The sequence below is a fragment of the Salmo salar genome, chromosome 19, assembly GCF_965601325.2.
Source record: "Salmo salar chromosome 19, fSalSal1, whole genome shotgun sequence".
Classification (NCBI taxonomy): Eukaryota; Metazoa; Chordata; class Actinopteri; order Salmoniformes; family Salmonidae; genus Salmo; species Salmo salar.
Genome location: NC_138309.1, coordinates 67555041 through 67689834, shown reverse-complemented (window position 1 = coordinate 67689834; position 134794 = coordinate 67555041). Strand labels below are relative to the sequence as shown.

At 42.5% G+C, this 134794-nt stretch overlaps 5 protein-coding genes across 32 annotated transcripts; 4 read left to right on the top strand and 1 right to left on the bottom strand.

Annotated features, from left to right (window-relative positions):
* Positions 1-765: 765 nt before the first annotated feature.
* On the bottom strand, positions 766-19289 carry LOC106579072 (elongin B). 16 transcript variants are annotated; one of them, XR_006760763.2, is made up of 7 exons: positions 19002-19275; positions 17476-17610; positions 14191-14282; positions 13925-14026; positions 13442-13829; positions 13260-13359; positions 12009-12499 (listed from the first exon to the last, which is right to left on the bottom strand). XR_006760763.2 is itself a non-coding variant. In XM_014158599.3 (4 exons), exons 1-4 carry the CDS (start codon positions 19002-19004, stop codon positions 2914-2916), a joined length of 360 nt encoding a protein of 119 aa, XP_014014074.1. In that variant the 5' UTR covers positions 19005-19169; the 3' UTR covers positions 766-2913. The 16 variants fall into 16 exon arrangements, 1 of the variants encoding a protein (XP_014014074.1); XR_006760766.2 differs by having other exon boundaries at positions 13442-13483; positions 19002-19255; XR_006760759.2 differs by having other exon boundaries at positions 14120-14282; positions 19002-19253.
* Positions 19290-51484: 32195 nt separating this feature from the next.
* Positions 51485-65714, top strand: pkmyt1 (protein kinase, membrane associated tyrosine/threonine 1). Of its 2 annotated transcripts, none has more exons than XM_014158602.3 (8): positions 51485-51767; positions 52161-52606; positions 52763-53000; positions 53291-53558; positions 53712-53818; positions 54965-55137; positions 58482-58702; positions 64931-65714. In XM_014158602.3, the coding sequence occupies exons 2-8, from the start codon at positions 52238-52240 to the stop codon at positions 65334-65336; spliced, it is 1782 nt and encodes a 593-aa protein (XP_014014077.2). In that variant the 5' UTR covers positions 51485-51767; positions 52161-52237; the 3' UTR covers positions 65337-65714. The 2 variants fall into 2 exon arrangements, with proteins under 2 accessions (XP_014014077.2, XP_014014076.2); XM_014158601.3 differs by having other exon boundaries at positions 51486-51767; positions 52153-52606.
* Positions 65715-86560: 20846 nt separating this feature from the next.
* Positions 86561-99532, top strand: LOC106579074 (uncharacterized). 6 transcript variants are annotated; one of them, XM_082965894.1, is made up of 4 exons: positions 86561-86668; positions 89825-89935; positions 90962-91168; positions 95225-96693. In XM_082965894.1, exons 2-4 carry the CDS (start codon positions 89932-89934, stop codon positions 96256-96258), a joined length of 1245 nt encoding a protein of 414 aa, XP_082822020.1. In that variant the 5' UTR covers positions 86561-86668; positions 89825-89931; the 3' UTR covers positions 96259-96693. The 6 variants fall into 6 exon arrangements, with proteins under 6 accessions (XP_082822020.1, XP_082822019.1, XP_045558546.2 ...); XM_082965893.1 differs by having other exon boundaries at positions 86563-86668; positions 90959-91168; XM_045702590.2 differs by lacking the exon at positions 86561-86668 and adding an exon at positions 97676-99532 and having other exon boundaries at positions 89511-89935; positions 95225-97329.
* A 10812-nt stretch (positions 99533-110344) lies between these two features.
* On the top strand, positions 110345-117506 carry LOC106579075 (uncharacterized). Of its 5 annotated transcripts, none has more exons than XM_045702588.2 (4): positions 110349-112286; positions 114200-114295; positions 115811-116001; positions 116122-117506. In XM_045702588.2, exons 3-4 carry the CDS (start codon positions 115812-115814, stop codon positions 117063-117065), a joined length of 1134 nt encoding a protein of 377 aa, XP_045558544.1. In that variant the 5' UTR covers positions 110349-112286; positions 114200-114295; position 115811; the 3' UTR covers positions 117066-117506. The 5 variants fall into 5 exon arrangements, with proteins under 5 accessions (XP_014014085.1, XP_045558544.1, XP_045558543.1 ...); XM_045702587.2 differs by having other exon boundaries at positions 114190-114295; XM_082965892.1 differs by having other exon boundaries at positions 114172-114295.
* A 486-nt stretch (positions 117507-117992) lies between these two features.
* Positions 117993-128708, top strand: LOC106579077 (sesquipedalian-1). Of its 3 annotated transcripts, none has more exons than XM_014158613.3 (4): positions 117993-118135; positions 120828-120949; positions 127420-127726; positions 128131-128708. In XM_014158613.3, the coding sequence occupies exons 2-4, from the start codon at positions 120869-120871 to the stop codon at positions 128556-128558; spliced, it is 816 nt and encodes a 271-aa protein (XP_014014088.1). In that variant the 5' UTR covers positions 117993-118135; positions 120828-120868; the 3' UTR covers positions 128559-128708. The 3 variants fall into 3 exon arrangements, with proteins under 3 accessions (XP_014014088.1, XP_014014086.1, XP_014014087.1); XM_014158611.2 differs by lacking the exon at positions 117993-118135 and adding an exon at positions 119983-120290; XM_014158612.3 differs by lacking the exon at positions 117993-118135 and adding an exon at positions 120395-120645.
* The last annotated feature ends 6086 nt before the right edge of the window (positions 128709-134794 follow it).

Below are 134794 nucleotides of genomic sequence, written 5' to 3'. Positions count from 1 at the left end.
TTTCAAAGTATATTCTGTGAGCTAAAAATATAAATAAAAAATGAACAAATATAAAAACAATTTCCTTAAAGTATACTTTTTTTAAAGTTATGTTATTGTCCCCACTACAATTATTATTATTTTTTACTTAAATACATGTTATTTTGTCCATTTAATTGAAATAATGGAGAATTCCTTCTTCTGGGGAGTGCCAATATGGCCGCCCGGTGCTTTAAAAACCTTTCATTGGCAAATACATAGTATTTGTAATCCAGGTTTTATATACACCACTTGTTACAACCCCCCCATTTACCCGACAAATGAGGTCACCTTTTACATTCCTAGTCCATATTTGGGATAGAACATTTTAGATTTTTGGCAAGCGCCAAACTAACGGTAATGATGTAGCTGTGAAATGGTGTTGTTGCGCATTTGCACTATCTATTTCCAATTGGGGTCCTTCACATCGTGTCTGCCAGGATACAAATTGTGACAGTTAATCTAATCTAGAAAACACATTTGGTTAGAGATGTCAAGCTTCATTCACAAGGAATAAGTACGGGAATTGTTGCTACAGAACTGAGAATGTCACTCTTCTCCTCAATAGTGGATTTGACCAAAAACATTGAAAAAGCAATATTTCAATTCTGAATTGACTAAGCAATGAGCATGACTGACTATGGTTTACAATGACATTCCTCAACTAAATGTTAGTCATGTATTAGGTATGCCACTAATAAGTTATAAACACTGAAATACTGTCAATTGAATAGAGCAACCAACATGTTTTAAAAAATAAACAAATATTTATTTAAGCTCACAGTTACAGGCTATGTTTTTTCATTTGGGGGGAAACTGATGTCACACCGTTTTTTTGTCACATGACCTGATGTATGGCATGCCCACCCCAAAACCAGTCCAATGCCGATACCATCTTTTGCCAAGTTTTGTTTTAAACGTCACAAAAAGATGTCCTCAACCAACCGGTTCTCCTGCTTAGTCCAGGAGTTCCAAGCCTTTGGTCTCAGTGCAAACAAACAAGAGTGAAGGGGCTGAAAATGGAAGAATTTCCACATTACATCAAATTAAAATAAGCTAGAACGATGCTATAATGAAGGAGAACAGCATTTACCTTACAGTGTAAAGGAGTTTTCCTTCCAGGTCGAAGTGTGGAAAGAAATCTATTCAGAAATGCACACTGGAACTGGCTTAACCTGAGCTGCATTTAGCGGCACACAACATTGTGGAGTGTTCAGATAAGAATATACGATGTGGAACAAACATGGTGCTCTTTGTGTAAAATAAGCAATCACGTCAGATCTATTCATGACATTTCTATCTGCAACCGTTCCACAACATTTGACTATTTTGAATGTGGCCCAGGGAAGAGAACTGGGGAACATGAAGATCATTTATGATGAAAGACTATCCGATGGTGGAGATTTTAGTGTTAGTCTTTTTTCTTGTTCTTTACAATGGGATTCTCTCATGCATGTTTGCACGTTTTAACGTTTGACTCCTAACCCATGCACATTTTTTTCCAGTACATTGTTTGTTACACACAAATGCCACTTTGCCATTTTAAAGGAAAGTTTCACCCATTTTGACTGTTATAATGTTTTTGTGCATCCAGCACATTTCTCATATTTGTCTGCCTCTTCAGTCCAGGGAGCATTGCATGGTGCCGTTGCGAATGTGAGACCTCTGCGAGGCACATCGATCTGCATGTTGAACATGGTGAGATTGTAGACTCCTAAATTGATAGTGCAGTTTCTTTAGGCGAATTTACAGATAACTAGCTACTTCACATGCTGATATTGACTTTGGTATTATTGTGTGTAGCTACATTTGCTTGCTTGCTAGCTACCTAGCTACCTAGCTACCTAGCTACTGTAGCCAGCCCATAGAGACCATTCCATTGGGGGTTTTGTAGTCGACTTGAGCTGCAACAGATTTCCACAACGATTTTCACATGTTGCTACCAACCTTATTATAACGACAAAATGAAAAATATTGTTCTCACATAGTGTTCTTTTAACACTGTAAATTATAGGAATTTGCGGTTTTGGGTAGGTTTTTCCTTTAAGAATAATAATAGTAAGAACAATAATTATCTAACACTTATACAGGGTGGTAAATTAACACCAACCACATGCTGGTAGTTTGGCATTGCCTCAAATAATGTCTATTCTTACCAGACACATTGGCAGGTGGTCATACAGAGCATTTGAGTGCATTTTTATTTTCTAAATCCAAAGCCCACATGTAAAAAAAAAACATTTAAGTGTGAATATGCGTGTCAACTCTGGAAAATAGAATCTCAGTGCTACAGTGGTGAAAGCATGATGGGGTACAGTCTTTTCGGTGATTTATATTTTTTCAGGGGGAAATGTGGCTGGTGAAAAATGTGAGGGGTGGTAAAATTCGGGCAGCCACCAACCACTACGTCTGGTGGACCAAAGTTAATTTCACACCCTGCACACACACACACACACACACACACACACACACACACACACACACACACACACACACACACACACACACACACACACACACACACACACACACACAGAGTCACACTCAAAACCAACAGAGTCACTCATTCAAATGAGAGCATTTGACCCTGACACTCATGTGTCAGACTCATTCCCAATGTGTTTGAACAGAATGGTGCACCTGACAAGAAGGCTGGGGAGCAAGGAAGGGGGGTTCTTATCATAAAGTAACTGCTGTTTGCAAAGAATTCACAGGGATCCAGGAGTGTCCGGTTAAGGTGAAGGTGGTTGGTAGTAACCTGGTTTGGTTACACATGCCCCATCCCATCTTAACCCACAATTATGGTACATATCCTCTACCCTGCCACCTATACCTCCTTGGCTGTTTTTGTAGACAGCCCTTTCCCCATCCCCGATCCCTCCATGCCTCCCTTCATCACTGCACAGTCTGTTCGTTGGCAGTGCTGCCAGAGTCTTGGGGCTTCATGACGTCAGGGAGCTCTGGAGGACTGGAGAATTCCTCCACCTGCAGCTGCTCAAACATCTCATCTGAAGAGGGGAGGGGAGAAAGAAAGGGGGCTCAATAACACAGCGTACTAACATTACAGCCTACTGAGGACAACAGACTGAAACGGTGGTCAGTAGTAGCTGCAAATTCATTCACTGGTCAACTGACGAATCAAACAGTCATAGCACACCTGTCTGTATCTAATCTTCGTTTTCAATTGGAAGACCCTTAACGTCCCCAACTTTCCTGAAGGACAGCACAACACAATCCTAGGCCCTCCCCAAACGTGCTGCTCTCATCGAAAACAATCAAGTTGCTGTTTTTTTAAACGCATTTTGTTCGGAAGCACCCTGTAAGCCTGTACTTTGTTAGATAAGAATATTTAAAAACCAGAGGAGCCTGAAGCTTTCAAATCTTGCATAAATAATCCAAATCCAATAGAGGGGGACTACACTGGGACTGGTGACAGTAAAGTAGCTGGAGGAGTAGTTAGTGTAAATGGATGTACCGCCCATTCGGAAAGCCAGTCCAACAGTGCCTGGGGCCTGAGGTCTTGCAGTTTGGTTGGTGAAGCCGCAATCGCCAAGAGTTTTACTGTCTTCTAGCAACTGGTCATCCTGGGGGAAGAAAGAGATGATTACATTTGCTAATGTTACTGAAAGTCGTGAGACACTAAATTATGTTGTAAAGTCTTGACTAAATCTGACACTGTTGGTGGTGGACCCAAATGCAGAATTATAATTTTTTTAAACATTTACTTGACTGTTTAAACTGAGGCTAGCTCACATTTGATATAAGTCAGAGAAGTTAACTTTCTGGTGAGATGGAGATCCCTCTTGAAAACTAATATAGCTAACAAAAACACACTACATGGCCAAAATTTGTGGATTCGACTATTTCAGCCACACCCATTGCTGACATGTGTATAAAATCAAGCACACATCCATGCAATCTCCATAGACAAACATTGGCAGTAGAATGGCCAATACTGAAGAGCTCAGTGACTTTCAACGTAGCACCATCATAGGATGCCACCTTTCCAACAAATCAGTTCGTCAAATTTCTGCCCTGCTGGAGCTGCCCTGGTCAAATGTAAGTGCTGTTATTGTGAAGTGGAAACGTCTAGGAGCAACAACGGCTCAGCCACGAAGTGGTAGGCCACACAAGCTCACAGAACGGGACCGCCGAGTGCTGCAACGTGTAGAGCATAAAAATCGTCTTTCCTTGGTTGCAACACTGACTACCGTGTTCCAAACTGCCTCTGGAAGCAACGTCAGTACAAGAATTGTTTGTCGGGAGCTTTGTTACGTTCCCCAGTTTCTGTGTTGTGGTTTTGTTTGTATGTGTGTGTTTCAGGATGGCTTCCTGAAATTCCCCCCCAAGCAGCTGATTGGTCGGCCACATCGATGATTGGAGAGCTGACCCCTCCCCCTCGTCAGGATACAGCTGTATCCCGTTAGACTCCTTCTCCAGCTATATAAGCCAGTGTTCTGTTGCTCAGAAGAGAGCTGAGGGTGATAGCCTGTATTGGTTGTTTCTTAGAAAGAGCTGTGGATGATTAGTGTGTTCTGTGTTGGTTGTTGTTAAGAGAGTTGAGGATGATTGATATGTCCTGTGTTGGTTGTTTCTGAGAGAGATGATGGTTATGTCCTGAGTTAGTTGTTTCTCAGAGTTTTTTTTTTGTGAAGTATTTTGTAGCGGTCCTGCGGAGGTATGTTTATGTCCAAAGGACTGTTTTGATTATTGAACTTGTTTGTAGTTTTCTGTATCATTTGTTCCCAGGGGGAAGGGGATACATAACCTGTAGTATTCACTGTCTATGCACACTAGGTAAGACCTGGGCGGACCACCCCTTTGTATTTTGGTTAGTGCACCAGGTGGTGCTAAGTTAGGTAAGTAGTGGGTAGGCAGGTAAGGTAGGAGAGGGGGCTTTGACATTTACTTTCTTTTCTTTGGTTCCTTTCAGCCCCTTTTCCCCAAATTTACCGTGGGAAGGAATAAATTCCCAGTAAACGGTAATTCTCTGCCTTTGTCATCCTTACTCGCACCTACAGTCCCATACCTCTTTCACTCCACCTACAGTCCCATACCTCTTTCATTCCACCTACAGTCCCATACCTCTTTCATTCCACCTACAGTCCCATACCTCTTTCACTCCACCTACAGTCCCATACCTCTTTCACTCCACCTACAGTCCCATACCTCTTTCACTCCACCTACAGTCCCATACCTCTTTCACTCCACCTACAGTCCCATACCTCTTTCACTCCACCTACAGTCCCATACCTCTTTCACTCCACCTACAGTCCCATACCTCTTTCACTCCACCTACAGTCCCATACCTCTTTCACTCCACCTACAGTCCCATACCTCTTTCACTCCACGGGGAGTTGAGTTGTAGCAGGGTGTTGCGTTCCCTCTTCCTAGAGGCGTACGTAACAAGCTTCATGAAGCTCCCGACAAACAATTAGTGCGCAATGCCAGATCAGAGGCAATAGGGATGGCCAGGGATGTTCTCTTGTTAAGTGTATGAATCTGACGATTTTCCTGTCCTGCTAGCCATTCAAAATGTAATGAGTACTTTTGGGTGTCAGGGAAAATGTATGGAGTATAAAGTACATTATTTTCTTTAGGAATGTAGTGAAGTAAAAGTAGTCAAAAATATAGTGAACTAAAGTACAAATACCCCAAAAAACTACTTGAGTAGTACTTTAAAGTATTTTTACGCCACTGCCTGCAGAGCCCTGATCTCAACCCCATTGAACACCTTTGGGATGAATTGGAATGCCGACTGCGAGCCAGGCCTAATCGCCCAACATCAGTGTCCGACCTCACTAATGCTCAAGAGGTTCGGTGGAAGCAAGTCCCTGCAGCAATGTTCCAACGTCTAGTGGAAAGACTTCCCAGAAGAGTGGAGGCTGTTATAGCAGCAAAGGGGACCAACTCCATATTAATGCTGATGATTTTGGAATGAGATGTTGGACGAGCAGGTGTAGTGTATTAACAATCGCGTAACTCAACCCAACTCACTACTAAGGTAGAACCTGTGATACCTTGAAGAGCCTCTGTTCCTCAGGCTCTCTCTTGAGAATTCCCTCGACAATGCGCTTCAGCTCGTAGACGGTGGTGGACTCTTTGGCGTCTGTGAAAATGGTGGTCTTCTGACGCCGGATCATAAGGAACACATCCTGAGAGAGAGGAAAGAATAGGGCTGTATAAATTATGTCTTGCAATGCAAACCGTTTACCATTTATGAGCCAAACGGAAGCAAACAGAGCAAACAGAACAAAACTGTGAGGGACCTACCTGAATTTTTCCAATTAAAAAAAAAAAATGTTTGGAGTAAACGGTTTCTGTTGCAAAACGTTTTGCAACAGACAGAATGTTTTGCAACAGAATCTGCGTAATGAATACACCACAGGAGAAGGTGTTAAGTATACACACAAATACAGTGCACATCAACAAGTTAGCAATTAGTAAGCCTGGAGAGAGTTATTTCAGAATTGAGTGACCCAAATATGGCTCATGATACAGCCCATAAAATACAATTTTAGGCTGACAAACACAATATTGTCTTATGTCTACTGTTATTGACTAACTACACTCAGTAGGGATGTAAAATGTTCAGGCTGCCGCACAGAAACTATGGAGCTCTAGTCTACTTTGAAGAATCTAAAGGGCATATCTAAACTTCTGTACTTTTTCAATACTACACTGAACAGAAATATGAGTGTTTTCCCCATGTTTCATGAGCTAAAATAAAAGATCCCAGAAATGTTCCATATGCACAAAAAACATATTTATCTCAATTTTTGTGCAAACATTTTTTTACATCCTTGTTAGTGAGCATTTCTCCTTTGCCAAGATAATCCATCCAGCTGACAGGTGTGGCATATCAAGAAGCTGATTAAACAGGAGCAAATGATGCCTCGGAGTTGAGCAGATGTTAACAAACCGAGCTCTTCAAAGTTATCGTATATTTTGTATATATATATATATATATATATATATAGTACCAGTCAAAAGTTTGGACACACCTACTCATTCAAGGGTTTTATTTATTATTATTATTATGAATTTATTTTTACTATTTTCTACATTGTAAGTCAAATGCGCCGAATACAACTGGTGTAGACCTTACAGTGATATTGTCACGTCCTGACCAGTAAAGGGGTATTTGTTATATTAGTTTGGTCAGGACGTGGCAGGGGGTATTTGTTTAGAGTGTTTCGGGGTTTATTGGGCTATGTGTTTTGTAGAGGGGTGTTTGATTAGAGTGTTCCGGGGTTTTGGTTTATGTTCTATGTTAGTATATTTCTATGTTCTAGTCTAGTCTTTCTAGTTCTATGTTTAGTTTATTGATTTGGCCTTCAATTGGAGGCAGCTGTTCCTCGTTGCCTCTGATTGAAGGTCCTATGTATAGGGGTGTTTTGGTAATGGGAATTGTGGGTAGTTATTTCCTGTTTAGTGTATGTAGCACCTGACGGGACTGTTTAGTGGCGTTCGTTTTTGTATATGTGTTTCTTTTGGTTTTTCCTTCTTTTATAATAAATAAGAAGATGAGCATACATTTTCCCGCTGCACCTTGGTCTACTCATTACGACGGCCGTTACAGATATGCTCACATACAAGCCCTTAACAATGCATTTAAAAAAGAAAAGTGTTTAGTAAAAAGTAAGTTAAACAAATCAAAATATTTTTCGATTTTAGATTCTTCAAAGTAGTCACCCTTTGCCTTGACAGCTTTGCACACTCTTTGCATTCTCTCAACAAGCTTCACCTGGAATGCTTCTTCAACAGTCTTGAAAGAGTTCCCACATATGCTGAGCACTTGTAGGCTACTCATTCAAGGGTTTTTCTTTATTTATTGTAGAATAATAGTGAAGACATCAAAACTATGAAACAACACATGGAATCATGTAATAACCAAAAAAGTGTTAAACAAATCATAATGTATTCTTCAAAGAAGCCACCATTTGCCTTGATAACAGCTTTAAATACTCTTGGCATTCTCTCAACAAGCTTCACCTGGAATGCTTCTTCAACAGTCTTGAAAGAGTTTCCACATATGCTGAGCACTTGTAGGCTGTTTTTCCTTCACTCTGCGGTCCAACTCATCCCAAACCATCTCAATTGGTTGAGGTCGGGTAATTGTACAGGCCAGGTCATCTGATACAGCACTCCACTCACCTTCTTGGTCAAATAGCGCTTACACAGCCTGGAGTTGTGTTGGGTCATTGTCCTGTTGAAAAATTAATGATACTCCCACTAAGCGCAAACCAGATGGGATGGTGTATCGCTGCAGGATGCTGTGATAGCCAAGCTGGTTAACAGTGTGCCTTGAATTCTAAACAAATCACACACAGTGTCACCAGCAAAGCACCTCCACCCCATCACACCTCCTCCTCCATGCTTAATGGTGGGAACTACACATGCGAAGATCATCCATTCACCTACTCTGCGTCTCACAAAGACACGGCGGTTGGAACCAAAAATCTAACATTTGGACTCATCAGACCAAAGGACAGTCCACTGGTATAATGTCCATTGCTCGTGTTTCTTTGCCCAAGCAAGTCTCTTCTTATTATTGGTTGTCCTTTAATAGTGGTTTCTTTGCAGCAATTTTACTATGAAGGCCTGATTCACACAGTCTCCTCTGAACAGTTGATGTTGAGATGTGTCTGTTATTTGAACTCTGTGAAGTATTTATTTGGGCTGCAATCTGAGGTGCAGTTAACTCTAATGAACTTATCCTCTGCAGCAGAGGTAACTCTGGGTCTTCCTTTCTTGTGGCAGTCCTCATGAGAGCCAGTTTCATCATTGCGCTTGATGGTTTTTTGTGACTGCACTTGAAGAAACCTTTAAAGTTCTTGACGTTTTCTGGATTGACTGACCTTCATGTCTTAAAGTAATGATGGACTGTCGTTTCTCTTTGCTTATTTGAGCTGTTTGAGAAACAAACGCCTCACACGTCCTCAACTGGCAGCTTCATTAAATAGTACCCGCAAAACACAAGTCTCAAAGTCAACAGTGAAGAGGCGACTCCAGGATGCACACACACAGCGTATTCGGAAAGTATTCATACCCGTTGACTTTTCCCACATTTTGTTACGTTACAACCGTATTCTAAAATTGATTTAATAAAAAAATCCTCATCAATCTACACACAATACCCCATAATGACAAAGAGAAAACAGGTTTTTAGAATTTTTTGCTAATTTATTAAAAATAAATATCATATATACAAAAGTATTCAGACCCTTTGCTATGAGACTCGAAATTGAGCTCAGGTGCATCCTGTTTTCATTGATCATCCTAGAGTTATTTCTCCAACGTGATTGGAGTCCACCTGTGGTAAATTCAATTGATTGGATATGATATGGAAAGGCACACACCTGTCTTTATAATTGTCCGTAGAGCTCCGAAGGTCCCCCACTGTGGTCTTGGGGACCTTCAATGCTGCAGAAATGTTTTGTTTTGGTACCCTTCCTCAGATCTGTGCCTCAACACAATCCTGTCTCGGAGCTCTACAGACAATTCCTTTGAGCTCATGGCTTGGTTTTTGCTCTGATATGCACTGTCAACTGTGGAACCTTATAAAGCGGGACCTTTTATAGACAGATGTGTGCCTTTCCAAATAATTTTAAAATAAGGCTATAACGTAACAAAATGTGGAGAAGGTCAAGGGGTCTGAATACTTTCCGAATGCACTATATGTGTAGATAGCACATTTTATGTTTAGGTTTTCAATACTTCAAACTATTCCTGCATATTAGTTAATGATTTGTACACTTTAAAACTGTTTTGACGTTGGGCTATTTTTCATAATGTCTTGTCAACAGGAAGTAGAAACAGCATCATTTTCAACCTAAGTTTCTGAAATATAAATTGAACTTTCAACATTAATTTCCAATGGTATTGTACTTAATCAGGTGAAAACAGCTGTATCAGTCCAAAAACATGCAGTGATTGATATATTTTAATGATATACCAGAAATCACCAAAACGGGTTTGCCCTGCCTACACTCAAGATGTTTGATCATTATTTAATAATTGGCAATACTAGCCAAGTGTCAAGTCTATCAAGCTGGCTAGCTTGTCACTTAACTCTAAAAAAAATATGGACGAAGCCATTGATGACATCACTCCATTGTTTCCGATGATAATTCTCAGTGGTGCATTTGAAGATCAGGAAGTGTCATTTCAGCACGTCACCATCTTGCTCCATGGCAGAGCTTTCAAGTATGGGTAGCTGTAGCCCAATATTGCAACCACAGTATTGGCATGTCGAAAGGAGTGGGTTTATGGAAAGCTTATCAGCTAACTGGGCAGATTTGTAGCCACTCAATGTTTTGCGTGGCTGATTGAGTTGCACAACAAGTAGATACGGCGGCGACCAGTGCACCAGTGTTGTATCGGCCTGCCTGCCGACTTGAAGTGCTTCCTTACCTGTAGGGACCTCTGCGGCATTTCCCGTATGATCGGTGAGAATTTCCATATGGCAAATGGACAGTCCCTTACTACTTGGTATCACGGTCGTGTCGACAGCAGTAGCCAATGTGGCGATTTTGTTCTCTCACGCGATTTGATTTCAAGTAGGATAGCAGCCTACACAAGAAACAACTAATATTGATAACTATCTAGATGTCACCTTGATAAATAGCCAACATACAGTCTATTACTCAATGGGGAGGTTATGAATAGCAACACCGGGACACATTGCCCTTCACTCCCACTTGACAAGCACTACTGTCCTGCAATGGTGTGATCCCAAGTAACCAATATCAGGGTTACAGTCATAGTAAGCACACACACACTCAACGCATGAAACAAGAGTACACCAAACAAATACAAAATAAACAATCGTCAGTTTTATAACTGAGCATTTACAAATTTGGGTAAAACAGTGAAACATGACAGACATCCGCTGGTTTAAAAGGCCAAACTCTCATGGTACAGTAGCTCAATGTACTGTAGTTGCGCGGTAAGAAACGGAATAATAAAAAAATCTTCAATGAAAACCATCTAACCTATTGCAGCAAAGTGCTTCGACACACCCACACTTTCCACACGCCAACTACTTTCTTTGACACCCATACTCTGGTTGCAATATAGTCCAGCACACACATAAAACCTAGCGTTAAAACTCGGTAATGGTTCCAATCGTTTTTGCGTTTGGGATTTTAGAACTACTTAATTTAAAAAGGTCTATTTCGTGTAGGCTTACCCAAGTGTGACATTTTGATAACCATTAACATCTCTCTCAGACAAGGTGAGTTGTATAAATATATTTGCCTCAATTTAAAAAAAAGTTAAACGCTAATTACCAAGACAAGACCTGAGCAAGACTACAAATTCCTGCAGGAAGCTCCTGCACGTCATCTCTAGCCGACACTGTCAGCTACCGTTCACCAGCAAGTTCACCAGCAAGATCAGAGACCTGTGTCCAACCCACTACCTTCTTATTTATTTACCTTTATTTAGCCACGGACTATACTTTAGCTAGCTAGTTAGCAGAGCAGTAGATTAAACAATTGTTTTACTTAGCCTAGATAATTGTTTATACAGTATGTCGACTTTGGTGTCTATTTCAGACCTTATAGCATTTTTCAAGGATGAGCATCAGAACATTAAAAGGGGAGAAGACCACTATAAAGGGTTGCCATGTGGAGAAGTACATCTTAGCAATACAATGTGTTCTATACAGCTGTCAACATTCAAGGAAAGAGCCATTTAATTATATAATCATTAACCAGATTACCTCAGATATCAGACTGTAATAACTCAATATAAATATCTAAAATCCTATTGCCATGTCAAAGGATTAACTTTGTTTAGACATCTAGCCTGTATTTTCATGACCAGAGACAAATCTACAAACAGGCACAGTATTGATTTATTCAGAGTGGTACATGTATTAACAATCTTGATTTATAGGATCCTTCCCACTATATGACCGATATGTCAAGTGATAAAATCCCAAGTTATCAATTAAAAAGTTTATGGAAAAACTTAACTTGTCCTCATGTGAAAGTTACAATTTATTAAATATTCTACAGCTGTAATGTCATCAATCAAATCATACTTTATTTATAAAGCACATTCCTTACAACAAATGCATTTCAAGGTGTTCACAGTCATTGGATGGGGTGTCGTCTACAGTGGGCCACAGATAACGAAGAGCACATCAATACATTAAAAATGGCCACAGGGATGGATGTGCAGGAGTCAGGGCTATGGGTCACAGGGTCTGGGATCCTCACCAGATGGTCTAGTGTGCACCACAGCAGTGGTGGAGGTAGTGTCCCAATGGTGCAAGGGACCTTACCATTGAGGAGGCAGTGAAGTCAAAGGATTTCTATATCAAGGGGGAACTTACAGCCTCTGAAAACCATCCTTACTGGCACCAGGTCCAAGGTCAGCTCCACATCACTGGAAGGGACACCTGCTTCATTGAGTGGACCACCAAAGCCTCCATAACATGCCAAACTCATATTGCTCCTCCTGTCAGTACCTGTTTAGAGCAAAAATATTTCACATAGTTCATACACACACAGCTCACAAAATAAGTTGCATTACATACAAGTTTTGCTCAAAGCAGCCAATGAAAGTAATGTAAAATAAAATGTTATTGGTCACATACACATGGTTAGCAGATGTTATTGCGAGTGTAGCGAAATGCTTATGCTTCTAGATCTGACAGTACAGCAGTATCTAACAGGTAATATTTAACAATTCCACAACAAAACCTAATACACAATCTAGTAAAGGAATGTGATGAGGATATATAAGTATAAAATATATGGATGAGCAATGAGAGCAGCTAAGATGCAATAAATAGTAAAGAATAGATGCTCAAGGATACAGTATATACATATGAGATGAGTAATCATATATATTGTTTTAACCTTTATTTAACTAGACAGGTCAGTTAAGAACAATTCTTATTTTCAATGACGGCCTAGGAACAGTGGGTTAACTGCCTTGTTCAGGGGCAGAACGACAGATTTTTACCTTGTCAGCTCGAGGAGCCGATCTTGAAACTTTCCAGTTACTAGTCCAACGCTCTAACCACTAGGCTACCTGTCACATGCTTAAAGTGGCATTATTAAAGTGACTAGTGTTCCATTTATTAAAGTGGCCAATGATATCAAGTCTGTAGGTAGGCAGCTGACCCTCTCTGTGATAGTGGTGGCTGTTTAACAATCTGATGGCCTTGAGATTGAAAAACAGCTTCTATCGCTCTGTCCCAGCTGTGATGCACCTGTACTGACCTCGCCTTCTGGATGGAAGCGGGGTGAACAGGTCATGGCTCGGGTGGTTATTGTCCTTGATCTTTTTTGCCTTCCTGTGACATCAGGTGTTGTAGGTGTCCTGGAGGGCAGGTAGTGGTTAACTTTATCATGGGCACAGTGGGAATTTATACTGTTTCTGTGATGTTCAAATGATTTCTTACCCCGTGTCTTACTTGCTGAAGGCCCCGGTCATCCCTGACTATCTGATATTGTTGAAAAAGAAGTTAACAATGAACAAAGATCATTCACAAACAATAGGCAACTAGAATAGTTTATATTACATTCAAGTTCTCCTCAAAGCAGCAAACTAAAGTAATGTAGTTAACATAAGTTCAAATCACAAAGGCTGGTCTGAATGCATCTCCACAGTTTCATAACACACATTACATTTTATCATGGGCACAGTCAGAATTTATATCTGTGATGTTTAAATTATGTCTTACACCCAGAGTGAGAGACTACATCACTTCTAGCAGATCCCCCTGCCGAGGGCGGCGTTGATCATGCACTGCTTCTCGTGGAGTGAGTCTGACGTTCTGCATGCCACGCCTTATGTTTAAAAATGGGTACAACAGTAACATTCTGATGCGTCTACAAATTCAATGTTTTACACAATATTGTATCATATTTGATGCGTTACAGACCTGTCCGGCCACAGGCTCGATTTACTGGAGTCTCCACAATCGGATCACACTGGCACAGGATGTCCATGCACCGGATGGCCTGAGGGATGCAATCCTGTTAGACTGAAAAACAAAGAGACATTTTGTCAGTGGTAGGTCTTTTCCAATGCTGTATCACCATCTTTATCTGGACAGAAAACGTATTGTTTATAATACTCATTCATCATCGTTTGTTCTTGTTTCCCAATCAACAGGATCTTCCTCTTCTGCCATGGTGGATATGCTACCTTTTCTGGTAAATACAGGGCCATTTCTCTTTCCCACCAGAAAATGGCAGCTACATAGCAGAGTATTGTCACTGGGTTTCCAGTCCGTCCATCTGAAAGACAAAAACGATACAAGTTAACTTACTTCTACTAGCTAGGTTGATTACTAAAATGATATCTACACTATATACACAAAAGTATGTGGATACCCCTTCAAATGAGTGGATTCGGCTATTTCAGCCAAACCTGTTGCTGACAGGTGTATAAAATCGAGCACACAGCCATGCAATCACCATAGACAACATTGGCAGTAGAATGGCCTTACTGAAGAGGTCAGTGACTTTCAACGTGGCACCGTCATAGGATGCCAATTTTCCAACAAGTCAGTTCACCACATTTCTGCCCTGCTAGAGCTGCCCCAGTCAACTGTAAGTGCTGTTATTTTCAAGTGGAAACCCCCAGGAGCAACAACAGCTAAGCAGCAAAGTAGTAGGCCACACAAGCTCACAGAACGGGACCGCCGAGTGCTGAAGCGCGTAACAATCTGTCCTTGGTTGCAACACTCACTACCAAGTTCCAAACTGCCTCTGGAAGCAACCTTGAGAGCTTCATGAAATGTGTTTCCATGGCCGAACAGCAGCCCCCAAGCCTAAGATCACCATGTGCAATGCCAAGCATCAGCTGGAGTGCTGTAAAGCTCTCCGCCATTGGACACGCCTTCTCTGAAGTGATGAATCACGCTTCTCCATCTGTCTGTCTGACAGACGAATCTGGAAACACTACCCGCCCCAATGCATAGTGCCAACTGTAAAGTTTAGTGGAGGGGACTGTTTTTCATGGGTCGGGCTTGGCCCCTTAGTTCCAGTGAAGGGAAATATTAACGCTAGAGCATACAATGACATTCTATATGATTCTGTGCTTCCAACTGTATGGCAACAGTTTAAAAAAAAGGATCAGTGTGGAAGCAGTGTATGTGCAAAGTTTTAGACTGATCCAATGAACCATTGCATTTCTGTTCAAAGTGTATCAAGACTGCCCAAATGTGCCTAATTGGTTTATTAATACATTTAATTTAATAACTATGCACTCTCAAACAATAGCATGGCATTCTTTCACTGTATTAGCTACTACCAATTGGACTTTATCGAAGGCCTTTGGAATGAATTGGAACGCTGAATGCGAGCCAGGCCTAATCGTCCAACATCAGTGCCTGACTGCACTAATGCTCATGGCTGAATGGAAGCAAATCCCTGCAGCAATGTTCCAACATCTAGGGGAAATCCTTCCCAGAAGAGTGGAGGCTATTATAGCAGCAAGGGGGGGGGGGGGGGGGACCAACTCCATATTAATGCTGATGACTTTGGAATGAGATGTTCAATGAGAAGGTGTCCACATACTTTTGGTGATGTAGTGTATATTAAAATACCATAACCCAGACTTGACTATAGTTACACTAAAATAGACTGGGCTTTGGTCTATCTGGACATCTAAAATCCTACTATGTGGATGGGACATTTCTACTGGGATGGAGGAATTATCTGGAATGCTCAACTAGATGATCAGGACAGTCTATGGTACTATTTGCCCGAAGAGGTGAAGTATTGCGATGAGTTATAGGGCTGTATGCGTGATTGTAATTCTCAAGAGGCAAGTTAAAACCCTCAGCCGTACAGTCACTAAGGAGGACTAACAGTGATAGGGGGATCATCTAAAAGGGACTGACATTGAGGGATGGAACATAAGGATTTTGGGCACTGGCCAGCTGTGATTTCTACATTCAGGGCCTAAATCTGTGGCATGTGATGTTTGTAAAGGAAAAATGTCACTGCTGTGTCAGGCTAGTTTGGCACATTGTCTACTACCCAGTCTGAAAAGTAATAGCATTGGGCTAGCTTAATTTCCATCCCTGCTGACATTTAACTGACTTCACAAGCAATATGATTAGTCATGTACAGCAGATGCACTCGTTGAACAAAACCGTTTGTGTTTCGTATGGTGAAAACATTGAGGTCACAAGTAATTTGTGAGCCAGCCAGCCAACGTTAGCTAATGGAGCTAACTAGCTTACTAGAGCGTAAAATTAAAAACTGTCCACCCACCAAATGCGGGTAAAGTTAAGTATTGGCAGGTAAGAATGTCTATTTCACCATCCACGTTGGCGGGTGTTCAATTTGCAGGGCTCTACAGTGAAAATAGGGCTCTACATTAGCGAATAAAGAAAAGTATGAGCACGTGTGAGTTTTAGGGTTAGAAAAACGCTGCAGTAGCTGTTTTAAGTATTTCTGCTGTTTTCTTTAATAGCTGCAAATTGCAAATTGCACAAAGAATCCTAAATCATTGCCGGGCAGGGGAGCTGTGCGCAATGAGTGAAGTACTGATTGATTCATTTTTGGGAGGCGCTGCACACAGAGAAAAAGTTGGTCTAATTTACTCAAAAGTCTACAAAGTGAGACTGTCATCGTGTTTCTCGGCTAATTACATTATTTTGTTCACAAGCTTGGTCGTTTTTCAACATTAGTTTGAATCTGCTGCTTCAAAAGAGTGTAGATCCCAAAACTCACACGTGACTTGTTGAGTGGCCTCGTTACCACGGTAACCTCCCGCCCTTAAAATGGGCAGCATAACGTTGTCTGCTATTTTGATTAAAAGACTCAGGTGACAAAAAAAATGAAATTGAGCTATATACCACATTACTTCTTACTATTATACATATTGTTTTAGAAACTTTAAATAGCATGGTCATTCGTTTTTATGTAATTATGGCAACAAAACCATTATTTTTAATCTACCTGCCACAGTAGCTGGGGGACCAAAAAGTTACTTTTAGGCCCTGTAGCCAACCAGGTGCCTACCAACTAGCTAGCCCACCAGGCGATATTTAGCTAGATAGTTAACAGTTTACTGTTCATGTAGGCAGTGTTTTAAGTGGTGATATGCTAGCTAAGCAACTATTCTTGCCACGGTGCCGGCCTACCGTTAACTAGAAAGTCTAACTACATGAACGGTGAATTCAAGACTCAGCTAGCTGAATATCCCTTCCCTTGTGGACTAACGCTAGCTAGCATGTCACCACGTGAAAAAAAGTAGCTGGCTAGCTCACTAAAGACATGTCAATAAAATGGTCACAACAGTCATTATGCTAGCCTATGCTGGTTTTATTTTTAACTTGTAATGAAGGTAACGTGCATTGTACAAGTAACTAACGTTACAGTCGGTGGTTATCTAGCAAATTTTCACAAGCACCTAGCTAAACACATCTTTGATTTAACCAAAATTGCTTGTTAGTAGCTAGCAAACAGGGCTTACCTTATCACATGGCTCCAGCGACTCCTTTCACTTAGAGGTCGGAAAACGATTAAAAAAAAATGCATGTATGCTTATTGGAATAGTGGTTACAATCCTGTACAGATGCTTCTGATCGACCGAGAGACCAAAGGTTCGCTACAAAAGCAGAGGGTAAAATGAAAAATTATAATTTTTAAATGCTAAGGTAGTTAGCTAGGTAATTTGAAAAATAAAAAATACGCACAATATGAATTATTTACACGAGAAACTAAAAAGGCTACGATATCTACGTTATTTGCTAGGTTACTTGCTACTTAATGAGTATGTATGGAGAAATGTTCCTTGGTTGACGTCAAAGCTTGCGACAAGATGTGTAGTAGGATAGCCACACTAGCATTTCGTTTTTTGGGGGGTAATTACAGGCATATATATATATATATATATATATATATATATATATATTTTTTTTTAATTTAAGTGACCTTGTCCGATAGAGATTTGCACGGTTATCAAAGAGTCACGCCAGGGTAAGCTTACACGAAACACACCTTATATTAAGTATTTCTAAAAACCCTTAACGAAAAAAAGAATCGGAACCATTTCCCGGTTATGACTCATACTGTGGTATTCAATTAGGATGCACCCCCTCAGAGTTCTTGGAAACATCACATGCAATGTTTGAACTATTCTAGGAAGTGATGTTGCAAGCTAGCCCAGTGCTGCCCCCTCATTGAGTCACTTTACCCCTACCTACATGCACATTGACTCGGTACCCCCTGTATATAAACGTTCTTATTTAGTAAATATTTTCTTAACTGCATTGTTGGTTAAGGGTTTGTAAGTAAATATTTAACGTTAAGGTATTCGGAGCATGCGACAACATTGATTTGATCTCGTTGAAGGCCGAACAAGGTACTACAGGCTGCAATTAGCAACTAAATTATACTTAACTGTGTGATTTGAAAGTAATCGTTGCAATGACATACATCTGGTGAAATACAAACAATTTTTGGAAAAATGATAATGTTAGATGTTTTTGTATATATCCACGAATATTGACCACGAAGATCGTCATTTCTCCATTCACTATAATGGGGATTCTGTTTTAGGAAAGAATATGTGCAGTTCAACCGTCGGCCTTCAACTTGAAATCCTCAATGCCCCCTCGGCAGTCGTTCTCTAGTTGATACCCCTGCCTTGGTTTGTTTGGTCAAAAGCCTTGATTCCCGTCATCTAAAAGCCTGAGCCTGATACAACTACCTAGCTAGCATCTCGCCTAGCCACACAGACTTGCCATGACCACTTAAAGTAGTTAACTATACATTTGTAATGTTACGTTGTTTGCCACAATAAACTGACTTAATTTTAGCTAGCTTTAGCTAAAAGCGTTATCCTAGCAAAAGCTATCTAACTAGCTATCAAGTTATTCGGTAAACTAAACCAAAAATAAGGCTGCTGATTCAATAATACCACATTCCCCAAAACGTCCGTCTCCTTTATATAAAAATATTCCGAGAAACTACATGCAAGCTTTCTTGAAAACTGACCATTTCAAGTAGATGGTTGCGACAGTCGCCTCACGGTCAGTGCTATGCAGAATCCTTAAGTCGTCCCTAACCTTACCCAAACCCTTACATTAACCATTTGAAATGTCAACATCAATTAGGTAGGGACGTACCGAGGATCCCAGATAGCACCGCCCGTAGCCCCAGACTGCACTGCGCGGCCGGGGCGTATTCAAACCTTAAGGCATAACAAAGATTTTGGATATACTGACAAGATACTTGTCTCCCCGCCCTAACAATGGGAGTCGTTGTCCACAAAGCGGCATGGTGGGCTCCGCCTATTTCTCTCTTTGGATTGGTGGTTACGTCTAATGATTTTCATATTCAATGAGGGTTGTTGACGTCAACCCCCTGTATAAAATGGCGAGAGATGCTATACTACTACCTTTCATATCATGGATATGCATAGCTATCTCGAGACAACTCCGATATTAAGTGTTCTTTCAAAGTTGCCGGAATGTCACGTGTCCTACTTAAGTATTACGAAACTTCTATTAGATTAAATAAACCTCACTAGCAAATAAGCCATTCCATGTTTTGTTGACCATATTCGACACTCAATGACCTCCATACAAAAACTACTCGTTTGGTGAGTCAAAAAACAACGCTACCAGCTGGAAGGCCTCTCTCTTTGCCTCTTCCTCTCTGGGTATAGTTAGAACTGGAGACTGTGTCCAGCATCTCCACCTGTTGTTTTAAAGGTAATCTACTCGCGTTCGCATACGCCAATTATGAACCGTCTAAAAGCCAATTTATGCTTCATCCAAAAATGTGGTCTGAGGCGCCGTATGGATGGTGTGACGCAATTGCTATGCCTCCAGAGGTATGCAGAGGCCACATTGAGCTTTGTACCGCATCGCCGTATCCAGAGGGCTCTATATAGCTCCGCATTAACATGATTGGTTGACGGTAGGTGAGGGCGGGAGGTCCTGTATACAGCTCTGCACTGCTCTACGAAGCGTAAGAAGTATGAGTGCCCTGACTTCTACTGAGGCCATACCACCATAAATGCTGCATGGCCAATGCAGACTTCTGATTGACCATGCGCCCAGATTCACATCTCACTTCCTTGACAACTTCCTTCACAACAGTTCTGCACTGCACCGTTTGCTCAGACTTCTGCGGAGGCCGCATGGCAGTAAATGCTGCATGGCCAATGCAACTACCAGATTGACCATGTAGCGCCTTTAAGGGGCACGGTTTCAACTGCTCCTACAGTTTTGCTTCGGTACTGCAGTTGAACTGACGCTTGGCCCAGAAAGACAACTTCCATACACGCACACAGTCAAATTGAGAAGACGCTTTATTCATCACCTTTGTGCACAAAACATCCATTTAATTCTTAAAATAATTGTCGCTGAGGACGATTTATTTTTCATCACTCACAGCTGAAGATATTAACATTTTATATTCATCCAATGCCAGCCATGTTTTTGAATGATATGTGGACTTCGCCGCTGCTACTGAGTGCTAGTGCGCATGTGATGTTGGGTGGTATATACCAGATGCAACTCGATATAGACGGTCCATGAATCGTCGTATGTGAACATTCGTTTTTTTGTTTGTTAATTTTTGTTGCTGTTATTGTATTTTATTTTTTTATTAAACTTTTCAAATTGTACAAACATATACGAAACTTGAATTATACATTCAAAATGCATATTTAGCAAAGAACATAACCAAGCACACAGGTTTAAAAAAAAAAGGAAAGGTAAAAAAAAGAGACAAATAATGATTATATATATATATATATATATATAAATATATTATATATATATATATAAATATATTATATAAATATATTATATATATATATATAAATATATTATATAAATATATTATATATATATTATATATATATTTATATATATATAATATATATATTATATATATATTTATATATATATATAATATATTTATATATATATATATTTATATATTTATATATATATATAATATATTTATATATATATATATATATATATATATATATATATATATATTTATATATATATAATATATTGTCATGGCTCCTCCTCTGCAGTGCAGGGGCGGTTCCTCCTGCAGGCAGAGGAGGGTCGTTAGTGATTGGACCTGGTGTGATTGGAGCCACCTGGGCTCAGGGTATTTAACAAACTGCTCCACTAACCTCTCTCTTGTCTTCGCTTGGCTTGCTCTCTCTCTCCCTGCTCCTCTGGGTATGATCCTGTTTTGTTTGTTCCGTTGTTGGTGTATTTAGTTTCCTCTCAGTCATGTTTAAACATATTCACGCATCCATGCACCCTACATACACCCTACATTATGACATTTCCACAACTCATTCCTTTTTCTTTGTTTAGAATTAATAGTTTTGCTTTATAATAAAGAACTTTTTGAATTGGCCTATACCGGTTGTTGATGTCCTCTCATTTTTGCCACAGGCTATGAGCTGGCCTGTGACAATATAAACACTTAAATGTCACAGGTCTTATACTGTACATTCAATTATACATATCATATCAGCTTGTATGTATCAAAGGCAACAATGAGTTTTGGGGCACATTTGTTTTTAACAAATCTTTATGATTGCACAAAAATATCAAGCTCTCTTTCAAAAATCTGTAATAAAGAGGTAGTTTTCAAAAATCTACATTTGTATATAAAGAATTTGGCTAATATTACATTATTGACCATGAAATTGAAATTATAATCATCTTGGAATAAACCAAATTTGATGACATTGTATGTGAAATTGGCTGTGAAATTGGCAATATTAATATTCTTTGAAAGTAATAAATCATGTAACTCTACCCAGGAAGTGGTAATATAATCACAGCAAAATAAAACATATTCAGTAGTGTCAATGTCATTCTGACAAAATGTACAGTAATTACGCTCTACATTGAATTTCAATCTTAAAAATTATTTTGATGAATAAATATTATTTATCATTTTAAAATGGTTATCTTTGGCCTTGGGTGGTATAGGGAAAGTCAAATATTTTTTTTCTTATTTTCTTGGTTACAGATACATCATTTTTTAACTGTTCTGGGGAGATTTCTTTGGAAATAACATGTCTGACATGTTTATTGTTACACTTCTTATACCGCAAACAACAGCCATTGATGTATAAAGATGGTAGGCAAGGAGACACATCTGAATATAATAGGGCTCTCCCCAACTAAATAAAATCTCTGTCGACCGAAAGTTATGTTCTTTCGACCACTCGATTACTCTACATTTTTAAATGTGTATTTTTCCACATATAGACACACCCTATGTGTTTTAATAAAATCAGCTATATACATTGAGCTTGTCTGATGCTTTAAGCTTATGGTTTGATGCCAGAGATCTAGATAACCAGAAGAAAAAAACCTTAACCTGACCCAACTGTTCTCCTCCTGCTCCTGCTGGCTTTCAGAGATTCTGCCATTACTCTCCTGAAGTTGCCGGTAATAGGCTACACGAGGAGTCGACAACCTTTCTCATGTGGAATGTCAATTTATCTTACAATTTCTACCGATCTGTGTGCCAGTTATGGTTTTCAAATACACATTTTTGTGAAACGGTTTCATTTAATTTATAATAACGTCTTCATATCTCAAAATCATTGTCATGACGTTAATCAAAATTCTATCCAAATCTACATGAAAATGATAGAAACCTAAAAAGTAACTTTTATTGCCAACTATGTAAAGATAGCCTACATAAAGCCAACAAATAAAAACATTGCAGCTTGCAGGTAGAAAACATCCTGATAAAAATAAATATCCTATTAATCACATTGGCTACACATGGCCTGTCTGCAACGAACTTGAAACATTGTATCAACTATTAACTTGGGTCCAGCTTGCTCTAGGAAGAGTCTTGGTGTTTCAAAACTTCTTCCATTTAAGAATGATGGAGGCCACTGTGTTCTTGTGGACTTTCAATGTAGCAGACATTTTTTGGTACCCTTCCCCAGATCTGTGCCTCAACATAATCCATTCTCGGAGCTCTACAGACAATTCCTTTGACCTCCTGGCTTGGTTTTTGCTCTGACATGCACTGTCAACTGTGGGACCTTATATAGACAGGTGTGTGTCTTTCCAAATCATGTCCAATCAATTGAATTTACCACAGGTGTACTCCAATCAAGTTGTATAAACATCTCAAGGATGATCAATGGGAACAGGATGCACTTGAGCTCAATTTCGAGTCTCATAGCAAAGGGTCTGAATACTTTTTTTATTTTATATAAATGTGCAAAAATGTCTAAAAACCTGTTTTTGCTTTGTCATTGTGAAGTATTGTGTGTAGATTGCTGAGGAAAATGTTTTATTTAATCAATTTTAGAATAAAGCTGTAACATTACAAAATGTGGAAAAAGTCAAGGGGTCTGAATACTTTCCGAAGGCACTGTATATGCCTACATTTGCACGCAGGCCAGGTAGCCTATATGCTCGTCCTTTCTCAACATTGACAGGAGCTCTCCAAACAAAAGATAATTACTAAATTGACAGAACTCCTAAATGGAATTAAATAAAACAAAAGTTGTTTCTCCCAAGTGTAGCATAGGTTGTGCACTCTGCAAACAATGTGTCCACTCCGATAATGAGAACAGGAAGACTGGAATAATAATATTGACTGCATTAAAATAAATGACCGTAACCAAAGTAACAAACATTGTAGATTAGAAATGAAAGGAATTAACAGTAAATGTACAGTCGTGGCCAAAAGTTTTGAGAGTGACACAAATATTAATTTCCACAAAGTTTTCCGCTTCAGTGCCTTAAGATATTTTTGTCAGATGTTACTATGGAATACTGAAGTATAATTACAAGCATTTCATAAGTGTCAAAGGCTTTTATTGACAATTACATGAAGTTGATGCAAAGAGTCAATATTTGCAGTGGTGTCCCTTCTTTTTCAAGACCTCTGCAATCCGCCCTGGCATGCTATCAATTAACTTCTGGGCCACATCCTGACTCATGGCAGCCCGTTCTTGCATAATCAATGCTTGGAGTTTGTCAGAATGTGTGGGTTTTTGTTTGTCCACCCGCCTCTTGAGGATTGACCAAGTTCTCAATGGGATTAAGGTCTGGGGAGTTTCCTGGCCATGGACCCAAAATATCGATGTTTTGTTCCCTGAGCCGCTTCGTTATCACTTTTGCCTTATAGCAAGGTGTTCCATCATGCTGGAAAAGGCATTGTTCGTCACAACTCTTCCTGGATGGTTGGGAGAAGTTTCTCTCGGAGGATGTGTTGGTACCATTCTTTATTCATGGCTGTGTTCTTAGGCAAAATTGTGAGTGAGCCCACTCCCTTGGCTGAGAAGCAACCCCACACATGAATGGTCTCAGGATGCTTTACTGTTGGCATGACACAGGACTGATGGTAGCGCTCACCTTATCTTCTCCGGACAAGCTTTTTTTCCAGATGCCCCAAACAATCGGAAAGGGGATTCATCAGAGAAAATGACTTTACCCCAGTCCTCAGCAGTACAATCCCTGTACCTTTTGCAGAATATCAGTCTCTCCCTGATGTTTTCCTGGAGAGAAGTGGCTTCTTTGCTGCCCTTCTTGACACCAGGCCATCCTCCAAAAGTGTTCACCTCACTGTGCGTGCAGATGCACTCACACCTGCCTGCTGCCATTCCTGAGCAAGCTCTGTACTGGTGGTGCCCCGATCCTGCAGCTGAATCAACTTTAGGAGACGATCCTGGCGCTTGCTGGACTTTCTTGGGCGTCCTGAAGCCTTCTTCACAACAATTGAACCGCTCTCCTTGAAGTTCTTGATGATCCGATAAATGGTTGATTTAGGTGTAATCTTACTGGCAGCAATATCCTTGCCTGTGAAGCCCTTTTTGTGCAAAGCAATGATGACGGCATGTGTTTCCTTGCAGGTAACCATCGTTGACAGAGGAAGAACAATGATTCCAAGCACCACCCTCCTTTTGAAGCTTCCAGCCTGTTATTCAAACTCAATCGGCATGACAGAGTGATCTCCAGCCTTGTCCTCGTCAACACTCACACCTGTGTTAACGAGAGAATCACTGACATGATATCAGCTGGTCCTTTTGTGGCAGGGCTGAAATGCAGTGGAAATGTTTTTGGGGGATTCAGTTCATTTGCATGGCAAAGAGGGACTTTGCAATTAATTGCAATTCATCTGATCACTCTTCATAACATTCTGGAGTATATGCAAATTGCCATCATACAAACTGAGGCAGCAGACTTTGTGAAAATTAACATTTGTGTCATTCTCAAAACTTTTGGCCACGACTGTACTACTAGTGATATACAGTGGGGCAAAAAAGTATTTAGTCAGCCACCAATTGTGCAAGTTCTCCCACTTAAAAAGATGAGAGAGGCCTGTAATTTTCATCATAGGTACACGTCAACTATGACAGACAAAATGAGAAAAAAAATCCAGAAAATCACATTGTAGGATTTTTAATGAATTTATTTGCAAATTATGTTGGAAAATAAGTATTTGGTCAATAATTAAAGTTTATCTCAATACTTTGTTATATACCCTTTGTTGGCAATGACACAGGTCAAATGTTTTCTGTAAGTCTTCACAAGGTTTTCACACACTGTTGCTGGTATTTTGGCCCATTCCTCCATGCAGATCTCCTCTAGAGCAGTGATGGTTTGGGGCTGTCGCTGGGCAACACAGACTTTCAACTCCCTCCAAAGATTTTCTATGGGGTTGAGATCTGGAGACTGGCTAGGCCACTCCAGGACCTTGAAATGCTTCTTACGAAGCCACTCCTTCGTTGCCCGGGCGGTGTGTTTGGGATCATTGTCATGCTGAAAGACCCAGCCACGTTTCATCTTCAATGCCCTTGCTGATGGAACGAGGTTTTCACTCAAAATCTCACGATACATGGCCCCATTCTTTCCTTTACACGGATCAGTCGTCCTGGTCCCTTTGCAGAAAAACAGCCCCAAAGCATGATGTTTCCAACCCCATGCTTCACAGTAGGTATGGTGTTCTTTTGATGCAACTCAGCATTCTTTGTCCTCCAAACACGACGAGTTGAGTTTTTACCAAAAAGTTATATTTTGGTTTCATCTGACATTCTCCCAATCCTGTTCTGGATCATCCAAATGCTCTCTAGCAAACTTCAGACGGGCCTGGACATGTACTGGCTTAAGCAGGGGGACACGTCTGGCACTGCAGGATTTGAGTCCCTGGCGGCGTAGTGTGTTACTGATGGTAGGCTTTGTTACTTTGGTCCCAGCTCTCTGCAGGTCATTCACTAGGTCCCCCCGTGTGGTTCTGGGATTTTAGCTTACTGTTCTTGTGATCATTTTGACCCCACGGGGGTGAGCTCTTGCGTGGAGCCCCAGATCGAGGGAGATTATCAGTGGTCTTGTATGTCTTCCATTTCCTAATAATTTCTCCCACAGTTGATTTCTTCAAACCAAGCTGCTTACCTATTGCAGATTCAGTCTTCCCAGCCTGGTGCAGGTCTACAATTTTGTTTCTGGTGTCCTTTGACAGCTCTTTGGTCTTGGCCATAGTGGAGTTTGCAGTGTGACTGTTTGAGGTTGTGGACAGGTGTCTTTTATACTGATAACAAGTTCAAACAGGTGCCATTAATACAGGTAAGGAGTGGAGGACAGAGGAGCCTCTTAAAGAAGAAGTTCCAGGTCTGTGAGATCCAGAAATCTTGCTTGTTTGTAGGTGACCAAATACTTATTTTCCACCATAATTTGCAAATAAATTCATTAAAAATCCTACAATGTGATTTTCAGGATTTTTTTCCTCATTTTCTCTGTCATAGTTGACGTGTACCTATGATGAAAATTACAGGCCTCTCATCTTTTTAAGTGGGAGAACTTGCACAATTGGTGGCTGACTAAATACTTTTTTGCCCCACTGTATGTAATGGGGAATTGATATCCACTAACAAACACAAATAATTTACACAATAAAGTTGTGAAACAATGAATGTGCACAAATTGGGGGGAGAGAGCACATTCTGGAGAGAGATGTGCATTGTGCATCTGGGCGCATGGTCAATCAGAAGTCTACATTGGCCATGCAGCATTTACGGTGGTATGGCCTCAGTAGAAGTCGGGGCATTCATACTTCTTGCGCTTCGCAAAGCAGTGCAGAGCTGTATACAGGATGTACCGCCCCCACCTACCATCAACCAATCATGTCAATGCAGAGCTATACAGAGCATGGCAATGCGGTACAGCGCTGGATTTGGCCTGTGCATGCATCTGGAGGCTCCGCAATTGTGTCACACCCTCCATATGGAGCCTCCCACCACATTTTAGAATCAAGCATAAATTGGTTTTTAGTCTAGGCCTCCGCAATGGATTAGTTCACCGAGATGGGCGCAAATAGCGCAAATGTATATATAGTTGAAGTCGGAAGTTTACATACACTTAGGTTGGAGTCATTAAAACTCGTTTTTCAACCACTCTACAAATTTCATGTTAACAAACGATAGTTTTGGCAAGTCGGTCAGGACATCTACTTTGCGCATGACACAAGTAATTTTTTCCAACAATTGTTTACAGACAGATTATTTCACTTATAATTCACTGTATCACAATTCCAGTGGGTCAGAAGTTTACATACACTAAGTTGACTGTGCCTTTAAGCAGCTTGGAAAATTCCAGATAATGATGTCATGGCTTTAGAAGCTTCTGATAGGCTAATTGACATCATTTAAGTCAATTGGAGGTGCACCTGTGGATGTATTTCAAGGCCTGCCTTCAAACTCAGTGCCTCTCAGAGACGAGTTCTGTCTCCTAGAGATTAATGTACTTTGGTGCGAAAAGTGCAAATCAATCCCAGAACACGGGGGGCCAGCACAGGAAAAAAAAAAAAAAAATGTATGAAATGTATGCATTCACTACTGTAAGTCGCTCTGGATAAGAGCGTCTGCTAAATGACTAAAATGAAAAAAATGAAATGAAGAACAACCGCAACGGACCTTGTGAAGATGCTCTTGGAAACAGGTACAAAAGTATCTATATCCACAGTAAAATTAGTCCTATATCGACATAACCTGAAAGGCCGCTCAGCAAGGAAGATGCCACTGCTCCAAAACCGCCATAAAAAAGCCAGACTACGGTTTGCAACTGCACATGGGGACAAAGATCATACTTTTTCGTGAAATGTCCTCTGGCCTGATGAAACAAAAATAGAACTGTTGGCCATAATGGCCATCATTATGTGTGGAGGAAAAAGGGGGAGACTTGCAAGCCGAAGAACACCATCCCAACCGTGAAGCACGGGGGTGGCAGCATGTTGTGGGGGTGCTTTGCTGCAGGAGGGACTGGTGCACTTCACAAAATAGATGGCATAATGAGGTAGGAAAAGTATGTGGATATATTGAGGCAACATCTCAAGACATCAGTCAGGAAGTTAAAGCTTGGTCGCAAATGGGTCTTCCAAATGGAAAATGACCCCAAGCATACTTCCAAAGTTGTGGCAAAATGGCTTAAGGACAACAAAGTCAATGTATTGGAGTGGCCATCACAAAGCCTTGACCTCAATCCCATAGAACATTTGTGGGCAGAACTGAAAAAGTGTGTGCAAGAAAGGAGCCCTAAAAACCTGACTCGGTTACACCAGCTGGAGGTTAGGAGGAATGGGTCAAAATTCACCCAACTTATTGTGGGAAGCTTGTGGAAGGCTACCTGAAACGTTTGACCCAAGTTAAACAATTTAAAGGCAATGCTACCGAATACAAATTGACTGTATGTAAACTTCTGATCCACTGGGAATGTGATGAAAGGAATAAAAGTTTAAAAAAAAAATATATATATATATATATAAATATATATATCTCATTCTCTCTACTATTATACTGACATTTCACATTCTTAAAATAAAGTAGTGATCCTAACTGACCTAAGACAGGGAATTTTTACTAAGATTAAATGTCAGGAATTGTGAAAAACTGAGTTTAAATGTATTTGGCTAAAGTGTATGTAATCTTCCGACTTCAACTGTATTTATATATATATATATATAATTATTATAATATTTTTTTTTTCTTCTGAAAGCACACCCCAAGGCTACCTACTAAGAGGTAGATGACAAAATAGCAGACGCTGTCAAACATGCACCAGCTCGGCTCAAGAGTAAGAGAAAGGTATGATTAAAAAGAGCACTTTATTATTTATTTTTTACTTCACTTTAATTCAGTCGGTCAGTATAGCTAAATTATTGTGCTAGTACATAAGGAATGTAGTAGGGAGTCGACGTTAAACCGGCGTTTAGATAATTTGTTTTCTGAAAATAATGACCAGTTTGTGTTGTTGTGACTTCCAGGAGCGGGTCGAGGAAGCGACAATAGATGAGGATGGAGCAGCAGCACCTGAATAAACATAACATAGTTATTCACTTTTAGCTTCAAGCAGATTTACACTTCTTGATTGGAGTGCAGTGCTCATGTTTTTACTGACTTGTTATTTTGTGAGCTTATTGCTGTGATTTTGTTTCCGAATCTATTGTGATAGAGTTTAAGTAAAAAAGAAAAATGTATGAAAACTTATTTTCTGGATTTTACATATTTCGTCAGGGGACACCTACCGACAGGATACTGTGTATATGTTCAGGGTAGATTAAATGACGTGTCTTATAATGTCATTAGATATTCAGGGGTCCCCTCATTTCAACGCCCTGAAGTGACTTGGGACGTAACTTGTGTCAACTGACACCACAGGTACATCTAGGAGACGTTATATGAAAACATTATTTTTAGGTCAACCTCATAATGTTGCTAAATGCCAGAATGTACATTGAGAGCCCCACAAAATACAGTTTCTGGTAACTACTGGGAACGTAACTTTCGTCAGTGGGTACCTACAGTACCAACAGGGCACGTAAGTGTGCACGTTCAAGGAAGATTCAGGGACGTCTCTTATAACGTTACTGAATAACGTTATTTAGCTGTTTAAAATCCACCACATTTCTACGTCCTGAAAAGACTTAGGTCGGACGTAAGTTTTGTCAGCGGACAACACAGCTACGTAGAAGGCACATTTCACAATAACGTTATTATGACTTATGTGGGGAATAAAATAACTTTGTGGTCAAGTCCTGGAACGTAATTTTGTTAGCTGGGCTATTAGGCTATTTCTTCACATATAAGTGGGGCAATGTGCACACAGCAGCAGACTATAAGCGCAAATGTTCCATTAGCAGGAAAACACCATTCTCAGAAGTGACCACAAATGTGATTATGTATGTAATGCTTTTATTATAAAGGTGCATTTTTAAGGTGAAAATGATCTTCCCCAAACTTGAAACTCACGCGCTGTGTATGTATCAAATCAAATTTTATTCGTCACATCTACCAAATATAACCTTACAGTGAAATGCTTACTTATAAGCCCTTAACCTGGCCGTGCAGTCATGAGTGAACAGGGAGTACAGGAGGACGTTGCGCCCGTACCCCTGAGGGGCCCTTGTGTTGAGGATCAGCGTGGCGGATGTGTTGTTACCTACCTTTAACACATGGGCCTGTCCCGTCAGGAAGTCCAGGATCCAGTTGCAGAGGGAGGTGTTTAGTCCCAGGGTCCTTAGCTTAGTGACGAGCTTAGAGGGCACTATGGTGTTGAACGCTGAGCTTTAGTCAATGAATAGCATTCTCACATAAGTGTTCCTTTTTTCCAGGTGGGAAAGGGCAGTGTGGAGTGCAATAGTGATTGCATCATCTGTGGATCTGTTGGTGCGGTACGCAAATTGGAGTGGTTCTAGGGTTTCTGGGATAATGGTGTTGATGTGAGCTATGACCAGCCTTTCAAAGCATTTCATGGCTACACATGTGAGTGCTACGGGTCGGTAGTCATTTAGGCAGGTTACCTTAGTGTTCTTGGGCACAGGGACTATGGTGGTCTGCTTGAAACATGTTGGTATTACAGACTCCGACAGGGAGATGTTGAAAATGTCAGTGAAGACACTTGCCAGTTGGTTAGCGCATGTTCGGAGTACAAGTCCTGGTAATCCATCTGGCCCAGCGGCCTTGTGAATGTTGACCTGTTTAATGGTCTTACACACATATGCTGCGGAGAGCGTGATCACGCAGTTGTCCGGAACAGCTGATGCTCTCATGCATGTTTCAGTGTTACTTGCCTCGAAGCGAGCTTAGAAGTTATTTAGCTCGTCTGGTAGGCTCGTGTCACTGGGTAGCTCTCGGCTGTGCTTCCCTTTGTAGTCTGTAATAGTTTGCAAGCCCTAACACATCCAACGAACTTTGGAGCCGGTGTAGTACGAGTCCATCTTGGTCCTGTATTGATGCTTTGCCTGTTTGATGGTTCGTCGGAGGGCATAGCGGGATTTCTTATAAGCTTCCGGTTTAGAGTCCCACTCCTTGGATGCGGCAGCTCTACCCTTTAGCTCAGTGCAAATGTTGCCTGTAATCCTTGGCTTCTGGTTGGGGTATGTACAGTCATTGTGGGGACGACGTCCTCGATGCACTTATTGATAAAGCCAGTGACTGATGTGGTGTACTCCTCAATGCCATCGGAAGAATCCCGTAACATGTTCCAGTCTGTGCTAGCAAAACAGTCCTGTAGTTTAGCATCTGCTTCATCTGACCACTTTTTTTATAGACCGAGTCACTGGTGCTTCCTGCTTTAATTTTTGCTTGTAAGCAGGAATCAGGAGGATAGAGTTATGGTCAGATTTGCTAAATGGAGGGTGAGGGAGAGCTTTGTAAGCGTCTCTGTGTGTGGAGGAAACTGATTTTAGTTTAAACTCCCCGGCCACTAGGAGCGCCACCTCTGGATGAGCATTTTCCTGTTTGCTTATGGCGGAATACAGCTCATTGAGTGTGGTTTTAGTGCCAGCCTTGTCACATCTGCTCCCAGTACGCCCTCTGGTGTTCATCCGGTGTTGTCATAACCTTCAGTTTGTCTGTCTGTCTATCTGTCTGTCTGTCTGTCTGTCTGTCTGTCCCCGGCCACTAGGAGCGCCACCTCTGGATGAGCATTTTCCTGTTTGCTTATGGCGGAATACAGCTCATTGAGTGTGGTTTTAGTGCCAGCCTTGTCACATCTGCTCCCAGTACGCCCTCTGGTGTTCATCCGGTGTTGTCATAACCTTCAGTTTGTCTGTCTGTCTGTCTGTCTGTCTGTCTGTCTGTCTGTCTGTCTGTCGCGCGCGCGCGCCCCGGCCACTAGGAGCGCCACCTCTGGTTGAGCATTTTCCTGTTTGCTTATGGCGGAATACAGCTCATTGAGTGTGGTTTTAGTGCCAGCCTTGTCACATCTGCTCCCAGTACGCCCTCTGGTGTTCATCCGGTGTTGTCATAACCTTCAGTTTGTCTGTCTGTCTGTCTGTCTGTCTGTCTGTCTGTCTGTCTGTCTGTCTGTCTGTCTGTCTGTCTGTCTGTCTGTCTGTCTGTCTGTCTGTCAAATCAAAATCAAATCAAATTTATTTATATAGCCCTTCGTACATCAGCTGATATCTCAAAGTGCTGTACAGAAACCCAGCCTAAAACCCCAAACAGCAAGCAATGCATGTGAAAGAAGCATGGTGGCTAGGAAAAACTCCCTAGGAAAAACTCCCTAGAAAGGCCAAAAACCTAGGAAGAAACCTAGAGAGGAACCAGGCTAGGAGGGATGGCCAGTCCTCTTCTGGCTGTGCCGGGTGGATATTATAACAGAACATGGTCAAGATGTTAAAATGTTCATAAATGACCAGCATGGTCTAATAATAATAATCATAGTAGTTGTCGAGGGTGCAACAAGCACGTCCGGTGAACAGGTCAGGGTTCCATAGCCGCAGGCAGAACAGTTGAAACTGGAACAGCAGCATGGCCAGGTGGACTGGGGACAGCAAGGAGTCATCATGCCAGGTAGTCCTGAGGCATGGTCCTAGGGCTCAGGTCCTCCGAGAGAAAGAAAGAAAGAGAGAAAGAGAGAATTAGAGAGAGCATATTTAAATTCACACAGGACACCGGATAAGACAAGAGAAATACTCCAGATGTAACAGACTGACCCTAGCCCCCCGACACATAAACTACTGCAGCATAAATACTGGAGGCTGAGACAGGAGGGATCAGGAGACACTGTGGCCCCATCCGATGAAATCCCCGGACAGGGCCAAACAGGCAGGATATAACCCCACCCACTTTGCCAAAGCACAGCCCCCACACCACTAGAGGGATGTCTCCAACCACCAACTTACCGTCCTAAGACAAGGCCGAGTATAGCCCACAAAGATCTCCGCCACGGCACAACCCAAGGGGGGGGGGCGCCAACCCAGACAGGAAGACCACGTCAGTGACTCAGCCCACTCAAGTGACGCACCCCTCCCATGGACGGCATGGAAGAACACCAGTACGCCAGTGACTCAGCCCCTGTAATAGGGTTAGAGGCAGAGAATCCCAGTGGAGAGAGGGGAACCGGCAAGGCAGAGACAGCAAGGGTGGTTCGTTGCTCCAGCCTTTCCGTTCACCTTCACACTCCTGGGCCAGACTATACTTAATCATAGGACCTACTGAAGAGATAAGTCTTCAGTAAAGACTTAAAGGTTGAGACTGAGTCTGCGTCTCTCACATGGGTAGGCTGACCATTCCATAAAAATGGAGCTCTATAGGAGAAAGCCCTACCTCCAGCCGTTTGCTTAGAAATTCTAGGGACAATTAGGAGGCCTGCGTCTTGTGACCGTAGCGTACGTGTAGGTATGTACGGCAGGACCAAATCGGAAAGATAGATAGGAGCAAGCCCATGTAATGCTTTGTAGGTTAGCAGTAAAACCTTGAAATCAGCCCTTGCCTTAACAGGAAGCCAGTGTAGGGAGGCTAGCACTGGAGTAATATGATCAAATTTTTTGGTTCTAGTCAGGATTCTAGCAGCCGTATTTAGCACTAACTGAAGTTTATTTAGTGCTTTAACCGGGTAGCCGGAAAGTAGAGCATTGCAGTAGTCCAGCCTAGAAGTAACAAAAGCATGGATTAATTTTTCTGCGTCATTTTTGGACAGAAAGTTTCTGATTTTTGCAATGTTACGTAGATGGAAAAAAGCTGTCCTTGAAACAGTCTTGATATGTTCTTCAAAAGAGAGATCAGGGTCCAGAGTAACGCCGAGGTCCTTCACAGTTTTATTTGAGACGACTGTACAACCATCCAGATTAATTGTCAGATTCAACAGAAGATCTCTTTGTTTCTTGGGACCTAGAACAAGCATCTCTGTTTTGTCCGAGTTTAAAAGTAGAAAGTTTGCAGCCATCCACTTCTTTATGTCTGAAACACAGGCTTCTAGCGAGGGCAATTTTGGGGCTTCACCATGTTTCATTGAAATGTACAGCTGTGTGTCGTCCGCATAGCAGTGAAATTTAACAGTCTGTCTGTCTGTCTGTCTGTCTGTCTGTCTGTCTGTCTGTCTGTCTGTCTGTCTGTCTGTCTGTCTGTCTGTCTGTCTGTCTGTCTGTCTGTCTGTCTGTCTCTCTGTCTGTCTGTCTGTCTGTCTGTCTGTCTGTCTGTCTGTCTGTCTGTCTGTCTGTCTGTCTGTCTGTCTGTCTGTCTGTCTGTCCTCTCCTTGAAGTACCGTCCTGTCTCTGTCTCCTGTCTCCTATCTCACCACCAACCACCTTGCTCTGGATATACTCACCACCATTACCTTGGATTCCCCCAGGACCTGTTCCCCTGTTCCATGCTGCCAACTCCAACCTCACTCTACACCCCTGGTTATTGCTACTCATCTGAGTTGCCCCGGTTCTGCACTCCCCATTCACTGTGTTCAATAAACATTTTGTACATTCATCCTGGCTTCCTCTGCTGAGTCCGCTCTTGGGTTCCCCCCATTCGTTCATCGTAACAAGTCTCGGTCTGTGGTGGTATGTAGACAGCTACGAAAAATACATATGAAAACTCTCTAGGTAGATAGTGTGGTCTAAAACTTATCATGAGATACTCTAACTCAGGCGAGCAAAGCCTTGAGACTTCCTTAGATATCGTGCACCAGCTATTGTTTACAAATATGCATAGGCCCCCTCCCCGTGTCTTACCAGAGGCAGCTGTCATGCCGATAGTGTATAACCCGCCAGCTGTATGTTCTTAATGTCGTTGTTCAGCCACGACTCGGTGAAACATAAGATATTACAGTTTTTAATGTCCCGTTGGTAGGATATACATGCTTTCAGTTCATCACGAAAAACAAACAAAATAGCATGGTTGGTTAAGAGCCGATAAGTTAGGCTCTACACCCATTGTAAAGAAAATTATAGTGCTTCATTTCAATAATTTCTTTGGCCACTTTAGTTGTGATACAAAACATATAGGCCTATGCGCTAGGCTACATGAGGTGTGTGTCTATGATTTTAAAAAGTCGCCAAAAAAAGCATGGGCTATTCATTTCCTTAAGCTGGGCATTATTCACAAGTGATAATATATAATTCACAAGTGATAGGCTAATATTGTCACACATCACACTATTCTTGATTTAATATTGTCTTTACATATACTAAATAATGTGTGAAATTTGTTTTGATTTAAAATGGACCATGATCATGCACCTGTCTCTAAACAGGGGCAGCAGGGAAAAAATACATGTCATCTATGCACTTAAATAGCGAATGGAGGACACTTTTCCCGTGGTTCATTTTCATGTCAGTCAGGTAGGCTATACTCCTGTTGTAAAGATAAGCAATGTGCTTAATATTAGGCAAGTTGTGAAATAAATATAGTAGGCCTAGCCTATAGAAAGCTGATGGGATCCTCTTTCTAATAGAGGCCATCATCTCAGTTTTCTCACACAATTGCATAGCCTATAGAAATGTTGCACAACATGAGCTCATGGGCTCTCATGAAGTGTTTGATTAGATTTTTGATATCATTTGCATTGATGTCAGAGTGATTAGAGGGACAATGGAGTGCTGAGTACCAGGCAGTTAGCAAGTTTGGTAGGCTACTAATGAGCTTGGAGATGCCTAATTAGCATGACTAAACGATCATGTGGAATTTGACTAACATCATGAGTCGTGACCGCTGGTGTGACAGTAATATGGCCACGGTAACTGCCCTACTTAAGACCCTCACAAAGTTCGACAGATACACCATTGAGAGCATCCTGTCAGGCTGTATCACCGCCTGGTATGGCAACTGCACCATCTGCAACTCAATATTAGGAATATGTTCGTCATATTTTGTACAGTCAGTGTGTGTGTATATACGTATATAGTTAGCTACCATTGCCGCCTCCTCCCCTTCTGTGGGGTTTAACGGCGGCTGGCATCCAACGTTATTGTGCATTAACGCCACCTACTGTACTGGAGCGATCCCGTCTCCCGCCTGTAATAGCTTAAAAATGTACCAACAGAAGTATAAAAAGGGCTTTCTGCAGATGCAGGAATGCCCACATGGAGGAACTCCCCGAATTGCAGGCCGCAATTGCACCCTTCTCACCTAAACAGGAAACTGCATCATCACGTAGCCGAAATCAACCAAGCTGGCTTTTATGCTTGCTAGCTACGTCTGTTTGCGTTGTACTCAATGTAGCAGCATGATCAACTAGTGCTAGCAATTCAGTGAACAACTATCCCAGACAGGGGCGAAAATCTGATATCAACTTTGCAGGGGACAATTACATAACATTGTCTCAAGAGCAATTCCTGAGGGGGACACCAAAAGTAGTGCTGTAACACATAGCCTACATTGTAATATGGTAAATGTATATTGAGGAACCAAAGAAATAAGGTGTTTGCCGTACTCCTAACTACCGGTACCCAAAACTACACAACTAATCACAACAGCAATACCATTGCCTTTAACAAATCTTAGTTCAGTCACCAGTTTAAGTTGAGAGTGGGGGTATCCATGGCATTTTCCAATTATGTTCCTATTTTACAAGTAAAAAAAATGGAGAACCTTTCATAATGTTGCCAAAAAAAGACTCAACAAACTTACCTGAGACTCCCTGTCTCTGCCAGTCTGTCCCTGCATATCTGTCCCCAACTCTGCTGTCTGTGTGCCATCTGTTGCCTGCTCTGCCTAATGACATCATTGTGAAACATTTCCATTAGAATTAAATTTCTTTCTTATGAACATTTTATCAACTAGTCTTTGAGATATTAGGCTACTAGGGTTCTTACTTTGCGTTTTGGTGTACTGAAAAATACTCTGATGTCTGTCTTTTATTTTTCTGCCATTTTTCTACCTGGCTGGCTGGCTGGCTACACACACACAGTGTGTAGGTTATTTACAGTAGGAGATGGGCTTCTATCATCTTATCTTTTATCATTCTATTTGGGCTTCGATCTAAAAGGTAGCTAGCAAATGTGAAACGGATTAAAATGACAAGAGTTGACAGCTGTATGAGTTCACCATTTACACAACACATGCTGCAACCTTTTGTAATTTTAATAGCTTGTTTCATATTGGCTGGCTTCCAACAATAGCTGAATTCGCAAAGCTAGCGAGCACCAATTCTGTTTCAGTGGTGTTTGCTATAATCTTTGCTACCCGGGTTAAATAAAGGTGAAATAAAATAAAGAAATAAAAGTTCCCTTGCGACAATTTAGCTTTTGCAACGAGACCATTAAATATATTTAAGACAATGGTAGAAGAGAGTGTAGTTCTGTTCAGTTTGGACTTCAGTTTATCGCTAACCTTATCGCAGGGACTTTGAACGACTAACTTACATCATCTGCATGCTGATCTTGGAATAAATTGACGATAGCAAAGATTCCATCTTTGACGAGGCCACATAAATGGAATAGGTACTAGCTAGCTTAATAGTTAATATTTGCGCGCTAGCTCTGCATATTCAGCTAGTGTGTGTGCGCGATTGACTGGATTAACCTCACTTCAGTTACGTTCATTGAGTGCCTTTCAGACAGTAGATATGACCCCTCTGTTACCTTGCCAACTAAGGAACTGGCAGTGGATCAAAACATTGTGAGGCAAAGGGTGGGGGGGTCGCAATCTTTTGAAACTTAAAAACGCGCTACTAAGTGTCTATAATCAGCACAATTGCTTTCATTGCGTATTATTTATATTATTTAAATTACATAGTTATGTTTCAGTGATATATTGGGGGGGACAAATCATATTTTTCCAAGGATAGGGGGGGTCGTGTGTCCCCCGTCCCCCCCGGGATTTCCGCCCCTGATCCCAGAATGTGAATATTTAACACAAATAATAAATAAGTAACAGAATTGATTTTCTCAGTACCTGTTAGTGAATTAAGCTGACACCGACAGAATAATTTTATGTGGGGTCCTCTACCAAATTGCTTGTCTGCTGCTGTCACGAGCGGAATGAACAGTTTAAGGATTGAGTCAAGCGCAGGAGACTGAGGTCCGTTGGAACAAACTTAATTTAATAAATCCACGGGCAAGATTCATATACAGCTGGGAGCATGACAGTCAGAAAAAATGACTAAAAGAAGCTCCGCTCAAAAGGCAGACGGGGCGCAGCCCAGCAAACCTAATGCCTATATAATAGAAGTAACACCACACGTAACAACGAACAATCCCGCACAAATCCTAGCTAAACACAGACTAAATACCCCCCCACTAATGACAAACACAAAACAGGTGCAATCAAAAAACAGACATAACTAATAGACACTGAAACACAGATCGGTGGCAGCTAGTAGGCCGGCGACGACGAGCGCCGAGCGCCGCTCGACCGAGGAGAGGTGCCACCTTCTGTGGATGTTGTGACAGTACCCCTCCCCTGACGCGCGGCTCCAGCAGCGCGCCGACGCCGGCCTCGGGGACGACCCGGAGGGCGAGGCGCTGGGCGATCCGGGCGGAGGTTGTGGAAATTCCGCAACATGGCTGGATCCAGAATGTCCCTCGCCGGGACCCAGCACCTCTCCTCCGGACCGTACCCCTCCCAGTCCACGAGGTACTGTAGGCCCCCCACCTGACGTCGGGAGTCCAAGATGGCCCAGACTGTGTACGCCGGGGCCCCTCTGATGTCCAGGGGGGGCGGGGGGACCTCCCGCACCTCAGCGTCCTGCAGCGGACCAGCTACCACCGGCCTGAGGAGAGACACATGAAACGAGGGGTTAATACGGTAATATGTAGGAAGTTGTAACCTATAACACACCTCGTTTATTCTCCTCAGGACTTTGAATGGCCCCACAAATCGCGGACCCAGCTTCCGGCAGGGCAGGCAGAGGGGCAGGTTCCGGGTCGAGAGCCAGACTCTATCCCCCGGGTTAAACACGGGGGCTTCACTGTGGTGGCGGTCAGCGCTCTCTTTGTGTCGTGCTCCAGCCTTCTTTATACACTCCTGGACCGCATTCCAGGTCTCCCTAGAGCGCTGGACCCATTCCTCCACCGCAGGAGCCTCTGTCTGGCTCTGTTGCCATGGCACCAGGACCGGCTGATACCCCAACACGACCTGGAAGGGTGACAGGTTAGTAGAGGAGTGGCGCTGAGAATTCTGGGCCATCTCAGCCCAGGGTACGAACCGCGCCCACTCCCCTGGCCGGTCCTGGCAATATGACCGCAGAAACCTGCCTACATCCTGGTTAATGCGCTCTACCTGCCCATTACTCTCGGGGTGGAAACCCGAGGTCAGGCTGACCGAGACGCCCAGCCTCTCCATAAACGACCTCCACACCCTGGACGTGAACTGGGGACCCCAATCAGATACGATATCCTCGGGCACCCCGTAGTGCCGGAAGACGTGGGTGAATAGGGCCTCCGCGGTCTGTAGGGCCGTAGGAAGACCGGGCAACGGAAGCAGACGGCAGGACTTCGAGAACCGATCCACAACAACCAGGATTGTAGTATTTCCCTGAGATGGCGGGAGATCCGTAAGGAAATCCATCGAGAGGTGAGACCAAGGTCGTTGTGGAACGGGGAGGGGCTGTAATTTCCCTCGAGGCAGGTGCCTAGGAGCCTTGCACTGGGCGCACACCGAACAGGAAGAGACATAGTGTGTTACATCCTCTACCAAGGTGGGCCACCAGTACTTCCCCCTCAGGCCTCGCACTGTCCGTTCCACCCCAGGCTGACCCGAGGAGGGTAGAGTGTGGGCCCATCGGATCAAGCGATCGCGAACACCCAGCGGAACGAACTTCCGACCCGCGGGACATTGAGGTGGAGTGGGTTCGAACCGACCCGCCCGCTCGATGTCCGCATCCACCTCCCACACCACCGGTGCCACCAGACAGGAAGCAGGGAGTATGGGAGTGGGATCGATGGTCCGCTCCTCGGTGTCGTAGAGACGTGACAGTGCGTCGGCCTTCCAGTTCCGAGAACCCGGAATGTACGAAAGGGTGAACTGAAACCTCATAAAGAACATGGCCCACCTGGCTTGACGAGGATTAAGTCTCCTCGCTGCCCGGATGTACTCCAGGTTACGGTGGTCGGTCCAGATGAGAAAAGAATGACATGCCCCCTCAAGCCAATGTCTCCACACTGGCAAAGCCTTGACCACGGCTAACAACTCCCTGTCCCCCACATCATAGTTGCGCTCCGCCGGGCTCAGCTTCTTAGAAAAGAATGCGCAGGGGCGGAGCTTCGGAGGAGCGCCCGAACGCTGCGAAAGCACAGCTCCCACCCCAGCCTCGGACGCGTCCACCTCCACTATGAATGGCAAAGAGGGATCCGGATGCGCCAGCACCGGAGCGTTGGTAAACAGAACCTTCAGACGACGGAAGGCTCTGTCCGCCTCTGCCGACCACCGCAATTGCACCGGACCCCCCTTCATCAGTGAGGTAATGGGAGCTGCCACCTGGCCAAAACCCCGGATAAACCTCCGGTAATAATTGGCGAACCCCAAGAACCGCTGCACCTCCTTCACAGCGGTAGGGGTCGGCCAATTACGCACAGCCGTAACGCGGTCATCTTCCATCACCACCCCTGTGGTGGAAATGCGATATCCCAGAAAAGAAACGGCTTGTTGGAAGAACTCACATTTCTCAGCCTTGACGTATAGGTCATGCTCCAGCAGCCGCCCAAGCACTTTACGCACCAGAGCCACATGCGCGGCGCGAGTGGCGGAGTAGATCAAGATGTCATCGATGTACACCACCACCCCCTGCCCGAGCATGTCCCTGAGAACCTCGTCCACAAAGGATTGGAAGACGGCGGGAGCATTCTTTAACCCATATGGCATGACGAGGTACTCATAATGGCCCGATGTGGTACTAAATGCGGTCTTCCACTCGTCTCCATCTCGGATACGCACCAGGTTATACGCGCTCCTGAGATCTAGTTTGGTGAAAAAACGCGCCCCGTGAAATGACTCCACGGCCGAAGCAATGAGAGGTAGTGGGTAACTGAACCCCACTGTGATAGAATTTAGACCTCTATAGTCAATGCACGGGCGCAGGCCTCCCCCCTTCTTCTTCACAAAAAAGAAACTCAAGGAGACGGGTGATTTAGATGGCCGAATGTATCCCTGTCTCAAGGATTCAGTGACGTATGTCTCCATAGCCACTGTCTCCTCCTGCGACAGAGGGTACACGTGACTTTTAGGAAGGGCTGCGCCAGCCTGGAGTTTTATCACACAATCCCCCTGTCGATGGGGTGGTAATTGAGTCGCCTTCGTTTTACTGAAGGCGATAGCCAAATCGGCATATTCAGAGGGAATGTGTACAGTGGAGACTTGGTCTGGACTCTCCACCGTGGTTGCACCGATGGAAACTCCTATACACCTACCTGAGCACTCCCTCGACCACCCCTTAAGAGCCCTGTGCCCCCATGAAATCTGAGGATTGTGAGAGGCTAGCCAGGGAAGTCCCAGCACCACCGGAAATGCCGGGGAATCAATAAGGAACAGGCTGATACGTTCCTCATGACCCCCCTGCGTTACCATGACCAGTGGCACTGTTTCCTCCCTCACTTGGCCAGACCCTAGTGGTCGACTATCTAACGCGTGCACGGGGAAGGGTTTGTCCAGTTTAACCAGGGGAATCCCTAACTTATCAGCAACACTTCGGTCCATGAAACTCCCAGCTGCGCCTGAATCGACTAGTGCCTTATACTGGGAGTGAGGGGAAAACTCAGGGAAGAAAACAGAGACATACATGTGGTCGACAGGGGGCTCTGGGTGAGGCTGGTGCTGACTCACCTGGGGGGTCGATGGAGTGCTCTGCCTGCCATCTGAGTTCCCGGGAGAACCTCTCCAGCACCGGTCCGCAGTGTGTCCTCTACGGCCACAGTGGGTGCAGGAGAGGCCCCCCCCTCCGGTCCTCCTAGCGGCAGTCCCTCCAAGCTCCATGGCCGTTGGAGCAGGAGGGATGGGAGGTGGAATGAATAGGCCCCAATCGGAACATCCCCGGGCAGCTAGCAGGTTGTCCAGCCTGACGGACAAATCAATCAACTGGTCCAGAGTGGTGGTATGGTCCCGGCAAGCCAGCTCCCGGCGGACGTCCTCACGTAGACTACACCTGTAGTGGTCAATCAGGGCCCGCTCATTCCACCCCGATCCGGCGGCTAGAGTCCGGAACTCCAGAGCAAAGTCCTGAGCGCTCCTCGTCTCCTGCCTCAGATGAAATAATCGCTCGCCCGCCGCCTTGCCCTCCGGGGGATGATCGAATACCGCCCGGAAGCGGCGAGCGAACTCTGGGTAGTTGTCCTTCGCTGAGTCTGGGCCCTCCCAGACGGCGTTGGCCCATTCCAGGGCTCTCCCCGTGAGGCACGAGACGAGGACGCTCACCTTCTCTTCATCGGAGGGAGAGGGCCGGACGGTCGCCAGGTACAGGTCCAACTGGAGCAAAAACCCCTTGCACCCAGCGGCCGTCCCATCGAACTCCCTGGGAGCCATTATCCGTATCCCGCTTGTACTGGGTTCGGTTGGATTCGGTAGGGGCGCAGGGTGATGAATTGGTCCTGGTGGGGGTGATGGAGCGACTCGCTCCCAGCTCTCCAATCGGGTCAGCACCTGGTCCATGGCCGTGCCCAGTCGCTGGAGGAGGCTGGCATGTTGGGAGACTTGTTCCTCCATTGACAATGTTCCTGTCCCTGCTGACTCCATAAGTGGTGCGGGATTCTGTCACGAGCGGAATGAAGGAGTGAGTCAAGCGCAGGAGACTGAGGTCCGTTGGAACAAACTTAATTTAATAAATCCACGGGCAAGATTCATATACAGCTGGGAGCATGACAGTCAGAAAAAATTACTAAAAGAAGCTCCGCTCAAAAGGCAGACGGGGCGCAGCCCGGCAACCCTAATGCCTATATAATAGAAGTAACACCACACGTAACAACGAACAATCCCGCACAAATCCTAGCTAAACACAGACAGACTAAATACCCCCCCACTAATGACAAACACAAAACAGGTGCAATCAAAAAACAGACATAACTAATAGACACTGAAACACAGATCGGTGGCAGCTAGTAGGCCGGCGACGACGACCGCCGAGCGCCGCTCGACCGAGGAGAGGCGCCACCTTCTGTGGATGTTGTGACAGCTGCTACATCGTTGTGGACGTATGACAGGTAAGCTTTCATGCATTGTACAGAGGCTGAATCAAAAAAGAATAATGAAAATACGAAATAATTTTGCTTACAGCTGAAGAATGCTAAATAGCCAAAATAGTGGTGTTTCAATGTGAAGCTAATATTGCATTGCAATAGGACTGCTAGTGTTTAATTTCCAATGAGCAGGCTTGCATTGTGATAAATTCATACAACTATAACACCCATGCATATTATTAAATGACACTGATGTTCAAGATAGCTTGGTTTTATATTCACCTTATGCATTGATAACTAATATTGATAGACAAAATGATGCAATACAACTAGATTAGAAGAATACTTCATCCTAATGTAAGCTAAATGCATTGTATACAAAACAAACACTGGCACATTATAAAGGAGAACATGTCCTATTTAATTATTGTATATTCATGCATATCAAACAGGAATATACACTGTAAAGATACTGATACGGTTTTCTGATCCACGGCCCTACCTTTTTATTTTTAAGGTATTTCCAATTATGTGAAATCCATAGATTAGAGCCTAATGAATTTATTTAAATTGACCGATTTCCTTATATGAACTCTAACTCAGTAAAATCTTTGAAATGTTCCTTTTATATTTGTGTTCAGTGTGTATTAAATTAAATGAATACACCATTGTAATATTATTAATGCCTTTCTCTCTCCTTGCAGGGGATAAGAAAGATGAACTGCAGCCCCCAGATGCCCAAGCCTCAAAACCAGAACCTTGGGGAGACATCAACACTTATCTTTTTTAATACATATTAACCCTTTTATTGGTTTTCCTGTATCTGTGCATGAATCCTTAGAACCAGTCATTGTACAAAATAAGTAACGTTTCAAGTTCTTTTTGTAGAATGTACAAGATACACATGGTGCAACAACATGTAAAGAACACAAGTTCTTTACATGTCTGGGTGATTGGGTGGGATGTGTTTCAACCTGAGGAGAACAGAGCGTAAACATAAGGCCAAGGGAGGAGAAGTTATCTTCACTGCTCACATTTCAGTGCTGGTTTAAGTTGCTGAGAACCACAACTACCTTTATTAATGTGCAATGGTTTTGTAAGCAGTTTCATATGGGGCGGCAGCTTAGCCTAGTGGTTAGAGTGTTGGACTAGTTTGAGTGTTGGACTAGTGTTGGACTGAAAGGTTGCAAGATCAAATCCCTGAGCTGACAAGGTACAAATCTGTTGTTCTGCCCTTGAACAAAGCAGTTAACCCACTGTTCCTAGGCCGTCATTGAAAATAAGAATTTGTTCTTAACTGACTTGCCTAGTTAAATAAAGGTAAAATAAATATGTATAAGCTGGATCAAGTTGTCACTGATTTATTTATTATTCAAAGCATTTTATTTATATGCAATGGTGAAACACAAGGGGAGGGGAAAGTGACAAGAAGAAAGTTAGCTGACGTTAGGTAAACATGCATGTATTGACTGATCATGTAAGAATGCACAAATAACGTGGCTGGCTAGCCAATCAGGTGTTGTTCAAATGTCTTACATCCAAACCAGTCGGGCACGACTGTTTTGTCCTGCCAAGCCAATGCCATGGAGTGAAATGGACACATCAGTTGCTATCTCTCCCTGAATACAAATATTTTAAAAAGAAAAAAAGTATTTGCTACATTCGTCAATAGCTGGCTAGCGGGTTGATAAACAGCAGTGACTCAACATCTGAATTCAGATTTCATATGAAAGTCATTTGTTGAATAATTTAACATAATTTGGTGAATAAATCAATGTAATATTTACATTTTACAAAGTTATTCCTTATTCCTCTGGAACATTTTCTTCCATGTAGGGACTGTTCACTGCATTGCAAGGTGTTATGGAATAGCCTCCCCGGCGAAGGGAACGAAAAAGTACAAGTATGTATAACTCATAGACTGTACCACACTTGAACTGTGAGTACTGCCAAGAGTAAATTTACCGTTCGAACTATAACTTGCTAACCACAAAAAAAAGGGTTTGTTATACTGTTGAGCGTAGTTTTCCGTCGGAGTAACCCTCTCTTCAGAACTCATTTGTGTGAAAATGAGTTGAAATTTTGTAAGTCACTAATAATTTGTGGATTGGTGATTTACATTTGCGAATACATTTGGCATGATATTGATTCCATACACCTGATGACTGCTGATCGTTTTCCTCCTCGAATGAGTCAAAGCTCTGAAAATAGCAATATAATCACAACATTATGCAAGGATCTCTCTGTTGATGATGGCTGGCGTTATTTCAGTCCAGATGCAAAGGGTTATACCTGGACCAACAAAACTATGTCACAAAAATCTAGAATAGATTTATTCCTAATTTCTTTTTGTTACAATTTGTTGTAGATGTAGATAATCAGTTGGCTCCCTTTTCTGATCACCATTTGATTTCCCTGAATTTACAAACTGCTAAAAAAAATCTAAGGGTATTCGAGGATATTGGAAATTAAACAACACACTTCTTAAAGATCCTATTTTCATTGGAAACATCAAATCGTTAGCCAGATATATTTCTGCAAGAAAATACTTGGGTCAGGGGAATTCTTCCATTATAAAGTCAGAGCTGTAGCCATTAAACGTGCCAAAGAGCTGAAGCACCTGAAGAACCTTAGAGAAAATGTTTTGATGAGCAACCTTGACAGATTATCTTTCTTTAGAAAACTATCTCTTATTAAATCTTTACAACTAGATTTAGAACAGCTTTACACGGATCTGGCACAGGGTGCCTTTGTCAGATCAAGAGCAAAATGGATTGAAGAGGGGGGAAAGAAACACAGTTATTTATTTTCCCTTGAAAAGAGAAACTACAAAAGAAAATCTGTAACGGCACTCAAAGATAATTATGTATTATGCAAAGAATCATTACAATATCAACATTTGTTAATTCCTTTTATGAAAACCTTTACAACTCACAATTTCAGGAAGATGGTTGTGAGAGCTACATTTGCCACATTCAGAATTATGTCCCTGTAATTGCGGATAATTTCCACTCAGTTTGCAAATCACCTGTCAATCGAAGAAATTAGGGAGGCTCTGAATTTTATTAAAAGGGAAAATCATCTGGCCCTGATGGCCTGTCAGTTGAATTCTATAGAGAGTTTTGGGAGTTGCCAGAAGACCCTATTTATTTTTTTATTTTTTGATGTTTCAAGCTTAAATTGAAAATTGTGAAATGGTCTCCGCTATGAAACAGGGCCTTATTTCACTGATTCCGAGCCTGATAAAGACCCTTCTCTCATTGACAGTTGGAGACCAATTACTTTATTAAATATTGATTACAAATAGATTGCTCTGGTTTGTGCCAAAAGATTAAAGAAAGGAATGGATACCATTATAAATGAGACTCAAACAGGATATATGTCACATAAGTTCCAACATTTGTTTAGTCTTGGACCTTTTAGATTATTCAGATGCAATTGACTCAGATGCGGTTATTGTATTTTTGTACTTCTGTAAAGCCTTTGAGACAATTGAACATTCATTTATTTTTTCTCCAAATAGAATGTGTATCAAAACAAACAATACCTCGCAAAGAGCTGAACTAAATAGTGTGTGTAAATGACATCCAGGTGTGTGAACAGGTGATTGGGATCTGGAGAGATAGCTGGGTTCAGGGGATCAATGTGTTTGATAGTGTGTGTTGGAAGCAGATGTTACATGTACAACAGGGATGCCCTTTTTATTCATTCTGGTAGTGGAACCTCTATCTCTAGAAATTCTGAATAATGCAATTCTGCATGGCTTATCCATTTTTAACAGAGAAATAAAAATGTCCCATCTGGCTGACAATACTACTGAGCGTTTCTAAATCTGAAATCTTATGTTTATATGACTCTGATGATAAAGAAATAGAAACTATTCCTGTAAAGGACTGTGTTAAATATTTAGGAATATATCTATCAAAAAAACACTTAGTCAGACAACGTATGAATTTCTCTCCTGAAATTAAGAAAACCAAGAATATATTCAATAATTGGCTACAGAGGGGTCTATCTATACTTGGGAGAGTGCTTCTGTTCAAGGCAGAGGGACTGTCTTGCTTTTTGTACCCCTCATTATCTTTATTTGTAAATCCCTCTACCTGTAAAGAGATCAACAAGACCCTTCTTGACTTCATCTGGAAAAATACATCTCACAAACTGAAAAAGTCAGTCCTCTCAAATAAAAGATCTGAAGGAGGTCTGGAAGTGTTGGATTTTGTTGACATAAATAACATTTTCAAGATCAATTGGTTGAAAAGATGTTTGGTAAATAAAGAATCAATTTAGTATTTAATTCCAAACAATGTGTAATAAGTTGGGGTGTCTTCAATTTTTACTGAAATGTAATTATATTCCTGAAAGATTACCTGCTAAATTGGCTAGGTTTCACCAACAAGCTTTAATGTCCTGGAAAATGTGTTTCCTGCACAACTTTTCCTCACATAAAGCTATTTTATGGAATAATTCAGACATAACTGTAAGGAATAAGTCATTGTTCTACCCTACCTGGCATGAGAGGAATATTGACTTTGTTATTGATGTTTTCGACAACAGGGGTAATTTTCTTTCATATGAACAATTTATAACAATGAATGAGTTTCCAATACCTTTCAGAGAAATTATTTCTGTGATCAAAGCCATTCCCAGTGGTCTAACTACACTAATGAAAACTCATTTTAGCTTTGGTGATGATCACAGAACTTATCCAGAACTCAGCTTGGAAAGCGTGGGCTTAATTGAGAATTCTTGTAACAAATACATAAGACACATTTTCCATTCACGGAACCAACTTACACCTAGAGGAAAAATGTTTCTGGAACATGCTTATTCCTGACAATGTCTGGAAAATCTTGGTTGTGTCTGGAAAAAAAGCTTGGTTGATGCCTTACAAATATTGTATACCAAACAAATGTAAGGTAAGAGAATAAGATATAAGATATATCTATGTAATTCTATGTTGTTCAAATTTGTTGATATTGATGATATCTGTGTTTTCCGCAAAAAAAGTGAAAATCTTGCACACTTGTTCTATGAATTTAAATCTGTGATAGATTTTGGAGAAAACCTTGCAGAATACTTATTTACCTTTTTGAACACTACCCATGTTTTTGACATTAAGGATATATGTTACTATTGCAAAAATAACAAGACCATTGAAATGATTGTACTTTTTTTTTATTCTTGTTGCCAAATACTTTATACACAAACAAAAATTCCAGAATTCTCTACCAATTAAAAAAATAAAAAATAGATTGAATTTAATCATCTTGTTAAGACATTATCCATAGTGAATAACAAAAAGAATAACATCTTCCTGAATCATTATAATGAGATTTTGTTCTGAGTGAATACAATTGCACTTGAATTTTTTCTTTTTTTTGTATGTATTTAGTATTTTCTTGTTTATACCTGTGTTTTGTTTTGTTAGACATGTTTGATGCAGGGATGTAAGTTGTTGTTTGTTGATGATTTTTTATAATGAAAAAAAAACAACAAACGTGGCCAAATTGAGCTCCAAATGTTGTAACAATGTGGAGGGCTCCGTATAGCTGTCATGACTTCTGCCGAAGTCGGTTCCTCTCCTTGTTCTGGCGGTGTTCGGCAGTCGACGTCACCAGTCTTCTAGCCATCGCCGATCCATTTTTCATTTTCCATTTGTTTTGTCTTGTTTTCCCACACACCTGGTTTTCATTCCCTCATTACGTGTTGTGTATTTAACCCTCTGTTTCCCCCATGTCTTTGTGTGGTATTGTTTGTTGTAAGTGCTTGTGCACATTGTTGTCTGGTGCGCAATGGGTTTTGTACCCATTCTTTATTATTCTGGATGCCGGAGCAGTTTAAAATATATATAAAAAAACTGCTCCGGTTATTACCTAGTTCTGCTCTCCTGCGTCTGACTTCGCTGCCACCAGTTACGCACCCCTTACAATAGCTCCGTATATTACCGCATTGAAATGATTGGTTGATGGTAGGTGGGGGCGGGAGGTACTGTATAAACACAAACTCACTTCCTTGACAACTTCTCTCTAAAAGGAATGTGTAGCTTTGGGGAAAGTAGTGGTATGTGCTAATTGTAGGGGTGCCCATGGAGCTGGGGATAAGAAATGTCCCGTGCGAGAGAGGCAGGTTGAGGTTTCCAGGGTTAGAGTAGTGCAGATTTTGTCATATGCTGAGGCAGTGAAGAAACTAGAGGAAGATGGATCAAGGGGGAGGGATCCTGAGAGGAGGGGCGTGAGTAGTAGATCTGTACCAGTACAGAGGGATAGGCCAACAAGTGATATATGTTTCAGTAAGATTGGATTTTTAGCATTTTATAGTAATGGTTATCAACTTTACTGCAGGCAAGGAACGTCAGTCCAAGAAAATTGAGGCTCTCCGCGAAGCGCAAGTAGGATGAATGCCCTGACTTCTGCATAGGCCGTATCACCGTAAATACTGCACGGCCAATTCAGACATCAGATTGACCATGCAATGCCTTTAATGCCATTCTGCAGCTATACTCCGGTCGCCGATCCCGAGGGGTTTGTGCTGATTGTACGGCGATTGTGACAGCTGGTTAAATGACGTCCCTTGAGAAAGCAAGAACCAGATGTATGTCAGGAGAAGTGCAGTATTATCATAAGGAGACATATACTGGAATACAGAGGAGGAATGGAGGGAAAAAGAAAGGCAGAGGAGGTCTAAGAGAGAGAGGGAGGAAGACAGTGAGCTTGAGTCGGTTAAAAATGGTGTAAAAAAGAGATGGTTTGTTAAAGAAGAATGGTAGAAAGTGTAAGCAGAGTGAGCTGGAGGCAGGAGGAGAAATGGAAGTGAATGAGGTCAAAGTATCAGAGCTGGTAGGTGTGGTGAACTTCTCGGAGCCTAAGACTTGCACCGACGGTCAGGATAAAGACAGTACGAGTGAAGTTTTTGGAGAAAGTGTACCCTTGCCTTTTGGCTGATCCATTTGTGGTTTCAGGGTGAGTGAAAACAGAGTTGGGTACTGTGTAATCAGTGAGGGTAAGCAGAAGTGGTCTTGTGATAATTGTTTGTTTCTGCTGGTCAAATGGAGAAGGCGCTCCGCATTAAACAAAATGGGGCAAGAAATGTTAATTGTTTTGCTCTCGAGGGCGCCATTGAAAGGAGTGATTACTGGTGTAGCAGTAAATGTAACAGTTGACCAACTGAAGGTGAAGATTCCCAGTGTTTGTGATGCTCGTCGTTTGGTGCGATGCAGACAGGGTAGCATGACTGGTGAAACAGAAGAGTCATTGTCTGTTCTTTTGAGTTTTGATGTTGAGTCTTTGCCCGACAAAGTGATGTTAGGGTATATAAGTTATCCTCTACAAGCTTTTGTGCCGAATACATTACGTTGTTACAGGTGCCAAGCTTCTGGACATGTGGCAGCAGTCTGTAGGAGGGAGGTTCCTACGTGTGAGAGTGTGCAGAAGGGCATGAGACGAAGGAATGTGTAGCATTGAAGAAAGTAGTGGTATGTGTTAAATGTAGGGGTGCCCATGGGGCTGGGGATCAGAAATGTCCCGTGCGAGAGAGGCAGGTTGAGGTTTCCAAGGTTAGAGTAATGCAGAAGTTGTCATATGCTGAGGCAGTGAAGAAAGTAGAGGAAGATGGGTCAAGGGGGAGGGATCCTGAGAGGGGTGTGAGTAGTAGATCTGTACCAGTACAGAGGGATAGGCCGACAAGTGACATGTTTCAGTAAATTAGATTTTTTAGCATTTTATAGCAATGGTTATCAACTTTACTGCAGGGATGGAACGTGAGTCGCAGAAAATTGAGGTGGTGGCAGCTGCAGAATTGCGTTAAATGCGTTGCATGGTCAATCTGATGTCTGAATTGGCCGTGCAGTATTTACAGTGCGAGACTTGACATCAGAAGAGTTACAGGGTGTGTTACGTGATGGTGTCACATCCTTTCAAGTTGTCGGCATGAGGTAGGACTAAATAGTGGAGTAGGGTGTGTTTTTAAAAAATTTATTTATTTATTTAAAAAAATGTGTGAGTGTAGTGTTAGATGGTAGGGTATTCGTTTTTTGTTTTTTTCAAGCAAAGCATAAGGGAGTTGTACTCCAGTCTAGTAGGTGGCGGTAATGCAACATATATTGGATGCCAACCGCCGTTAAACTTCATCGAAGAAGAAGTCCTCCGGTCGCCATATTGGGCTGCAGCTAACCGTACTTGATTAAGGCGGGGAAAGTAGTTCTCCTCTGGTTCAGAAACATACATCTCTTTTCCATGAAATACAGGCTGCTTGACTTGGATAGGAGCTAGCCAGCTCTATTTGCTAACTATCGAACGTTAACCAGTATATTTTAATCTAACGATGACTTTCGTGTTTCTCTGGTCATAAGAATGCTACTATTAGCTACGTTGATGACTGTCACTTGGAATTAAGCTGTTCATTTGATAGAATTCGTCCAGTCTGGTAAGTAAACACCTTTTGGAGAGCTGGCTAGCTATTGCTTACATTGAATAATGCAATTTCCCTGTAATGTTAACGTTAAGATTACCCAAATAGCTGGCAAGGCTACAGTTATTTGCTGACAACGTTAATTTATTTACCAGAAACAAAATCAATGACATTTGTGCCAGCTTAGTTAGTCTTACATGGGTATTTGACTGAAACGTCACCCATATGGTTCAGGCTATTATTATTAGCTGCCTAAAGTGGATTTGATTAGGTTGTCTTTTACAGATTTGTTATTTGTTTTGCACCAAATGTCAACATCACCTTGTCTTGACTATGTTGAAAGCACACTAATGTAGACCTTTCTATTTTCTCAACTCTGAATCTCAAAACTTGTGCTCAGAAACTCAGGATCCTACGGTCACCATACCTTCACTGTCACTTCCCAGGCCATTGCCCCTTTATTGATCCCTCAACATCTCCAAGCCATGTCTGTGTACTTGGAAACCAAAGTGGCCACCACACCTCTCCCCCTCCCCACCCACTTCTCCAAGGCCGAGCAGTCCTTCTCCCTTAAGAAACGCCGCCTGCCCTTCTCTTCATCCGCCTCATCTCTCTCTCCTCCCGCCCATATCTCGCACTCACTACCCCCGCGGCCACCGTCCAAGGGCTGCCCTCCTCTGAGCCGGGTCTTCCCCCAGCGCCCTCCGTCCCCCTGGTCTCCCCTCTCCCACTCCCTCATCAAATCTCCTCCTCCGCTGTCGCTGTACGACCCTGGCAGACAGCAGTCCTACTTCAACCAGTGCTTCACCAACCTGGGCCTGCTGGGGAGAGGGTCCTTCGGCGAGGTGTACAAGGTGAGTGGGAACTGTCCAAAACGGAAGCACAGGAAATGAAAATATCATAGATTTATTATTATTATTTTTTTATCATGTCAATCAACATCTTTTTAATGTGGAGAGCCTAAATAACACGAGAACAAGATCTCAGAGCTCCACTTGACCGCTTCCCAGGTGCTGAGCCTCCAGGACGGGAACCACTACGCTGTCAAGCGTTCAGTCCAGCGCTTCAGGGGCAACAGTGAGCGCAACAGGAGCATGCGGGAGGCCCAGAACCACGAGCGCCTGTGCCCCCACCCACACATCCTGGGCTTTGTGGCAGCCTGGGAGGAGGGGTGCCGCTTGTACATCCAGATGGAGCTGTGCTGCACCAGCCTGCTGCTGCACGCCGAGGCCCAACCTTCCAGCCCAGGTCAGTCAGTAAAAATTGGAAAGGTGCACTGTGTGACACATATGTTGCTTACTACTGTTCTATGGATGTGATTTTGTGAATGGCGGTGAAATGAAATGTAATTAATGTGAATTTCTTTATTTGTTTATAGTTCTTGTTACCTATTTCTATGTCATTTGGGGTGTGATGATTTCTGTTGATACACTTTGTCTGACCGCCACTGATGCACAATACGGCTGTGCTAACAATACCTGAGGAATGTAACCCTGTATGTGTCCATAATGACACATTCTTCTCCCTTTACTCTACAGATGAGCCTGCAGCGTGGGCATACCTGTGCGACCTCCTCTCGGCCCTGCACCACCTTCACGCCCGCAGCTTCGCCCACCTGGACCTCAAGCCGGCCAACGTGTTCCTGACGCGCTCTGGCCGCCTCAAACTAGGAGACTTTGGGCTGGCACTGGAGCTCCGAGGGGAGGGTAAGGGGAGGGAGAAGGAGGATGTCCAGGAGGGTGATCCCCGATACATGGCCCCAGAGCTGCTGAGGGGCGAGTATGGCCCTGCTGCTGATGTTTTCAGGTGATGATGCCGGTGCTCCCTATACTCCCTAATAATGGAGGAAGTGATTCCCCTTTTATGATGTGAAGTGCTTTGAGCACCTGGTGGGGGGGAAAAAAAACACGATTTATATCTAATCAATTAGTAATAATGAGACTTTCCTGTTTCTCTCAGTCTTGGCGTGTCCATCTTGGAGCTGGCTTGCAATATGGAGGTGCCGAAAGGGGGAGAGGGATGGCAGCAGCTCAGACAAGGCCGTCTACCCGCAGAGTTTACAAATGGTAATGGCAGCTTTTTTTGTTGTTGTACAATATATTTATTGACATTTCTTTTTTTACAATTTAACAATCATCAAAATATGACACAGATAATGGGTAATGGCAGCTTTTACACATCTGGGGCCGTATCCACAAAGCATCTCAGAGAAGGTACTCGGAATCCTGTTAACCTGTTTTTAAGATAAAAAAACTCAACTCAGAGTAGGTTTTAGGATGATGTTCAGACACGGCTCAAACTCTGAGCCAGGAGTAAAACTCCTCATAAAAGTTTCTCAGGTGCTAATCACGGCAGTTTTGAGGTACCGCAGAGGAAAGATGGTGATGACGCTCATTAATATTCTTACAAATTATGGGAAATACCCAATTGCGGTAAGGCATCGCCAGCTGTGAACACGCTTCGGACGACCACGTTGAATGTAACTGTACATCAAATGTTGCAATGGTAAAACGCTTAATATCATTTTTGCCTGACACAAATGTTGCAATTGTAAAATGCTTCATATAGTTTTTGCCTGACACAATCTCTTTGCCCAGTGAAATAGGCCTCGTGAAATCATTGTCAAAAGCCCAAGAGATGCATGTAGGTTTAGATTATTTATGGATTGATCATATCCTAGAAATATCAAATTCTTTCAACAAATCCAAAGCAATTGCATGTGACACAGGAACCACTGCCTTTGTTTATTATCAAGACACCTGCTGGAAACGTTTAACTGGTTAGGACAGCTCATGCACAGCTTCTTTTTTTAATTAATAAATTTCTTTTTTAAACCGAGTAGGGTAAAATGTCTCTTAGCACTTACAACCAATTTTCCACTCTGAAATGCTTTGTGGCTACGACCCCAGGTCTTAAGAAAATATATACGATACACATGTTGGATTGACTTTCAATGTTATACAAGATTTGCCCGTTTGATTTGTACTCCTCCTTTTTAGCAGTGAAATTAACCTGCACACTGTCATGTCCTTCCATGTGTTTGTCTAATATAGAAAAGCAATCGGGAGCATCAGTGTAAGGGAATAATTTTGTTCATATGGTTTGCACCTGGCAAGTTTGTCTCGAGTCTGGACATTCACATTTTATGCCTGTTAGGGTCATCCTTTTTATCTTAATTTTTTTGTTTCCCGTTATTGTCTGTGTACTTCCAGGCCTGTCAGTGGAGCTGCAGACTGTGCTGCGGATGATGCTGGCCCCGGAGCTGTCTGTGAGGGCCACCGTGCCCGAGCTCCTCACCCTGCCAGTGGTCAGGAGACACAGGTGGAGGCGCAATGTCTCCCTCCTCCTCCGCGAAACCCTGCTCACACTAGTCACCTTCTGCCAGGTTGGTAAACCCAGTCGCCAGAACTTTCCGCCTCCCTCTAAACTGCGATTTAACTATAATAATAATACTTTTCATTTACAAAGCATTTTGTTCAAACTGAACTGCTAACCAGCATAAGAAAATATATTTTAAAGTAGCTATGATACACATGTTGGATACAGTGATGCAAACTTGTCACCTTTCGGCAAAATTTGCCGTTTTGAATCCGAAATATGTGACCTATGTGATTCGTGTAGATCCATTGACAAAATTTTCGGTGGGGGGCAGCTTGGGATCACTACTGGCTGTAAGCGAACGAGTTATGTGCATTTGGAGCAATACTGGCTGTATCCAAGCTAATTGTTCACATAACAACAGAATGCAGCACGCAACTGAAGAGAGAAGGGACAACTAATTTGCTAGTTACAGCATCAGCATGCGCTCTGGAAAGACAGCAGAGAGTAGAAACACAGTTTGCCTGTTACAGCAGCACGTTCCCTGAAAGATAACGAAGAGGTAGGTGAGAAGCCTTACCACGGGGACAGGGGTGAGAAGGTGATGAAGCATACTTCATGAGCTGTAACAGGAAAAAAAAACTGGCATTTGGAAAGTTTGAAGTGAGGGAGAAAGTGTGGTGGAACAAGTATTGTTAGCATTGTTAAGTATCTTGCTAGCTGGATCGAATTCTCCGTTAGCTAGCCAGAGAAATGTTGAGCAACATTAGCCAACTTAACTGATCAAATAAACTCAATTATGGTGTGAAAATTAGTTGGTTAATAAAGTCAGACAGCTAACGTTAGTAACCTAACCAATTCGCTATAGTATTAACTGGTATATGACTCCTTGCCGTTCCTCAATTTATAACGCTTTAGTTGCTTACTAGTACCCTGGCAATCTGTGTGAAATGTTAACCTCTATGGGACCCCTTCCCGTTCTCATCCCGTTAACGGGATTGATTTTGACAACAGCCAGTGGAAAATCAGAGCGCCAAATTTAAAACGGCTAAAATCTCATAATTCCATTTTCTCAAACAATCAACTATTTTACACCATTTTAAAGATAAACTTCTCGTTAATCTAACCACGTCCGATTTCAAAAAGGCTTTACGCCGAAAGCATAAAATTAGATTATGTTAGGACATAAACTTCACAAGAAACACCACACAGCCATTTTCCAAGCAACTAGATGCATCACAAAAACCCAAAACACAGCTAAATGAAGCACTAACCTTTGACGATCTTCATCAGATGACACTCCTAGGACATTATGTTACACAATACATGTATGTTTTGCTCAATAAAGTTCATATTTATATCCAAAAACAGCATTTTACATTGGCGAGTAATGTTGAGAAATGTTTTCCCTCCAAACCTCCCGGTGAATGAGCACAATGAGCACACAGTACGTAAATTCTCATCGTAAACATTGATCAATATAGAAGTGTTATGCACAAAATTATAGATGCACTTCTCCTAAATGTAATCGCTTTGTCAAATTTAAAAAAATGTTCACTGCGAAAGCACAATTTGCAATAATCTGAGTACAGCCCAGATGACACTAACAACTAGCAAACAGAAACCCGCCATCTTGGAGTCAATAAAACTAAGAAATGACATTATAAATATTCACTTATTTTTGATTATCTTCATCAGAAGGCACTCCCAAAAATCCCAGCTCCACAATAAATGTTCGATAAAGTTCATATTTATTTCCAAATAATCAATTTTGTTCGTGCGTTAGGTTCACTATCCAAATCCACTACGCGCGCGCTTACTTAGTCCAGACGAAAAGTCAAAAAAGTTATACTACAGTTTGTAGAAACATGTCAAATGGTGTATAGAATCAATCTTTAGGTTGTTTTTATCATATACCTTGAATAAAATTCCAACCGGACCTATCCGTTCTCTTTAGGAGTGAATATGAGCTCGCTCCCAAGTCATTGCGCGTGACTTGAGCCCATGCCTTATAATGGGACACCAGTTTACCACAGCTGGTATTCCCTTCAAATTCACCATAGAATCTTCAAACACTGTTCTAAAGACTGCTGACATCTAGTGGAAGCTTTAGGAAGTGCAAAATGAACCCTAAGTCACTGTATACACTCAAGGCAATCACTTGAAAGGACTACAAGCACCAGACTTCCCAATTCCTGCTTGACTTTTTCTCAGGTTTTTGCCTGCCATATGAGTTCTATTATACTCACAGACACCATTCAAACAGTTTTAGAAACTTCAGAGTGTTTTCTATCCAAATCTACTAATAATATGCATATTCTAGTTTCTGGGACAGAGTAGTAACCTGTTTAAATTGGGTACGTTTTTCATCCGGCCGTGAAAATACTGCCCCCTAGCCCTAAGAGGTTTAACTAGCTAACTAACTACTATCTGTGAACTAATGTTTTCCCTCTACAGTATGTGGTTAATTTTCAGAATGAGAGAATTAGTTGAAAATGAGGCATTGCTTGTTAAATAAGTGGATTCAGGGATCAAGTGTAGCTGGAGCTGGGCCTGGCTTAAGCTGGATGCCACTATGGAGGTGAAAGGAACACCACACACTTTCCCTCTTTCTCACTTTTACAATACAGTGGCTAAAAAGGGGTATGCCAGGTGTACTCTCTGCCTGAAAGAGATCAATTATGCCAACAAAGGGTATCATGCTCTGCTGGCACATTGTAGAACAGATGTCCACAGGCAGAAAGTGTGCAATGTAATAATGTTCAGTGTAGGCCAAAGATATTGCTTTTCTTGTGTTGAACTTGACACTATCACTTGTGAGTGAGGGGGATTGTTGTTGTTTTACTCTGTGAACATTATTTTTGCACATGTAGCCTTGTGCACTTGATCGATGTCTACTATAGTGGCCACTATAATAGAGCAAAAAGAGTGCCAGTTAGGTTCATTCTATTTCTACTTTAAGGTGTTTTTTTTCCCCCCAAGTGCAATATTTAGATGTGTGTGGTCACAAACGTTCTATTATAAAGGCTGTCATGGCTAACTGCAATATTAGTGTATTGTTTTTTTTTTTCTCAAGATTTGAGTGTCGTTTGCTGTAAAGTCTAGGCCACAAATAACATTGGATTGCTTTCTTTAAGTTTTATAGATGAGTTAGGTTCACATTAACCACTTATTTTACACACAGAGACTGATCATGTAAATCATATTATTTGTTGTTTAATTAAAACCTGCATTTCCCCCTAGCAGGGATTTTTTTCCCATGTTTGAGTGCAACAAAATAAGTGTCTCCTTTTTGGGCCCTCACCAGTTTGCATCCCAGTGGATAGACTCTCAATGTTGTTCAAGATGGACTTGTTTGATTTGTATTTCTATTCAAATAAACGTGTGTATCTTCTACCTTTTCTCTTTTAGTCTATTTTATACTCTGGTTGGGGGCTCTTCTCCTTTCTCAACCTCCCGTTCCTTCCACGCTGGACGCCCCCTTCTCCGTGCACCCCTCCAAAGGAGAGTTCGGAGCTGGACTTCATGCTGCCCCCCAGTGCCATGATGCACACTGACTCAGGCAGCCTAGAGGATGTGGTGTTTCTGCCCGACGCCCTGGGCCCGGAGCACTCCCCCACCTTCTCTCACAGGTAAATGACAAGCTCTGAACTGACACGAGAACAGATAACATCCAAATGAGAGTGAGCATTTGAGATATTGATTGGGAGGGCGTTCTCCATGTAATGCAACCTCATTGTCCCTTTTTCTGCATATTCATATACACTGAGTGTACAAAACATTAGGAACACCTGCTTTTTCCATGAGACTGACCAGGTGAAAGCTATGATCCCTTATTGTTAAATACTCTTCAATCAGTGTAGATGAAGGGGAGGAGACTGGTTAAATAACTATTTTTGAGAGATGGATTGTGTATGTTTGCCATTCAGAGTGTGAATGGGCAAGACAAAAGATTTAACTGTCTTTGAACGGGGTATGGTAGTAGATGCAAGGCGCACCGGTTTGAATCTGTCAAGAACCGCAAAGCTGCTGGGTCCAGCCGACGACCTTAGAGTTCCACTTCTTTCAGCAAAAAAACAAGAAACTGCGATTGCAGTGGGCTAAGGAATGAAAACAGTAGACCCAGGAGAATTGGAAAAACATTGCCTGGTCGGAAGGACAAGGGTATGGAGAAACGCATTTACTCAAGTGGTTATCAACATTGCAGGCTGGAGGCGTGGGGTGTTTTCATGGCACACTTTGGGCCCCTTGATGGAAGTGAAGCAACGTTTGAATGCCACAGGATATCTGAACATCATTGCCAATCGGGTGCATCCCTTCATGGCGGTAGTGTATCTGTCTGCAAATCAGTTTTTTTCAGCAGGATTATGCCACAAGGCTAGGATTGTCCAGGAATGGTTCCATGAACATGACAGTGAATTCAGCTTACTACAGTGGCCTGCCGAGTCACCAGATCTCAATCCAGTTGAGCATCTGTGGGATGAGATGGAACAAGCTATTCAAAGTAGAGATCCACTACCAGCTAACTTGACACAACTGTGGGAAGCATTGGAGTCAACATTGGCCAGCATCCATGGGGAACGCTTTCGACACCGTTTAGAATCCATGCCCAACGAAGTCAGGCTGTTCTGAGGCAAAATTGGGTGCAAGTCAATATTAGGAAGGTGTTCCTAATGTTTTGTACACTCAGACTACTTTACTGTCAATGGATAATATACAGTACCAGTCAAAAGTTTGGACACCTATTCATTCAATTGTTTTTCTTTATTTTTACTACACTGCTCAAAAAAATAAAGGGAACACTTAAACAACACAATGTAACTCCAAGTCAATCACACTTCTGTGAAATCAAACTGTCCACTTAGGAAGCAACACTGATTGACAATACATTTCACATGCTGTTGTGCAAATGGAATAGACAACAGGTGGAAATTATAGGCAATTAGCAAGACACCCCCAATAAAGGAGTGGTTCTGCAGGTGGTGACCAAAGACCACTTCTCAGTTCCTATGCTTCCTGGCTGATGTTTTGGTCACTTTTGAATGCTGGCGGTGCTTTCACTCTAGTGGTAGCATGAGACGGAGTCTACAACCCACACAAGTGGCTCAGGTAGTGCAGCTCATCCAGGATGGCACATCAATGCGAGCTGTGGCAAGAAGGTTTGCTGTGTCTGTCAGCGTAGTGTCCAGAGCATGGAGGCGCTACCAGGAGACAGGCCAGTACATCAGGAGACGTGGAGGAGGCCGTAGGAGGGCAACAACCCAGCAGCAGGACCGCTACCTCCGCCTTTGTGCAAGGAGGAGCAGGAGGAGCACTGCCAGAGCCCTGCAAAATGACCTCCAGCAGGCCACAAATGTGCATGTGTCTGCTCAAACGGTCAGAAACAGACTCCATGAGGGTGGTATGAGGGCCCGACGTCCACAGGTGGGGGTTGTGCTTACAGCCCAACACCGTGCAGGAGGTTTGGCATTTGCAGATTGGCAAATTCGCCACTGGCGCCCTGTGCTCTTCACAGATGAAAGCAGGTTCACACTGAGCACATGTGACAGACGTGACAGAGTCTGGAGACGCCGTGGAGAACGTTCTGCTGCCTGCAACATCCTCCAGCATGACCGGTTTGGCGGTGGGTCAGTCATGGTGTGGGGTGGCATTTCTTTGGGGGGCCGCACAGCCCTCCATGTGCTCGCCAGAGGTAGCCTGACTGCCATTAGGTACCGAGATGAGATCCTCAGACCCCTTGTGAGACCATATGCTGGTGCGGTTGGCCCTGGGTTCCTCCTAATGCAAGACAATGCTAGACCTCATGTGGCTGGAGTGCGTCAGCAGTTCCTGCAAGAGGAAGGCATTGATGCTATGGACTGGCCTTCCCGTTCCCCAGACCTGAATCCAATTGAGCACATCTGGGACATCATGTCTCGCTCCATCCACCAACGCCACGTTGCACCACAGACTGTCCAGGAGTCGGCGGATGCTTTAGTCCAGGTCTGGGAGGAGATCCCTCAGGAGACCATCCGCCACCTCATCAGGAGCATGCCCAGGTGTTGTAGGGAGGTCATACAGGCAGGTGGAGGCCACACACACTACTGAGCCTCATTTTGACTTGTTTTAAGGACATTACATCAAAGTTGGATCAGCCTTTAGTGTGGTTTTCCACTTTAATTTTGAGTGTGACTCCAAATCCAGACCTCCATGGGTTGATAAATTGGATTTCCATTGATTATTGTTGTGTGATTTTGTTGTCAGCACATTCAACTATGTAAAGAAAAAAGTATTTAATAAGATTATTTCATTCATTCAGATCTAGGATGTGTTATTTTAGTGTTCCCTTTATTTTTTTGAGCAGTGTATTTTTCCACATTGTAGCATAATAGTGAAGACATCAAATAACACATATGGAATCATACTAACCAAAAAAGTGTTAAATAAAATAAATGTTGATTTGTTTTTGAGATTATTCAAAGAAGCCACCCTTTGCCTTGATGACAGCTTTGCACACTTGGCACTCTCTCAACCAGCTTTAAAATATATATATTTAATTTTTTTATTATTAGGCAAGTCAGTTAAGAACAAATTCTTACTTACAATGACGGCCTACCAAAAAAACTCCTGCGGCTACGGGGGCTGGGGAAAAAATATAATAAAATGTATACCCATATTTAGGACAAAACGCACATCACGACGAGAGACAACACTACATAAAGAGAGACCTAAGACACAACAGCATGGCAGCAACACATGGCAGCAGCACAAAACATGGTACAAACATTATTGGGCACAGACAACAGCACAAAGGGCAAGACGGTAGAGACAACAATACATCACACGAAGCAGTCACAACTGTCAATAAGTGTCCATGATTTAGTCTTTGAAGAGACTGAGATAAAACTGTCCAGTTTGACTGTTTGTTGCAGCTCGTTCCAGTCGCTAGCTGCAGCGAACTGAAAAGAGGAGTGACCCAGGGATGTGTGCTTTGGTGACCTTTAACAGAATGTGACTGGCAGAACGGGTGTTGTATGTGGAGGTTGAGGCCTGCAGTAGATATCTCAGATAGGGGGGAGTGTGGCCTAAGAGGGTTTTATAAATAAGCATCAACCAGTGGGTCTTGCAACGGGTATACAGAGATGACCAGTTTACAGAGGAGTATAGAGTGCAGTGATCTGTCCTATAAGGCGCATTGGTGGCAAATCTGATGGCCGAATGGTAAAGAACATCTAGCCGCTTGAGAGCACCCTTACCTGCCCATCTATACATTTCATCTCCGTAGTCTTGCATGGGTAGGATGGTCATTTGAATCAGGGTTAGTTTGTCAGCTGGTGGAAGGGGCCAGAAGAGAGCTTAGGGCATTTAAAGTACAGGCCAGTGCTGGTGGTGGCTGATAACACCCAGACACAGTCAACAAAGAGTTATTTGAAAGTTTTTGTGTAAAACCAGCAAATCAAATTGTTTAGGGACAGACTTGGTGGAGACAACCGATCACTAAAGGTGCGTTTCAATTAACAGGTCTGCCTTGTTAAGTTCATTTGTTGAATTTCTTTCCTTAATGTCTTTGAGCCAATCAGTTGTTGTGACACGATTGGCGTGGTATACAGAAGTTAGCCCTATTTGGTAAAAGACCAAGTCCATATTATGGCAAGAACAGCTCAAGTAAGCAAAGAGAAACGACAGTCGATTATTACTTTAAGACATGAAGGTCAGTCAATGCGGAAAATGTCAAGAACTTTGAAAGTTTCTTCAAGTGCAGTCTCAAAAACCATCAAGCGCTATGATAAAACTGGCTCTCTTGAGGACCACCACAGGAAAGGAAGACCCAGAGTTACCTCTGCTGCAGAGTTCATTAGTGATAGCTGCACCTCAGATTGCAGCCCAAATAAATACTTCAGAGTTCAAGTAACAGACACATCTCAACATCAACTTTTCAAAGGAGACTGTGTGAATCAGGCCTTCATGGTCGAAATTGCTGCAAAGAAACCACTACTAAAGCACACCAGTAAGAAGAGGAGACTTGCTTGGGCCAAGAAACACGAGCAATGGACATTTAGACTGGTGGAAATCTGTCCTTTGGTCTCAGTCCAAATGTTAGATTTTTGGTTCCAACCGCCGTGTCTTTGTGAGACACAGAGTAGGTGAATGGATGATCTCCGCATGTGTGGTTCCCACCAGGAAGCATGGAGGAGGTGTGATGGTGCTTTGCTGGTGACACTTGGTGATTTATTTAGAATTCAAGGCACACTTTTAACCAGCAAGGCTACCACAGCAATCTGCAGCGATACACCATCCCATCTGGTTTGCGCTTAGTGGGACTATCATTCGTTTTTCAACAGGACAATGACCCAACACACCTCCAGGCTGTGTAAGCGCTATTTGACCAAGAAGGTGAGTGATTGAGTGCTGTATCAGATGACCTGGCCTCCATAATCACCTCACCTCAACCCAATTGAGATGGTTTGGGATGAGTTGGATCACAGAGTGAAAGAAAAGCAGCCAACAAGTGCCCTGCATATGTGGGAATTACTTTGACTGTTGGAAAACATTCTTCATGAAGCTGGTTGAGAGAATGCTGAGTGTGCAAAGCTGTCATAAATCTAAAATATATTTTGATTTGTTTTATACTTTTTGGGTTACTGCATGATTCCATGTGTTCATAGTTTTGATGTCTTCACTATTCTACAATGTAAAAATAAATAATTCCCTAATCTTCTAAAAATAACTTAATGGATTTTGTTGGGTTTTCAACGTAGCAGAACCAATTCAATTTTTATTTAGAAGATAAAGACAAATGGCATGGACAGAATTATAGGCACCCTGGAGCTAGGACTTGGTTGCACGGACTTGGTTACACAGAGTTTGGACAAGCTAACTGACAAAAAATGCTTCTTGTAGCCATCAATGAGCTTGCTGGGCGAAATTGCCAGAAGAAATGTGCACTCTTCAGCAGAAAACTGTTCTAATTCTGCTATGTTGGAGGGGTGCCCTCCACCGACTGCTGTTTTCAGCTTTCGCCATACGTTATGGATAGACTCTTCACTGATGACTCCAGAACAGTTCAGCTTTTCTTCTTGAACTATTCCAGGGTGCTTTCGATGTGTTTGTGGTTGTTGTCCTGCTGGAAAACCCACAACATTCAACAGAGACTGTTTTTTTGGACACTTGGTTGAACATTGCACTCTAAAACACCTTGATAATCTGCTGATTTCATGATGTCTTGCACATGTTCAAGGCCCCCAGTACCAAAGGCAGCTAAGCAAACCCACAGCATTATTGAATCTCCCCCATATTTTATTGTAGGGAGGATGTTATTTTCTTTGAATACTTCATTTGGTAGTTGGTCAACATAGAAAGAACCCACTGCTGAAGGAGGCACAAGAAGGCCTGATTTTAAATGTCTCAAACCCAAGCCTAAAAAACAAGCCTAAATCCTGGGGAAAGTTAGAGCTCTTTGCCAGTACAGATCAGCACTGTTTACCGACGACCAAATTAAGCATTAAATGAAACATGGGTGAGATTTGATAATGCTATATAGTGTTGCTTTGCTGCCTCTGGTACTGGGGTCCTTGAACATCTTGGCAGAAGGTTTTGCAACAAAGTATATATTTTTTTTATTTCAATTTATTTGATAAGAAATCAGGAATTACTTAAAAGTGCAAGGGTGGCAATATATTTGTCCGCAACTGTACCTGTTAAGCTAAAAGAGTCAACAACAACAAAAAATTCAAATAAAATGCAATGTTAGCACTGCTGCTGAAAAAGTATAGTGACATCAATCTGTTGTCCATCCTTTCAGCCACAGTCACTCAATAGAAAAAGGCTTAACTTATATTTCACTTATTTCGCTTTGACATTCACACTTTCTCATTCAACAGAATCAAATCCCGGCTATCCATGGGAAGCACCTCCACCCCTTTGCCGAACTCCCCTCCAGTATTCCATCAACTCAGTCCTGCCCACACCCCTACACACTCTGGTCACATCCACACACCTTCACGTAGCCTCAACCTCGCACACACACCCTCCAGCATCCACTCAGACAGATCCTGCCACACAATGACAGCACTCACAGGGTCCCCCAAAGACACAGGCTCTCACAGACTCGGCCTGATAGACCGGTCCATGGACGCACACAATCAGCACAACACATCAACACACTCTTCCCAGAGGCCCGTCCGGAACTGGGTCCGCTCAGAGCCCCTCCCTCGACCCAGCTTTGAACCAAAGAACCTGCTCAGTCTGTTCGATGAGACGACTTCTACGTTGGAAGGACGACCCTGAGAACGAGACTAAATTGTGTAGAACGATGACGTACTGACTCCGGCTTTACATTGTAATAGATGGAGAACCACTGGAATGAATTGCCATGTGTATTATATAGTTCTCAGTTTCTGTTTTTAAAATGCCTATTTCGAACAATTGTTTTGCTTGAAATTTGTCAATTTTGTTCCATTTTTAGGAGTTAAGTTCTTACTTCAATTTGTAATTGCTTGCATTAAAGGAATGGGTCAAGTGATTATATATAGTATTCCGTTATGAACTTTTCATGTCTTTGTATATTCACAATCAACTATTTTGGTGATGGCAAGAAAATGTTTAATAGCTCATATTTACTGCTATAATCCATGACTCAAAGCCAATTAAAGAGATGGAAGCTTATCCTGTGTCTTCATACTCGATTGATTGCATGTGATCCATAGATGGGATGGGGGGGGGGGGGGGGAAATGTATCATCCCGAAGATTTACTGAAAATAATATAATTGCAATTCACACACATCTAGGCATAAGGTTAGTGTTCCCACATGGCCATATCTCCATATTACAGCACTTGTTTCCGGAAGACATAGGTGGCCACCTGTGCTAATTAGCATGTGCCAAACACCTGTGTTTAAGCTTAACCCTTATGTGGTGTTCATGTTTTTGTTATTCACCCAATGTACGTGGGTCTGATGGACCCACAACATTGTTTTTTTTAAAACAGTACAGCCATAACAATTTACGTGAAAATACTTAGATGTTGACATATTAATTACAAGAAATATAGACATCATACGTGGTTAATATTTTCCATTTACCTCTGCTGGATTACATTTATCAATGAAAGCACTTTTTTTTTTTTTTTATAAAAAATGTGATTTTTGTAAACAAATCAATTTTAATTAAGACATGGGTGGAATTATTGTTTATCTTGAACAAATATAAATGAAACAAGGTTTTCATCACTATTGATGTTTATTGTTTTGAACTGAACAAATTGGAAGGACAAATTTTACATACAGTATTTAATGGAAACGATAAATGAGCCCCGTTGAACACAAATTAAGGCCGGTCGACACACCACATGAGGAACTGTATTTCTTGCACTTGATGCATGTGTACTGTGTCTTCCTGTCCTTGGGTCCACACACATCGCAGTGCTTCTTGTTGCTACCGGCTGCAATCTTGAATGATGAAAACACTTAGTTCAGGAATTTGTCTAACATCTCACTCACTTACGTAAATAGTTACAGCAGGCCCAGGTAGGAGAGTCAGATACACACACATGCGACAACATCACTCACACTTACTTGTTGGTTCTGTGGGTCGGGGGGATGGGGAACCAGTATCCTCCTGAATCCTCCCCACGATGGCTGGGATCCTTGGGATATTTTGCCTCTTCTGGATTTGAGGTCTTATCAATTGTCTAAATTGCCCCAGCTTGTGCGAAGTAAAAAAGTTATCACGTGATGTTGTGGCCACGGAGTCCCTTTGTCAAGTCCAGGACAACCCGCATCCCTTGGTTCTTCTCAGGGGCTCCTCCATCTGGCTTCCCCATATACACTTGCAAGTTCCACGCATATGATGAAGCAGCATCACAGGCAGCCCAGATCTTGATTCCATATTTTGCGGGTTTAGACGGTATGTACTGCCTGAAGGGGCAGCGGCCCCTAAATGGCTGCTCATCAACAGTAACGTTGGGCCCAGAGTTGTGAAACAGGGGAAGGCGGTCCACCCACTTGACCTGATCGCAGCTAGCTTGTCTCTCTGCCGCCAAGCTGGTCTGGTGTCCCGGTTATCGAAGCGGATGATCCTGGAAATAATGTGGAAGTTTTCCAAAGACATTGTTGCATGGAAAAGTTCTCTGCCAGTTTCTGCATCCCACAGGGATTCTGTGGATTCCCCTATTGGATCTGAAAGCACCAGCAAGGATAAGAACCCCAAAGTATGCATGTAAATGAGTTTGGTCCATCTCCTTCCATCTCTCTCCAAAACATGCCTTCCCATCCAAATTAGTGTAGTCCAAAATGATTTTCTAGATGGTGTCTGGGATTAACAGTTCAAAAGAAGACTTCATGTCCTGCGCGTGAGTAACCTCCATCCGCGTCGGCCCTGGTTGCATCTTTATCACATTGGCAGCCATGCAAGGTGGCTCATTCCTTGGGCAAGAAGACCATTCAATTTGAAAAAATTGTAACATCCATATTACTCCTCCTGCAGGCTGCTGATGAGCTGGTTGCTGACGGACTGGTCCTGGGGCTGGCTGCTGACGGGCTGGTCCTGGGGCTGGCTGAAAGTCAATCTCATCCTCTTCTTCCAACTCACTGTCATACTCCAAATTGACAGAGAAAATTCTTAATCTTCCATAGTAGAAGACGCTCCTTACACACTAGCTTCTCTCTCTGCAAAAATTATTTCTAAGGCCTTCTGTGTAGAGATTATTTTTGCCATACTGATTGATTGTAGTAAGGAGCCACAAATGGAGCCACACACGCAAAGATAGTTCCTTGTATCCGCAATGGAGCCCAGTTTCATAATGTTACCATATGTCCCAGCTGCTTTCCAAAGTCTTGAAGTATTTGCGAAAACAACTGGCCTTAATTTAGGGCATTTTTCACCCTGCCAGTTCCTATTAATTCTATTGCGCACCGTAGCACTAACTCACCTTCTGAATGTTCTATTACCAGCCCATTGTTCTGCATCACAATGCCAGCTTCGCTATTGTTTCAGAAAAAGGTGTAAAACCTAAACAAAACGCATGTCCCTGTCCTCTTTTTCAAGATGTGGCCGATTTAAACAGCCAGAAGACATTTTTCTAATTAAGAAATAACCATTTTTTTGACGATTTGTTGTTTCTAAATGGATGCTGGGTAATTTGATATTCGTCGAAATCTGTTCGTTCGTAGGCATCAAATTGAGCGAATGCTGCGCAAGTTCACGAAATTGATAGGTCTAGCTCATTGATTTGTAGATCTGATGCAGTTGCTACCTCAGATTATGAGCCTAGTAACACACCGGACTGGGACATTCCGGGTAGCCTCAGAGAATAGTATAGATTTATATGCTGATTCGGTGAGTGAGTTTATAAGGAAGTGCATAGGAGATGTTGTACCCATTGTGACTACGGTGGCCCACTACCAAGGACTGTGGCTCTCCTCCGTGGCCGACGTGAGTAAGACGTTTAAACGTGTTAACCCTCGCAGGGCTGCCGGCCCAGACAGCATCCCTAGCAGTGTCCACAGAGCATGCGCAGACCAACTGGCTGGTGTGTTTACGGACATATTCAATCTCTCCCTATCCCAGTCTGCTGTCCCCACATGCTCCAAGATTGCCACCATTGTTCCTGTACCCAAGAAGGCAAAAGTAACTGAACTAAATTACTATCGCCCTGTGGCACTCACTTCTGTCATTATGAAGTGCTTTGAGAGACTAGTCAAGGATCATATCACCTCCACCTTACCTGTCACCCTAGACCCACTGCAATTTGCATACCGCCCCAATAGGTCCACAGCAATCGCCATCACACTGCACACTGCCCTATCCCATCTGGACAAGAGGAATACATATGTAAGAATGCTGTTCATTGACTACAGCTCAGCATTCAACACCACAGTACCCTCCAAGCTCATCAACAAGCTTGAGGCCCTGGGTCTCAACCCCGCCCTGTGCAATTGGGTAATGGACTTCCTGACAGGCCGCCCCTAGGTGGTGAAGGTAGGAAACAACATCTCCACTTCGCTGATCCTCAACACTGGGGCCCCACAAGGGTGCGTGCTCAGCCCCCTCCTGTACTCCCTGTTCACCTATGACTGGGTGGCCATGCACGCCTCCAACTTGATCATCAAGTTTACAGACGACACAACAGTAGTAGGCTTGATTACCAACAACGACGAGACAGCCTACAGGTAGGAGGTGAGGGCACTCAGAGTGTGGTGTCAGGAACACAACCTCTTACTCAACGTCAACAAAACAAAAGAGATGATCGTGGACTTCAGGAAACAGCACAGGGAGCTCCCCCCTATCCACATCGACGGGACAGCAGTGGAGAAGGTGGAAAGTTTTAAGTTCTTCGGCATACACATCACGGACAAACTGAAATGGTGTGGTGTGTGGTGAAGATTGTGCTACCATCCAGAAGGCGAGGTCAGTACAGGTGCATCAAAGCTGGGACCGAGAGACTGAAAAATAGCTTCTATCTCATGGCCATCATTACTAACACAGAGAGGCTGCTGCCTACATTCAGACTTGAAATCATTGGCCACTCTAACAAATGTATCACTAGTCACTTTATTAAGGCCACTTTAATAATGATGTGTACATATCTTGCATTACATTCCATATGTATATACTGTATTTTATACCATCTATTGCATCTTGCCTATGCCGCTCGGTCATTGCGCACCCATATGTTTATATGTACTGTACATATTCTTATTCCATCCCTTTACTTAGATTTGTGTGTATTAGGTAGTTGTAGTGGAATTGTTAGATTACTTATTAGATGTTGCTGCACTGTCGGAACTAGAAGCACAGGCATTTCGCTACACTAGCAATAACATCTGCTAACCATGTGTATGTGACCAATAAAATTTGATTTGATTTGATTTAAGTGTCACGAATGATATATGTAGTACCCGTTGAAGGCCACAGGGAGGAGCAAGATAGCTATAAACCCATACTGTTTTTTGCCATAAAAACCCTAAACCTAACCCTAGGTATAACATATATATATATAATTTATATACTTTTACTGATTTAAAAAATAATAATTTAAGGGCGGATCAGCTTTAATGTTGAGGATAGATTGTTGCTTCCATCAATCAATCAACCAAATGTATTTATAAAGCCCTTCTTAATCTGCTGATGTCAGAAAGTGCTGTACAGTTTTAAAACCCCAAACGGCTAGCAATGCAGGTGTAGAAGCACGGTGGTTAGGAAAAACTCCCTAGAAAGGCCGGAACCTAGGAAGAAACCCAGAGAGGAACTAGGCTATGAGGGGTGGCTAGTCCTCTTCTGGCTGTGCCGGGTGGAGATTATAACAGAACATGGCCAAGATGTTCAAATGTTCATAGATGACCAGCAGGGTCAAATAATAATAATCACAGTGGTTGTAGAGGGTGCAACAGGTCAGCACCTCAGGATTAAATGTCAGTTGGCTTTTCATAGCCGATCATTCAGAGTATCTCTACCGCTCCAGCTGTCTCTAGAGAGTTGAAAACAGCAGGTCTGGGACAAGTAGCACGTCCGGTGAACAGGTCAGTGTTCCATAGCGCAGGCAGAACAATTGAAACTGGAGCAGCAGCACGACCAGGTGGACTGGGGACAGCAAGGAGTCATCAGGCCAGGTAGTCCTGAGGCATGGTCCTAGGGCTTAGGTCCTCCGAAAGAAAGAAAGAAAGAAAGAAAGAAAGAAAGAAAGAAAGAAAGAAAGAAAGAAAGAAAGAAAGAAAGAAAGAAAGAATTAGAGAGAGCATACTTAAATTCACACAGGACACCGGATAAGACAGGAGAAAACTCCAGATATAACAGACTGACCCTAGGCCCCCGACATAAACTATTGCAGCATAAATACTGGAGGCTGAGACAGGAGGGGTCGGGAGACACTGTGGCCCTGGGCCAGACTACACTCAATCATAGGACCTACTGAAGAGATGAGTCTTCAATAAAGACTTAAAGGTCGAGACCGAGTCTGCGTCTCTCACATCGATAGGCAGACCATTCCATAAAAATTGAGCTCTATAGGAGAAAGCCCTGCCTCCAGCTGTTTGCTTAGAAATTCTAGGGACAGTAAGGAAGCCTGCGTCTTGTGATCGTAGTGTACGTGTAGGTATGTACGGCAGGACCAAATCGGAAAGATGGGTAGGAGCAAGCCCATGTAATGCTTTGTAGGTTAGCAGTAAAACCGTAAAACCGTTAGCAGTAAAGCCGTGTTTAGCACTAACTGAGGTTTATTTAGTGCTTTATCCGGGTAGACAGAAAGTAGAGCATTGCAGTAGTCTAACCTAGAAGTGACAAAAGCATGGATTCATTTTTCTGCATCATTTTTGGACAGAAAGTTTCTTATTTTTGCAATGTTACGTAGATGGAAAAAAGCTGTCCTTGAAAGAGTCTTGATATGTTCATCAAAAGAGAGATCAGGGTCCAGAGTAACGCCAAGGTCCTTCACAGTTTTATTTGAGATGACTGTACAACCATCAAGATTAATTGTCAGATTCAACAGAAGATCTCTTTGTTTCTTGGGACCTAGAACTAGTATCTCTGTTTTGTCCGAGTTTAAAAGTAGATCATTTGCCGCCATCCACGTCCTTATGTCTGAAACACAGGCTTCCAGGGAGGGCAATTTGGGGCTTCACCATGTTTTATCAAAATGTACAGCTGTGTGTCGTCCGCATAGCAATGAAAGTTAACATTATGTTTCCGAATGACATCCCGAAGAGGTAAAATATATAGTGAAAACAATAGTGGTCCTAAAACGGAGCCTCGAGGAACACCGAAATCTACAGAGACAAACTGATATCTTTCCGAAAAGATAAGATCTAAACCAGGCCAGAACTTGTAGACCAATTTGGGCCAATGTAATTGTCTGCATCATTTCCAATCCCCCATATATTTTTGGGGTAAATACACTGCTCAAAAAAATAAAGGGAACACTTAAACAACACAATGTAACTCCAAGTCAATCACACTTCTGTGAAATCAAACTGTCCACTTAGGAAGCAACACTGATTGACAATAAATGTCACATGCTGTTGTGCAAATGGAATAGACAACAGGTGGAAATTATAGGCAATTAGCAAGACACCCCCAATAAAGGAGTGGTTCTGCAGGTGGTGACCAAAGACCACTTCTCAGTTCCTATGCTTCCTGGCTGATGTTTTGGTCACTTTTGAATGCTGGCGGTGCTTTCACTCTAGTGGTAGCATGAGACGGAGTCTACAACCCACACAAGTGGCTCAGGTAGTGCAGCTCATCCAGGATGGCACATCAATGCGAGCTGTGGCAAGAAGGTTTGCTGTGTCTGTCAGCGTAGTGTCCAGAGCATGGAGGCGCTACCAGGAGACAGGCCAGTACATCAGGAGACGTGGAGGAGGGCGGGTAGGAGGGCAACAACCCAGCAGCAGGACCGCTACCTCCGCCTTTGTGCAAGGAGGAGCAGGAGGAGCACTGCCAGAGCCCTGCAAAATGACCTCCAGCAGGCCACAAATGTGCATGTGTCTGCTCAAACGGTCAGAAACAGACTCCATGAGGGTGGTATGAGGGCCCGACGACCACAGGTGGGGGTTGTGCTTACAGCCCAACACCGTGCAGGATGTTTGGCATTTGCCAGAGAACACCAAGATTGGCAAATTCGCCACTGGCGCCCTATGCTCTTCACAGATGAAAGCAGGTTCACACTGAGCACGTGACAGACGTGACAGAGCCTGGAGATGCCGTGGAGAACGTTCTGCTGCCTGCAACATCCTCCAGCATGACCGGTTTGGCGGTGGGTCAGTCATGGTGTGGGGTGGCATTTCTTTGGGGGGCCGCACAGCCCTCCATGTGCTCGCCAGAGGTAGCCTGACTGCCATTAGGTACCGAGATGAGATCCTCAGACCCCTTGTGAGACCATATGCTGGTGCGGTTGGCCCTGGGTTCCTCCTAATGCAAGACAATGCTAGACCTCATGTGGCTGGAGTGTGTCAGCAGTTCCTGCAAAAGGAAGGCATTGATGCTATGGACTGGCCCGCCCGTTCCCCAGACCTGAATCCAATTGAGCACATCTGGGACATCATTTCTCGCTCCATCCACCAACGCCACGTTGCACCACAGACTGTCCAGGAGTTGGCGGATGCTTTAGTCCAGATCTGGGAGGAGATTCCTCAGGAGACCATCCGCCACCTCATCAGGAGCATGCCCAGGCGTTGTAGGGAGGTCATACAGGCACGTGGAGGCCACACACACTACTGAGCCTCATTTTGACTTGTTTTAAGGACATTACATCAAAGTTGGATCAGCCTTTAGTGTGGTTTTCCACTTTAATTTTGAGTGTGACTCCAAATCCAGACCTCCATGGGTTGATAAATTGGATTTCCATTGATTATTGTTGTGTGATTTTGTTGTCAGCACATTCAACTATGTAAAGAAAAAATTATTTAATAAGATTATTTCATTCATTCAGATCTAGGATGTGTTATTTTAGTGTTCCCTTTATTTTTTTGAGCAGTGTATATATATCCATATACAGTTGAAGTCGGAAGTTTACATACACCTTAGCCAAATACATTTAAACTCAGTTTTTCACAATTCCTGACATTAAACCTAGTAAAATGTACCTGTCTTAGGTCAGTTAGGATCACCACTTTATTTTAAGAATGTGAAATGTCAGAATAACAGTAGAGAGAATAATTTATTTCAGCTTTTATTTCTTTCATCACATTCCCAGTTGGTCAGAAGTTTACATACACTCAATTAGTATTTGGTAGCATTGCCTTTAAATTGTTTAACTTGGGTCAAATGTTTCGGATAGCCTTCCACAAGCTTCCCACAATAAATAGGGTGAATTTTGGCCCATTCCTCCTGACAGAGCTGGTGTAACTGAGTCAGGTTTGTAGGCCTCCTCCCATGATATCAAGCAAAGAGGCACTGAGTTTGAAGGTAGGCCTTGAAAATCATCCACAGGTATACCTCCAATTGACTCAAATTATGTCAATTAGCCTATCAGAAGCTCTCCAAGACTGTGCTGTTCCTGTTGGACTGCACACTCTTCCCACTGGGCACACTACGTCACTTCAACGTGAGCAATTGGGTAATATTTGGTTGTAACGTTGAGCACTAACAGGTCTGTGTGTGTGTTTCGATTTATTAAAAAGAAAATCTGGCCCATTCACCCTCTGAATGGTGCACATACACAATCAATGTCTCAATTGTCTCAAGGCTTAGAAATCCTTCTTTAGCCTGTCTCCTTCATGTACACTGATTGAAGTGGATTTAACAAGTGACATCAATAAGGGATCATAGCTTTCACCTGGATTCAATTGGTCAGTCTGTCATAGAAAGATGTTCTTAATGTTTTGTACACTCAATGTATAGGCACATTGAAAGAATGATTCCGACACATCAGTGGACGTGCGTGATCGGGGTCAGATGAATTAGGGTGTTTTGAAGGCGTTGTTCACCATTTAGGTGAACTGTTACTTTACCCAAATTACATTTTATGGGTATGGCAGACGGACAAGAAGTCAGAGAAAGATACAGTAAGATACAGTATCATGGAGCTGCACAACAGCAAACCACTGTCCACTTAACATTTTATTACTTCTACAAAAATAGCCTGCTTCAGGCCAAAAAGTTTAATCGATTTGTAACAGGGAACAACAGTCGAGCTTATTATATGGCTGACTGACCTTCAATTAGGCCTGCGCAATATAGGCCTATGCAATAATAAATGCATCTTCATATGGGATTTTTTTATAAGCATAATAGGCTAGGAGTAGCTATAGATTGAAATTATAGGCCTATGTATACCATGCTATTATGCTTATTACCTTACCTTCATTCTTTCAGTAGGCTACCTCTGTATCATTGACATCCAAAATGTTTTGCGAGACAGCAGGTGTGTTTTTCTGCATGGGTTCTGTTGGCTACTTGCAGTATATATTTTCAGAAGGTGAAAGCCAAATCATGGCACAGCTGCTCTATTTGGATAGGCGGTGAGAAATTCAGTGCATCGTTGTCTTGCTTATCAGAAGCATGCTGTGCATTTCAGGTGCGGTTATGGCCTTTAGGCCATAATTGGTATAGGGGTTGAATTGCCACATCAAATGTTTAGAATGTTTAAATAGTATATGATATTATCAATGCTCCAATATTGATATAACATAGTTTTATAAACATTTGCGTACATTCACTTGTTTTCACACCATGAAGCTAAATACACCCCTAGAAAACATATTGTAACAAGCCATGTCTGGTCATGGAATCCTCCCAATTTTTAGTTTTAGTTTTTTTGTCTTTGGGATGAATCAGACATATTTGTTCAATACCCTACCCCTAATGGCCATGGGGTGCTCAGTAGCATCCCCCACAGGTGCAATTTATCCAAACTTTGATGATTTGTAAATCAAGAATAGATTAACATATCCAAACATTATTTGACATGAAGTTCCTTAAGGGATCCTTTTAAAATAATGTCGGACCCACATTCCAAGCTTGAATATCAAGGACTGAAAAACACATTTCAAAAAGTGCACAACTTCAAACATTGAATTGGCATGTGGTGATGCAGTACAACTTTATTGAGGTATTAATGAAGGTACATAAAATTTTACATGTCAATTAGAATGAAATTGGTGAAGATATAATTGATATTCCTAACCATAGGGTTAGGGGTGAAACTACAAAATACGCCATATTTGTAGTTCACAACTTCTGGTTTAGGGAACAAATTGTATGTCTTTTTTTTGTTTTTAAATAGGCTACATTATTTTTTTTAACTAATATTGTATAAGCAAACATATCAAAAAGTAATAATACAAATTTGACAGGAAACATATGATACCTACAGGAAGTATCAATTTCACGTCACGCGACGTAACCGTTCCGGAAGCACCACTGTGGTCACTAGTTACCACAGCCACAATATCATAAACCCTGCCGATTTATCTTTTTAAAATGTGATTTTTAACCTTACCCTTAACCACACTTCTAACCTCATGCTTAACCATAACCTTAAATTAGGATCCCATTTTTGTTTTCATATATATATATATATATATATATATATACTGAACAAAAATATAAACATAATATGTAAAGTGTTGGTCCTGGTCCCATGCTTCTTGAGGTGAAATAAAAGATGTTCCATACGCACAAAAAGCTAATTTCACTCATATTTTGGGGAAAAATGTGTTTATCTTCCTGTTAGTGAGCATTTCTCCTTTTTCCAAGATAATCCATCTAAATGACAGGTGTGGCATATCAAGAAACTGATTAAACAGCATGATCAATACACAGGTGCACCTTGTGCTGAGGACAATAAGTCCATTCTAAAATGTACAGTTTTGTCACACAACACAATGCCACAGATTTATCAAGTTTTGAGGGAGAGTGTAATTGGCATGCTGACTGCAGGCATGTCCAGAACTGTTGCCAGTGAATTGAATGTTAATTTATCTACTGTGTTGTTTTAGAGAATTTGGCAGTACGTTCAACTGGTCTCACCCCCCCAGACCACGTGTAACCACGCCAGCCCAGGACCTCCACATTCGGCTTTTTCACCATCGTCTGAGACCAGCCACCTGGAAAGCTGGTGAAACTGTGGGTCTGCAAAAACTGTCAGAAACCGTCTCAGGGAAGCACACATCTCAGGGAAGCTCATCTGTGTGCTTGTTGTCCTCATCAGGGTCTTGACCTGACTGCAGTTTGGCGTCGTAACCATCTTCAATGGGCAAATGCTCACCTTCGATGGCCACTGGCAAGCTGGAGAAGTGTGCTCTTCACGGATGAATCCCGGTTTCAACTGTACCGGACAGATGGGACTATCATTTGAAAAGCAAATGTTGGCTGCGTTTCCTTTACTCTGCGGTCCAACTCATCCCAAACCATCTCAATTGGTTTGAGGTCGGGTGATTGTGATGGCCAGGTCATCTGATGCAGCACTCTATTTCCTTGGTCAAATAGCCCTTACACAGCCTGGAGGTGTATTTTGGGTCCTGTTGAAAAACAAATTATAGTCCCACTAAGAGCAAACCAGATGGGATGGCGTATCGCTGCAGAATGCTGTGGTAGCCATGCTGGTTAAGTGTGCCTTGAATTCTAAATAAATCACAGACGGTGTCACCAGCAAAGCACCCCCACACCATCACACCTCCTCCTCCATGATTCACGGTGGGAACCACACATGCGGAGATTATCCGTTTACTTACTCTGCATCTCACAAAGACACAGCGGTTGGAACCAAAAATCTCAAATTTGGACTCATCAGACAAAAGGAAAGATTTCCACCGGTCTAATGTCCATTGCTCGTGTGTCTTGGCCAAAGCAAGTCTTTTCTTGTTATTGGTGTCCTTTAGTAGTTGTTTTTTTTGCAGCAATTCGACCATGAAGGCCTGATTCACGCAGTCTCCTCTGAACAGTTGATGTTGAGATGTGTCTGTTACTCTGTGAAGCATTTATTTGGGCTGCAATTTCTGAGGCTGGTAACTCTAATGAACTTATCCTCTGCAGCAGAGATAACTCTGGGTCTTCCTTTTCCTCATGAGAGCCAGTTTCATCATAGCGCTTGATGGTTTTGCGACTGCACTTGAAGAAACTTTCAAAGTGTCTTAAAGTAATGATGGACTGTCGTTTCTCTTTGCTTATTTGAGCTGTTCTTGCCATAATATGGACTTGGTCTTTTACCAAATAGGGCTATCTTAGGTATACCACCTGTTAAAAAGAAAAATGCTATTGTAACCTCTTTGCAATAAGCAATTGAGACCAAAAGCTCCAGAGAAGTTTTAAGTGTTTATTACCAAGGATGCCGTGAGCTGAGTGCATACATTTAGAAAGTTCACAACACATCTTATACTCTTCCCTCCTTTTAGTCACCACACGCTTGTAGGTGTCACTTCCCCAGCTGTACATTTTATGACCCTAATGAGTTTCCCATATCTCCCCTGTGGAATGTCCATGGTCCTCTCTTTGTTTATCTAGATGTTTAAAAAAAAAAAATGCACCTTTATTTAACCAGGTAAGCTAGTTGAGAACAAGTTTACATTTACATTTACATTTAAGTCATTTAGCAGACGCTCTTATCCAGAGCGACTTACAAATTGGTGCATTCATCTTATGATATCCAGTGGAACAACCACTTTACAATAGTGCATCTAAATCTTTTAAGGGGGGGGGGGGGGGGGGGGGTTAGAAGGATTACTTTATCCTATCCTAGGTATTCCTTAAAGAGGTGGGGTTTCAGGTGTCTCCGGAAGGTGGTGATTGACTCCGCTGTCCTGGCGTCGTGAGGGAGCTTGTTCCACCATTGGGGTGCCAGAGCAGCGAACAGTTTTGACTGGGCTGAGCGGGAACTGTGCTTCCTCAGAGGTAGGGGGGCCAGCAGGCCAGAGGTGGATGAACGCAGTGCCCTTGTTTGGGTGTAGGGCCTGATCAGAGCCTGAAGGTATGGAGGTGCCGTTCCCTTCACAGCTCCGTAGGCAATCACCATGGTCTTGTAGCGGATGCGAGCTTCAACTGGAAGCCAGTGGAGAGAGCGGAGGAGCGGGGTGACGTGAGAGAACTTGGGAAGGTTGAACACCAGACGGGCTGCGGCGTTCTGGATGAGTTGTAGGGGTTTAATGGCACAGGCAGGGAGCCCAGCCAACAGCGAGTTGCAGTAATCCAGACGGGAGATGACAAGTGCCTGGATTAGGACCTGCGCCGCTTCCTGTGTGAGGCAGGGTCGTACTCTGCGAATGTTGTAGAGCATGAACCTACAGGATCGGGTCACCGCCTTGATGTTAGTGGAGAATGACAGGGTGTTGTCCAGGATCACGCCAAGGTTCTTAGCACTCTGGGAGGAGGACACAAGGGAGTTGTCAACCGTGATGGCGAGATCATGGAACGGGCAGTCCTTCCCCGGGAGGAAGAGCAGCTCCGTCTTGCCGAGGTTCAGCTTGAGGTGGTGATCCGTCATCCACACTGATATGTCTGACAGACATGCAGAGATGCGATTCGCCGCCTGGTTATCAGAAGGGGGAAAGGAGAAGATTAATTGTGTGTCGTCTGCATAGCAATGATAGGAGAGACCATGTGAGGATATGACAGAGCCAAGTGACTTGGTGTATAGCGAGAATAGGAGAGGGCCTAGAACAGAGCCCTGGGGGACACCAGTGGTGAGAGCGCATGGTGCGGAGACAGATTCTCGCCACGCCACCTTGTAGGAGCGACCTGTCAGGTAGGACGCAATCCAAGCGTGGGCCGCGCCGGAGATGCCCAACTCGGAGAGGGTGGAGAGGAGGATCTGATGGTTCACAGTATCAAAGGCAGCAGATAGGTCTAGAAGGATGAGAGCAGAGGAGAGAGAGTTAGCTTTAGCAGTGCGGAGAGCCTCCGTGACACAGAGAAGAGCAGTCTCAGTTGAATGACCAGTCTTGAAACCTGACTGATTAGGATCAAGAAGGTCATTCTGAGAGAGATAGCAGGAGAGCTGGCCAAGGACGGCACGTTCAAGAGTTTTGGAGAGAAAAGAAAGAAGGGATACTTGTCTGTAGTTGTTGACATCGGAGGGATCGAGTGTAGGTTTTTTCAGAAGGGGTGCAACTCTCGCTCTCTTGAAGACGGAAGGGACGTAGCCAGCGGTCAAGGATGAGTTGATGAGCGAGGTGAGGTAGGGGAGAAGGTCTCCGGAAATGGTCTGGAGAAGAGAGGAGGGGATAGGGTCAAGTGGGCAGGTTGTTGGGCGGCCGGCCGTCACAAGACGCGAGATTTCATCTGGAGAGAGAGGGGAGAAAGAGGTCAAAGCACAGGGTAGGGCAGTGTGAGCAGGACCAGCGGTGTCGTTTGACTTAGCAAACGAGGATCGGATATCGTCAACCTTCTTTTCAAAATGGTTGACGAAGTCATCCGCAGAGAGGGAGGAGGGGGGGGGGAGGGGGAGGAGGATTCAGGAGGGAGGAGAAGGTAGCAAAGAGCTTCCTAGGGTTAGAGGCAGATGCTTGGAATTTAGAGTGGTAGAAAGTGGCTTTAGCAGCAGAGACAGAAGAGGAGAATGTAGAGAGGAGGGAGTGAAAGGATGCCAGGTCCGCAGGGAGGCGAGTTTTCCTCCATTTCCGCTCGGCTGCCCGGAGCCCTGTTCTGTGAGCTCGTAGTGAGTCGTCGAGCCACGGAGCAGGAGGGGAGGACCGAGCCGGCCTGGAGGATAGGGGACAGAGAAAATCAAAGGATGCAGAAAGGGAGGAGAGGAGGGTTGAGGAGGCAGAATCAGGAGATAGGTTGGAGAAGGTTTGAGCAGAGGGAAGAGATGATAGGATGGAAGAGGAGAGAGTAGCGGGAGAGAGAGAGCGAAGGTTGGGACGGCGCAATACCATCCGAGTAGGGGCAGAGTGAGAAGTGTTGGATGAGAGCAAGAGGGAAAAGGATACAAGGTAGTGGTCGGAGATTTGGAGGGGAGTTGCAATGAGATTAGTGGAAGAACAGCATCTAGTAAAGATGAGGTCAAGCGTATTGCCTGCCTTGTGAGTAGGGGGGGGGAAGGTGAGAGGGTGAGGTCAAAGGAGGAGAGGAGTGGAAAGAAGGAGGCAGAGAGGAATGAGTCAAAGGTAGACGTGGGGAGGTTAAAGTCACCCAGAACTGTGAGAGGTGAGCCATCTTCAGGAAAGGAACTTATCAAGGCGTCAAGCTCATTGATGAACTCTCCAAGGGAACCTGGAGGGGGATAAATGATAAGGATGTTAAGCTTGAAAGGGCTGGTAACTGTGACAGCATGGAATTCAAATGAGGAGATAGACAGATGGGTCAGGGGAGAAAGAGAGAATGTCCACTTGGGAGAGAGTTCTCATTCACAACGTCAGAATCATATCCCGTCCATCTTCACTGTCCTGGGCCTGACCCTGCTCTCTGATCCAAGGCAATTTCCTCTTATCTGATTAGGTCAACCTTTCCAAATTAGCATACACACAGTTTCATGGCCTAAACTCCATTAATACTCACAGTAATCAATCACTAAACATGATACAAACTACAGTTTAACTTAAAACATGTTACATTTTAACAGAATCCATCACACACTTACCTTGTCACAACACAACTGATTGGCTCAAACGCATTAAGAAATTCCACAAATTAACTTTTAACAAGGCACACCTGTTAATTGAAATGCATTCCAGGTGACTACCTCATGAAGCTGGTTGAGAGAATCCCAAGTGTGTGCAAAGCTGTCATCAAGGCAAAGGGTGGCTACTTTGAAGGATCTCAAACAAAATATATCTTGATTTGTGTAACACTTTTTTGGTTACTACATGATTCCATGTGTTATTTAATAGTTTTGATGTCTTCACTATTATTCTACAATGTAGAAAATAGTACAAGTAAAGAAATACCCTGGATTGAGTAGGTGTGTCCAAACTTTTGACTGGTACATATAGCCACATATGACACAGCCACAAAGTCAAAATTGGCTATGTTATCAAAGACAACACAGAGATATCTGTTCGAAGTCCCTGTTTAACATTCTCCCTCTTCTATCATTCTCCCTCTCTCTTTATAAGTCAGAGAATTGGTCGTTGTTTTGATCATAACCTGTAAAATGTACAATTTATTTCCTCTAATTGAAATAATAATACACGCAATTGCAAGCTGTCGTGGAAATTCAGTACTGAGAGAGATTTGGTCATTTCTTCAAACAATCATCTTTCTTTAATATCGATTAATTATTGCAATAATGAGGCTGGTCAACCCTCCCCCTCCCCACCCTTGAGTGTTGGACAGAGTAACCTAACCTTTACACAAATGCAGAGTACTATATATAGCTGACACTAACAATGCTCAGTCATGGTTGATTCAACCCCGCTCATGCAGACCAAGGAGCATCATAAGACACTCTGGGTTCATCCTGTCATTATCTGCACGTGGGTGTTGTCTTAACCCCTCCCTGGCTTAGTTTCCCAGATGCAAGGATGATTTAGAGACAATGCGGAATTGTTCTAAACTCCTCCTGGCTATTTTGGTTACACACACCACATCTTGTCTATGTAATGCAGTCTTTAACTCATTTGTCAGCTCAAGCCATCTCTGGTGACCATAAGCCCAGATTAGCTGCAGGGAACTAGAGTGGAGACCATAAAAACACAGACACTAACAGGACAGAAATATCCTCCTATTTGTTATGTATTAATTGCTAACTATTAATATTAAACAAATCAGGTAAATACCTAATTTTTCTATCACATTCCCCCATTTTGAGAATTCTCTCAATTTAAAAGTAAAATTACAAGGTTTAAAAATACATTTATTCCCTTTAGTGCCTAATGAACATGACCCAGGACAAGCATCATGATCCCACTATGTATAAGGCATCACCTATGGACTCTATGGGCCATTAGCATAAACCTGCTATAGTTCCTGAGCATTATCATTAAACATTTCAATTTAGTAATGGATATAAATCAAATGGATTAGGATCAGTTTCACTCTCAGGATCAGAGTTCACCCCTCCATTCACCAAGGCATGCTGAGAATAGTCTCAACATAGTACACAACTTCTTTACCCATGTCATCATTAGCATAACAACAATCTAAAAAATCTATCCATAATACATGAATAGTTTTTAACATACTAAAACTTACTCAAATCAATCAGTCAGTTTTAAAAATCATTCAGTTTCCAAATCATAATTCAAAACCCAATTAATTATCCAACCAAAATGTTGAAAGACATTGCTCAGTGATTCACATTGGTTCTATCACACAAAATTTAAACCCCTCAATTTAACATACATCAACACTGGCAGAATGTACATCCATATTAACATACAATATATTCACCTTATGATTAACCCAACTAACTCATCAGGGTTATAATTACAGATGCAATGCATTCTTAGCCTAAATCACTATAAATTCAGCAGTGTAGACCTCCCCCATCAATCTGATAACCCAAATAACAATTTTAGACAAGTCTAAATCAATTACGGGCACAGTTGACCAACCCCCTCCCTTCTCCGGCACTCAATCTTCTGGTGTCTTCTTCATTGTCTTCAGATAGCTTTACAGTTCAACGTGGATGGCCCATGGTAATGTCCCAATTTCAATGTCTCACCTGAAACCCACCACAACTCATTATGTCTCGTACATTTGCCAACCAGTATACCAGCAATATGAGAGAAGTTTTGGAATGGATCTCTCTCCATGATCAGTCCAAGTAGACTTATTTTTCACTCCAGAGAGAAAAGGCAGTTGATAACTTCAACTGGATGCTGTACACCGGTTGTTGGTCCCTCGATAGAAGTGGTGCAAGACAGGGCCGTAGTGAACGCCATTTCTTCAGGTGGTTAGAGGGGGTTTTGAGGTCCACACCCTATTTGGTCAAATTCCCTTCCATGTATCTAGATACCACCTGTAGTCACAATCCATAATCTCGAGAAAGGACAGATCAAAACAGCAATTCAGTTCAGTGCATCTTTGATTCAGCAAATCCAGACAAGCATTCAAGAAATCCAAACAAATGATCTACTGTATGACAAACTATTACTACTACCAATATTCTTATTGCAAATCTCCAAAGCACATGTCAAAGGAAAAAAATAACATCACATTCTGTTGAAACCATTTTTCAAATTATCACGCTGTCAACCTCATCGCACAGTCATATAATCAGGAAGTTATCCCGATTATCCAGCAGACCCAATCTGGTGAGATGTATCAAAACAAAACAGAACAAACAATGCAACAATGCACTCCTTCATACATCACTCAATACATTTCTATATATCACTCAAGGTGTATAAACTTCAATCCAAAAAAAAATCAAAAAAAAATTTCATTCCCCCATTTTGACACATAATTCACATAGTGACTAATGTGTAAAAACAACACTGCAAATCAAATTCGAATTACTACCCTTAATAAAAATAAAAAAACAAATTGTACCCATAAATTCATAGTAAAAATAGACTAGAGACAGGTCTATCCTTCTCGTGGTCCTGTTAGATATAAAACTTCTTCGTAATTATCACCATTACAAATGACCTTCAAATCATCCTCCAATGTCTCTCAGCTTTCCAGCCGGGGTGATCAAAAATGTACATCACTGTTGCCAATAATACGGGACCTGTTCAGCAGGGCACAACGTTTGAAATAAGGTAATGTAGTTAAATGTTTTCTGTAGACATTATTGTGTCAGAGTTGTACAATAATCAAACTAACAACACTTTAAAATTGAACAGTAACATGCAGATGAAGTGTGATTGCAATAAGTTTGTTTTTTGCAAAATTGTGGCAGTTTAGTGTCCTGAGAATTTTTCATGTTACTGAACCAAATATTAATATAAAGAAATTCTACTAACCCTGACTGCAGACTAACTTTGATAGTACACATGTAATAATATTCACAAACCAATATTCATTGTGTAGATTACAACAATTCTAGTGTCACGGAGGCACACCTTGTTGTCCTCCCTGGTCCCATTGCATATTGACATGTATGATGTCTATGTTTATGCCATTAAAATTAATATCTGATTATATTGGATCCTAATACATAACAATGACTTGACAAACCAGATATTAGGAACTGTTGAGCATTTATTCAATATTTGTCAAAAACATATATTATTAGATAGTAACCTGTGTGGCTCAGTCGGTAGAGCATGGCACTTGCAATGCCAGGGTTGTGGGTTTAATTCACACTGGGGACTAGTACACTAAAATACAAAAATGTATGCACTCACTACTGTAAGTCACTCTGGATGTCTGCTAAATGACTTCAATTTAAATGTAAGAATTACGAATGCGGTTCCGAATTCTCTGGAACCTGTATTTTCTGACTTCTCCCCCATGAGAACAGTGTGGCTGAGGGTGGAGAGTGAAAGCTCTTGACTGACTTTAAGGATGCTTGGCCTATGTGCTCAGTGTTGCCAACTAATTTTCAGGGTAAATTGCTAGAGGCAGGTTTATTTGTTGCTAAATGACGATGTGATGTCATTGCGTGATAACGTAAAACTGCGTCGTTACGTAGAATACACAATAACGTTACTCAAAGAATATGATTTGACATTTTGTTCAGGTACAAACTCCCACTCTTTTCTGTACAATTGTGATTGAGACATGTTGATTGATGTTGTAAGTTCTGTTCAAGATCAAACATTCGTGACCAACTATATTCATTGGGTTTGTCTCGTCGAACCCGTATTACTGCTGCTGCAGAAAGCCAACAATGATTTGCAATTTGCTGAAATTGCTGCTGGCCTTCTGCTGCCTGTGCACGAGCTGAGCGCCTGCTTCTGACGTCACTCACAATGCACTTTTGCAGCCAGGCATGTGTGTTGTGACTGAGTGTGTGACAGAGAAAATCGTTTTTGTGTCATTTACAGGGAAAATCCGTGCATTTTAGCGTTTGAGTCACTTTTCAAAAGTTGCTAAAAGTTCAAAATAACATTTTAAAAGTAGCTACATTTGTTGCTAGGTGCTGTTTGAAAAAAAAGTTGCCAGGGTATTCTGAAAAGTTGCTAAATCTTGCAACAAAATTGCTAAATTGGCATCATTGTATGTGCTAGTGTTGGGCATTCCGAGTATTTTGCGGTGAGCATGCTCATTTGGATCTGTTCACGTAAAAGAGCCGGCTCATTTGGCTCCCAAACGTCTCTTCTTTCAAAATGCTTAAACATCGATCTAGATTCTTGAACCACGGGGGGAAAAGTGTAAAACCCAAAAAGTAGGCTACCATTATGTCAGATCGTGAATTTACGCACTGAAAAAATCAGTATGGACCAGATTGACACACTATCCCCACTAACCTATTTATTGTTTCTGCAGTGACGATTCACCCTCTTTAGGGAATTATTTTGTAAAAAGAAAACGTAGTAGCACTATGCAAATCAGAAGCCAAATGAACGGCTCTTTCGCCGATGCTATTGTGCTCCCGACGTTAGAAAAGATCCGTTCAAATAGAGCCGTTCGTTCGCGAACGACCCACCTGAGAAGAACGTGACCTTAACGCGCCAGCCTCTGTTGAAGACTATTGTCCAGCCCAAGAACTACATGTACTTTTGTTTTTAAGTGTCTTTGAGATTATCTGTATAATGAAAGACGCTATATAAAATAAATACAATAATAATATGCAAGGACGAACACCGAGCGCACAAATAGTTATGTGTTCTATGTGCAATTCTGCAACAAAAGTATAGGAAATTACCGAAAATGCGCTATGATTTCGATGCAAAAAGTCCTAACTTTTATTAAAAATAAGAAAATAATGTGCAACCTTTACAAGTTTTGAAAAACACAGTGTTCATAATCATAACATTATATACGTAATGTTGTTGAAATTGTACAGTTTTGTTTCCTGGGTCACGGAACAACACATTTTTGGTGGTTGGCCCTTTGACTACTATCGCGGCCTGCTCTAAATCTCCAACTCAGTAGGTGGCAGTAAAACATTGGCTTTTTGCTACAATGTAGCAGCATAAAGACGATTGGCGTCAAGGCAGCAAAATTAGTGTCCCTACAGCAACATTAAGACTTCCAGTTTTCCATTTTTATTTAAAAATAAAAGTCTGTGGTAATACGCTATTTGATCAAAAACGAGGGCTGATGGGCTTAGTTTGCGAAGTTCTTTTGTTTGGCTAATCATTTGGACCGACGGCCAAGATGGTGACGGGGATTCCCCCAAGGGCATAAGGCGAGGGTAAGTGGAGGAGGGTGTGTCCTTTTTTTGGAATGCAGACACAATATGGTGTTATTTCTTGGATGACTGTGGTATAAATACCTAGCAGCCCTTTCTACTCCACCCATTCCATTGGTCCCAATGCAATACACTTTAGGCCTGTACATTTCATAGTGGCTTATAGAGAAAAAACTATTCTATGTGCCAATGTAATGTAAAAGTTGGGTTTGGAATAATTCAGAAGGGTCTGTAGAATGTATACAGTACCATTAAAACGTTTTGACACATCTACTCATTCAAGGGTTTTTCTTAATTTTTGCTATTGTCTACATTGTAGAATAATAGTGAAGACATCAAAACTATGAAATAACACTAGGGATGCACGACATATCAGTAAGCATATCAGAATCGGCCGATATTAGCTAAAAATGCCGATGTCTAGTTTAATGCCATGTGCAAAACCGATGTCAAAGCTGACGTGCATACCTATATAATGCAAGTAGATGACGTAATGACGCAACTAAAAATACAGCGCTACAGAGAACAAAAGCAGAAAAATACTAAACGCACACTTCCAACAACAAAACAAGTTCAGGTCGAGCATTCATTTCAAAGAGTAAGAAAATTTCAGCCAAACAACTCAAAGGTGAAATCCATTAACGCCAAGATAATGGAATTCATTGCCCTTGGCAGTCAACAGTTCTCTGTCACTGTTCTCTTATCACTGGCTTCTGTCACTGTTCTCTTATCACTGTACGTACATACCCCAACCAGAAGCAATGGATACAGGCAACATCTGCACTGAGCTAAAGGGTAGAGCTGCCACTTTCAAGGAGCGGGACTCTAACCCGGAAGCTTATAAGAAATCCTGCTATGCCCTCCAATGAACCATCAAACAGGCAAAGCATCAATACAGGACCAAGATGGACTCGTACTACACCGGCTCCAAAGCTCGTTGGATGTGTTAGGGCTTGCAAACTATTACAGACTACAAAGGGAAGCACAGCCGCGAGCTGCCCAGTGACACAAGCCTACCAGACGAGCTAAATTACCTCTATGCTCGCTTCGAGACAAGCAACACTGAAGCATGTGTAACTGTGTAGGTTCCGTTCCTCTCTTCGCCCCAACCTGGGCTCAAACCAGGGACCCTTGCACACATCAACAACTGACACCCCACGAAGCATCGTTACCCATCGGGCCACAAAAGCCGCGGCCCTTGCAACGCAAGGGGAAACCCTACTTCAAGTCTCAGAGCGAGTGATGTCACTGATTGAAACGCTATTAGCGCGCACCACCGCTAACTAACTAGCCATTTCACATCTGTTACACATGCATGAAAGCATCAGCTGTTCCGGACGATTGTGTGATCACGCTCTCAGTAGCCGATGTAAGACCTTTAAATAGGTCAACATTCACAATGCCGCAGGGCCAGACGGATTACCAGGACGTGTACTCCGAGTATGCGCTGACCAACTGGCAAGTGTCTTCATTGACATTTTCAATCTGTCCCTGACTGAGTCTGTAATACCAACATGTTTCAAGCAGACCACCATAGTCCCTGTGCCAAAGAACACTAAGGTAAACTGCCTAAATGACTACCAACCCATAGCACTCACATCTGTAGCCATGAAGTGCTTTGAAAGGCTGGTCATGGCTTACATCAACACCATTATCCCAGAAACCCTAGACCCACTCCAATTTTCATACCGCCCTAACAGATCCACAGATGATGCAATCTCTATTGCACTCCACACTGCCATTTCCCACCGGGACAAAAGGAACACCTAAGTGAGAATGCTACAGCTCAGCGTTCAACACCATAGTGCCCTCAAAGCTCATCACAAAGCTAAGGACCCTGGGACTAAACACCTCCCTCTGCAACTGGATCCTGGACTTCCTGACGGGCCGCCCCCAGGTGGTAAGGGTAGGTAACAACACATCCGCCACGCTGATCCTCGACACGGGGCCCCACGGGTGTGTGCCCTGTCCCCTCCTGTACTCCCTTTGCACTCATGACTGCATGGCCAGACACGACTCCAACGCCATCATTAAGTTTGCAGATGACACAACAGTGGTAGGCCTGATCACCAACAACGATGAGACAGCCTATAGGGAGGAGGTCAGAGACCTGGCCGTGTGGTGCCAGGACAACAACAACCTCAACGTGATCAAGACAAAGGAGATGATTGTGGAGGACCGAGCACCATTCTCATCGACGGGGCTGTAGTGGAGCAGGTTGAGAGCTTTAAGTTCCTGGGTGTCTACATCACCAACAAACTATCATGGTCCAAACACACCAAGACAGTCGTGAAGAGTGCAGGAGACTGAAAAGACTTGGCATGGGTCCTCAGATCCTCAAAAGGTTCTACAGCTGCACCATCGAGAGCATCCTAACTGGTTGCATCACTGCCTGGTTTGGCAACTGCTCGGCCTCCGACCGCAAGGCACTACAGAGGGTAGTATGTACGGCCCAGTACATCACTGGGGCCAAGCTTCCTGTCATCCAGGACCTCTATACCAGGCGGTGTCAGAGGAAGGCCCTAAAAATTGTCAAAGACTCCAGCCACCCTAGTCATAGACTGTTCTATCTGCTACCGCACGGCAAGGATATACCGGAACGCCAAGTCCAGGTCCAAAAGGCTTTTTAACAGTATCTACCCACAAGCCATAAGACTCCTGAACATCTAATCAGATGGCTACCCGTCCTATTTGCATTGTCCCCCCCCCCCCCCTTTACTCTGCTGCTACTCTCTGTTTATTATTTATGCACACTGTAGTCACTTTAACTCTATCTACATGTATATGTTACCTCAATTACCTCGACTAACCTGTGCCCCCACACATTGACTCTGTGCCGGTACCCCCTGTATATAGCTTCGCTACTGTTATTTTACTGCTGCTCTTTAATTATTTGGTCTTTTTGTTTTTTACTTTTTCTTAAAACTGCATTGTTGGTTAAGGGCTTGTAAAGTAAGCATTTCACTGTCACCTGTTGTATTCGGTTCATTTGATAAATACATTTTGATTTGATTATGTCGAAAGGCACTTTTATTTTGAACTCTTTTGAAATTCTATGACCCGGAAGTATTTAATTAGTGTTGCTGACGAGACGATGATCTGACAAATGTTGTTTATGTCCAATCTTTCTCTAATATGTTGTTAAATGTCCCCGTCTAGAGATATCGAATCAAGAATCTGGCGGACACCCTAGCACAATAGTCGGTTTGTGATTAACTTGCATTTCAGGCGGATTCCATGCTCGAAGGAGTGAGAGGAGAAATCAAATGGGTAAGGTTCCATAAATCGTTTTTATCCTTGTAACGTTACCCGTCTTGAAAATGTAATGTAACTATCTGTCATTAACCACGTTTCCATCCAGTTTTTATAAGAGGAAAGTCCCTTAGTATAAAAATATCGCAACAGCTGTGGAAGTTTGTAATTTTATAAATGCCGACAGATATTTAGCTTTTTTTTTTATTTTTACATTGTATCTTTTTGTGTCGGTAAAATTCATTATGATGGAAATGGCGGTGGAAACGCCTTTATGCGCAAATGTTGATATAACCATCATATCGAAGTACATTTGGAGTCACGCGATGATATGGTGTGTGTGGTCCTCCCACTAGTACGACTCGGGAAACCATACAGTTTATTAAGATACATATGAAATAAGTTACGATGAACTTCACATGGTGGTGAAAGTGCACGGTGTTGAGCTTGATGCTGCTTTCCAATTAATATCGAGGGTATTAGTCTGGGGACATGATGATCGATGCTTGACAAATACAAATAGTCTCGCTCTTATCCATAATAATCTCATCATGTAGAATAGACAACCCGCACAGCCTACCCGCAATGTATCTGCGAGCTTTTGGCTATAGAGCGCAGGTGCCAAGACCAGAGTAGGCACATTTGCTATTGTGACAAAACTATCGGTAGAGTTGAAAATGCGATTGAAACACATTGAACTTTAGATTGTTATTCGGTACATGACAATGTAAATGTTGTGTGTAACACGCCATCACGCACTGATAATTGTTTTTGTTTTAAATCCGCAATAAATCCATTTGGTGTGAAAATTGGCATATTTTTATGCGCGTTCTAGAATATTCGCATGAAAATCTGTCGCCATTTGGATGAAAACCTAGCCACTGCCTTGGAAGTCTTGCGCTCCATTCATTGCAACATTGTTGCTTGAACAGAACATATGTAGCAGTTGCATTGTTTCATTCATGTGATACATTTTACACCACGTTTTAACTGTGTATTTCTAGTGCTGATTTTTAAGAGTTTTGCACCTCATCTATTAAGCAGATGGAAGCCTTCGAAAGATGTCTAAAATTGAGCGTCTGAACGCCCGTGTGGCGAAGCTGCTGACAGTGGCAGTGCATGAGGTTCTGGAGGTGGTGAAAGAGACTGTGTCAGAGTATCAGGAGAACACGGCCAGAACTCAAAGAGAGAATGAGAGTCTGAGGAAAATTCTGCAGGAACTCCAGGATAAGATGAAGAGAGAGAACACAGGTGAGTCCGAGAAGTAAAAGTGTATGCTAGTCGATGTTCCCTTGCGCATTGTACTCTAAACTAGGTCTTCCACCTCAAAGCACAAGAGGATTTTGACACCCACCATCTCAGATTATGACATGTTTTCTGTTGTTAAACAGATAATGTTAGCATTCCTGCAACATTATTTTGTTTAAATATACTTTTGAGCTCTTAGAAATTAAGCAAATTGATGGCACCCAAATTGTCCATTTAAATTTATAGGAGTCATATAATATTCAATAAATATAGTACCTAGCATCTGATTTGGACTTTATTTTTTATTTTACAATGAGTAAGAAATCCAAAGAAATTGTCAAGTCACCCACGGACCCTCAACACCCCACACCAATCCCACCCCAAGAACTAGTATATTATATCAGTTCTCCATGTCTGACATAGTATGAAGTTGTTAGGCTTATGTCCAGTCCTACAACCTGATATTACAAGGTTCTGACCACTAGGTGCTATTAGGTGATAGCCGTGACACCCCCCCCCCCCCCATGTTAAAGGGATAGTTCCACCAAATTTCTAAATGATGTTGATTTCCTTAACCTGTAAGCAGTCTATGGACAATGTATGACAGAAATCCATGCTTTGGTTTTGTTGTCAAACGTTTCAAATGCTAACTTTTTAGCATTTGTGGCACATCTAATGCAAGTCAATGGTACCTAATATTAGCATTTTTACGCTTAACACCCTAATCATCCTAAAAAAGTATCTACAATTTGATTGTGTAACTCAATGATGTTAGTTATAGATGATTTGGATATGAAGTATGAAAATGTAAATATACAGTTGAAGTCGGAAGTTTACATACGTTTATGTTGGTGTCATTAAAACTCGTTTTTCAACCACTCCACAAATTTCTTGTTAACAAATTAGTTTTGGCAAGTCGGTTAGGACATCTACTTTGTGCATGACACAAGTAATTTTTCCAACAATTGTTTACAGACAGATTATTTCACTTATAATTTACTGTATCACAATTCCCGTAGGTCAGAAGTTTACATACACTAAGTTGACTGTGCCTTTAAACAGCTTGGAAAATTCCATAAAATGATGTCATGGCTTTAGAAGCTTCTGATAGGCTAATTTACATAATTTGAGTCAATTGGAGGTGTACCTGTGGATGTATTTCAAGGCCTACCTTCAAACTCAGTACCTCTTTGCTTGACATCATGGGAATATCAAAAGAAATCAGCCAAGACCACAGAAAAGCAATTGTAGACCTCCACAAGTCTGGCTCATCCTTGGGAGCAATTTCCAAACGCCTGAAGGTACCACGTTCATCTGTAGTACGCAAGTATAAACACCATGGGACAACGCAGCCGTCATACTGCTCAGGAAGGAGACACGTTCTGTCTCCTAGAGATAAACATACTTTGGTGCGAAATGTGCAAATCGATCCCAGAACAACAGCAAAGGACCTTGTGAAGATGCTGGAGGAAACGGGTACAAAAGTATCTATATCCACAGTGAAACAAGTCCTATATCGACATAACCTGAAAGGCCGCTCAGCAAGGAAGAAGCCACTGCTCCAAAACCACCATAAAAAAGCCAGACAACGGTTTGCAACTGCACATTGGGACAAAAATTGAACTGTTTGGCCATAATTACCATCGTTATATTTGGAGGAAAAAGGGGGAGGCTGTGAACAATTTAAAGGGAATTCTACCAAATACTAATTGAGTGTATGTAAACTTCTGACCCACTGGGAATGTGATTTAAATAAATAACTCTACTATTATTCTGACATTTCACATTCTTAAAATAAGGTGGTGATCCTAACTGACCTAAAACAGGGAATTTTTACTAGGATTAAATGTCAGGAATTGTGAAACTGAGTTTAAATGTATTTGGCTAAGGTGTATGTAAACTTCCGACTTCAACTGTAGGTACCATTTACTTTGGATTTGTGCCACAAATGCAAAAAAAGTTAGCATTTGAAATGGTGGCCAGGTAAACAACCAAAGCAAGGGTTGCTGTCATACTGTTACAAAACCAATATGTAATTTGGGTGAACTATCCATTTAACAAAAATCACATAATAGCAGAAACAGCACCATCTAGTGGTTAGAACCTGGTAATATCAGGATGTAGGATGGGACATAAGCATAACAATTTCAATTGCTAATTTATCTGAATTTGGGGAAAAAACACCACCAAATTCACTGAGAATACATTACATAGGATGAAGAAACAATTCTCCGAGCTGCAGCTCCATACTACTTGTCAGCCATAGAGAACTGACACTGTAGACTCATTTTTGGGGTGGGATTGGTGTGGTGTGACCGTGGGTGGCTTTTGACCATTTCTTTGCATTCCTCATGTCTTACTCATTGTTAGAAAAAAAGTTGGGTCCAAATAGGATGTTGGGTACTATATTTGACTTTTTACAGTGCCTTCAGAAAAATTCACACACTCCTTGACTTATTACACATTGGGGAAAGGGGGATACCTAGTCATATTGTGTTATAGCCTGAATTCAAAATGGATTAAATGCTTTTTTCCCCTCACCCATCTACACACAATACCCCATAATGACAAAGTGAAAGCATGTTTTCAGACAATTTTGCACATTTATATCAAAATTAAATACAGAAATGTTTTGTTTAGATAAGTGTTCACACCCCTGAGTCAATACATGTTAGAGCTGTAATCGCTGCCAAAGGTGATTCTTTCTGTGCAAGTCTGAGAGCTTTGCACACCTGGATTGTAGAATATTTGCACATTAATATTAAAAAAATTAGCTAGGCCACTCAGGAACATTCAATGTCGAAGCAACTCCAGTGTATATTTGGCCATGTGTTTTAGGTTATTGTCCTGCTGAAAGGTGAATTTGTCTCCCAGTGTCTGTTGGAAAGCAGACTGAACCAGGTTTTCATCTAGGATTTTGCCTGTGCTTAGCTTTATTCAGTGTCTTTTTATCCTAAAAAAACCCCTCCCTACTCCTTGCCAATGACAAGCATACCAATAACATGATTTAGCCACCACCATGCTTGAAAATATGAAGTGGCACTCTGTGATGTTTTATGTTGGATTTTCCCCAAACATAACACTTTGTATTCTGGATCTTTTTTGTAGGTCTTCTGTAGTGCCTTATTGCAAACAGGATGCATGTTTTGGAATATTAAAAAAAAAAATACAAAAAAAAATCTGAACACTCTGTCATTTAGGTTAGTATTGTGGAGTGACTACAATGTTGTTGATCCATCCTCAGTTTTCTCCTATCACAGCCATTAATCTCTGTAACTGTTTTAAAATCACCGTTGTCCTCATGGTGAAATCCCTGACCGGTTTCATTCCTCTCCGGCATCTGAATTTATGAAGGATGCCTGTGTCTTTGTAGTGACTGGGTGTATTGATACGTCCATCCCAAAGTGTAATTAATGTTCAAAGGGATATTCAATGTCTCCTTTTTTTAAATTTGTACTCATCTACCAATAGGTGCCTTTCTTTGTGAGGCATTGGAAAACCTCCCAGATCTTTGTGGTTGAATCTGTGTTTGAAATTCACTGCTTGACCAAGGGACCTTACAATTATCTGTATGTGTGGGGCACAGAGATGAGGTAGTCTTTCAAAAATCATGTTAAAGACCAATTATTGCACACAGTGAGTCCAAGCAACTTATGTTACTTGTTAAGCAAATTGTATATTCCTGAATGTATTTAGGCTTGCCATAACAAAGGGGTTGAATACTTATTGACTCGAGATTTCAGCTTTGCATTTTTTATGAATTTGTAAAAATGTCTAAAAACATAATTACACTTTGACATTATGGGGTATTTTGTGCAGGCCAGTTACACAATCTCTTGCTGAAATGACATGGAATGACCCAACCCTAACAAGCTCCAGGGGCTAGCCTCTTGTTTGGTCTCCAGGAAATTGAGAACAAACTAAATACAGAAAGACACATTTACATTTCACAATGGACAAATAAAATGGTACTGCTTATGACCACCATCAGCTACCCTCCCCCAGTCAATTGCCTATTACCTTGCTATAAGCCAATATGCATCTTGTTCATGTTCACAGGTGCTGTGCAGACTGTGACTGTCCAACTTGAGCTGCAGAATTGTAAGCAGGAACTTTCCCTGGGGGAGGACACTGAACTCTTCCCGTCTGAAGAGGAGTTGACAGAGATTCTCTCTCCAGAGCCACATGATGGACTTACCAGCGAAAAACCCTTTGGAGTCCAAACATTTGGCTTTCCTCCTATCAGTTTGAAAAAGAAGAGCAGGTCGTTCCACTCAGCGTGTGGCCCAAGGAGCTTGCTGACCGAGGAACGACCAGAAACGACCACACAGAGCAGAGAGTTGGATCTTAAATCTGAGATAGGACATGATACACATGTAAAGGAACACCACACTCTAGTGACTGATACTGCGCTGTCAGAAACACTATTGAGTCAAATGAACTCCACTCACACCGTTTCAAACTCACTTTTCCCAAACGATTCCCCTCAGGCCTCTCAACCACTGCTGACTTTTGAGGAGATCAAACCAGAACCTGAAGTGGAAGCGTATGTCACATATTCAACACCAAAGCATTTTTATGACTGTGCAGGCTCAAGCCACATTTTACCCCAGACCCAACTCAATCGAGAGCCTCTTCAACCTAACTCAGGGTCTTATGAACTTGTGTACTTCCAGCCAAACCAAAATTGCTCAGGGGAACCATTTGCATTGGGAAACAATGCTGAATCGGCATTGGACAGATTTGAGGAACAGCACAATACCCTCCCGTTTAGGAAATCCTTTGGTGGAGCAGGAGGGTTGAGAATACTCCAGCGACATCTCGGAAGTGAAAAGCGCTACTGCTGTCCTCTGTGTGGCCGGTGCTTCAGTCACGCTGGTGATTTTAAAAAACACAAGAGGGTCCACACTGGTGAGAAGCCATACTGTTGTTCTGTGTGCGGAAAGCGTTTCAGTCAGTCAGGCTACCTAAAAATACACCAACGGTACCACACTGGAGAGCGACCGTATGGCTGTACCCAGTGTGGGAAACGCTTCAGTCATTCTAGTAATTTCAAGAAGCACCAGCTCACTCACCTAGGATCAGTGCCATAATGTACGACAATGTAAGGGATCTTTGACTGAGAACTATGACATTCCGTTTAATTTAGAGTTGGTCAGATTAAGTGTATGGGGGAAATGTTCAGGAAAGTGAAAGGATAATATCTAGCAGGAGAGAATTGCTTACTTTATGTTGGACTTGACATAATTACTAATCTTTGTTAGGGTTTTCTGACAATATTGTGAAAGCTGGTATTGACATTTTCAGCACCAAATCTCACAGGTAGAATTAATGCGCAAGACCACAAATTACTGTATTATTCCTGACAATTGTGGTGTGGGTCTGGGAATCTTCCTATTTGGTATTTACTACTAGTAAACCTCTCAATTTGATTAGAATGTGTGTAATTCTTGTCATTTTAAATAAACATATTTTTCTCCAAAACAAAATGTACGTATATGTATGTGTTAATAAAATATATTCCACTGTTGGGGCTACATGTAATGTAAATGATAATCACTGTCAAAGTGAAACACGAATTTGAGGGCGCGTCCGTTCTGCCAACCGCCCCTTTACGTGACTTGCGGAAGTGACGAGCCCTGTGTTACATCAAAACAGTTCAGCAGTTATCCACAAATGGATACAGGTGAGACATTTTTATGTTGAACTTGCATGTTGATCGCCCAGACGACGACGAAGAAGAAACAACGGAGCTAAAACAGGCATTGATGTAGTCGGAAGCTAACGTTAGCATGTCAGAGCCTCTGCGTGTTAAGATCTGGAACCTTAGCAGCTAGTTAGCTTACAACAGCCACCATTGGACGGTCATCGATGGCTTCAAAGTAAGCCCTGCCCTGCCTTTTTACATGACAAACTTGGACGTTCTCGCAGTCATTCACTGCACTTCGTAGTCCTGTAACATAATTTGTAAATCATGTCGAAAATTGAGCGTCTGAATGCCCGTGTGGCGAAGCTGCTGACGGTGGCAGTGCATGAGGTTCTGGAGGTGGTGAAAGAGACTGTGTCAGAGTATCAGGAGAAAACAGCCAGAACTCAGAGAGAGAACTTGAGTCTGAGGAGAAGACTACAGGAACTCCAGGACAAGATGAAGAGCGAGAACACAGGTGAGATTCAATGCTTGTTGTTGAAGTAATAGACCTAGTTGTCTAAAAATGAGGAGGGCCTGACTCTGTTTCTGCTCTGAGTCTATTTTGTTGGGTTGCTCAGATGAGACTGCTATCAAGTTGTTGGGGGTAGTTTTCCTCAAAACACATGTAGCAGAAACTAGGTCTAATTCTGATGTTTAGATAGTCCTTTAGTTATTCATCTGTGGGGACAAATGAGAAACGTTGCGATATGCCTGATCAAATTAATCCAATCAACAATTGTTACCCTCTGTGGTGTTATGGTGTGGTTTTCTGATACCATCTTTGTCTTTGGCAGCTCAACAGTCTGCCCCTGCTCCCACAGCCATTTCAGGTAAAACCGAGCAGGAGGAGGGAAGCGAGGGCAGCCCCTGGCCGAGGCAGCAGGACCCAGAGTCTACACAGCACGAGGACAAACCGTTGCTCACCCAGAAACCCTGGAGGAGACTGGAGATGGAGTACAACAACTCACTGGAGCTAGACCACTTGGAGGACTCCGAGACTGAGTGTAACGTCACACTAACGTTAGCTGAGCGTAGCGGAGCTCCCCCCGAGAGGTTGTCACGGGTGAAGGAGGCAGCCCTGACTGTATACGTGCCTCATTCTCTGTGTGACGCCGACCTAGACTCCATGCACACAGGACATATGTCCTCCGACATGTTAAGCCATCCCAGCTCTCCTCCCCACCCAGGTCTGTTCTCGGGTGAAATCAAAACCGAACCTGAGCACTTGGAATATTCCTCTGCCCCCCAAGAGACCCCAGACCAGAACCCATTTTTTGAGTGCGAAGACTCGAATAGTAGCGCAACACATAATCGCAGTGCCCCGGAACCCATGCAGAACAACCCGGAAATGCACGGCGTAGTGCACTACATCAACGCAGAAGGTCTAAACACCTTTGTGGACACGTTTCCCTTCACATGTCACCCAGAGTTGGTCCAGGACGCCAGGCGACAAAACAGGCCTCTGCTTAGGCGTGAGGAGAGCCACAGCTGCATCCTGTGCGGGAAGACGTTCAGCCGGATCGGGAATCTTCGAATCCACCAGCGCTGTCACACAGGGGAGAAGCCCTACTGCTGCCTGCACTGTGGGAGACGCTTCAGTCACGCTGGGAACCTGCAGAAACACAAGAGGGTCCACACTGGGGAAAGACCGTATGGCTGCCAACAGTGCGGCAAGACTTTCAGTCAGTCCAGTCACCTTAAGAAGCATCAGAGAATTCACATTGTCAGACATCTTAGTGTTGAATAAGTTTCAGACTTTCAGATTAATTGTCCTTGAATCAAAAGTGAAGCGCATTTGTTGAACTTTGGCCTGTTTGTATGGATGTTGGTGATTTGTGCTGTACCCCCAAAGCGTAGTGTGCCACTTACTTACTACATGGTCACAAGGTATAACGTAGACCACACTTTTTGAGTGAAATTGAGACTAGTTTGTGTAACAGTGTTGTCTGTCCCTCTCCATGCCCAAACCTGGGCTCGAACCAGGGACCCTCTGAACACATCAACTGTCTCCAAAGTATCATTAACTATTGCTCCACAAAAGCTGCAGACCTTGCAAAGCATGGGAAACGACTACTTCAAGGTCTCAGAGCAGGTGACCTCACCGATTTTGAACGCTACTGGTGCACGCCGCTAACTAGCTAGCCAAATTTTACATTGCTGCACTCATCCCACTTTGACCTCCTCCGGACAAAGCCCAACTGAGTGATCCGGGTCAACAGCATTCATGTAACAGTGTTGCTTTCGTCCGTCTCCTTGCTTGAACCAGGGACCCTCTGAACACACCAACAACTGTCACCCACAAAGCATTGTTACCGGTCACTCCATAAAAGCTCCGGCTTTTGCAGAGCAAGGGAAACCTCTACTTCAAAGTCTCAGAGCGGGTGACGTCTACTAGCGCGCACCGCTAACTAGCTAGCCATTTCACATCGGTCACACTAGGATCAAACCAGCAACTGGCCTGTAGAGCCAACAACGAGACTGCACTAACTGCATTCCCAATAGTCAACTCATGGAAGTGTTTGTGAAACGCTTACCAAGGTTAAGGTTAGATCACTACAATGTGAGTTATTGTAATTGACATAATCAAGCATGGATCAATACACGCTATATGGACTGGCAGTGTGTATGCAGCATGTGTTTCATAGATGAGCTATTCAAATAAATGTATAATTGGTTGATGTGTGACAGCATTTGATACTTACAGGCTTATTGGATAGTTCACCCAAATGACAAAATCACATATTGGTTTCCTTACCCTCTAAGCATAATGTCCTGGGGTTTGTTTCATTGATCCTCCCCTTAAACGCACCCTAATTTTTAAAAATTCTACAAATTCTGAGTCCATTGGAGTGGATCAGCTTGAGCAAAGTGAGGTGTAGAATCACTGATCTACATAGTAGATAATAGTATTCCCTACCAAATAATAGGCTTTGTACAATTAAGTTTTGTAGAGCTATGCCTCCACTGGCTTAGGCGATCGCACAACCAAACACTCCCACACAACCAGACATCGATTGATTGGATACAGCTTATGTCAACTAGAAAAGGACGTTTTAGTAGAAACTTTGTGCGCTTGCTCAGCTGGCTGAAAGTATTATTATTAATAGTAGTGGAAGAAGTTTACATAGTGAGATAGGCTTATATAATTGAGATATCTTCCAAGAAAAGATAGGGGCGGCAGATAGCCTAGTGGTTAGAGTGTTGGACTATTAACCAAAAGGTTGCAAGATCGAATCCCCGAGCTGACAAGGTAAAAATCTGTCGTTTTGCCTCTGAACAAGGCAGTTAACCCACTGTTCCTAGGCCGTCATTGAAAATAAGAATTTGTTCTGAACTGACTTGCCTAGTTAAATAAAGGTTAATATTTTATAAAACAAAACCTTTAAATGCTTAGTTTAAAAATAGTTAACATTGAAGCAGCTAAAGTATGAATGCATTGAAACCCATCTTAATTCATGCAAACCCTTCACATGTGGGAAATGGTCTACATGGATAGGGCTAAATGTACATGTTTGTTACAGAAGAAATACGAAAAGCATATGCATAACCATGATTTTGGAGTTAATGGGGATATTATTAGACCAAAGGTGAGTACACAACAGTTCACCAGACACAAGTCTTAATCCAAACATTACACTGATTTTAAATGTGTATTTTACATTTACTGTACTTTTTGCCGCATTTGTTGATAACAAAATCAGAAACTACTCTGGATACATTCAGTAACAAGACTATTGCTGGAAAATTGTGGAAGACAAAGATTACAAGGGTGAGAGGACTAACTGGTCTCCAAGTGACCATGCACCTCTCCATAGTGTGGACAGTTCCTAATCAATTTCAATGCACTTTTATGAGTCAAAGAAGAGTCTTCAACTATGAGGTACATTTTTTTTAAACCTATATGATCTGACAGTGTTAGGCTTTCACAAGGCAATTCAGAGAAACGGATTGTAATTTTGATTCACATAGAAAGGAGTCATGAGTACATTCAGGTGCGTGTGCCACAGCAAAGTGTCTTCACAATAAATGAACAGGCTCATTGTGTTCAGAACAACCCAGTGTATGATGACATAACAAACAGACAACAACAAAAAAGTTGCCCAATTATCGGGAGGGATGGGGCAACTTCTTGTTGCGTGCAGTGCTCAAGTTCAGAACGTCTGTCAGTCAAAACACACAATGCTGGGAATTGCCATCATGTAGAGCATGTTGCTTTACACTACGTTCCAATGTAGGTGCTTATTAGTGTCCAAATATGCCATTTTCAACCCGTGTATACAGGTATGAGTGTGAAGGGCTACATGCTCACAGATTAGAAGGTATCAAAAAGCTGAATGTAAATATTGTGATCATAGCTTTCACCTGGTTAGTCTGTCATGGAAAGAGCAGGTGTTCTTAATGTTTTGTATGCTCAGTGTATGAACACTATCAGCCTAAATTGAAATGTTTATAACAATGACAAAAATAGTATAATATACAATAAATGTAAGTACCTGACGATAGACACAAGGAAGCACAATAGATGTACAGGACAACAGTATGTTGATGGCTGTAGGTTCGTGATTCGTCTGTTTTAACATGGGAATAACTGGGAGCTAATGTGACCAATACAATTAGAGCATTCTAGCTAACTCGCTCTTACAGCAATAACATACAAAACACATCCCAGGATTCATCAAATATCTAACAGGTACTGTTCAAAAGTTTGTGGTCACTTAGAAATGTCCTTGTTTTTGTTTTTGAAAGAAAAGCACATTATTTGTCCATTTTAAAATAACAAAATTGATCAGAAATAGTGTAGACATTGTTAATGTTGTAAATGACTATTGTGCTGGAAACTGCAGATGAAAAAAAAAAAAAAAAAAGGATCTACATAGGCGTACAGAGGCCCATTATCAGCAACCATCACTCCTGTGTTCCAATGGCACGTTGTGTTAGCTAATCCAAGTTTGTAATTTTGAAAGGCTAATTGATCATTAGAAAACCCTTTTGCGATTGTTAGCACAGCTGAAAACTGTTGTTTTGATTAAAGAAGCAATAAAACTGTCCTTCTTTAGACTAGTTGAGTATCTTGTGCATCAGCATTTGTGGGTTCAATTACAGGCTCAAAATATCCAGAAACAAAGAACTTTCTTCTGAAACTCGTCAGTCTATTCTTGTTCTGAGAAATGAAGGCTATTCCATGTGAGAAATTGCCAAGAAACGGAAGATCACTTACAACACTGTGTACTACTCCCTTCACAGAACAGCGCAAACTGGCTCTAACCAGAATAGAAGAGTGGGAGGCCCCAGTGCACAACTGAGCAAGAGGACAAGTACATTAGTGTCTAGTTTGAGAAACAGACGCCTCACAAGTCCTCAACTGGCAGCTTTATTAAACAGTACCTGCAAAACACCAGTCTCAACGTCAACAATGAAGAGGCGACTCCGGGATGCTGGCCTTCTAGGCAGAGTTGCAAAGAAAAAGCCATGTCTCAGATTGGCCAATAAAAATAAAAGATTAAGATGGGCAAAAGAACACAGACACCGGACAGAGGAAGATTGGAAAAAAGTGTTATGGACAGATCAATCTAAGTTTGAGGTGTTCGGATCATAAAGAAGAACATTTGTGAGACGCAGAAAAAAATAAGATGCTGGAGGAGTGCTTGACACCATCTGTCAAGCATGGTAGAGGCAATGTGATGGTCTGGGGGTGCTTTGGTGGTGGTAAAGTGGGAGATTTGTACAGGGTAAAAGGGATCTTGAGGAAGGAAGGCTATCACTCCATTTTGCAAAGCCATGCCATACCCTGTGGACGGCGCTTAATTGGAGCCAATTTCCTCCTATAACAGGACAATGACCCAAAGCACAGCTCCAAACTGTGCAAGAACTATTTAGGGAAGAAGCAGTCAGCTGGTATTCTGTCTAATGGAGTGGCCAGCACAGTCACCGGATCTCAACCCTATTGAGCTGTTGTGGGAGCAGCTTGACCGTAAGAAGTGCCCATCAAGCCAATTCAATTTGTGGGAGGTGCTTCAGGAAGCATGGGGTGAAATCTCTTCAGATTACTTTAACAATTTGACAACTAGAATGACAAAGGTCTGCAAGGCTGTAATTGCTGCAAATGAAGTATTCTTTGACAAAAGCAAAGTTTGAAGGACACAATTATTTCAATTAAAAATCATTATTGATAACCTTGTCAACGTCTTGGCTATATTTCCTATTCATTTTGCAACTCATTTCATGTATGGTTTCATGGAAAAAACAGTAGTGTATATCAGAACGTACATAGTGAACTCGCACACGTTGTAAATCTGAAAAATAGAATACAGTATTTCAGAACATGACCTACTGCTTGAATGTCAATATCAGACTGGGAAGAATTTAAGTTTGCGATCTCCCCCCTATCTGCAAGCATGACCAATGTCATAATATTAATATGTAAATTCAACCAACCAATGGGAATACATAAACATCTAATACATATTTCTGCAGTGTCAAGTGGAAACATAACCAACCCTGTTACTCTAATTTCCTGTACTTGGACAGAATGTCTTATTACATTACACAGCCTCACGTTGTGACCACATTGAATTGAGGGTATTTGCACATCCTTTTTACCTCATTAGTGATGTTAGTATACACATTTATAGTCAACACATTGACACAAAATCGATTGCTTAAAACAGAGCAATATCATTGGTTTTGCACTGTTGATTTTATGGTATGCACTGGTGGCCTTCTACTTTAATTTTCTAACTCAAATGGCGTGGACAATTTGAAAGCTCCCTGTATAAAAGACGCTGGTCTCACACCAATTCATGGATTTGAGAGTTAAACTATCACTCAAATAACAACCAACCCTTGTCACTGTTGATATCCTATGGCGGGTCGTGATTTGTTGAAGTTAAATAACAAAGCAACTGATTTGTTTCCTTCCCTATTTCGGCAGCCTTCCAAAACTTCCATCCGACATTCTAGAACACGTGTCAAGCTCGTTCCACCTAAGGCCGAGAGTCTGTGGGTTAGTAAAGAACAAACTCCTCTCACCTGGTTGTCTTGGTCTTAATTGAAAGGAAAAAACAAAAATCCGCAGACACTCAGCCCTCCTTGGAATGAGTTTGAAACCCCTGTTCTAGAATTTAGATGCCTGTCTCTTAGCAAATTCTCTTCTAACCACTGATATGTAAATTATTCTCAGATTCATTGTGGCCTTTGAATAGTGTTTGTTTAAACAGTGCATACACCTCAAATGTTTGCACCCGCTCTACTGATTTCAAATTGATATCGATATGAGTGATTAACAAAATAGTGTTGCGTTTACCTTTCCATGTTGGCGACCCACTTGAAACAAAATGCAACAATCCAAACTGTAGCTGGCTGTCTTCTACAAGTTGTTCTCTAACCAGTGATACACAAATTATTCCCACATTCTGTGTTTTTTTTTGTAAGGTTAGTTAACAGGATGTGTTACCCGACTCCCCCCCATGTTATTGATTCCAACTTGATATCAATATGAGTGATTGACAAATAAGTGTTGCATTTCTCTTTCTGTTTTAGCAAACCCCCAAATCAAAATGCATCAGTCCAAAATGTAGCTGGTTGTCTAAAGTAGGTTGTCCTCCATGTTTCCATGTGATTTTGTAATTGTGTTAGTTTCAACAGGCATACAACCTGATTTTCCCTATAATGAGTGATTTTGTTTTTGTCAAAACAACAGTTTTTTTGGGGCATATGCAGTTTATAAGGTGCTCATTTAAAAAAATACAAGTCAAATTATTACTATTGTGGCACATGTTGCAAAAGTATTCATCCCCCTTGGCGTTTTTTTCCTATTTTGTTGCATTACAACCTGTAATTTAAATGTATTTTTATTTGGATTTAATGTAATGGACTTAAACAAAATAGTTGAAATTGGTGAAGTGAAATGTAAAAAAATACTTTTTTCAAAAAACTCTAAAAATAATAAACGGAAAAGTGGTGTGTGCATACAATTGAAGTCAGAAGTATACATACACTTAGGTTGGAGTCATTAAAACAAGTTTTTCAACCACTCCACAAATTTCTTGTTGACAAACTATAGTTTTGGCAAGTCGGTTAGGACATCTACTTTGTGCATAACACAAGTAATTTTTCCAACAATTGTTTACAGACAGATTATTTCACTTTATTCACTGTATCACAATTCCAGTGGGTCAGAAGTTTACATACACTAAATTGACTCTGCCTTTAAACAGCTTGGAAAATTCCACAAAATGATGTCATGGCTTTAGAAGCTTCTGATAGGCTAATTGACATAATTTGAGTCAATTGGAGGTGTACCTGTGGATGTATTTCAAGGCCTACCTTCAAACTCAGTGCCTCTTTGCTTGACATCATGTGAAAATCAAAAGAAATCAGCCAAGACTTCAGAAAAAAATTGTAGACCACACGTCTGGTTTATTCTTGGGAGCAATTTCCAAACGCTTGAAGGTACCACGTTCATCTGTACAAACAATGGTATGCAAGCATAAACACCATGGGACCACGCAGCCGTCATACTGCTCAGGAAGGAGACGCGTTCTGTCTCCTAGAGATGAACATACTTTGGTGCGAAAAGCGCAAATCAATCCCAGAACAGCAAAGGACCTTGTGAAGATGCTGGATAAAACAGGTACAAAAGTATCTATATCCACAGTAAAACGAGTCCTATATCGACATAATCTGACAGGCCGCTCAGCAAGGAAGAAGCCACTGCTCCAAAACCGCCATAAAAAAGCCAGACTACGGTTTGAAACTGCACATGGGGACAAAGATCGTACTTTTTGGAGAAATATCCTCTGGTCTGATGAAACACAAATAGAACTGTTTGGCCATAATGACCATCATTATGTTTGGAGGAAAAAGGAGGAGACTTGCAAGCCAAAGATCACCATCCCAACCTTGAAGTACGGGGGTGGCAGCATCATGTTGTGGGGGTGCTTTGCAGCAGGAGGGACTGGTGCACTTCACAAAATAGATGGCGTCATGAGGCAAGAAACTTATGTGGATATATTGAAGCAACATCTCAAGACATCAGTCAGGAAGTTAAAGCTTGGTCGCAAATGGGTCTTCCAAATGGACAATGACCCCAAGCATACTTCCAACGTTGTGGCAAAATGGCTTAAGGACAACAAAGTCAAGCTATTGGAGTGGCCATCACAAAGCCCTGACCTCAATCCTATAGAAAATTTGTGGGCAGAACTGAAAGTGTGTGCGAGCAAGGAGACCTACAAACCTGACTCAGTTACACCAGCTCTGTCAGGAGGAATGGGACAAAATTCACCCAACTTATTGTGGGAAGCTTGTGGAAGGCTACCCGATATATTTGACCCAAGTTAAACAATTTAAAGGCAATGCTACCAAATACTAATTGAGTGTATGTAAACTTCAGACCCACTGGGAATGTGATGAAAGAAATGAAAGCTGAAATTAATAATTCTCTCTGCTATTATTCTGACATTTCACATTCTTAAAGTAAAGTGGTGATCCTAACTGACCTAAGACCGGGAATTTTTACTAGGATTATATGTCAGGAATTGTGAAAAACTGAGTTGAAATGTATTTGCCTAAGGTGTATATAAACTTCCGACTTCAACTGTATGTACAGTTTATCCACAACCATTGCAACTCTGTCACTCCTGCCCCCTGTGTTCTCGCATGACAGGATAGAGTACATTGCGTCTCTGGTTTATGTCATGGGGAAAGGGGTCATTCATCGCATAGTTAGTTCCTTTTAAGTCTCTGTCCCTGGTTTTGACCATTCCCTTCTGTTTGAAATGTTTAAAGAGCGCAATAATTGCGTGAGGTATTGCTCTGAAGGGTTTCCCCATTCTATGCACCCTGGAGAAGGTGATTTTCTCCACGACATTGGAGGGCAGTTTCAGCTTTTCAGTCATAAATTCCTTCACATTATCATCTGGTTAGATATTGTCTGTCTCAGGAATCCACAAAACCTTCCTTGAGATTGTACATCAAGCAGTGACTCCTTCAGTGTTCTATTCTTCCGATGAATTGGTTTAACTGCATTCTGAATGTTATGTACAGCACCTTTCAAAGATTCGTTCTCCTTCTTCAGTTTGTCTATTTCCTTTTGGCTGAACTCCAAACTAAGTGTCAGTTCTGCAATGCTCTGTTGGGTTGTCTCTAGCATCTCCAGTTTCGCCAGCTTTTTGTTGATAGACTCCAGCAGTCCCTGGCATGTCCATAGCCTCCGTGCTGAAAGACTCTCCATCGCCAGTGGTTTCGGATGAAGAAGGCCACGGTTGTTACTTTTTGCGCGGTGGGCATATGACGGAGCAAGTGCAGTTGCTGCCTTTGACATGTTTCATGTCCAACGGGGCATGGTAGTGGTGGTCTAAAAAGCATTCTAGCTCCTGCATTAACTCTGGCGCATTGTTTTTGCTTAAAATGTTCATTACTACACAGTGTATCCTTGTGAATGGAAATATACTGTATGCTCATACATACATCTATATTGCTTAGATTGAGAAAACAAGTGTGTTCCAGGATTCATCCAATGGCATTGTGGAGTATACCACCTCAGTCACCAGCTTCCTCAAGTCCCCAAAGTGACCGTATGTACAGAATCAAACCAGAAGCCATGGATTACAGGCAACATCCACACCGAGCTAAAGGCTAAAGCTGCCGCTTTCGAGGAGCGGGACACTAACCCGGACACTTATAATAAATTCCTCTCTGCCCTCAGACGAACCATCAAACAGGTAAGCGTCAATACAGGACTAAGATTGAATCCTACTACACTGGCTCTGACGCTCGTCGGATGTGGCAGGGCTTGCAAACTATTACGGACTACAAAGCGAAACCCATCCGTGAGCTGCCCAGTGACGCAAGCCTACCAGATGGGCTAAATGCCTTTAATGCTCGCTTCGAGGCAAGCAACACTGAAGCATACATGAGAGCACCAGCTGTTCCGGATAACTGTGTGATCACGTTCTCCATAGTCGATGTGAGCAAGACCTTTAAACAGGTCAAAATTCACAAGGCCGCTGGGCCAGACGGATTACCAAGACGTACTCGAAGCATGCGCGGACCAACTGGCAAGGGTCTTCACTGACATTTACAACCTTTACCTGACCGAGTCTGTAATACCTACATGTTTCAAGCAGACCACCATAGTCCCTGTGCTCAAGAATGTGAAGGTAACCTGCCTAAATGACTACCGCCCCGTAGCACTCACGTCAGTAGCCATGAAGTGCTTTGAAAGGCTGGTCATGGCTCACATCAACAACATCCTGGAATCCTTAGACCCACTCCAATTTGCATACCGCCTGAACAGATCCACAGATGATAGAATCTCAATTGCACTCCACACTGCCCTTTCCCACCTGGACAAAAGGAACACCTATATGGTTGGGCTCCAGAGTAGCGTAGCAGTCTAAGGCACTGCATCTCAGTGCTAGAGGCGTCACTACAGACACCCTGGTTTGAATCCAGGCTGTATCACAACCGGCTGTGATTGGGACTCCCATAGGGCAGTGCACAATTGGCCCAGCGTTGTCCGGGTTTGCCCGCTGTAGGCTGTCATTGTGAATAAGAATTTGTTCTTAACTGACTTGCCTAGTGAAATAAAAGTTAAAAAAAGAAATAATAATAAATAACGTTAATTGACTGTAGTCAGCGTTCAACATCATAGTGCACACAAAGCTCATCACTAAGCTAAGGACCCTGGGACTAAACCCCACCCTCTGCAACTGGATCCTGGACTTCCTGATTGGCTGCCCCCCAGATGGTAAGGGTGTGCAACAACACATCTGCCATGCTGATCCTCAAAACGGGGGCCCCTCAGGGGTGAGTGCTTATTCCCCTCCTGTACTCCCTGTTCACCCACGACTGTATGGTCAAGCACGACTACAACACCATCATTAAGTTTGCTGACTACACAACAGTGGTTGGCCTGATCACCGACAACGATGAGACTATAAGGAGGAGATCAGAGACCTGGCAGTGTGGTGCCAGGACAACAACCTCTCCCTCAACGTGAGCAAGACAAAGGAGCTGATCTTGGACTATAGGAAAATGAGGGACAAACACACCCCCATTAAAATCGACGGGGTTGCAGTGGAGTGGGTTGAGAGCTTCAAGTTCATTAGTGTCCACATCACCAACAAACTATCATGGTCCAAACACAACAAGGCAGTTGTGAAGAAGGCACGACAAAGCCTATTCCCCCTCAGGAGACTGAAAAGATTTGTCATGGGTCCCTGGATCCTCAAAAAGTTCTACAGTTACACCATCAGAGCGTCCTGACCGGTTGCATCACCACCTGGTATGGTAACTGTTTGGCATCTGACCATAAAGTGCTACAGAGGGTAGTGTGTACAGCCCAGTACATCACTGGGGGCAATCTTCCTGCCATCCAGGACCTCTATATTAGGCGGTGACAGAGGAAGGCCCCAAAAATTGTTAAAGACTCCAGTCACCGAAGTCATAAACTGTTCTCTCTGCTACCGCACGGCAAGCGGTACCGGAGCGCCAAGTCTAGGTCCAAAAGGCTCCTTAGCAGCTTCTACCCCCAAGCCATAAGACTGCTGAACAACAGCTTCTAGCCCCCCCCCCACCCACACCTTTGTTTTTACACTGTTGCTACTCGCTGTTTATTATATATGTATAGTCACTTTACCCCTACCTACATGAACAAATTATTTCCATTACCTCGACGAGCCTGCACCCCTGCACATTGACTCGGTACTGGTAGCGCCTGTATATAGCCTCGTTATTGTTATTTTATTGTGTTACTTTTTTTTACTGTAGTTTATTTAGTAATACTGTCGTTTGTATGTGTATGTTTTGAAAAAATGTTTTTACGTTAAACCCTTCTGGAAACAGTGAAGAAGTAGAGGAATATGGGTCCAGGGCTAGGGATCCTAACATGCTGACCGCACGCTCCATCGCACGCATGTTGATTTTGTCCCCCCACACCAAAACCGATCAGGACACGCAGGTTGAAATATCTAAAGAAACTCTGAACCAATTATATTAATTTGGGGACAGGTTGAAAAGCATTAAACATTTATGGGCATTTACCTAGCCAGCTGTTGCTAGCTAATTTCTCCTGGGATATAAACATTGGGTTGTTATTTTACCTGAAATGCTCAAAGTCCTCTACTCCGACAATTAATCCACAGATAAAATGGTAAACGTTTGTTTCTAGTAATCTTTCCTTCTTCAGGCTTCTTCTTCTTTGGAATTTATGTGGCGGTTGGCAACCAACTTTAAAAGGTGCATTTCCACAACCGACTGGAGTGTGGACCTCAGTTCATCTTTCAATCATCCACGTGGGTATATGCACCTAAAAACCAATGAGGAGATGGCACGTGGGTATTTGCTCCTAAAAACCAATGAGGAGATGGGAGAGGCAGGACTTGCACCGCGCTGTGTCACGAATAGAACCAAGTTCTATTTTAGCACCTGACCACGCCGATGCTTGCTAATGCGTGCGAGCAGCGTGGGTGCAATGATTGAATAACATGTATGTGTACACTTCTTTTGCTATGCTCACGCACACGACACGTCCGGTCTGGTCAGCATGTAAGAGGTTCTCTGTGAGTAGGCTGAGGCCAATAGGGAATGATCGGAATAACGTGCTTCAGTATGGTTGGCTTCTTAGCGTTCATAGCCATGGTTATCAACTGTACCGCAGAAATGGAATGTAAATAACAGAAAATAGATGTTGTTGTGGCAGCAGCAGAGAAGTACTTGGGTGTATGATATTTTACTGCAGAGGAGTTACAAGGTGTGTTGAACGATAATGTCCCGTCCTCCCAGAATGCCGGCCTGGTGTAGGATCAGATAGGGTCAGGTAGTGGAATAGTGGTTAGGTTTTATTGGTTGTAAGGTTAGATGGTAGGGGAATTTTTCTTCCCTTACCTTTTTGTGTCACAAAGTGTAATGAATTCACTTTCCAGAACAGTAGACAAAACAGATGAATTGGGAGTCTGTGATCATCCTGGTCCCGTGTGGCTCAGTTGGTAGAGCATGGTGTTTGCAATGCCAGGGTTGTGGGTTCGATTCCCATGGGGGACCAGTACAGAGAAAAAATGTATGTACTCACTACTGTAAGTCGCTCTGGATAAGAGCGTCTGCTAAATGACTAAAATGTAAATGTAAAATCCTCACACTCCGTACAGTAGGTGGTGGTGTATGCACCTTTCAGTTAGTTGCGATCCACCAATACAAATTTAAAGAATAAGAAAATCTGTGACCTGGTTTTGTGACGCTCGTCATTTGGTGTGACGCAGACAGGGTGGTGTGAGTGGTGAAACAGAAGAGTCATTGTCTGTCCTTTTGAGTTTTGATGTTGAGTCTTTGCCCGACAAAGTGATGTTAGGATATATAAGTTATCGTACAAGCTTTTGTGCCGAATACATTACGTTGTTACAGGTGTTAAGCTTATGGGCATGTGGCAGCAGTTTGTAGGAGGGAGGTTCCTAGGTGTGAGAAGTGTGCAAAGGGCATGAAACAAAAGAATGTGTAGCATTGAAGAAAGTAGTGGTATATGTTAATTGTAGGGGTGCCCATGGGGCTGGGGATCAGAAATGTCCGGTGCGAGAGAGGCAGGTTGAGGTTTCCAGGGTTAGAGTAGTGCAAAAGTTGTCGTATGCTGAGCCAGTGAAGAAAGTAGAGGAAAATGGGTCAAGGGGAGGGATCCTGAGAGGAGTGTTGTGAGTAGTAGAGCTGTACCAGTACAGAGGGATAGGCAAAAAATGTTATATGTTTCAGTAAGATTGGATTTTTTTCATCGATAGCAATGGTTATCAACTGTACTGCAGGGATGGAACGTAAGTCACAGAAAAATGGTGGTGGCAGCTGCAGAGAGGTATTTATTTGGGTGTGCGAAACTTGATGTCAGAAGAGTTACAGGGTGTGTTGAGTGGTAGTGTCCCATCCTTTCAGGCTGTTGGCCTGAGGTAGGACTAAATATATTTAAATAGTGGAGTGGGTTTTTAGTAAGTGTAGAGTATTTGTTTATTTTATTAATTAAAAAAAAAAATCAACAAAGTTTAAGGGAGTTTACTCCAGTCTAGTAGGTGGTGGTAATGCACCTTTTTTGGATGCCAACCGATTATAAACCTCATCGAAGAATGTCCGTGACCTGGAAGTGCTTTCTTATTCCTGCCTGCTTCACAGCAGGCGTCATACTTGGAGGCTGCTGCGTGTTTTTTTTTCTATCAAAACGTGAACCTTAGTTCAATTAGTAAACCTGTTTTCATACGAGGATTATTTCGTTTACAATGTACATTTTATCATCATTACTTTAAAAAGTTGTAAGCCAAAGGTTGGACACGTTTTTTTTTTTCCTGGCGACTGTGGTGCACTGTGCTAACTATCGCGTTAGCTGGCTAGCCCATTCCCCATACAAACTTGTCTGTTGTTTTGGACACCTAGACGGCGGATAAGGGTCAACAAAGAGAGGTATCTATTGTTTGACTTTTTTTGTATAAACTTGAGTGTCATACACAAAGTGTATCCCACTCACTGACTGGTTTTCCACCACTAGAGTGTGTTGTCACGATACCAGAATTTCTTTCGATACCAGTTTTAGTAACTCGATACCATGGCACTTGATCCAGACGGATAACTCAGCTAACGTTACTGCTCTGTTTTATCGTTGTACATCTTTTGAGTTCAATATCATTACATTTTAAATTTGATGTCAACATTTTTCAGAGACAGCCATGTATGCATAAATTAATAAATTGTACAATCATAATTAATTTGACAGTTTTTACCAATGTAACTACATAACGGTAATAATTTATTTGAATGGTAAATCTCTATTGGTAAACATGGTAAATCAAGATGGCCTAGGCGGCCTATTCACAATACAGGTGAAAGCATATTTTCACTATTAAAATCCAATTGTATTTGTCACATGCGCCGAATACAACAGGTGTAGACCTTACAGTGAAATGCTTACTTGCAAGCCCTTAACCAACAATGCCGTTTGAAGAAAATACTTTAAAAATTATTTAATGTAGCTACAGGTGCCAATCTGTTTCCCTCCCATTTGGGACTTATTTTATTGTACTGATCAACATTTACAATCTCTTCTATTATGAAATCCATTAATGAAGTCATTCATGACGAGGCATATAGGCCATCTGTAAATAGCCCATCCAACTACCTCATTCCCATATTGTTAATCTTTCTGCTCCTTTGCACCCCAGTATCTCTACTTGCACAGTCATCTACTGCACATCTATCACTTCATTGTTTAATTGCAAAATTGTAATTACTTCGTCACTATGGTCTATTTATTGCTTACCTCCCTAATCTTACCTCATTTGCACACACTGTATATCGATTTTTTTTCTATTGTGTTATTGACTGTACATTTGTTTATTCCATGTGTACCTCTGTTTGTGTCACACTGCTTTGCTTTATCTTGGCCAGGTCGCAGTTGTAAATGAGAACTTGTTCTCAACTGGCCTACCTGGTTAAATAAAGATGAAATTAAATTTAAAAAAATAATATATGCCCATATAGCCAGTTGAGGGAGACGTTACAGACGGTGGGAAAGTATCTTTGGATGTGATGCAGAGACGACGAAGTGAATTAATAACGTTTTTGGTGACAGCTTTGAAATCAGCATATTTTGCATTATGATTTGCATTACATCACAAAGTACTAGGGTTGTGAATTGTTTGATGTTAGCTTCAGCTGTAAGCTAGCAACGAAAGTTAACCTACAATTACAAATGGAAGCCACCGGTATCTTCTTGCATTGTAGGTTTCTAGCCTGTATGGATATTGATTTGCTAACATTTTCAACATTTCTACATGCCGTGTTGCATTATTCAAGTGTGGTAACTTCTGTGCAGCATGAGTTTTTAACTAAAAAAAATTAAAAAATGCACCTTTATTTAACCAGGTAGGCAAGTTGAGAACAAGTTCTCATTTACAATTGCGACCTGGCCAAGATAAAGCAAAGCAGTTCGACACATACAACAACACAGAGTTACACATGGAGTAAAACAAACATGCAGTCAATAATACAGTAGAAAAATAAGTCTATATACAATGTGAGCAAATGAGGTGAGATAAGGGAGGTAAAGGCAAAAAAGGCCATGGTGGCAAAGTAAATACAATATAGCAAGTAAAACACTGGAATGGTAGATTTGTAGTGGGAGAAAGTGCAAAGTAGAAATAATGGGGTGCTAAAGTAGCTAAATAAATACAATAGGGGAAGCGGTAGTTGTTTGGGCTAAATTATAGATGGGCTATGTACAGGTGCAGTGATCTGTGAGCTGCTCTGACAGCTGGTGCTTAAAGCTAGTGAGGGAGATAAGTGTTTCCAGTTTCAGAGATTATTGTAGTTTGTTCCAGTCATTGGCAGCAGAGAACTGGAAGGAGAGACGGCCAAAGGAGGAATTGGCTTTGGGGGTGACCGGAGAGATATACCTGCTGGAGCGCGTGCTACAGGTGGGTGCTGCTATGGTGACCAGTGAGCGGAGATAAGGGGGGACTTTACCTAGCAGGGTCTTGTAGATCACCTGGAGCCAGTGGGTTTGGCAACGAGTATCAAATCAAATTTATTTATATAGCCCTTCGTACATCAGCTGATATCTCAAAGTGCTGTACAGAAACCCAGCCTAAAACCCCAAACAGCAAGCAATGCATGTGAAAGAAGCACGGTGGCTAGGAAAAACTCCCTAGAAAGGCCAAAAACCTAGGAAGAAACCTAGAGAGGAACCAGGCTATGAGGGGTGGCCAGTCCTCTTCTGGCTGTGCAGGGTGGATATTATAACAGAACATGGTCAAGATGTTAAAATGTTCATAAATGACCAGCATGGTCAAATAATAATAATCATAGTAGTTGTCGAGGGTGCAACAAGCACGTCCGGTGAACAGGTCAGGGTTCCATAGCCGCAGGCAGAACAGTTGAAACTGGAGCAGCAGCACGGCCAGGTGGACTGGGGACAGCAAGGAGTCATCATACCAGGTAGTCCTGAGGCATGGTCCTAGGTCTCAGGTCCTCCGAGAGAAAGACAGAAAGAGAGAATTAGAGAGAGCATATTTAAATTCACACAGGACACCGGATAAGACAAGAGAAATACTCCAGATGTAACAGACTGACCCTAGCCCCCCGACACAAACTACTGCAGCATAAATACTGGAGGCTGAGACAGGAGGGATCAGAAGACACTGTGGCCCCATCCGATGATACCCCCGGACAGGGCCAAACAGGCAGGATATAACCCCACCCACTTTGCCAAAGCACAGCCCCCACACCACTAGAGGGATGTCTCCAACCACCAACTTACCGTCCTAAGACAAGGCCGAGTATAGCCCAGTGAGGGCCAGCCAACGAGAGCGTACAGGTCGTAGTGGTGGGTAGTATATGGGGCTTTGGTGACAAAACGGATGGCACTGTGATATACTGCATCCAGTTTATTGAGTAGGGTATTGGAGGCTATTTTGTAAATGACATCGCCGAAGTCAAGGATCGGTAGGATGGTCAGTTTTATGAGGGTATGTTTGGCAGCATGAGTGGGAAGCTAGCAATGAGTAAATGGAGCAGGTAAGGGGCATGAACGGTGCACTCACTGCAGAAGGGGATATCGGCTGCGCTGATACAGACTTCATCCTCTCAATCATTATACGACGTGAGACACATTTGACAGAAGTACAGAAAGTAACAAATTCTAGTACCGAACTTTTTTTATGTTCTAGTATCGAAGTTTCAGTATACCGTGCAACACTACACTACAGAGGTACAACCAAAGAGGGTGACCAACCAATGAGCATTCTCAATGGTTGATCTTTCTGTTCGAATTGGATAAGCTGCTCAATATGTCATTCAATAACAGTCAATCCCTCCTATCAATATCTAGTGGCAGGTGAATTGACACTGCACTGTTTGCTTATCCTGAAATGGAAGTAATGCAATAGTTTTTGGTGCAGATCAGCAGACACCTATGTTTATGTTCCTTTCAGGATGTCCAAAATTGAGCGTCTGAACGCCCGTGTGGCGAAGCTGCTGACGGTGGCAGTGCATGAGGTTCTGGAGGTGGTGAAAGAGACTGTGTCTGAGTACCAGGAGAAAACAGCCAGAACTCAGAGAGAGAATGAGAGTCTGAGGAGAAGACTGCAGGAAATGCAGGACAAGATGAAGAGAGAGAACACAGGTGAGTCAAGATATTGTCTCAGTGGTGGTGGGTGGCTGGCCAACATAATCAAATCAATAAGATTTTATAGCATTTTCTGCTGCTTGCTCAAGTTCACTCTTTCATCTTTTTGTTTTGCAGCTGCTAAACTTGCAACATTTCCTGCGACTGGTGGCCGTGGAAGAGCGGCCATCGAGAAACCGTCAGAGCAGGGTTGGAGCCCTATTCTGAGGCAGGACAGCCCAGAGCCCACACAGGTAGATGAGAAACCAGCGCTCACCTTCGAACAGACTGTGAGACTAAGGCAGGAGGAGGAGGAGTACAATGCACTGGAGCTGGATCAAACAGCACACTATGAGACAGAGTGTAACTTTACCTTAACCTTACCCGGGCATCACGAGGGGGTGGCACAGCAATCAGATGAAGCTGTTTCAGTCCACGTTCCTCAGGGTGTGAAAAATGACTCGCACTCAGACTTGAATAGCACTTCACAGGGAAACGCCCAGCTTGGCATCAATCTGACTGTTATCAAGACGGAACCCGAGCCCACCGAGTGCTCAGCACCCGAACCGTTGACTATCCCGGAGACCTTTGATTGTGTCGATTTAAGCTGCAATTCCACACGCTACGACCCAACAACGAATGCTCACAAGTCTCATGTGAGCACTGGACCATATAACGAACTCGTATTCGTCCACTCGAATCACAACAGCGTCGGGAGGAGGTTTGGGTTTGGGAAAAACAGCAGGGACGGGAGGAAACACCATAGGCAACACTTCAGGAGGGATGAGCCGCACAGCTGCTTTGTGTGCGGCAAGACGTTCAGCCGGGTGGGGAACCTGCGTATCCACCAGCGCTGTCACACGGGCGAAAAACCCTACTGCTGCCTTCAGTGCGGCCGGTGTTTCAGTCAGGCCGGGGACCTCAAAAAGCACAAAAGGGTCCACACAGGAGAGAAGCCATACTATTGCGGCCAGTGCGGCAAGAGCTTCAGCCGTGGGGAGAACCTAAAGAGGCATCAGAAGATTCACATCGGAGAGACCTTACATCTGCAGCAGGCGTGGAGAGATCAACAGTCGAACTAGGTGTTCAAAGCAATCTTTTCAGAAAAAACTATATAAATGCACATACAGTGCATATGAATGACTATATGAATGCACATGCTGTGCGTGGTACTGAAATTAACATAGGATCTGCAGTGCTGAAAAAGTAAAGTGATTGGGTCATACTCGTGGGTGGATTGGCTGGTTTATTCAGGTTATCGATTTAGGCAATGGGTAACATGTATTTTGACCATTAGTGGATGGCATACCTTTTGATCCACTGGAGTGTTCATTATTCAATAGGCAAACCTCTTATCACTAGCTTTTGAATAAGAAAGTGTGGTGTGAGCAACAAAATGTTTTGTACACTGAAACATTTATCTCCTCTGTACACATACAAGAAAGGCTTGGATGTTGTGTGACAAATATCTAGCATTACAACATTGTGTTCATGATGATTAAAGAGAGAAGTGAGAAAACTGAGGACTTGGGTCAGGACTCTCTTTCTACCTGTCAGAACATAGAAATAGAATGAATTGAACAGGCTTGCAACCTCTAATGCAGAGAGGAGTAGGAAACCCCGGTCCTGTAGTGCCTCAGGCATACTAATATTTTTGTTTGAACCTACCTGGAAGACCGGAGGGGTATACCAAAGATGGATATACTGGCATGTCTTTCCACCCTAACAATGGAAGTCGTCGTTCACAAAACAGCACGGTGGGCTGTCTAGCTCCTGCCTATCCTTTCTTTGAATTGGTGGATACAGCTCATTATTGTAATTTATTTTTTAATATTCGATGTGGTTTGTTGACATCAACGGCCAGTATTCAATGGAGAGAGAGATGCTATGCTACTAGCCTCATGACATGAATATGCATGATAAAAAAAAAAGTCAGTATTATTAAACTTCTTGCTTGGTGGGCGAAACAATGAAAAAACAACCCCTGTTAGAGACAGATTTTCCTTCGAGTTGGGCCTCTCTTCCTCTTCGGATATACTACGAATGAAGTTGCATCTACTCATGGTTTTCTAAAGCTAGCCAGGGGTGTAATCATTACGCTGTTACTGTTTTGAAAACGGAAAACTCAAGACTTCCTATTGGACAAATTCAGGTAGGTCCTGCCCCGTTTTGTTTGCTTCTGTTTGGTTCTTCTGCTAGATGGTTTCCGTAATGACGGTGGATATTGATCGCCTGCCTACTGTTTACTCTAGAAGGTTTATAGCTGCGTGTGCGTGTCGAACTCCTCGTTGAGAATGCTGAAACAGACACATTTTCATTTGTGCCGAAATTAAATTCAGCAGGCTATGGTGTGAAAAGTATTTTTTAGAAGTGCGGTCTTTATTTTATTATCGTTAAGGCCGGTTATGGTGTGCGTATTAATGCATGAGCACCTTTCCCCCCCCCTCCTATCGATACAATAATTGTTAATTCCTACAAAAGTTTTTTACCGTGTGAAATTTCAAATGCATTCTGTCATTACTAAATTTGATAGGTATTAACGTTACCATTTAACACAAACATTGGATTAGAATATTTAATCCGTCATTTTCCTCAAATGAAGGGGATGATGACGCAACCTTTCAGGATAAATGGCGTTCGCCTGACCCGGAGCAGGCTAGTATAGGGCTCAGGTGTGTTGAGTTTGGTCAATCATTGAAATGAACAATTAGCTTAGTTTGTCTGGTGGCTAGTTGGGACAAAACAGGAACAGGGTTATTTTAGTGTTCATCTTAGAATGTCATGCTCTAACGTTATAATCGTCATAAAGAGAGGCCTACCTCATGTTACAAAATAGCTCTAGTCTTAGAGTGGGGAATTGTGCAACTCTTAGGCTGTGTTTACACAGGCAGCCCAATTCTGTTATTTTGCTCAAACAGTGAAAAAAATATCAGCATTGGACTGCCTGTGTAAACCCAGCCTTATAGTGTTTGGTGGTCAGTCACTACTCAGACAATGAAATGGACACATGATAAGCATGTGCCTTTACTTTATTACAAACCCATGAGGATAGTACATGGCATTTAACACTGTGTGGAATTAATTTCCATGACTGTTTCCGCAATCAACATTAACATAAGCAGTTTCATCTAAGTTATTTCCATTATGTGAGCATTTGAGGCAATTGCAACACATTCAGAAACTATCACAAATCATTAACTTAATTGTACAGTTCAAAGGATAAACACCTAGTATGATTTCATAGGCTACAACACAATTGTATGGGGGTTGATGAGATTTGCATAAACCAACAGAGAAGACAATGGGGTATACATCCCCATGACAAAGGAGTCCCTTATCAACATGACCTCAGATCTAGTGTGACCTGACATTGTGAATACAGTTCATTCAATCCAATGCTGGCTTCAGTGGTGAAAAAATTGCCCAATGGTCATACTTGAGTGAAAGTAAAGATGCCTTAAAAAAATGACTCAAGTAAAAGTGAGTCACCCAGTAAAATACTACTTGAGTAAAAGTATCTGGTTTTAAAATGTACTTGTGTATGGTGGTGGGAAAAGTACTCAATTGTCACACTTGAGTAAAAGTAATACATCAATTTTAAGCAAACCATATTACAACGTTTTATTTTTTACAGACAGACAAGGACACACTTCCAACACACATAATTTACAAGCCCAAAATTTGTGTTTAGTGATTGCGCCAGATCTGAGGCAGTAGGGATGACAACGCATTATATTGATAGGTGTGTGAATTGGTCCATATTGCTGTCCTGCCAGAGCATTCCAAATGTAAGAGGTACTTTTGGGTGTCAGGGAAAATCTATCGGAGTAAAAATTATATATTTTCTTTAGCAATGAAGTGGAGTAAAAGTTGTAAAAAAAAATATATAGTAAAGTATAGATACCCCCAAAAAACGACTTAAGAAGTACTTCAACGTATTTTTACTTATTAAGAACGTTATACCACTGGCTTTATCAGCATACAGTTGAGGGGCGTGGGCCCATGTTACCTATGCGGCGTTGACGTGGACGATGTGCTCAGTTGAGCGCTCACCTTAGTTACCAGGAAGTGTTTGACAACACCCAAGGAGCTGGTGGGACGGTTTTGTCTAGAAGGGATACAGTTTATGTCACAATGTACTTTTTGTAGCAGGTTGGGATAACCTAATTCTAATAATTTGTTACGTTAATTAAGGTTAAGAAAAGGGTTAGGTAAAATGCAACATTTTATTTTTACGTCAATTTGACAACAACAGTATACGGTCTAGCCAATACCTGCCGAGCCTTTACACGTTATTCTACAGAGAGGTGAGTAAACAACCCAATTTACCATATGCTCTTTTACTAGGCATACTCATTTGAGTTCCTCACGATGAAGAGAAGTAGCCTACGACTTCTTAGCCCAATAATATTACAAAACTTCCCTTTGCCTTTATTTTACAAATGCGGAAGCAGATACGTTTAAGGCATTTCTCATGATGAACGCTACAGTAGCTTATGCGTTTTTGTTTTACGGATTCCCATAGCTGCAACAAAGCATTACAATTGTGTATAATAATTACGGATTGTGAACGGTAACTAAACAATCGAGAGAATGAATTTGCGCATATTGAATAAGCCTAATATTCGTAAAGATGCGTCATTTCACCCTCACAGCAATGAAGTAAGCGAACTTTGTATTACTATCTCAAAGTTCAAACGCACATGGCGTTAAATCATTAGACAAAAAAATCATTCGATAATTCAAAAATATTTGAATATTTTTTTGACAAGTAAAGTCCGCAGTGAGAGAATGTGCTGCAGTGACGTGGTGGGTGCCCTACTAACTTCCTTGTTTTTATGTAGCCCGACTCCAGCTACTCCTATGGTAAAAGCATGGTGTTGAGATGAAGATTACTGGGAAGATCCTCACTCATTTTCAGTCGTGCAGCTCACCCGTCGACAAAGAAGGATACCTGTATAAAAAGGTAACCCGATAACACGCCTTTCTGCATGTCTTACAGACTAACTTGTATATTCTATCATTTCAGCTATCACAATCCTTTGCTTGCCATCCTTGCCTTTTTAATTGCAGATTGACTAAATTATCAAATGCAAATTCAAAGCCAATGGTGAAGTCAGGGCAAAACATTTTACATTTACATTTTAGTCATTTAGCAGACGCTCTTATCCAGAGCGACTTACAGTAGTGAATGCATACATTTAATTTCATGCATTTTTTTTGGTACTAGCCCCCCGTGGGAATCGAACCCACAACCCTGGTGTTGCACACACCATGCTGGCGTTGCAAACACCATGCTCTACCAACTGAGCCACAGGGAAGACAAAACGAAGTGACTTTTAATTTATTTTTACTTTATTTAACCTTTATTTAACCAGGTAGGCCAGTTGAGAACAAGTTCTCATTTACAACTGTGACCTGGCTAAGATAAAGCAAAGCAGTGCGACAACAACACCAACAGAGTTACACTTAAACAAATGCACAGTCAATAACACAATAGAAAAATCTATGTACAGTGTGTGCAGATGTAGAAGAGTAGGGAGGTAAGGCAATAAATAGGCCATAGAGGCGCAATAATTACAATTTAACATTAACACTGGAGTGATCAATGTGCAGATGATGATGTGCAAGTAGAGATACTGGGGTGCCAAAGAGCAAGAGTATAGATCACAATATGGGGATGAGGTAGTTGGGTTTGCTATTTACAGATTGGCTGTGTACAGGTGCAGTGATCGGTAAGCTGCTCTGACAGCTGATGCTTAAAGTTAGAGAGGGAGATATAAGACTCCAGCTTCAGTGATTTTTGCAATTCGTTCCAGTCATTGGCAGCAGAGAACTGGAAGGAAAGGTGGCCAAAGTAAGTGTTGGCTTTGGGGATGACCAGTGAAATATACTTGCTGGACCGTGTGCTACGTGTGGGTGTTGCTATATGTACCAGTGAGCTGAGGTAAGGTGGGACTTTACTTAGCATAGACTTATAGATGACCTGGAGCCAGTGGGTTTGGCGACGAGTATGTAGTGAGGGCCAGCCAACGAGAGCATACAGGTCGCAGTGGTGGGTAGTATATGGGGCTTTGGTGAAAAAACAGACGGCACTGTGATGGACTACATCCAGTTTGCTGAGTAGAGTGTTGAGCTATTTTATAAATGACATCACCAAAGTCAAGGATCGGTAGAATAGTCCATTTTACGAGGGTATGTTTGGCAGCATGAATGAAGGAGGCTTTCTTGTGAAATAGGAAGCCGATTCTAGATTTCATTTTGGATTGGAGATGCTTAATGTGATTCTGAAAGAAGAGTTTACAGTCTAGCCAGACACCTAGGTATTTATAGTTGTCCACATATTCTAAGTCATAACCGTCCAGAGTAGTGATACTAGTCGGGCGGAAGGGTGCGGGCAGCAATCGGTTGAAGAGCATGCACTTAGTTTTACTTGCATTTTAAAGCAGTTGGTGGCCTCGGAAGGAGTGTTGTATGGCATTGAAGCTCGTTTGGAGGTTTGTTAGCACAGTGTCCAAAGAAGGGCCAGATGTATACAGAATGGTGTCGTCTGCGTAGCGGTGGATTAGAGAATCACCAGCAGCAAGAGCGACATCATTGATATATACAGAGAAAAGAGTCGGCCCGAGATTTGAGCCCTGTGGCTCCCCCATAGAGACTGCCAGAGGTCCGGACAACAGGCCCTCCGATTTGACACATTGAACTCTATCTGAGAAGTAGTTGGTGAACCAGGCGAGGCAGTCATTAGAGAAACCAAGGCTGTTGAGTCTGCTGATAAGAATGCGGTGAATGACAGAGTCGAAAGCCTTGGCCAGGTCGATGAAGACGGCTGCACAATACTGTCTTTTATCGATGGCGGTTATGATATCGTTTAGGACCTTGAGCGTGGCTGAGGTGCACCCATGACAAGCTCGGAAACCAGATTACATACTGGAGAAGGTACGGTGGGATTCGAAATGGTCGGTGATCTGTTTGTTAACTTGGCTTTCGAAGATTTTAGAAAGGCAGAGCTGGATGGATATAGGTCTATCAGTTTGGGTCTAGAGGGGGATGACCACGCCAGCTTTCCAATCTTTGGGGATCTCAGACAATATGAAAGAGAGGTTGAATAGGCTAGTAATAGGGGTTGCAACAATTTCAGCAGATAATTTTAGAAAGAGGGTCCAGATTGTCTAGCCCAGCTGATTTGTAGGGATCCAGATTTTGCAGCTCTTTCAGAACATCAGCTGTCTGGATCTGGGTGAAGGAGAAGCAGGGGTGTGGGGCTTGGGCAAGGCGCTACCCTCTGTAGCGCCTTACAGTCTGATGCCGAGCAGTTCCCATACCAGGTGGTGATGCAACCGGTCAGGATGCTCTCGATGGTGCAGCTGTCAAACTTTTTGAGGATCTGGGGACCCATGCTAAATCTTTTCCGTCTACTGAGGGGGACAAGGTGTTGTCGTGCCCTCCAAGGAACTTGAAACTCTCGTCCCGTTCCACTACAGCCCTGTCGATGTGAATGGGGGTGTGTTTGGTCCTCCTTTTCCTGTAGTCCACGATCAGCTCCTTTGTCTTGCTCACGTTGAGGGAGGGGTTGTTGTCCTGGCATCACACTGCCAGTTCTCTGACCACCTCCCTATAGGCTGTCTCATCGTTGTCGGTGATCAGGCCTACCACTGTTGTGTCGTCAGCAAACTTAATGAGTCGTGTTTGGACACGCAGTTGTGGGTGAACAGGGTGTACAGGAGGGGACTGAGCACGCACCCCTGAGGGGCCCCCGTGTTGAGGATCAGTGTGGCAGATGTGTTGGGCACTATGGTGTTGAATGCTGAGCTGTAGTCAATGAGCAGCATTCTCACATAGGTGTTCCTTTTGTCCAGGTGGGAAAGGGCAGTGTGGAATGCGATTGAGATTGCATCATCTGTGGATCTGTTGGGGTGGTATGCGAATTGGAGTGGGTATAGGGTTTCTGGGATGATGGTAATGTGAGCCATGACCAACCTTTCAGAGCACATCATGGCCACCAACGTGAGTGCTACGGGGCGTAGTCATTTAGTCAGGTTACCTTCGCTTTCTTGGGCACAGGGACTATGGTGGTCTGCTTAAAACATGTAGGTATCAGAGACTCGGTCAGGGAGAGGTTGAAAATGTCAGTGAAGACATATGCCAGTTGGTCCGCACATGCTCTGAGTACATGTCCTGGTAAGCCGTCTTGCCCCTCGGCCTTCTGAATGTTGACCCGTTTTCAAGGTCTTGCTCACAACGGCTATGGACAGCATGATCACACAGTCGTCCGGCACAGCTGGTGCTCTCATGCATGCTTCAGTTTTGTTTCCCTCGAAGTGAGCATTAAAGGCATTTAGCTTGTCTGGTAGGCTCGCGTCACTGGGCAGCTCGTGGCTGGGTTTCCCTTTGTAGTCCGTAATAGTTTGCAAGCCTTGTCATATCTGACGAGTGTTAGAGCCGGTGTAGTAGGTTTCAATCTTAGTCCTGTATTGACGCATTGACTGTTTGATGGTTCGTCTGAGGGAATAGCGGAATTTCTTATAAGCGTCCGGATTAGTGTCCCGCTTCTTGAAAGCGGCAGCTCTTTGACTTTAGCTCAGATTTTTCCTGTAATCCATGGCTTCTGGTTTGTATCTGTACCTACGGTCCCTGTGGGGACGACGTCGTTGAAGCCGGTGACTGATATGGTGTACTCCTCAATGCCATTGGATGAATCCTGGAACATATTTCAGTCTGAGCTAGCAAAACAGTCCTGTAGCGTAGCATCCGTGTCATCTGACCACTTCTTTATTGACCAAGTCACTGGTACTTCCTGCTTTAGTTTTTGCTTGTAAGCAGGAATCAGGAGGATATAATTATGGTTAGATTTGCCAAATGGAAGGCGAGGGACAGCTTTGTATGCATCTCTGTGTGTGGAGTGAAGGTGGTCTAGAGCTGGTTTATTTTCTCCCCTCTGGTTGCACATGTGACGTACTGATAGAAATGAGATAAAACGGATTTAAGTTTGACTGCATTACAGTCCCGGGCCACTAGGAGCGTAGCTACAAAAAAATATTGATAGCTCTTGGTAGATAGTGTGGTCTACAGCTTATCATGAGGTACTATATCTCAAGCGAGGAATACCTCCAGACTTCCTTAATATTAGACATCCCGCACCAGCTGTTATTGACAAATAGACACACACACCCACCCATTTCTAAATATTGAGGGGGGAGGGGCAATTTACGTGCCTGGCTGATATGCATTTTGAGACAGAGAAACTGTTAATTAAAGTGGTTGCTTATGTTCTCAAGTATGGCCCCAAAATGACCGGGCACCACAGATTTATGTATTTATATAGAAAATATGACCGGGGCGGCAGGTAGCCAGCCTAGCGGTTAGAGAGATGAGCCAGCAACAGGACGGTTGCCAGTCCGAATCCTGGGTGTGTTCGGAAAGCTCAGTTCCAGACAGATTTTTCCGGTATCATATCCTAGATGCCATTGCCCACTGTTGTGCCCTTGAGCAAGGCACTTAACCTCTCCACAACAACTGCTTCACGGTTGCTCCAACCTCTCCAACCTTCAGAAAGTATTCATACCCCTTGACTTAATCCATATTTTGTTGTGTTACAGCCTGAATTAAAAATTGATTAAATATTTTTTTTAAGTCACCAATCTACACACAATACCCAATAATGACAGTTAAAACCTGTTTTTAGAAATGTTTGCAAATGTGTTGAAAATGAAATGCGTAACTATCGAATTTACATAACTATTCACACCCTTGAGACAATACATCACCTTTGGCAGCGATTACAGCTGTCTTTCTTCGTAAGTCTCTAAGAGCTTTGCACACCTGGATTGTACAATATTTGAGCATTATCTTTAAAAAAAATGTCACGCTATGTCTAGTTGGTTGTTGATCATGGCTAGACAGCCATTTAAGTCTTTTAAGAACATTCAATGTTTAAGAACATTTTAAGAACAATTTAAAAACATTCAATGGTCTCTTGGTAAGCAACTCCAGTGTATATTTGGACTTGTGTTTTAGGTTATTGACCTGCTGAAAGGTGAAGGTGTCTGTTGGAAAGCAGACTAAACCAGGTTTTCCTCTAGGATTTTGCCTGTGCTTAGCTTTATTCCACAAATGTTTTTTTTTTTTTTACTCCCAAGTCCTTGCCGATGACAAGTATACCCATAACATTATGCAGCCACCACCATGCTTGAAAATATGGTGGTACTCTGTGATGTGTCATGTTGGGGATTTGCCCCAATCATAACGCTTTGTATTCAGGACATAAAGTTAATTTATTTGCCAATTTGTTTGCAGTTTTACTTTAGTGCCTTATTGCAAACAGGATACATGTTTGGAATATTTGTATTCTGTACAGTCTTCCATTTCTCTCTTTCATTTAGGTTAGTATTGCAGAGTAACTACAATGTTGTTGATCCATCCTCAGTTTTCTCCTATCACAGCCATTAAACGCAGTAATTGTTTTAAAGTCACCATTGGCCTCATGGTGAAATAAGGGGTTTCCTTCCTCTCTGGCAACTGAGTAAGGAAGGACGCCTGTATCTTTGTAGTGACTGGGTGTATTGATACACCATCCAAAGTGTAATTAATAACACAACCATGCTCAAAGGGATATTCACTTTTTTATTTTATTTTTATTTTTTTAAACCAACAGGTGCCCTTCTTTGCGAGGCATTGGAAAACCTTCCTGGTTTTTGTGGTTGAATCTGTGTTTAAAATTCACTGCTCGACTGAGGTGCCTTACAATTATCTGTATGTGTGGGGTACAGAACTCAGGTAGTCATAAAACCATGTTAAACACTATTATTGCACACAGAGTGAGTCCATGCAACTTATGTGATTTGTTAAGCACATTTTTACTCCTGAACTTATTGTGAGTAGGCCAGTGACACAAAATCTCAATTTAATCCATTTAAAATTCAGGCTGTAACCCAACAAAATGTGGAATAAGTAAAGTACTTTTCTGAAGGCACTGTATGTGTGTCTTTCGGAGCGGTTGGGATAAAGCAGAAGTGCAATTTTGACAGGCCATGACCCGGTGCACCCCGGTTCAGCCTAGTCGAAACCCCCTCAGTGACAATTGAGCAATAAACTGCAGAGGCGCACGTATTTGACTGTGTAGGCTGAGCTTGGAATGGGAAGAGTGCCTATTCAGGCCTGCACATAAAGTAAACTCGTTTTTATTGGTATTTTTTAATATGATAAAGATTTTTTGATACAGTACGAATGCCAGATATGTAAAATGTTCTCTCCAGAGCACATTCATTTGTGCTAGATTTAAGGAAAATAATATTATGTACATATTTATTTTTAATTCAGAATGATTCAACTACAATAACTATTTGCATACGCCCTGGCTGATACTGACATCAGACGTGTTGAACTGTGAACAACAGATTGTTTTGACTAAACATCCCATTGTACCTTTACATACAGGGTGAGAGAAACACTTCCTATCAGAAGCGTTGGTTTATGCTGAAGGCAAACCTGCTCTTCTACAAGGACCGGCCCAACCACCGCGACCTGCTTGGCGTCATTGTTTTGGAGGGCTGCTCAGTGCAGCTGTGCGAGTCTGAGGAGCAGTTTGCCTTTTCGCTGGTGTGGAGCGGTGAACCGGGCCTGCGCACCTACAAGCTAGCCGCAGAGGACCAGCCCAGCCAGGAGAGCTGGATCAGGGCCCTGCTGTCGGCCAACCACGGCTACCTGGCCGCGCTGGTCATGGATCTGGAGAAACAGTATAAAGGTGAATGGGTGCAGGATTTTGTTCCATTCCAGCACTAGGCAAGCTAGATAATTGGGAGTAGATGCATCAACAAGGTGTTTGCCTGGTCATGAGAGTAGCTGGAAGACAAGTGGTCGAGCTTGGTCGTTGCGAGCTAGTAGGTAAATAACCGGATTCAACTAATCATCAAGTCTTCGATTTAGTTGAAACAAGTGTTTTAGTGCTTGGCTGGAATAAAACTCTGCAGGATCAGGATTGGTGACCGCGTTGAAATGTACTTATGAGTTAGTGGTTCCCGCTACTTATACACAAGATGGTTTTACATATGCAAAGCACCTTCATCAATGTTCAGCTGTGTTTAATGAAAAAGTGTCCATGAATGTCCTAGCACCTTTTTTCTTAGTCACTCCTTCCTCCTTCCACAGAGGCCATGAAAACATTTCCTGGTGACCCATCCCAGCAGTCTACACTGGCTGCAAACACAGAGAGGCCAACTCAGTCGCTGATTTGGCTGAACTCTGGGACCGCGACCCTTTCACAGTACCTAGGGCCAAGTGTGGGAGCCGAGCATAGCTTTAGCACAAATCAAATGCTACAAGTTCCTCCCATTTCCTCTAAACCAACCAATAAGAGGTCTCCAAAACTCTGGCCCAAGAGAAATGCAAATGTTGTGCCTATTAATGTCCCAGCCCCGCCCCAAGGGGAATGGTCAGTGACTGGGTCAGGACCCAAGGTGGAATTTAGCGAACTGCACGAGGACTTTGGCAAGGAGGTGAAGGAGCTGATTGCTGATTGGTTGAGAAGGGGACAGAAAGATGTAATTCAGGAAGAAGACTTAATTGATTTTGGTTGATTCAGCATGGTATGTCACTATAAGCATGTAAACAGTCCATACCAAAGGAGTCTGTACCAATTGCAATAATGGATGCCAACATGAATTAATATTTGTGAATGTAAGAAAATATATAATGATTATTTTAAAATAAATATTTTTTAGACAGCTTCCCTCTTCCCCAATCATTTGAATTAATATCTATGATTTAAAGGGCAATCATTTATCAACAGTTGTTCTCCCCATTAGAGCCAATAAGCTACAATATTATTACATGTAATGCCGTAATAATACAGCTATTACATTCAATAGATAAACTCAAATCAATTGCATGTATTATGAGTTGTCTTCACATTGGTTGAAATTCACAAAAACCAGCATGATTCCAAAAATAGTCTAGTTTAGTCAACATAGCAACTCAACCCACACAAATTATGCAGAGGATATGAAACGCTGGTAGATGCAACCTAAAAATTAATACAGTATGGGAAATTCATTAATCTGGTGCCACTGATAACTGAGCACTCAAACACCCCATTTGGGTGTCCACAAATGTTCCTCCTTGGTGACATGAAATCACTTTTCGCTGGCACTGATCCCCACGGGACTTGTCTTATGTCAGTACCGCTAATGTGCAAAGCGAACTAAACGGTTTGGGGTACTAATTAATATGACCCCACCATCGAAAGTGCTCACGAACACGTAGGCTACATGTTGATTATTTTGCTCCACAACAGCCACAAGCTTCACAAGACTCGTCTGAAGGTAACCTGGTACCGGTTTAAAAATGTATTTAAGTACTTTAGTGCCCCCCCCCAAAAAATGGGTTAAATATGGGTAAAAAAACCAACAACAGAATATCCAGGGCCTGTATCCACAAAGCATCTCAGAAAAGGTCCTACGAATCTTAAAACTTGTTTGAAGACTAACCATAAGACTGCTGAACAATTTATCAAATGGCCACCCGGGCTATTGACCCCCCCCCCCCCCCTTTTGTTTTTACACTGCTGCTACTCGCTGTTTATTATCTATGTATAGTCACTTTACCCCTTTCTACATGTACAAATTACCTCGACTAAACTGTACCCCTGCACATTGACTCGGTACCGGTACCCCCTGTATATAGCCTCGTTATTTTGTTACTTTTATTTTTACTTTACTTACAAGCCCTTTACTCTATTTCTTGAACTGCATTGTTGGTTAAGAAAATATTTACTAAATTAACAAAGCATTTCACGGTAAGGTCTACACTTGTTATATTCTCGAGTGGCGCAGCAGTCTAAGGCACTGCATTGCAGTGCTAGAGGCGTCACTACAGACCCTGGCTCATTCCCAGGCTGTGTCACAATCGGCTGTCATCGGGAGTCCCATAGGGCGGTGCACAATTGGCCCGTCGTCGTCCGGGTTAAGGGAGGGTTTGGCCGGGGTGGTAGGCCATCATTGTCAGTAAGAATTTGTTCTTAACTAACTTGCCTAGTTAAATAAAGGTTAAATAAACATTATGAGATCAATTAGATTTATTTTAGCTGGTAATCACGACAGTTTGAGGTACCGCGAAGGAAAGATTGTTATGACGCTCATTGACACAGTTGCAAATAATGGGGAATAACTAACCACGGTGAATGTGACTGTACAACATCTGTTGCAATGGTATAACATTTTATATAATTTTTGCCTGATACGATCACTTTGCCTACTCTTAATTATTGCCTAATATGTTGGCTTACATAACCTTTTTTTTTATCCAATTCTGATGGTTTTTAAGAGGAATTTTGACAATATTACTGTTATATCAACACACTCATCATCACTCACGTTTAAGAACTCTAAATCGCTTTGGCACAGTAGGCGTCAAGTCACTTTCCAGTAATGTTGCATACAGCGTTGTATCTAGTGTTTGAATGGTCTATCATTTTCATCGAACACAATCAAAGTTAACATAAGCCCAATTTTAGGTATCTTTTTTAACAATGTGATGTTTCGCTCCAAAGGGATAACATGACGTAAATGATAAAATAATTGAAAGAAAATGTTTATTTATTAGCCTAGTGGTTATATGTATTTAGGCATATGTTAAATAGGCCTCCTGTGAAAGCTTGTCAAAAGCGCAAGAGATACTGTTGCATGCAAGTCTCTAGATTTATGGATTGATCATATAGAAATATCTAAACATAATTTGAACAACTCCAAAGCAATTGCATGTGGTGCAGGAACCACTGACTCGCTGCTTTTTTTTCTATTATCAAGACACCTGCTTGTAACTCTTAACTGGTTAGGACAGCTCATGTGGTTTCTGTCGACTAGGTAGGACTCTGAGTTAAGAGGCTTTGTGTATAGCTTTTAATTTTACCCATAACAGGAAGAGTAAAATGTCTGTATTCTTACGGCAAATGTTCTACTCTGAGAGGCTTTGTGGATGCAGGTCCTGAGCTTTCTTGTATATCTCAGATAAACTACATAATCAAAAGGATGTGGAGACCTGCTCGACGAACATCTCATTCCAAAATCATGGGCATTAATATGGAGTTGGTCCCCCTTTTGCTGCTATAACTCTACTGGGAAGGCTTTCCACTAGATGTTGGAACATTGCTGCAGGGACTTGCTTCCATTCAGCCACAAGAGCAGGTGAGACCTGTCATTCATGCCAGTTTTGAGACCCACATTTTTAGCATAAAATATATAAATATATATGCCTGTTTTGATTATTATTTTGGCATTAATACGAGTCACATTTAACTTTGCAAATAATGTAAAAAAAAATATTAAAAAATCAATGAGTTAATAAAGCTGCATGCAAACATGGTCTGTTTTGTTTTCAAGAATAAGGCAGCTCCAAAATGCAGGTGTTTCAGCCTAGCTCGGTGCTTTCTGTGATGGAGGCGAGCCAGCAGCAAATAGGAGCGTGGTGCCGTGATTGGCTCAGTGTTCTGTCACACATGGGGAAACTACGTCACCAGTCCTTAGTAATGGGAGACATCAAAAATTCTAGTCCTCTGCGTCCTGCCGTATAGTTACATTAGTAGAGCCCTTCCAAGAAGGCTCAAGGTCATTGGCCACAGATAAAATCACATTATACAGTTGAAGTAGGAAGTTTACATACACCTTAGCCAAATACATTTAAACTCAGTTTTTCACAATTCCTGACATTTAATCCTAATAAAAATTCCCTGTCTTAGGTCAGTTAGGATCACCACTTTATTTTAAGAATGTGAAATGTTAGAATAATACTAGAGAGAATTATTTATTTCAGCTTTTATTTCTTTAATCACATTCCCAGTGGGTCAGAAGTTTACATACACTCAATTAGTATTTACTTTACTTACACCATATGTGAACTGATTGCCCCCCATCTATCTTCAGAGCTCGTGCTGCTAGGTGACGTAAACTGGGACATGCTTAACACCCCAGCCATCCTACAATCTAAGCTTGATGCCCTCAATCTCACACAAATGATCAATGAACCTACCAGGTACCACCCCAAAGCCGTAAACACGGGCAACCTCATAGATATCATCCTAACCAACTTGACCTCTAAATACACCTCTGCTGTTTTCAACCAAGATCTCAGCAATCATTGCCTGCATCCGTAATGGGTTAGCGGTCAAACGACCTCCACTCATCACTGTCAAATGCTCCCTGAAACACTTCAGCGAGCAAGCCTTTCTAATTGACCTGGCCCGGGTATCCTGGAAGGATATTGACCTCATCCCGTCAGTAGAGAATTCCTGGTTATTAAAAAAAAAATGCCTTCCTCGCCATCTTAAATAAGCATGCCCCATTCAAGAAATTTAGAACCAGGAACAGATATAGCCCTTGGTTCTCTCCAAACCTGACTGCCCTTAACCAACACAAAAACATCCTGTGGCGTTAGAAACCAATATACACAGGCAGTTAGAAAAGCCAAGACTAGCTTTTTCAAGCAGAAATTTGCTTCCTGCAACACAAACTCAAAAAAGTTCTGGGACACTGTAAAGTCCATGGAGAATAAGAACACCTCTTCCCAGCTGCCCACTGCACTGAGGATAGGAAACTCTGTCACCACCGATAAATCCACTATAATTGAGAATTTCAATAAGCATTTTTCTACGGCTGGCCATGCTTTCCACCTGGCTACCCCTAGCCCGGTCAACGGCACTGCACCCCCCACAGCAACTCGCCCAAGCCTTCCCCATTTCTCCTTCTCCCAAATCCAGTCAGCTGATGTTCTGAAAGAGCTGGAAAATCTGGACCCCTACAAATCAGCCGGGCTAGACAATCTGTACCCTTTCTTTCTAAAATTATCTGCCGAAATTGTTGCAACCCCTATTACTAGCCTGTTCAACCTCTTTCGTGTCGTCTGAGATTCCCAAAGATTGGAAAGCAGCTGCGGTCATCCCCCTCTTCAAAGGGGGGGACACTCTTCACCCAAACTGCTACAGACCTATATCTTTCCTACCCTGCCTTTCTAAGGTCTTCGAAAGCCAAGTCAACAAACAGATTACCGACCATTTCAAATCCACCGCACCTTCTCCACTATATAATCTGGTTTCAGAGCTGGTCATGGGTGTACCTCAGCCATGCTCAAGGTCCTAAACGATATCGTAACCGCCATCGATAAGAAACAATAGTGTGCTGCCGTATTCATTGACCTGGCCAAGGCTTTCGACTCTGTCAATCACCACATCCTCATCGGCAGACTCAGTAGCCTTGGTTTCTCAAATGATTGCCTCGCCTAGTTCTCCAACTACTTCTCTGATAGAGTTCAATGTGTCAAATCGGAGGGCCTGTTGTCCGGGCCTCTGGCAGTCTCTATGGGGGTGCCACAGGGTTCAATTCTTGGGCTGACTCTTTTCTCTGTATACATCAATGATGTCGCTCTTGCTGCTGGTGAATCTCTGATCCACCTCTACGCAGACGAAACCATTCTGTATAAGTTAAATCTAGAATTGGCTTCCTATTTCGCAACAAAGCGTCCTTCACTCATGCTGCCAAACACCCTCGTAAAACTGACCATCCTACCCATCCTCGACTTCGGTGACGTCATTTACAAAATAGCCTCCAATACCCTACTCAATAAACTGGATGCAGTCTATCACAGTGCCATCCGTTTTGTCACCAAAGCCCCATATACTACCCACCACTGCGACCTGTACGCTCTCGTTGGCTGGCACTCGCTTCATACTTGTCGCCAAACCCACTGGCTCCAGGTCATCTACAAGACCCTGCTAGGTAAAGTCCCCCCCATATCTCAGCTCACTGGTCACCATAGCAGCACCCACCTGTAGCACACGCTCCAGCAGGTATATCTCTCTGGTCACCCCCAAAGCCAATTCCTGCACTAGCTTTAACCACCAGCTGTCAGAGCAGCTCACAGATCACTGCACCTGTACATAGCCCATCTATAATTTAGCCTAAACACCTACCTCTTCCCCTACTGTATTTATTTATTTTGCTCCTTTGCACCCCATTATTTCTATTTCTACTTTGTACTTTCTTCCACTACAACTCTACCATTCCAGTGTTTTACTTGCTATATTGTATTTACTTTGCCATCATGGCCTTTTTTGCCTTTACCTCCCTTATCTCACCTCATTTGCTCACATTGTATATAGACTTATTTTTCTACTGTATTATTGACTGTATGTTTGTTTTACTCCATGTGTAACTCTGTTGTATGTGTTGAACTGCTTTGCTTTCTCTTGGCCAGTGTGGCTCAGTTTGTAGAGCATGGTGTTTGCAACGCCAAGTTTGTGGGTTCCATTCCCACGGGGGACCAATACGGGGAAAAAAATAATTAATGTATGAAATGTATGCATTCACTACTGTAAGTTGCTCTGGATAAAAGCGTCTGCTAAATGACTAAAATGTAATTGTAAATGAGAACTTGTTCTCAACTTGCCTACCTGGTTAAATAAAGGTGAAAAAAAAGATAAAATAAATAATGAAAAAATTAAATAAAACATTTGGTAGCATTTCCATTAAATTGTTTAACTTGGGTCAAACATTTCAGGTAGCCTTCCACAAGCTTCCCACAATAAGTTGGGTGAATTTTGGCCCATTCCTCCTGACAGAGCTGGTGTAACTGAGTCAGGTTTTTAAGCCTCCTTGCTCACGCACGCTTTTCAGTTCTGCTCACAAAATTTCTATGGGATTGAGGTCAGGGCTTTGTGATGGCCACTCCAATACCTTGACTTTGTTGTCCTTAAGCCATTTTGCCACAACTTTGGAAGTATGCTTGGGGTCATTGTCCATTTGGAAGACCCATTTGCGACCAAGCT

What these genes read in the sequence shown, in the direction of transcription:
- LOC106579077 (XM_014158613.3), top strand. Translation starts at nt 120,869, where the DNA reads ATGAAGATTACTGGGAAGATCCTCACTCATTTTCAGTCGTGCAGCTCA. An exon ending in AAGGATACCTGTATAAAAAG is followed by an intron (nt 120,950 to 127,419) that starts GTAACCCGATAA and finishes CTTTACATACAG; the next exon opens with GGTGAGAGAAACACTTCCTA. An exon ending in TCTGGAGAAACAGTATAAAG is followed by an intron (nt 127,727 to 128,130) that starts GTGAATGGGTGC and finishes CTCCTTCCACAG; the next exon opens with AGGCCATGAAAACATTTCCT.
- pkmyt1 (XM_014158602.3), top strand. Translation starts at nt 52,238, where the DNA reads ATGTCTGTGTACTTGGAAACCAAAGTGGCCACCACACCTCTCCCCCTC. An exon ending in GGCCCAACCTTCCAGCCCAG is followed by an intron (nt 53,001 to 53,290) that starts GTCAGTCAGTAA and finishes TTTACTCTACAG; the next exon opens with ATGAGCCTGCAGCGTGGGCA. An exon ending in ACCCGCAGAGTTTACAAATG is followed by an intron (nt 53,819 to 54,964) that starts GTAATGGCAGCT and finishes GTGTACTTCCAG; the next exon opens with GCCTGTCAGTGGAGCTGCAG.
- LOC106579074 (XM_082965893.1), top strand. An exon ending in GATGAAGAGAGAGAACACAG is followed by an intron (nt 91,169 to 95,224) that starts GTGAGTCCGAGA and finishes TCATGTTCACAG; the next exon opens with GTGCTGTGCAGACTGTGACT.
- LOC106579072 (XM_014158599.3), bottom strand. An exon ending in AGGAACAGAGGCTCTTCAAG is followed by an intron (nt 3,603 to 6,038) that starts GTATCACAGGTT and finishes TTCTTCCCCCAG; the next exon opens with GATGACCAGTTGCTAGAAGA. An exon ending in ACTGGCTTTCCGAATGGGCG is followed by an intron (nt 3,027 to 3,493) that starts GTACATCCATTT and finishes TCCCCTCTTCAG; the next exon opens with ATGAGATGTTTGAGCAGCTG.
- LOC106579075 (XM_014158610.3), top strand. Translation starts at nt 115,812, where the DNA reads ATGTCCAAAATTGAGCGTCTGAACGCCCGTGTGGCGAAGCTGCTGACG. An exon ending in GATGAAGAGAGAGAACACAG is followed by an intron (nt 116,002 to 116,121) that starts GTGAGTCAAGAT and finishes TTTGTTTTGCAG; the next exon opens with CTGCTAAACTTGCAACATTT.